A 144,179-nucleotide genomic window follows, 5' to 3' on the forward strand; every position below is an offset into this window, starting at 1 on the left:
AAGCCATACTACAGGGGGGTCTTTAAAAGGAACAAGCATAAAGAACACACATATTTGTGATCTTAGTGTGGTTATTTTCTTTATGATGATAACTGTGCATCTACCAGTCAATTTGCCACAGCTCTTTTTATATAGCACAAAGAACAAAACCTAGTGGGCCCCAACATGATGGAAAAGATCAATGAATCTGAGATAAGAAATAATTCTATTTTAAAAGGACATCCAATCACTGGCTCTCAGTTTTAGAACAAGTCTCAGTGAAGTCTTTGTGGTGCTATTTAGTCGACTCCGGAGTTCAGATGTGAGCTTTACAAGCGGAGAGAGGTTCTCCTTCAGTGGCGGTGTGGGACTGCTCGTGGTTTTTCATGATCTGTAAAAACTCCAAAACTTGGCTGCTACTCTGCTAATCTCTCTGACACGTAGAGAAACACACACACACACACACACACACACACACACACACACACACACACACACACACACACACACACACGTGTGTCACTACTCGGTCTGGCATCGAGCGACCTTCACACGGAGATTCAACACAAACACATACAAACACAATGCGTCCATACACGCATTCATACATATGTGTGTCAAACAGCATGATTTCACACACACAGTCAAAATATGATAAAAGTTGACCACACACATATATAGGAGAAGTTCTCTTTGAGTCTTTAGACACACACAACCCCGAACATACACACGCATCACATTCACAGGAAGACATTTGTATTCGGCCAGCTTTTATCTTCATAAAAAGAGATTTCAAAGCAGCAAAAAGTCGTGACCTCCCATCTCTCTTTTTTCACTTCATCTCTTCTCTCATTTGCTGTCCAACATCCTGTCGCCCATCCATTCACTTTCTGCAAAAATCTTATTGCAGATTCTGCAACATTTTTTTTCTTCACTGCAGAGATACATTCTAATTTGTAGGCAAACCTCAGTGATACAAGCAGCACTGTTCACATATTTGCCTGTGTACCTAGAATTTCATTTTATTTTTATTTTTTTTAACATGGTAATATCTTGAAGACTTTTAATTTTGCCAAAAACATTGTCATTTGCTCAGATTCTGCTGCTGACCTTATGCTCCCCACCCCCCTTGTGTCCATCTTGTGGATGCATAGTGTTCATTTGTAGATTCTGCTGCATTTTTTTCTGCCATTTCTGTCTTACATATTTCAAAAGAGTGTGGAAAATGTTTTAAAAATGTAGTTGTTTTTTGTTTTTTTCTCACCAGAATTTTGTGATCCATTGTTACGCCTGATGACAAACTCTCGACATCCTGTAGGTCCTTCACAATAAAAGTCTTCTAGAGGTTCACAGGTGGACGGCTTGTGATGTGAAGTAGCAGCAACAATCAGCAGTCCTGCAGGGCAGAGGGGAAAATGCATGTTATTATAGCACTTAACACATTTTAATGGCTACAGTAAATAGCAGACTCAATGCTTAGATCTTAAGAATATACCATCAGTAAATACAGTTTGAGCTAAAAACAAAAATCAACACGGAGCACTTTGGCCTGTGTTGTGGTGAGGATGATTTTGATTGAAATAATTTTATGTTTTTGTCATTTTGCTCCTCAGTTGACCACTGACCCGAAACCTTGGTGCATTTCTATAATCCTGAAACCACAACTCAAGCTACCTGTGTAAATAACGAACAGCCAAAATGTCTTCACTTCGCAAAAAAATGCCCTTCCTCTGAGGGTCTAAAAATTTCAATCCTTCTCACAAGGATAAGAGTGCATGGACATGGACACACACACACACACACACACACACACACACACACACACACACACACACACACACACACACACACACACACACACACACACACACACACACACACACACAGTCCCTCCATCCCCTCTCCTCCCTCCCTCCTCTGTCCGGTCAGTGTAATGGATGGTGAATCTGTTGCTTACTCATGCATACAGCTGACAAATTGTCCCTCTCCGAGCACGGCCCCGCCGCTGTGTGATTTGTGAAAGACGGGGACGCGACAGGATGAGTCGGCAGCTCGGATTGAAAAAGGGCACAGAGGATACAGACAAACTAGTCTGAAAAGGTGCATTTGAAGAAAATTATATATCTGAGGGCTTACAGGCCGCCGGGGTGTGGATGAGTTGCTTCTGTGTGTGAGTGTATGTACGTCTGAGTAAGATTAGAGATATGTGAGACACGTTTTAGCAGTGACCTTGCTGTGTTGTGGACTATGAGAATTTTTCCTCAAGTATATATGTACTGTGGTATATGAACTGACATGAAAGGCTTCACCAACAAAGGCAGATTTTTTTTAAAGGTGCACAATACAACTGTGTATAGCAAGCTAAAATCAGAATTCATCTGACTGGATTCATGTGTGAGACAGACCACATAACGTGCACCAGTTCCTATTTAAAGTGTATAATATGACCCATATACACACCAGTGCTCCCTGCTTACAGTATTATTTAACCCACATACTACTCACTGCTCCCCGGACCTGGTATCATAATATAACCCACATTCTCTCCAGCAGCTTCCACTGTTATCTGTTATTTGGAGTTTAAAATCTACATGGGTTGGGTACATGTGGATACCCACCCCAAAAACCTGCAAAAAAAAAAATAGATAAGGAAAAAAGAGGCTTAAAAACCACAAAATAAATAAAAATAAAACTTGTGTAACAGGTAAAAAACAAATTAAAATAAATTCACCTTGTAACAAAGTGGGTGAGAACCCACTTAAACACACTCAGTACATGATTAATACACAAAAAGTGTACTTTTTTTTAGTGTACTAATAATGAACTTAATATACTAAATATTTTATAGTGTTACTTTTGTGAAAAGAAGTGCATGAACAGTTATCTAAAAAAAGTACTGAAGTAGAAAAAAGTACTTTGAATAGAAATTACAGCATTAGTAATGTACTGAGGTATATTTAAGTGCATGTTGATACATATTAAACTGTGTTTGTTAATTGTTCTATCCCAGATTTGTTTGTGTTTTTTACTTAGTAAAGTTACAGCTCACTTACTATTTAGTAATTATGGGTAAAGTAAAACATGAACCAGTTAAGTCAGTAATTGTTCACTGGGTCAGTTCTGGACAACTCAAGTTAATAGTTTCTTTCTTTGTACTCACCATGAGTTCAGGGGACAGAAAGTCGGAGGAATCCTATCACTTCCTCTATTTAAAGTCTGAATGACATCAGCAGTGATGTCACTGGGTTAGACCAGGTACAGGGGGTAAAGGTGAACAGGTCACTAAGGTACTTGTATTTGTAATCTGTTTATATGTGATTGTAAATGTATGTTAAATGGTAAAGTGTTGGAGATGTTTCTACCAGATAGGAAAGTGAGAAGGAATAACTTGAATATTGACCTATTTCAGGAGAAGTGTTGGATTTACCTGCAGGAGAGTGTGTTAGAGCCCAGATTAACTCCTGCTGATGGGAGGGTGTATTTAAGCAGTTGCTTTTGGCTGGTACAGGGGGAAAGATGCCGATGTGATCACATGATGTTATATTAAAATAGGTTGCATTATTTCAAGTTATTCTTTGGATATCGTGGTTGTAGATGTGTGCACATGAGGTTCAAGTTAATATAAGTTACTTTTCTTTGAATTGAGTTTTGTTCAGTTATGCCAAGAGAATTGGTAATTTGTAAATAAAACCATTTGTATTATACCTGGACACCACTTCTTGGATCGGTCACCTACCACCTTTTAACCCTTTCAAACCTGGAGCAACTTCACTTTTCTTGTGATGCCTTTAGATGCCTTTCACAAGTATTTAAACCTTTAAACCTGAGCAAATTGATACTTTTTTTTTAAACGTGTGAAAAAGGCAAAAAGCAACTGGGTAAGAAATATTCACAATTTATATACAATAAATTCGATATTACATAGAAAATGATATTCTAAAAAAGCTAGGGGAAAATGATTAATGATTAATTGATTGCAAAATACGAACACGGTCTCATCTCGAGTCGTTGCATATCGCCACTTTGTCAGCGAACTTATGCATCTGCACATAACGTTCTAGGTATCCTCTGTGTCTACTGTTGACCTTAGCAAATAACCCCAATCACAAGCAGCTCTATTGAATCCAAGCGTACAGATTGGCTGTCACATCTGTCAATCATGGCGGAAAATCTCCTTTTTGTAGAATTGAATAACTCATTAAAACCAAAGTTATTATGAAACAAACATTTGAACAACATCAGGGTGATGAGGACTGCCTCCAGTGAAAGAAACCATCATTGGGAATTAATTTGGCATGTATTAGTGTTAGTTTTTAGTTTGACCTATGTCCCATTAACATGGATGGGAGGACTTTTGTGACCGATCCTGCAGACAGACACCAGGGAGGATAAAGATTAAAAAGCTACACTTTAGGGGAACGGACATGTTGTCCATCTTTATATACATACAATGATTAGAGCCAAACCCTGCTAATAGCTGTGTGTTTAGAGCATAAAAGACTCAAACACTACAGCAGTGTATAAATGACAGGTTCACCTGTTGCACAGAAAAGTTCTGTTTAACTAGTCTAATTGTCTTCAGCATCTTTGTATCTTTAGAAACCAGGATATCATGCACAGAAAACAAGGCAGCATAACACTGACCCGCAGCTGTGGGAATAATCACACACACACATAATCACACACACTTTCACAACTACCCAAAAACAAGCACATGCTCCTAATGTGATCCTTAAAATCACAGGCCAGCACAGCGGAGCTTTCATAAATTAGCCCACTTTATGACAAGCCGCTAGCCATTAGGAGGAAGTAAAAAAAAAAAAAAGTATATCAAAGATGAAAAGACAAAGAAAATAAAGGAGGGAAGGTACAGAGGGGGCGGGAGTGGGGGTGAAAGGGACCCTCGCTAATTCAGAACACTAGACGGAGTGTTGTGCCAAGTCTGCCTCTCCTCTCTAACCCCTTTCTCCCACCCACCCCCCAAAAAACCCTCTCTTTCAAAGGACCAAGGGGAGGCTGCAGCTTTCTAGTCATAAACATCTCGCGGGTGGGTCTGCACTGGGCCTTTGCCACGTTACACATTTGCTTATTTGAAAAAAAAAAAAAGAAAAAAAAGCAATTCTGGCACAAAATCTGCTTCTCTCCCTCTCTCATTCTCTGTCTGATCATTCCTCGAGGCCAGAGTTGAGGCTGTGATAGAGATTAGGACAGCAGCGCTACTGACAAGGCAGCTAAATCTACGGCGGCTGAAAAACCTGGCAGTAGCAGTGTTTGGGGAAGGACTGTTAAAAAAAAAAAAAGGGGGAAGAAAAGAAATGAAGGAGGGGGGGGGGTGACTAATAGTGAGGAGCGAGACAGGGAGCTGGGTCAGGAAATGGAGCGTTCTGGACCGGGCCAGAATGGTTGATTGGGGAGACTGATCGGTTATGATTTAAGGCAGATGTAGGGCGCTCGCACGGCTGATTTAGGTTTATAAAAGAGTGTGTGTGTGTGCATGCCCAAGTGTGTATAAAGTACATCTGCATCTGCACGTGTGACTGTTTAAGGCTGACTACACAATCTGTGTACATAAGAGGGTGTCGGTGGTGGTACACAGCCCATAGGGACCCGCACAGACTCCACACTTGCAAAATGCTGAATTCACAACACTTCAAGAGCTCCCGCTTTAGCATGGCGAAACCACACGCCACCAGTCGCCACTGTCAGATACAATATGGTGCCCATATGCCCCGTGATGGCATCCAGATGAGTCGAATAGAGGGAACTACATGGCAGGGAGCCATGTTGGGTCTAATTAAATCACTTGGGGAGGGCACACTTTGGTTCATCGGGACAGTTTCCTACCCACTGGACATCCAAACAACAAACTTTTGCTTTCACACGCAGAAAAAAAAGGTCAGCCTGCTTCTTCTGTACAGCCTCATCTGCCTGTCATTACCCGCTGAGCCCTGAGCAAACCGGTTTGATTTCTTGCAAAGACACAGGGAGAAGCCATGAGCAACTGAACAAGACAGAGCCCAAACATAAGCAAGAAATCGGTAAAAAGCTACAGGAAAATTACCTGAAAATAAGCACCAAAAAGAGTGTTAAAAACAAGTAAGAACATGAAAAGGCACTGAAAATTTCTTTGACAAAATTTTAAATATAATCTAATAATTCTGAATATAGTTTCCATTTTATTCTTGGGTTGTTTTTTTTCCTTTAAAAACTAAACTTATTTTCAGATAGTTTTCTCGTAACCTTTCACTAATTTCTCCTAATTCGTGGGGCATTTCTTTTCAAGTTGCAAGTTTTTCTGTGTTTTTGAAGGGGTAAAACAGCTTGTAAAAGGCACCTGAGCACAAGGAAACTGATACTGATCCGGTTTTAAAAGGGTTGAATTGATCACTCCAGGTTATTACAACCTGGCACTTACATATGCACCTTTCGTTATTGTTTCATCAGTTATGACAACATTTTACTTACAACTAATCTGACACGTTGAAAACAAGCCAAAGACTTTGCCAGATTAGCTAAACCAAATATCAGCAAAATATTTTTGTGGTATTCCCTGATTGCCAAAGCTCCGGCACCAAAGGGCCCATAGTATTACTGTTGGTCCATTGGTTTGCAGATTTGTTGGGTAACTTGCAACCCTAAAATGCATGATCCAAAAATACCCCATTCCCATCAAAATTACCATGCACACGCAGGTTTTTCAAAAACCCGCTAAATATAGACAATCGACTCCATTCCAGCTACTAGTGAACACCCCAGCTTACAGGGAACATTCCCACAACACTGGCTAGTGTTACCTTCAAGTTGTAATAATGTTTTACAGACAACTGTTTAAAGCAATGTTTAAAGAACCTTTCAAGGATGTTTATCATTTCATGAATGTTCCTATAGAACACTACATTACAGATTAATGCTGACTAAGATGTAACGTTAAAACTGCAACTTTCTGAGGATGTTTTGGTGACGAGAGGTGACAGATCATAAGGCTCTTGTATAAATGAACACAAAGTTCCATGAGAACAAAGGAAAAACATTTTAAGTAGCACCCTCTTTTTTTTACTTTTTTTTTTGTTTAATGAAAATGTAATCTCATGTGATATGTTAACAATAACAAAAACAATGAGATATAATCAAAAATTAACATTTTTAACATTTTTATGTTCATGTTTAAAAAAAAAATGTTGCCCTAAATTTAGGAGGACCGTTCTGCGGACTAAAAGAAAACTTGCTGCGGAAAATGTTACGAAAACATTGCAGTGGTCGCATTGTACTATTCTAAGAACGTTTTTAGAACCAAAAATTGCTAGCTGGGACACCACTGGAGCACACAAGTCTGCCTTTCTGTCAGTTTTTGAGAAGGAACCACTGAAAAGTTTTCAAAGACCTCTGTCCATATGGCTGACTACAAAACACACACACACACACACACAAATGCTGACAGAGAGGCAGACTCGTAAGATGTGTTCACTGGCAGTGGGAAAACAGTATTAAGTGGGTCTACCCTTGTCTGAAAATTGCACAAATGTTGGTGGGAAAGTGATAGTGGCGAGGGCAGGGTTTATGATCATGACCTATACTTCAACCAGCCACAAGGGGGCCATTGACATGTTTTGGCTCAACTTTTGGGGAGTTGTCAGGTATTCTATAGGACTCAGTCGCTTTTGGAACCAGACTCAAGTAGCTATTTGAGGAACAGCAGTTTTTTGTACTTTACATGCTTCATTTTTTAGCTCCAGAGGTTTCCACTGTCTTGTTTAAAACCCGATTGCCTATTTATGTTTTTTGTCAACTTCTTTTTGCCATTGTCACCCTGTTCCCATAAGTCAGCAACTAATTATGTTAATATTACTAGAAGTGTTGTAACTTCAGGTAATATTGATGAGGATTGATTAACTGTATGTTGTAATTCTTTGTAATCTTGATTTAAATATTTACCCTTTTTTTTACCATTACTGTTATTGTATGCATGCTACTCTTGTTTTCTTCACTAAAAGCCTAACTATGGGCAGGAGTTGAACATTCATTCTCGACCTTGGAAATACTTTTTAACCTACTTAATACCCATCTTTCAACCCAATCTCAGAGCATCTGATGAAAACGTGACATTAGAAGTATTTTTGTCAATGGACCTAGGTGTAATAAACTAAAATTAAACTTCACTGCAGTGGCTGTTTATCAGACACAGTATTGCCAAAGCAATATGCAAAGTGTAAGTCAAGATAATTTGCTTTGAAAGCATTTATTGTACGATAAAACACAGCAGCAATTTCTATGATAATGTAAAACAACAGCGAGAAATGTAGCTCTGCAGATCATTCAAAAGCAGAGTCAAACCACTCTAATAATTATTCTTTGTGTACTGTGCATGTCTGTATGTGTGCGACTGTGTATTGTTACTCTCTCTGTCTTTCTGCGTCTCTGCCTCTCTACACCCACCACTCACAGTTGCAGATTAGGCCGCTTAGCGCTCACCACGGGGCGAGCTAATCACCAAGGAAAGCAAGGGGGTAGGGGAGGAATTGGGTAAGAGAGAAAGAGAGAGAGAGAGAGTGAGAGAGAAAAGGAAGGGGAGTGGTGCTCAACTGCCCCCCACCTCCCCATCCAACCATCCGACCCCCGCCAATCCCGCCCCCGTACTGCCCGCGGGGCACCGTCACGGTGACAGCGGTGTGACAGTAATCTTCCAGTGACACTTTTCTGTTTTTTCTTTCTTTTTTTTTTAATGGGGGGGTTAAAGGAGGGTGGGGGGGGGCATTGTCACCCTCCCCTCCACACACACACAACAGCCCCCATACACTACCCAGAGGTACCGTGACACTTAGACGATTGCCCCCGGAGAAGGCAACAACACGGCGGCACAATGCCGAGCGTGCCGGCACCGACACAGCCAGCCAGGAGCGCCGAGATGCCTTCCCTCCCTCGCCTCTAAAAATACTTCCACACAATGCATCTGATAATAGGTTTATGCAATGATGCACCAGCGCCTGGTAATGCATCCACCCCAACATCACCCACCACCACCGAGGGGAAAAAGGGAGGACTGGAGCACACTGATTTATTTGCAGCCTTTAATAGTGCAAACAGCCCGTCGTTTTGACACCACCGCGTCTCCATCAGAGTCAAAATGGACAAAGACGTAAAGCAAACACTGATGATTGATTCTGATGAAGACGCAGTAGTGTTGGAACGTTAGTCTGTTTGCACTATTAAAGACTGCAAATCAATCGCTGTGCTCCACTCACTTTTTTTCCCCCTTTAGAAGTTTGCTGCCCTCCAACCTGATTCAGCTGAATTCTGCTGGAAGAACTCCATTTCATCCCCTCAGCTGATGGAGAAAGGTACCAATGTAAAACTGAGGTTTATTTTAAGCACAAAAACACAGATTGTCAACTGCAAATATCATACCTAAAATACGGATGCAAATTTAGGGTTAAAAGAATAGAACTGATGCTATTCTATATTTTCTTACTGTCAATGAATCTTGTACATTCATCTCTCAGTTCTGTCTGATTGGCACTCAGCTCAAAGCCTGCTGATTTCTACCTAAATCTTAAGAAATGGGTTTAACAAAAACAAAGGCTCAGTGATTTCCTTAAACAGCTGGGCACTGCAGTTTTTCACAAACATTACTCAAACAAGAGAAACAAATGCATATGTTGGGGACTGTTTTAAGGTGCGGATTTATACACATTTGGTTGACAAAGTAATAACCGGACCCAATTAGAAACACAGAGTTTTTTGTTTTGTTTTGTTTTGTTTTGTTTTTTACATTTTATCTGATCCAGAGTAAGTTTTTTTCCTGCAATGTGACAGACAATATTATTTTAAAGGTCCAGTGTGTAGGATTCAGGCACAGCTATTGGCAGAAATTGTTTTTATGAGGGCCATTCAAATTTTTAGCTTCAGCCACTGCAAAAGTCCTACATGCCTGGCACAAAGGAGAAAAAAAGTTTTGCAGCCTCACCACTAGATGGCACTAAATTCTACACACTGCATCTTTAAGATAACCATCCAGCAAAAGAGCTTTTGCTTGATATGCATCTTTTAATTTCTCCTAGCTATTTGAATCATAAGAAATTTATCACTGTCTTTCAACCATAAGTAGTTTTAGTAAAAAGTGCACCCTCATATTGGGATGATGGTTTTATTTTTAATAGTCACAAGTGTGTAATAAAACAGTTTCTTTTATGTCTGAACATTTGCTGTAACATTTGCTCGACACTTTGTCTCTCAGTGGGCCAAAAGTAACTGTTTATGTCTAAAGCTGCTGCTTAGAAGTGTTCACTTCAATGTCTGAACATGGCTTTGCAATACAAAAACGTGAAAATATTGCAATATATCTAACAGCCTAGTGATTTGTTTGATTTGTAACTCTGTATATATTTTCCTTTATTTGCATTTCAAGCTAGGAATGTCCTTTTTTTTGTCTGTAGCACTAGTCTGTCTCCCTTAATCGGCCTGTTTGAAATACTTTATACAGTGATCAAGTCCCAATGTCCTTTAACGAGAAAATAAAGTCCCAGTGTCTTCAAATGAGTACTTCCTAATTACCAGTGTCCTAGTTTGTAACTTTTGCTAAAATTGGTTAAATGGGTATGCCATATCAAACTACAAAAGCATAAATAAACACTTTTCAACCAAAAATTTGATCAGGTTTTGTACTTTGTCCACTTCTGTGTCGCCATTGGCTGTAGGCAGAGACAGCTGCCATCTTGTTTTTTACATGGATGACTGTATAGTGCTTTTGCTGCCACTAGATGGCACAAAAAAAGTGTCCCCGAATGAGGACAACAGGTCTAAGTTAAGCAAAACAAAGTTGAGGAGACCCCAAAATGTTATTACTTCATATGCTAAATCTGCGGAAAATCTATTCTTCTGTGTGTGTGTGTGTGTGTGTGTGTGTGTGTGTGTGTAATGAAGGAACATGTCAGGCTGACTGATGGAGCTCGACGAGGAATAAGCCAAACACACAATACATGTTAGAGAGATCAATTCGTTGTTGTTTTGGTCTTTTTGCAGAATTTGCTGACAATAAGAAAAATATCCATAACCTGCTCCTTCGAATAGGAGCACAACTGCTGTATAAAAACGAGAATACGTGCAGCAAAAAAAGCAGAAAAACAAAAACAGAGGTCAGAGAAGAGCACAACCTCTGGCCACACACAGCGCTGACTTATGATCGCTAAACCACCTGTTTATTGTAAGTTATTCTCCTGGCTTGTTTGAATTGGCGCACGTGTGCGAATTTACTCCCTTACTGAGCACAATGAGGAGCGATGTGTCTAACACATGTGTCAGTAAGCAGAAGGTAGCACTCCAGACAATAGGAAAAGAGCCAGATTTAAGAGCATTGTCGCTCGGTGTGCGCCAAGCATCTCCATAAATCCTAATACACAGTCATTCCCCATGGAACACACACACACGCACACACACACACGAGAAGAAAGGCAAAGAAAGGGAGGGAACGAATGCATTTTCTTCTTATCTATCTGTCTTTCACTCTCTTTCCCCAGTGAGGGAGACAGAAGGGAATAAATGGCTCCCCTCTCCTCTCCTCTCTCCTCGGTGTGGGCTGACAGCGCAGCAGATGGTGGTTTAAGCAGTGAATTTATGAGCGCCACAATCTTAATGTTGCAGAAAGAAAAGAAAAGGACTCGCATCAAACGCCACTGACAAATGCACTTGCTAATATTAATGCACTCCTCATTCATCCAATATGCTGCCTAATTGCTTTTCTGTACACAGTAATATGGCACCTGCTGCTCAAGTCCGGCGCTCGCGTCAGGAGAGGGGAGATCGAGTAGAGGGAGGGTGGGGGGTTGGAGGTGGAGACGTGGAAGTAGAGAGAGAGGTGAGGAAGAAAAGTCTCTCTCTCTTTCTGTCTCTCCTTTTTTTTTTTCTCTCCTGTGATGAATGCAAGGCTGTGGATCATGCGCCAGACCTGTCAGTGTTCCTAATTAAAATTTTATACTTACAGGCTCAGGGAAAAAAGGTGGAAAGCACTCAGTAAACAATCAGTTATGAGAGGAGAAGAAGGGAGAGGCCATCACACACACACAAACACTGTGGCAATCCAATTTTAAGTATCATACGGTGAAAATCCGCAGACTTTATTAGAGCTTAACAAGGCCATCTTGCCCGCAGATCGAGCCCGAAAGGGGCCTGAAAAGCTGCGTGCACCTTTGCTGCAAAAAAAGGCTTTTTCATGGTTTCTTGTGGACATGCCAAATGTAATAAAAACACAAAGGCCGTTAGGATGTATGGCTATGTCACCTTCAAAGTATCAGTGACTAAAGTGGTTTCACAGAAATGTTGGTCCGAGCCGGAAAACTTGCCATAAATTTCTTCTCGACTAGCTCAGATTTTCATTGCACACCAAGATAGAGATCATCATGAAACATTAAAACAAATATTCCGATCAATTAAAAACAATCGATGCTGTTTGACTGTACCATGAATTATTCAGAGCTAAATTTCTTGCACATTATCCCCATCAGGTTGTAAAAACACCATCATCTGCATTAGCCTCAGTCCTTCTTTTGTGTGATTATTTTTCACACTTTTTAGCCTTTTTGTTTTTTAAGTCAGACAGATGAATAACATCATTTTGCATCATGTTTGGGGTCCATCTGGGGCCCGTGTTAGCCCCCTATAGCCTCACCATTATCTGCCCTCCAGCTGCTGTTAAATGCACTAAATTGTAAAATAATGAGTTTGTAAATTGCACGCAATTACGGATGCAAATTGAATAAATCCTCCAAACTATAGATTGTCCTTTCTCCTCACATCAAAACTTAATTGATGCGTGTTTGATGGAGAGTAGCAGGTATTTCCTTGAGTGGTGGGGATGAGAAACTGAAAATGCATTTTGTTTGTTTGAGGCGTCGGAGGGCTGTGAAAAGATGAATAGTGATTTGATGGAACAGAGTGCACCAGTTATGGAACGAGAGGTGTAGAATGCGGAGACGCTTGCTTGGTGAATGATCAATGCATGCAGTGGAGGAGCGCAGGAAATTAAATCAACAATGGCAATAAGATCTGATGCTGCAACTGAAAACACATGTCACACTGTAAGTCTGTGGCTCCCAACTTAAGAATCAGGAGTTCCCATAGATATATCTGAGGAGTCACTATATGACTGATGGAAGAGAAGAGAATCAAAAACATATTTCTACAATACAAAAAGATGTGTATTTTTTTCTGACTTCCCTTTGAGAAGTCATATTTTCTCCTCTGATAAAATTAATTCCCAATTAAATATCTGATGGAAACATTTTGAGGATAAAACATCACTTTGGTTGAGCTGCTCACAACTCACAAACAAATTATATATGTGGCAAGGGGTCACACTGTGTTTTTCTGCATTTTTATGTCACATATGTAAAAAAATAGCTGGGAAAAAAGCACCGTAGGCAATGCATGTATTTCTCATCACAAAATAACATTTCCGTATATCCATGTAGTGCAAAAGATAAGTCAATATTAACACAAAAATTGCAAGTGATTTGCATTTTTTGAACAAAATGCTAATGGGGAAAAAGTCATTTAAAATGAAAAATAACTGGCATATTCCTGTAATATATTTTCAATGATACTACTCTACTACCAATTGAAGTGTCAAAGGAATGATGATATTATAATATTAACAGTGATAAATAATCTAAAAAATGTCACATTATATTTGTTATTATCTATTTTGCAGCTAATGATATGGCCTAATAGGAATATTGTAGAAATACAGATGTTTTAATATATATTCACAACAATAATAATAATTATAATAATAACAATGACATTCAGGGCTGTAGCACGGATTTTAGAGATCCTTAGGGCAAGAGTTCCCCCAATGGCCCCCTCACCATAAATTTTGCACATTTAAGTAAAAATCCCACATTTTCTAATTTCTTGTATTTTCTTCTGTTTTATTGAATTAGTTATTTGTTTAATTATTCCTTCTATAAAATATATTTCCCAACATAAAGTACTAAATTGTGTTTCAAAGCATTGGTTAAAACAGTTTTTCTTATTTAGGGACTGTTTGTTACTTATAAAACGGGACTGGGTGGAGGCATATTTTTCAAGCACTGAGGAGGGACATTCAACTTTAAATATCTTAAAAAGCATATTTTTTTTAAACATCACCAAAAATCGCACTATTTATCAAAGCCAGACACTGTGAAATATGGTAAATTATGGAGGAGGGAGGGTCATGCGTTTTCTGTGCTATTTATTTTTGTGATGGCCTATAAATAGTCACACTAATTAAGTCACACAAATTCAGTCTAATAATACTTGTTAGAAGTTGGACATATGGGATTGCAACATGTAAACTCCCCTAAAGGCTGCTAAAGTTTTACAATTCATTGTGAAGTGTGTGAATGCTATCATATTGAAGCAACTGCAATGTATTATAATGTGTGTCTGCTAACGCATACATACTTTATAATAGTATCATGAATAACCACTCTAATGATGAACCTGCTTTTTCCAACGCACGATTATTATGAACTATATGAATCCTGATCCACCGGAGCCTGATTGAAGTGTTCCCAAATGCTCCTTTTCTCAACTAAAGCAAGATCAATTATTAATCTCAAAAACAGCATATGTAAGTTGTAGTAACGAGGCAGCAGACACCGCAACATCAGACACGCAGTCAATCACACAGGATTCACTTTGAGCATCTGACACACACACACGCACCTCTCCTCTCCCCGGTGTGTCTGCATATGTGGGCGGATGTTTTGCATGCATTTACCTTGTCACTGTGTGTGTGTGTGTGTTTGTGTGCGTATGCGCCATATGTGTGTGTGCGAGGGCGCCGGCTAACTCTTTTATGCGTGAAATGGAGAACACTATGCACCTGAAGGCACACGTCAACACGCCAAGAACAGCCATCAGCTCAGGACTTGAGTCATATCCAGCTGTTCACACACAAACACACACAAACACGGGAAGTATTTTCGACTACAAAAACACTTTTGACATAAATAAAGTCGTAAAAAAAAATGTGTATTTTCCAATGCTCTTCCACCCACTCATTACAACTAATGCAATCAACTGCGATTTCCCCCGTGAGACAAATAACTGGCATTAGTTTAATTATTTTAAAGGCTAAACAGCACCATCATACATTCAGTTTTAATAAAGCATGTGTTCATAGCTACTGAAGTGATAGAAAATTACTGGAATTATTCAATAGCTTGTGATTATAGAAAAAAAGGCGTCTGTAAAGAGATTAAGCAAAATAACATTTAGGAATAAATGCAACAAATTTATCTTAAATTTTCCATTGTGCTGCCAATACCGAGGTCAACACCATGTTTTATAGTTTGCGTGTTTTAGGGAGAAAAAAAAGGCCTCCTGATTTAATCATCGGCACATTTTGCAAAGACCGGAGAATCGCCATCATCCTCATCATCATCTTCGCCGGAGATATACTACCCACAATCCTTTTTCACAAGCCGACTAATTAGCCGCAGAAAGGTCAAGTAAAGTCAGAGTGTGATTAGAGAGAGGAGGAGAGAGAAAGGGGGGGGGGTTGAGACAGAAGAAGAAGAAGAAGAAGAAGAAGAAGAAGAAGACGAAGAAGAAGAAGCTCACATACATCTAGTTTTGGACGTGTGCCAGAATGTGTCTTTTTTTTTTCATTCACCATCCTTTCTCTTCCTCTTTTTTTTTTTTTTTTTTTTTACCCCCACTCCAACTGCTTTTTCTACAAAACGTTGGCTTCAATTTTTAATGAAATGCTTATGTTGCTGCACCTGGACCGCGTTGGCTAAGCTGGCCCATCAGGTAAGGGTTCCCAGGAGGGTCATTAAAAGCAGATCGGAACCTGCCTGGGTGCCAGCGGTGATGCGAGGCCTCGAGAATCAGACGCAGCGAAAGACGGCTGTTTCTGTGCTCTTAGGAAGGGTTGGTACACGCACTATTTTATTTCATTTTTTAAAATTTTCGTTCATATTTGTAGTCATTATGGCTTGACGCTACGTGATTACAAATCGGGCGTTGCCGGTGGGATACCAACCACTTTGTTTGACGCTGCTGTGCGTTCAAGCATGTGCTGTGTGTGTGCACATCTGCACACATGCATTAGTCGTTAGTGTATTTGTTGTGTGAGTGTGCGTGTGTGTGTGCCAAGCAAAAACACGACGGTTAGATGCAGGACCGGTGCTATTCCCAGTGAGCCTCGTACAGTGGTCTTGCCGCAGGCTTCTCCCCTGGCTCAATGTTGAGTCAAAACAGCCCCTGTGGTTAAAAAAAAAAAAAAAAAAAAAAAGCAGCGGAGTGCGCTTCCCTGTCAACAGCAAAACACAGCAACGTGTTGGATGACAATGACACTGACACCGCACTCCCAACCTTTGGGAATTCACCAGAGTGAAGAGCCAGTGTATACTCAGCGTCACAGATCCAAATGATGTACAGTACGTGTCATTCTGCAGGCTTTTCTTAAGCAACATATGCTTTGCTCCACAGAGCTCCCACACACACACACACACACACACACACACACACACACACACACACACACACACACACACACACACACACACACACACACACACACACACACACACACACAGAGACAATAGCCGTACATTTGCCCCTTCTACCTGGAATAGCCTGATCCCTGAGGGGGAGTGGTGTTTTAAGACATTCAAACACACACTCACACACACACTCACACACACACACACACACAGACGCAGGGTAAGTGGACCCGCAGCCTAATGTAGTTTAATCACTCCCAGCACATCCATCAGGGGCTCCAGTAGGGGAGTGGAGTATTTTATCACCACTTTTAAGGGTTATTAGTACAAATACACTGTCACCCTGCATTACCACTGCAGCGCTTTAGGGTGCCATGCCCTCACCACATTCATTACAATCTCTATCAATATCTATCAGAACTAAACGCTGCCTCTTTCTCCCTCCACCTTCTTTCCTTCCACGTCCTCTCCTCGCGCACTCGCTGCCATTAAAAGATGAAGACTGACTCCCCCCTTACCCTCTCCTCCTCCTCCTCCCCCCTCTCTGTGCCTCTGTCTCCCTTCACCTCCTTTGACACAAACCTCTAAAAGTTTCCCTCCATTTATCGTCCGGGGCTCTTCCGGCGGCCCACGTTGTCGGACCGACTTGATGGAGTTTGGCGGCTGGCAAGGACACGTCCAGACGGTGACTTTAAAAGCCCAGTGGTCATTCCCCAGAAAAAAAAAAAAAAAAAAAAAAAGGAAAATTCCTGGATCGGATGACTTCTTTTCAGGCAGGCTGAGCACATTATTCACTTCGCTCCATTACCGGATGTGCAAAGGTGAGAGGATTAAGAGAGATTTTCTTTTTTTTTGTGTAAAGTTACGGGAGGAAAGGGACAGTTTGCAGTTTCTGGCCCGGTGGAGGTGAAGTGGGGGATATCAATCAAGCAGTATCCGACACCTACGGAGTCCATTACTGACTGGCAAGACTGACATTTGGACAAATTTGAAGGGATGTTCTTGTTCGGGTCTTTAAGGCAATGATAATGTGTAGGGTGTAGATGTGTGTGTACCTCAAACTAAGGCCTATATCATCTTTAGGGTAATTAGCCGTATATGACAACTAAGCACACTTAGAGGCCAATAGTTAAATATAATCAACTAGATATTAGTGAATGTAGCCACGGTTTTGTTTTCATACTCTATACTAGCATTCCAATGGTTCTCAAGTGGTGTGTCACAGTCCAAAAATGTGTTCCGACCACGTGACATGTCAATGTGTCAACTTTGTAAAGAAATAAAAGAGGCTTCGGTGAACTTCTGGGAGAGAGATATAAGTGCTGTTTCTGTTTATTCTTGCAATATATTCTATTTCTTTGTGTTCTAAGCCAATGTGTTGTTTACAGTTCATGAAATAAAACTGAATATCTGGTGATTTATCTAATGTGCATGTGTCAAATCTGTAAAATAGAAAGAAAAAAAACTACAATAAACTTCTGGCTGAGAGCTTTGATTTTGTAGTGCCATTACTGTTAATTCTTGCAATTTATTTTATTTCTTTGTGTTCCAAGCCAATGCATTGTTTACGTTTTGTGAAATAAAATGGACTATGTGGTAATTAATCACGTAATCTAACGTGTGGTCCTTGAACAAGTGACGAAGGAAAAACCCCATGGCTGGACGAGTTGGGAACCACTGCTCTTAACATCACACTCTCAGTCATTCACATTTAAGTTATTAAGCCTGTGTTAAAGTCTTCATATTGCAATAAACTTTATTTATGCTAGCATTATTCAAAGGCCAGGATGTCCTAAAAGGTTGGGCAAAATCAGACTAGGTTGTAAATAAAATCTCAGGTTAGCCAAATTTACTTAGAAAAAGAAACCAAGGTGGTAAAATCATGAGCCAAACACACACACACACACACACACACACACACACACACACGCACACACACACACACACACACACACACACACACACAGAGTTGCTTCTGCCACTCTCAGTTCCATCTGTACTATCTGCATCTTCTCCTGTAATATTCCTAATCCCACCCACACAGAAAACAGCAGGTGCATTTAGGCACACTGTATGTACAAACTCTTTCTTATGGTACTAATGTTTGAATCAAATAAACTCATTAAAAATACAAATCCTGCTCCCCTTTTTGTTCTTTGTGATATTTTTTCTAGGCTAATGTATGTATATTCAGCACAGAATTTTGCTTAACCGATAAACATTGTATTTGTGCACAATTATCTGCATCTTCCCTGAAATATTCCTAATCTCATGGAGAACACACAGACTTACTTTCTGAGGATTTATAGTTCACTTGGAGTTAGGCTATTACTGGCATCATGTGTGTTCACTTCCATTTTTACAGCCAAATAAAGTTTCAACGGATTAATGTTTCTCCTGCTGATGTTACTGTGTTTCCATGTCAACAATTTGTTGGTGAGTACACTGATGTCATAACCGACAGAAATGATAAGAGGAAACCAAGAGGAAAAAGTCCAAAGTTGTAATAAACTATCATTTTGCTATAAACAGTGATGGAACTAGTTTATATTTGGAAAATCTAACGTTTTTACAGCTAATTTACCAAACAGTAGTTCCATCAAGTTAGCTACTTAGTATAGCTGAGTTTACAAGTTTAACCTAGCAACAATGCATCTAACTGTCCAAAAAAGCTCTTTAACCTACTGATTAACATAAAAGTTAAAAGTTTAAAAAAAAAAGTTTTGGCATTAAAGTTCTCCTCAGTCCCCGAGGAAAAGTGCCAGGCTTTGAAGCTAATTTGACATAATATCAGATTACAGCTTTTGCAAACACCTGTAAATCAGTGTATACGTGTTTTCAAGTGTCACAACCCCCCCAAAAATGCCTTGTTTCACTATAAGATTTAGATCCATTCGGTCTAATGACATTTCAAAAGACTACAAGAGCCATATGACTAAATTCATAAAAGATGGCAGAGCGCTGAATAGGAAGTTAGACACTGGAGGAGGTCTATAGTTCACTTGCTCTGTGGGTCCAACAACTTTTGAACAAGAGTTCAGATTAGCAGTGCTTGGGAGTAACTCATTACATGAAATGAAATTACTTAATATGTAATTGAATCAGTTAGTGAGAAAAAAAACTAGGCTATGAAATTAAATTACAGTTAATACTAAATGTTGCATCTAAATATATATATTTTTTAATAAAAAAGTCCATGCTTGTATCTTTTTCCTATGCAGGAATGCCTGCTTTCGGCACAGCCTGTTTCTGGACATTTCTGTATTGCTAAATTAAAAACATTTATTGGAAAAGTCATCAAAACTATTAAAGTACAGTACTTTGATGAAGTAATTAAAATAAATACATACATTACTGATTACATTACTGACTACATTTTTTATGGGTTAAAAATGAGTCTGGAAGCTATTACATTTATAAAGTAATCTTCCCAATGCTACAAACTCGCAACAATAGCTGTTTTCTGCTGTTTACTGACCTGTTTTCCAGTGAGGGCGAACATGACACACCAAAATAGACCCTCCCCACACATAAAAAGGCATACGCGACTGCTGCAGAGCCATGTACACAGCTCTGGTACACTGGCAAAAGGAGCAGAGTCTATAGCCTATTTTTAGTGCGTTTTAGTTGAAAAGTGGTATTACTTTCTAGCTCTCGGTACTCACCCACCAACGTTTAGAATATTCTGCTTTAGGAGCAGCTCTGCCTCATAGAAACATGTGTACAGGGTTATCCAAAGTCTGCCTTATTTTATATGTACGTTTAAACATTGCAAGGTTTGACTCTTCCCACCTACAACATATTAAACACAGAGTCCTGACAGTGCTACATGGCAGCTGTTGGCCACAGGTTCCATGGCTGGGGAAGGTTATTTGGAGGTAAACCCACACAGCTTGGGCTTGCTAAGTGGCACAATTATCATGCTTACACAGTATTTACGTCCATGGCACACACCTGGCGCAATTGCCTCGGTGTGCATTCCTGTATAAACCAACCTCTAGAAAATGCACACAAGGCCCCAGCACCACCACCCCCCCCCTCCATGGAAAAATAAGAGGAACAATTAAAGTTTGAGCTTGATATATAGCAGCTAGCTCCAAATTAAAAAGAGATTACAGAGAGAAACATTAAAATCCCACTGCTGAAACAGCCTCAAAGCCTGCAGGTAATGAGAAAAAAAATCTTGAGTGCATCTTAACTGTCTGCAGATCTGCATTTACATTCACACAAAAAAAGACATGCAGCTCATTTAACGTCAACCTCTAACATTGCATGAACTCCATATGTTGCATCTCTCACCCCCCCCCCACACACACACTCATTAGAAAAACCCTACCACTTCAGTCATTTTTTTTAAAGTTCCTGTTTCAACCCCCCCATCTGATCAGGTGGCTGTTTACTCATTTAATTTTTTTTTTCCAGTATCATGAAATAAAAATCTATACTTGGATTCCCCAAGCTCTCGTTATCCAGTTGCACATATTTTATAGCGAAATAAAACTGCTTTATAATGAACGTTGGAATTTGACCCCATGCTGTTCGGGGCCACGCAAAGGTCAGGGAAATTAATTTTGCCCACAGTTGCAGGGGGAAAGGAAAAAACGGACTCAGAAACAAGAGAGGAGCAGAAAAGGTTATGAATACGGTGAGACCTGTGTAACTTAAACCTTTTAAACTGCGTTATTCAACAGTTGATGAGTTCGTTCCGTGATTCAAACGTCCGTGTGTTCCTCGGTTATTGCCTTGCATACGTTGTGAAATTTGAACTCGTAGCCTCGCAGATATGGAAGTGTATCTTTTTTCGGTTGCTCTCTAAATTGAATTTACCTCTTAAAGCGCGGTTAAGGATGTGTTTTTCTGTGTGTGTGTGTGTGTGTGTGTGTGTGTGTGTGCGCGCGTGTGTGTGTGAGAAGCACCTCGAGCACTGCTGTCATCCTTTTCGAGAACAAAAGCACTCAGCGTTACAAGCCGGTCCAAGCCGAGTTCTGCCCTGTTATTTATGGAAAACGAGGAGTGTATGGATTAAACAGATGATGCCAAGACGAACAACAACAAAAAAAGAAGCCATGATTCATTTCCCAAAACCATGGAAAAGGGCCAAAGGACAAACAAATCAATGGCAGTTTGGATGATATCTGGCCCCAAGCATTGACAGGCCCCGGAGTGTTTGGCATGAATGTAAATGTGAAAAGTGCAGTTTTCTTTATATGCAGCGAGGCAGGCCAAAGCTACAATATATGCCATTTTGTCCTGATTAACGTAGCTTGATATTTAAAGCAGCCGTAGTGGAGCTGCCGTGTGCTAAATACATATATTTTCCTCCCTTTTTTTTTTTCCCGCCGTACGGATTAAGCAGAAAAAGTGATGCTGATGATTTTAAGAGACAACGGCGAGATCCATCAAATTAGAAAGCAGCCAAAACAATCAAATAATGCACTGGATAAATGATGTCATACTGTAAAATCTATGGCTTATTGTCTGGGCAGAGGGCCAATTCACATTGCTACACTGGTTATGCAAAACGGAAGGAATGCTTTCGAACGTGAGCAAGTCATCAATATACAACGGCAGCCGCGCGCTACTGCGATTCAATGTAAATTTGATATGTGTTTGCCCGCTGACGGCTGTTAAAAGCCACATGTGAGGGAGGATGAGGAAGAGGAGGAGAGTGAGGAAGGAGAGCGGGGAGAGAGAGAGAGAGAGAGAGAGAGAGAGACGAGGCCTGGCTGGCTGCCACTCATCTGGGCACCTTCTCTAAGCAGGGCAGAAAATCAAATACGCCAGGAAAGAATTAAAGGAGAAAGAGAGAGAGAGAGAGGGAGAGAGAAAGAAAAATGATTTTTCTTATAAATAGCAGGGCTTGCCAGAAGGCAGAGGAAATGAGAGCAAGTGAGCGCTGGAAAAGAAGGGCTTGAGCTTGACACGGGGCTTAAAATTGAGAGGGGGGCGGGAAGAAGGGACCTACTGCGCGAAAATGTCTCCAACCAAAGCAAGGATTAGTGTTCCAACCTCCTCCACCGCCAAGATCCGCCAGTACAACTAATCACCTTCACAGCTTCTCTCACTCCTCTCTCCCTCTCTTCTCTCTCACTCTTTTCATTCCCCTCTCTTTTTTTCTTTGCCTCCACTCTCCTCTGCTCTTTAAAGTATCATTTCGCCCCTCTCGTCGTCATTATGGCTAAAATTAAAGCAGAGTATGTTCTGCCAAGAACGATTAGCCGCCGCAGCCTAACTGGGCGCAGTAAGGTGCTCGGGGTTTTTTAGTCAATCTAGCGCGCGGGTGCACGGAACATTAGCGGGTGCAGGGACAAAACTTCAAAAGGCATCTACATATATGATGACAAGGGATGTCGCAGATAAACCGCGCTCCCTCTCCGTCCTCTCTCTTGTCTGTCAAACCCCCCCCTTCTTCCAGTGTCACTCCATCCCTCACTCTCTGATCCATCCCGCCTTCTCCACCTGTCAGTCCCCTCTTTTTCCCCTCCGTCGCTGCCATCCATTTCCTCTCCCCCGACAAGGCTCCTCACAAAGATGGCGACGGCGACAAGAACGACGGCGCATAAACATAAACAAGTCAAATTGATCACACAGAAGATGAGCCAGGCGGTGAATTTTTTGTGTGTGTGTTGGGTTGGGGGGGGCATGAAACAGACAGGAGCGATTAAGCTCCTTTCTTTCTCTCTTTCTCCCAATCTCTCTTTTTCCTCTTGTAGAAGGTGTAGAGAGAAAGAAAGGGGGGGGGGCAGTTGCAGAACCATCCCGGAGAAAGAGCCACTTCATAAGCAGATGCCTGGCATACGATTGCAGCCGGGGGAGTGTGTGAATTCATTCTCCTCTGCTATAAATACACGCCGTGTCTCTGTATAGGTGCAAGCGCAAAATGTAATTAGGCAGTGAGGCAGAAAAGCAAGCTGCCTTTCTCAGTGTTTGCATATTTTGTCCACAAATAATGTACTACAAAGGCAAAGAGAGGAGAAATCTCTCTTGAATATTCATTTACAAAATAACGGTTTGCTGATAAGGCCAAGGCATGTGATAATCAATTAGCTAAATGTTCTACAAAAAACCTGGCCAAGACGGAGAAAGCGAAAAAAAAAGGCAATAATAATAAATGTGCGCTCGCACAGTGTATGTTGCTGAAATGACGACTTCAGCACAAGTCTGCACTGAATATCCATACCACATTAGCCTAGATAAAATATCACAAAGAACAAAAAGAGGAGCAGGATGTGTATTTCTAATGAGTTTGTTTGTTTCGAATGTTCGCACGATGAGAAAGGGTTTGTTTTACATACAGTGTGCCTAAACGCACCTGCTGTTGCCTGTGTAGTGTGCGTGGGATTAGGAATATTACAGGAGAAGATGCAGATGGAGCAGGGAGCTGCAGAAACAACAGAGTGTGTGTGTGTGTGTGTGTGTGTGTGTGTGTGTGTGTGTGTGTGTGTGTGTGTGTGTGTGTGTGTGTGTGTGTGAGACTGTGTGAGAGTGTGTGTGTGAGACAGTCCGGGAGGTCAGCCGAGTGTCACGACGAGGCCTGGCACGCTTTTGCAAGACCATTTTGGGTTGTTTTTCTGAGAAACAAATAGCAGCAAGTCACAGAGATGGTTAAATGCTGAGTGTGTCAGCCCTGCAGTCTATGGCCTTCACTGACAGACACAGGATGAAAATCCTCTGTTTTGGGTTGTTACTGATGATTAATGTTATCATTTTTTTTCTTGACAAAATGTATAGTTAACAAAAGTCCACAATGTAAAAAGAAACTATTTGTTTTATCTTGAAAAAGTTAGTGTTTGGGGTGCCATAAAATTTGAAGTTGACTAAATTTGTAGTAACTTGTCTTTCAAAAATTTCAAAGCAGCCAGGACACCAACTTTTTGAAGTTAAAACAAATGGTTAATTTTTTCATAGTGATAGCCATTGTCATCATTTTCTAAAAATAATGAAGCATGGCTGTCTTCCTGCCTAAAAGCTCAAAATGACCTCCACAAAGTGCAAAACCCGAGCAACTTAGAAATGTCTGAAGCCTGCACTCTGTAGACTTGAAAAACATGCACGTAATGAAAATTCCGTAGGACTGCAACTCATTTCAGTATTTATTGATCTAACAATTATGTTCTCAATTAATTAATGCATTGTTTAGTAGTGAAAAATGCCTGTCACAATTACGCACAGCCCAAAACTAGTGCAAGTTTTATCTGATCAAGAGCCCAAAAGCTAATCTACACTGACATCAATCAACAAAAAGCAGCTAATTTTCAAATTTAAGAAGCAGAAAACAAAAAGTTCAGCATTTCTACTTGAAAAAACGATGATCCTAACAGTTGCTGATTAATTTTCTGTCAATCAACTAAATACAGGTACTCAATTTGCAATGCTCGGGGGGCCACTTTTGCAAAATGTCAGAGAAGCCAGGGGCCACTTAATCAACAAATAATTGTATTTATTTGTATATGTGAGAAATGAATTGCCTCTTTTTCAACCTTGCGGCATTTGCTGTCAGTAGCCTCACACAGGTTAGGTGTATGCAGAGGCGTTTTTAGGATTTAAGGATATTCGGGGCTTAGCCTGAACCTCTCCGGGGGGGTTGATACTTTTTTTAATGCACTCTGGGACCTTATATATATGCAGAGTGCCAAAAGAAAAACAATCCTAATGTGATTCTATCTATTTTCATCGTGAATTAGAACATGACTGGCACCCTACTGAGGGCCAGATTTGGCTCACATAAATTGAGTATTTAATTAAAGTGTATTTTCATTGTGTTGATCTGTTCTGTACACACACCATCTACTGGACATCAGTCTACTCTTGAAGAAGTTGCTCTTACTGAACCTTTTACCATTTTTTCATTATTAAGTACATTTTTGGGGGAGATTTTCCAGTACAGATTGATGTGGTATGTTGCAAAGCCCTCTGAGGCAAACAGTGATTTGTGATATTGGGCTTCATAAATAAAATTGACTGGAATAGACCTCTACTTACTTGTAAGTCACTTTCTGCTGAATTCCACAAGTCTAATCGTACAGCATGTTTAACATAATTAAATTGTTGTAAAAGCGGTGCTGCAGTATCATGCATTCCAGTTGTTACACTGTTGCATGTGAAAGCAATTACAGTACACGTAATTAGGCCGTGTGCCTATTAATAACCACTAACAAATACTAGTGCAAGTTATAAGCAGCTGGTTTAAATCAGAACAATATATGTCACCACCAGAGCTTCTCCTCCAGCAGGCCCCGTGCCCCTGCTGCCACGCAGGGCACGTCGTCCTCTACTGGCCACAGCGTGAATTACAGCTGACCCTGGCTCCTGCAGCCGACCTGGCAGGGAACAAAGAGCCAGCGCTGTGCCAAAGAGGCCTATCACTCTCTCCTCCGGAGGGGGAGCCGAGGGAGGAAGAGAAGGGAAGGTTTCCAGAGGGGGGTCGGGTTAAGGGGGCTCCGCCACGCTGGAGCAATGCAGCTGTGCTCTGTGGTCGACTCCCAGCCGAACGGGGGCAAACTGTTTCAGCGTGCGTGTGTCGGGGCGGGAGGCAGGGAGGGGGGTAGTTGTTGGCACCAAGGGGTGGGCTGGTAAGACATCTGTCATCCTATCATCAATGCTGTCACATCATAGAACAAATGGGCTGTGGGATTTTTACAGCCCAAAAACAAGGGATGGCAAAAGGTGTGATCTATTAACTGCTCTTTGGTGCCTTTTTCAATAAGCGTCGGCCACCGCATGCCACCTCATCAAAGGGCGAGGGGGAAATGGTTACCGGGCGAGAGATCCGATGCATATCTGTCAAATCAAAATGAAAATTCAAAATCAACTCAGCATCATGAAGCTGTTGTGCATCTGAGCGTCCTTGGCTCGGGCCCAAAGCTACGTTTAGGGGTCTGGAACTCCTGCTTCCGAGCGAGGACGGCAAGTGAAAGAAGGGAGAGTGGCATATTTAATTTCCCCCCCCCCTTCTCTCTCTCTCTACCCCACAGCACCGCCATCCCTTTTGTTTTTTGAAGCGGGCCGCCGCACCGAGGCAAGGTCTTCCATAATGACACCTTGACTGTGAAGAACTTCATCCACTCCGCCGCACTATCTGGCGCCTGCGTGACAAGACGGCTGGCTTTGTTGCCAGGAGAGTGGAAGAGCTTTGAACTGCAGACTGACAGCGCAGGGGAAGCCGTTCCAGGCGTAAATGTAAATTATTATTACTTACACGTTTAACCCAGCACCTACAATCCCCCACCACCCACCCACCCACCCCCATACACACCCCTTCCCACCCCACCCTCTTCCCTGTTCACTGGCTTGCACTCTGCTACAGAAGGAGGCAGTGGTGGTGGAGGTGGGGGGACAATTCTGACATCATGTTGCCCTCTTTTGGCGGGTGTCTGCAACTACACCTCACTGTCCTCTCACCTGTCATCCTCTTCTTTTGAACAAAAAGGATGAGCAACCGCCAATATGTTGACTAATTATTCTATCTTTACCTTAAATATATGGACATAAAGCATGAAGACCCACATTTGGCCAAAGTGGATCAAATGTGGACAAAGTTTCTTGAGGCGAGAGGAATTTATAATAAAATTCAAGTCACACAGGTGTACAACAAACTCTGATGCATTTCCACTTAACAGTACAATCCTACGGACATCTAAAGACTCCGTGTTCTCCATCGCCTACCTTTGAATCAGCCGTACGTACCTACATCTACAAGATTGTGCAAAACAACATTTTGTGATGGTGTTTTTTTTTTCTACTGGTGGATTGTCTTTTGCCTGATTCAGAAACAAACAAAGCCTAATTTTCACCTTTTCTTCTCACTGTTTCACACATCTCATCTTTTCTTTTCACCAATTTCACCAGGTAAGACTTTTTCAAGAGAAACATGGCCCCGAGGGCAGCTCAAGAGCAGTCTAACTTTAGCAGACAACATAAACCAATGACTGCCACAAGCTACAAAAGAGTGTAGCTGGTGAGTCCAGTTAAGATGCATACCCAGGCAGGAGTATCTGAAACTATCTAATGAAGGAAAAACTAGAAATTAGAAGACTATGGACATAAAGAATGCTAAAATGTACTAAAACTGTCAAAAGTAATCACCTATGTCAAGGTCAAGTCCTTCTGCACTTTGATTAGTGCATGGGGCGACATATTGAAAGCTATTTATTTATTTTTTCATTTTTTGCCAAAATTTGTCCTAACTGAGGGAACTAAAATTTAAAGGACACCACGAAAATGATTTTCTTAGTGGATCAACGACAATTTAAGGTGAAAGTGTCTTAAATATCATCTAAATAGTCCTCTAGTACTTTATATATGGGGACAAATGCATAAGAGGAAGTTTGGGCATCCTCTTCCTGGAAATTATGAGCATTAAACACATAATTCCCCACATTCTAGTGAATGTTTATGTAAAAATGTGTGCCTTTCATTTAAGGTGGACATGTCTTTAAACTTGTCAAAATAAAAAAAACTTCTAGAACTTTGGGACAAATGTGTACATTATCCACTGCATCCCTTCCCAAATCTTACACCTGTGTCAAGGTGTAGATTTTATTTTAACATGGGTGGACAGGGTAAGTTTGGGGTTCCTCCCCCTGGAAACATTAAGCTTAATTTCTTTAATTTAGCCAAAATAAAAGTCTTTTGGTGCTGTCATGTTTTTATGACGGGGGACAAGGTCACACGTTATAAGGGGGGTGTGTCCCATGCATTACCACCCCCCCCAAATCTATGACTATATGGAGGGTGTAGTATAAAACATGAGAAGCTGTGTCAGAAAATTTGGAGCGTCAAACACTTAATTTCCTGCATACTGGTGAGTTTCAAATTTGTGCCTTTTTCTGCATAAATTTAAGGTAGAAAGGTCTTCAATTTTGTCATAGTAAGTTTACTGTCACTTTCATGTTTTTATTGCGGTGATCTTTTCTTTTTTCTTTTTTTTTTTTATGTAACCCATATTAAGCCAGGTAAGGCTCTTTGAGATCAACAATCTCTTTTTCAGGGGAGACCTGTCCAAGACAACAGTATAGGGAAAGTTACAAATAATGATAACCACATTAAAAAAAAACATAAAAGATATACAGTAATTTAGAGAAATATTAAAACACCTTCGCACAATGACAAGCATCCACTGAATCATTCATCCTTGTACTTATTAGAGCTTTAAAATCAGGCAGAAAGACCACTAAACACAAATGTTCTAAATACTGAGTGGGGACATGCCCCCTGTGTCACCCCCCAAGCTACGCCCATGTATGGCATTTACATTTCTATAGCTACATGCTGAAGAAGGAACCTGCCCAAGAAGAGATTTATATACAAAAGTAAGCCAGTAGGCACATGAGAAAGCCACTCAGCAACAGCAGCAGTACAGATAATAAACGTTTAAGACACTGGGAGGTGTATTCATGAGGAGTGCATCACTGTAATCTAATAAAAGCACAAAAAAGGGCTTCTAGAATTCATTGTGATGTCCCACTCTTTGTGTCTTTTCTGTCACTCCCCAATTTAGCAAAAACAGAAATCCATGGCTGTCCTGTCTTGTTTGTCCTAGTATGATTCAGAAAGAAGAGAGAAATGAAGCAGCGCAAACGCAGAGGGACGTACTGCCGAATAAATCCAAACTTCAGATACAATCAGCGCCTGGACTAACCAGCGTCGCAGGGTTACGTTATGAGGAAGCAGGTGAAAGCAGATAAGATAACAAAGCTTAATCACCGGCCGCAGATTGGATTTTAAGTATGAAATGACACTGAGTGTGGATTGAGCCTTGTGTTCTTGCTGTTGATCTTGTTTTGCCCACTCTGCACACACAGCGAGCCGAGCACACTGGCAGCGCCTGTCGTCAGGCAAAGCTCCAAGCCATTTCCCCTAGATGCATCTCAACTGAATCAATAGGGCCCTCATAGCATATCATTAGACATAAGTATTATAATTACTTGTGTTATTAATTTTGCCTTAATACCAGGGATAATATGATATGTAATCCAACCCCATTGAGGGAAGAGAAAATAAGATAATCACAAATGCATCTCTTATGAAAATCAATGCTGAAATGGATATTCCAATAATGCCAAACCACTGCCCCTCTGTTTTTTTTCCTCATGCATATCAACCAATCATTTTCCGCATTCATCTGGAAAAAAATATATAAATATGTCCGACATATTTCACATGGGCGCCCCTGTCCGAGGCAAAACAATATGGATTTGTGTTGCCTCGCAAACAATTTTAATAAAAAGCTATTGATTGGGGATCGAGCGGCTAGCCTGTGGGCGCCGAGCACCAGACCCCAGTGGGTCCAGATCATTAATGTCCTCAACTGCTGGCTTCACTGGCGCAAATTTGTTCAATAAGGGTCTGGCACGCATGCTTCGGGGTTTGATTTTGATACAGCCACGTCGAAGTGTTTGTGGCCGCTCCACGGGCCACAACACCCTGAGACGGTTAAAACATGATGGCGGCATGCGTTCTTTAGAGTAAATTCTAATTGATAAACCGTGCTGATGCATGTGATTTCCAAAATGATTAATGAATTGAAGCACGCATTACTCATGGCAAACATCACCTGGAGACTAAGCAGGTCTAGTCAGAGGAATGTGCATAGTAATAAGAGATAGAGCACACACACATGGCGTACAGCTTGTCATCAACAGACATCCTCCAGACAGAGGGGAGAAAAAGAGGAGCAAAACACACTCTCACATCCTCTGCTTTATGTCAAACCTCCCCGAAATTTAGTGCAGCCACAGTATCTACACCCAGGCAGCAACACACTGCCATATACTTTCTTGAGCAGGTATCAAAGCCTTGGCGCAGCGAGACACTTTTAATTACCAGGTACTTTCCTTATGCTCATGATTTCAATTTCTCCCCGCAAAGCTGGTAATGATATTCAAAATGCCTGCTGGCAACTCCGACTCCTCGTCCTCCCCTGTCTTTCCTTCCCACTAAGATGTGAATACCCCAGTTTATAGGCTTATTTGTCCTCCAGTCACTTTGTAAAATCTTTATTCTGCCGAAGATATCTTTTTAAATGTGAGCCTCGCTGGAAGGAATGGCAATAAAGGTTTTGGGGGGGGGGGGGGGGGGTGGTGGTGGTGGTGGGGGATCAATGCAGAATGTATTAGCCTGCACTACCGAGACCGACTTCAATAATAAAAGAATTGATCCTTTAAAGTGAAGCTTACTCCAGGCCCGGCATGGTAAAGGAGGATGGTCCATTCCAATACTGCACAGGCCAGATGGAGAATCACAGCAGGCTATTTCACCCTCCCCCGAAATATTCACATTGTATTTCAAACCCGTATTGGATTCAGTCGCACAATTACTGAGGGATTGGTGTTGAAAAGCATGCATTATGGAGGAGCATGCCCAATAATACAGCATATGGAAGAACATATTCAATTGGCACTACTTAAGCGCTGCCAAGTACAAAAGAGGGTGAGAAAAAGAGAGTAGGAAGACATGTAAAGGAGAGAAATGAAGTTAAATGAGGTGGTAGATTTTTTTTTTTTTTTAGAGACTATATGGGAGGATGTTTCAATTTACGATTACACTGTATGTATTTGGTTTAACTTAAGTTTTAAGTTGACTGAATTTAAGAAGTCAAGTTGAATTATTACATAATTACCTCAACTTGTCTCCTCAAATTGAGTCACCTTAAAATTTTAAGTCTCAGTTGGCTATTTTAAGTCTGATTCACTCTACTTAAAATTTAAAGATAATTGAATTTTGAGAAGACGAGTTGAATCATTACAAAAGTGTCTCAACTTGTCTTTTCAATTTCATTCAACTTAATATTTTAAGTTTAAGTTGATTTACTATTTTACATCTCAAATTCAGTTAACTTTAAAGGTGACTAAATTTGAGAAGTCAAGTTGAATCACTACGCAATAACCTGAACTTCATGTTAAGTTTCAATGGACTACTTTAAGTCTAAAGCTCAATCAACTTAAAATTTTAAGTTGAATGAATTTGAGAAGACAAACTGAATCATTACAAAACTATCAAAACTTGTCTTCTCAAATTCATTCAACTTAATTTTTTACGTTTTTAAGTTGACCATTTTAAGTCTCAAATTCAGTCCACTTAAAAATTTAAGTGGATTTGAGAAGACAAGTTGAATCATTATGAAATTACCTTGTCTTCTCGAATTCTGTCAACTTAAAATTTTAAGGCAGCACTAACACACTAACTTTTTTCAAGTTAACATAAATAGTTTCTTTTAACAGTGTATGGCAATGCAGAGAGTAGATTTGTCTGCCTCGTGCCGTTTAAATTTCATCAAATTCTTTGTTTTCAAAACAGGAGCTGCTTGCATTTGCGGATTTTTCCATTAGTCACCGGACACATCACATCCCAGCAGTGTCTCTGCACACAGCCGACGGTAGTAAAGCGCCAGCAGTAATCAAGCGTGAGGGCTGGATATATAACAAGCACACTTCACAGTATGCCTAACAAGCACACTTCACACACTAATCAGCTCAAGTGGACTTGCATTGCATCCTTGCACAGAGACGAGCCCTGGCTTAGATTATGAAATTATCTGGATGGTATCAATAGATAAGGCTATCTGTGATTTGCCCAAAGTAACAAGAACGTCGAGGTAGTGGGGAGGGATGGATTCTGTGGTCATGAAGTGCTGAATGAAGGGTACACACAATGTGCTTTTTTTTCCCTGTCTGCTATCTGCGTTGATCTTCTAAAAGGCCTCTGTATGCAAATAGTGGCTGCCAAATCAACACATTACACACAATAATACACACAAATTAGGCTGAGAATGATACACTGCATGGTGCTATGCATAATTCCACTTAAGAGTTGCGCTGCTGCTATTACTTTCCTCGTCTAAGGGACTGTACTTCACTTATCAGGGCAGGTGGGTGGCTGGGGTGACTTCTTTTATATATATATATATATATATATATATATATATATATATATATATATATATATATATATATATATATATATATATATATATATATATATATATATATATATATATATATATATATATATATATATATATTTATATCATGACCATCCGTGGAGCTACAGATATTTTTCCTTGAGTGACTGGGGGAAAATGCACGACTCTCCCTTTACCATAAATAACCACATTTCACAGTTTCTGACTATGATAAATGGAGTGATTTTGGACATTTTAAAAGAAAACATGCCTTTTTAAAAACCACTTGTGGGTTTTGATTTTTTTGAGGGCATTTAAAATAGATATAAAATATACCATTTTAACTTGAATGTACCTCCCTTCAGCAAAATCGAAAACATAACTCCCTCCCCAGTGCTTAAAAAAGTATTTTACATGCCTCCCCTGTTTTGCACCACCCCTCCCTTCTCATAAATAATGAACAGTCCCTAATGCAATTTCAACTTTGCATTTAAAAAATAAAATGTAATTAACAAAAGTGAAATTACAAGTTCTTAGAGTCAAATGTGAAGTCCTCAGATATCTTGCCCTGAATAATCTAAATTATTCAATACAACACAAGAAATACACAGATTTCTATATTTTTGGTTGACTCAACAACTGACCAATTAATTAAATTCAGTATGTTCTCTGTTGATGAATTGATTGATAAATTGACAAATTCTTTCAACTCTACTCAACTTGCAGTTAAGCCTGCAGAGCTGAATTAAACCGAATACAATTCGATAAATTAGTGCTATTTTTTATTTATTTATTTTTATTCAAATTGATGAAAAATGATTCAGAGACTGCAAAGAATAATCCTCAAAATAAAACATGCTTGTGTTAGTTTCTATTTAATATGCCTTTCATGTAAATGCAGTCAAATAAATGAGCTAGATTATAAAAGTATTAATAAACTAAATAAACTATCAGTATAGTGGTCTAATGCCAACACACACAAACACTGACCCTCAGTTCCACCTTGTGTCTCCTCCATCCAGAGGGATGGGGACAGTGGGTGGTGGGTTACAGCGGGACAGACACCCGCCTCCTGTAATCCCATCAACTCATGTCAGACAGCAGTCTGGATACAAGCCTATCTGTGAGGCCTGTAATCCACGGCTAAGACTTCACACACCACGCTCCCACTTATCTGGGAACACACACACATACACTCGCACACACACTCGTAAACATACTTGGAGTGAAAAGTGATAGCTGTTGGCTGCAATTTGCAGAAAGACGTGATATTCTGCTCTAATGTATGTAAAGGCAGAATCAGCATGTTGTCGCCTTAGTGTGTGTGCGCCAGGTAATAAGCATGCGTCATGGTTTCAGCGCGAGCAAACATACACACTAATGCATGCATAGATACGCTTTTAAAAGGTGTTAAACTTGTAATGTGGAAGACACGCACACTTAAGACCAAAAAGGAAAGTTGATGTCATTTTACTGTTTTTATAAATCTGTTAATCCTGTATGCAGTGTAACAGATAAGAAAGAAAAACGTTACTATTCTGTGTAAAAGATCATTTTTGCAAGAAAGAACAAAAGTCAAGTGTGTGTGTGCCATTTTTGACAAATGGGCTGACATATCACAGACGTTTCCCCCAATAAAAATTTTAAATGAAGATGCTTTGTCCATCAGACACAAAAAATATGACTTATGGATAAAACATTACTTAAGACAGAGATGAGAGTGAAAGCTGCAAACCCTCCCATTGTAATGAGACATCACACAATACATTATTCAGATTAAACGTTAAAAAAAAATACACAAAAATGATTAAGTACAAATTGGTGCACAAAAAGGGCAAAACAAAAGATAATCTACAACTTTTCCCCATAAAAAGAAAAAAATCAAAATACGACTTGTGGAAATATATTACTTAAAACAGAGATGAGAATAAAAGCTGCAAACCCTCCCATTTTGGTTAGAAAATCATGCTATACATTAATCGGATTAAGCATAAAAAAATACACAAAAATAAAGTACAAAATGATGCAAAAAAAGGGCAAAAGAGAACATAATCTATAACATTTCTCCAATAAAAAATATTTAAATATTACTTATGGGAACCATTACTTAAGATAGAAGGGAGTATTAACGCTGTAAACGCTCCCACTTTGGTCAAAATATAATGCAATACATGATTCAGATCAAACATTAAAAAATATACAAAAATGACCAAATAGAAAATGGTGTACAAAAAGGGCAAAACAGAGGATATCTACAATGTTTCCCCCCCCAAAAAAAATTAAAATATGGCTTGTGGATAGAAATTTGAATAAACGCTGCAACCCCTCACACTTTGGTTAAAAAAATCATGCAATACATTATTCGGATTAAACATTTTTAAAAAATACGAAAACGATAAAGGACAAAATGGTGCACAAAAAGGACAAAACGTGAGATAATCTACAAGCGGTCATGCACAAATCCCTGAATGTCTTCAACACATTTCTGCTGTCAAGCAATTCAATCAATCACCGGTCCAGGGAACAATATGTCCCATTATCATTCAGATACATGCAAAACGCCACAAAGAGAGAGAGAGAAAAAAGAACGAGAGAGAGAGATAAAAAGGCACGTCGGACAAGGCACCCCTGCTCATGTCTTGCTTCAAAGAGAGAGAGAGAGAGAGAGAGAGAGAGAGAGAGAGGGAGGGAGAGAGAGAGGGAGGGAGAGAGAGAGAGACGCAGGGTGCAGGACCCACACGGTGTAGTTCCAGCCAATTGCATTCCAGAGAAGTGACCATGGCCAGTGATAAACAAAGCACCATAGATCATTCCTCTCCCAGACGGAGCCCGGCGCTGGAGGCAGCGGAAGGGAGAGCGGTCAGACAGACAGAGTGAGAGAGAGAGAAGGAGACAGAGACAGAAGACGACAGAGAGCTCACCGCCTATATGCATCTGCCCCTCCGCTATCCTCTGATGCTACATTTTGACGCCCTTTTTTTTGCAAAAGCGGACTGCCATTAAAAGCTGCTGCACGCCTGCACATTTGCTCTGCGTGCCGAGCAAGCCGAAGAGAAAGACAGAGAGAGAAAGAGGGAGGGAAGAGTGCTGCCGCCGCTGTTTCCTTCTTCCACTGTGCCGATGCATCCTATTCAATAACAACCCAAAAAAAGAGCCTTAAATTGTTCCCATTTCCCTAAGAGAACAAAAAGGGCATTCAACACTTACCCACTCCCAGACACAAGACTCAGACTCAGTGTTCATTTGAGCCCAGTGTGCGTCACAACAGAAAACCTCAGATATTCCTCCAAAACAGATGTGCAAAAAGAGGAGCAGTGAGGTTCCCCCTCTTTTGTTTGTGAGCCTGCCTGGCTAGGTTTCTCTATTTGCATCAGACGGCTCTTTTTTTTTTACAGCTTTGAAGCAGGTGGATGACAAAAACATCAATCTCTCCAAGCACATTGTGTGGCATGCACGCTTTGACACACTCCCCTCACCAGCTCTATACAGTATAATCACACATTCCTATTCTCTCCTCACGGCTCGGCGAGTGAATGCGGGCTCAAAAGGAAACTGAAGGACAAGTGTGCATTGTTGGAGTGCGCTTTTGTTGTAATCATGTTTTGATTGGATTAGAATGGGAATTTGCTATATCTCCAGAGTTCCATTTGCCATATGTGGAGGCAATTTTATGCTCACTGGTTAAGAGAGGGGGGCACTGGCTGTTGGATGCAAGTTAGTGAAAGACAATGAGCATGAGCCACAATTATAAGGTGTCCATTTGATTTTTTTCTGTGTTTAACCCTTTGGAACCTGAGCAAATTGATCCAATTCCTTTCAAGACATTGGGAAAAGGAAATGAGTAACTTAGCAAAAATTACTCAAAATATTGGCAAGAAATTAGTCGAAATGACAAGAAATTATCTTCAAACTTTGCGAAACACAAAAAAGATGTCAAAATCAAACAGGAAATGACCTCTGAAGAAGCGCTAAAAAAGATTTTAAAATAATAATCATTTTAAATACATAATTATAAAAAACAAAAACTTTTCCCACATTTTTCCTTTGTTTTTATTATTATTATTATTAATAATAATAATAATAATAATAATTTTCTAATAATTTTGCTTCACTCTCTTTTCTTTTTCAGGTCATGTTTTCCTCTCAACTTTCACTAATTTCTTGTAATTTGCAGGACATGTCCAAGTTTGCTCATTGCCTTTTTTTCCATATTTTCAAAACAAAGCAAACCAATTTTCTCCTTTTATTTTTTTAGGTTTAAATGCTTGCAAACAGCTGCCGTCCAAATACATCACAGGGAAACTGAAACCAGGTTTCAAAGTGTTAAATCACCTTATAGTGGTCACCTCTGGCCCAATAGAGAACCCAATGGCTATTACTAAATATCATCTTTTGTCACAATTTTTGATGGTTTGACTGGTCATACCAGCTTGTGATGGTCACTCCAGCTGGTTTATCCATTGAAGTTCCTCTAAAATTGAAACCATTTCAATGTTCTTGAGTGTGGATAAATAACAGTGTCATGAGGGGGAAGTATGAGAGGTGACAAGCATAAATCAGTTAAGCCTACTGTCATGGGATATTCATAAAGGTAAATGTGTGCAGCTTGATTAGCTGCTCACACCAGCATGTCCACATGGCCCACCCGGCTAAACCATCAAAAACCAGCAAGAACTGGTTCAGGACCATCTAAACCATCTTCCACTAGCTAAAACAAACCAAAACCATTTACTAGCAGAAGCTGGTTTACAGCTGTTTATCTCTTCCAGCAGGGCAAACGTTAGGTCCTGAAACCTTAGTTCACTCTAACCGCTCTTATCAACTTAGTTTCTAGACATACCACGCAGCCGATTTTAACCAAAAAGCTCTGATAAGCCTACACTACCCAGCACCAAACAGCACACACATTTAGCAACTAGCTGGTGAACGTAGCGCAGCTAAAGGAGCTGGCAAAAACCGAAGACAGAGCAAAAAAAAAAAAGACATTGTTGCCATTATGTGCTCGGCACAAATATCGTATTTACTGTATTTACGAGTTATGAGCATATGAACGGCCTTACAAAAGTCATAATCACGAATGGGAAATTGGGAAATTTCCTTCATACTCGAGTTGTAACGTTTCTGTGAAGTTTCAGGGCAGCAGAAATGCAGAAAGCATGGAAACAGTGTCAACAACGGATGGTTAAAAAAGAAATCTATATTTTGTTATTTTGTTCCTAGTAGCTATCATTAACTTTTAGTAGTTGCACATTTAGATATATATATATAGAGAGAGAGATAGATAGATAGATAGATAGATAGATAGATAGATAGATAGATAGATAGATAGATAGATCGATAGACAGATAGATATGCATCTATTAGCTGTAGCAAGCAAGCAAACTTTTATCCATAAAGCATGCAAACACTGACAACAAGGTTATTTTAGAACACGAGTTGCTGACTTGACATCATAAATGCATACACATGGCAGGCAAAAGTCAAAGTTTGATATTTTATTAGAAAATTTAAATTTTCTTGCCACTGACCAATTTTTGATCACAATTAAAGTGATCAATGGTATTACTGTTAACTGCTGTCCATGTAGAGTTACCTCAACCTCTTGTTTAAATGCTTTTAGCATTAAAATGCAACCACTTTAACCACCTCAAAGCACATGAACACAACAAAGTCAGAAGAACAACTTCCCAACTCTAAAACTCCGACCTTCCGACATCACATGAATGCAGCATAAAATTCATCAGGTTGCCAGAACACAACTGCAAGTGATGCAAATCCAAACAAGTGTCAGCTAAAACGGCAAACAGACATATTAGACTAATTAACAAGAACAGTCCTGGAGCTACATTAGCTTTGAAGTTCAATTATCCATCCGTGCCATAATATTTATGATATTAGTTAAGCCACTTATTTAATTTAAGCTATATCCTGCTCTATTAAATAATGAGGTTAGAGTAGGTGGACAGAGTCACACCTCGCTGAATTAAAAAAATACAGAAAATGGACACAGCAGTAAACATTGCAGTCTGGAAGTTTTGAGTGGTTTAGTGGAGGGGATATGTAGGTTTGGGTATACCAACCTCTTTTTCTGGCTGTTTATACGCACCTATCAGCCTAGAAAGCTACTGGAGTATATTGGAGAGTATCCCCACTTTCTCTTCAGTAACCTACACATCTACACATGCACACCAACCTTATCAACTAACTACATCACAGCTGTCAATTGTAGAGGCAGGCACTTGATACAGTCACAGTTGGAAAAATTTGAACTAACACCAGACCAGGTCACTTTAAAGTCCAGATCAACAGCACATAAATAGTGTGGTGATGAGTCCAGCTTTAGAGAAACTAAAGCATTGTATATCAAAGGATCCCTGTGTACTTCTGTGACAATGTTTTGGAAGTTTTAAATAATTCAAAATCAGCTTACCTTATTAGGTTGTATCATCCACAGGCACAGTCCCAGGCTCCACACTGGTGCAACCCAAGCAACAGCCTCTGACCCTGAAAAATGAAGCCATGTGTAAGTGCAAAGCCTGCAGCTCTAATGGCCACTTGAGGCTGGCTCCAAAACGTTTAATCCCCATAGAGCCCCATGTTAAATTCCCAACCTTTTCAGCAGAGATATACAGCCTTTACAGCCTGGTAAAAAAAACTGGTTTTGTAGTTAATGCTGTCATCAGTTGCTACTCAGAAACATTTACCGCCTTTACACGTTATGAGCAAATAAACGGCCTTCAAACGTCATAATTAAGTGGGAAATTTCGATGATAACCGAGCTGCCCAGTTCTGGCATTTGCGTGACATTTCAGTGCAGCAGAAATAGCAAAAAAAGCATGTAAACAGTGTCAATAATTGACAGTTTTTTTTAAAAAAAGTATTTTGTTACTAGTAGCTGTCATTTACTGTAAGTAGTTGCACATTTTAGCATTTCTTGGCTCTAGCAAACAAGCAAACTTTTACAAATAAAGCATGCCAGAGGAGTATACTAACACCGACAAGGTTAAGTTAGCTTGCTAACGTTCATGTTACAACATTGATGGGGGATCACCGAGCTAGCTAGCTAAGCAAATATTAGCTAATTATAATGTTATTTAATATCATACAGGAATTAAAAGGTCAGCTACATACCTGATAGCATTTGGTGCGTGGTCCTGCCACTGAAACACAAAGGAGCTCTGGGCTACTTGCTTTGGTAAAATATCCGCCACGAAGAAACAACCTTCTTCGAGCGTCCATGTTTGTTGCTTATTTTCCGACCAGAGACGTTGAACGCGTTTATGTCGTTCTGACCAAACTGTCATGCCTAAACGTTGCAACAGCAGAAGCGTTGAAAACTCTCGGGCTGAAGTGAAGGACTCTGGTAGTAGAATACAGATGAGTAGCCTGTTTGACAACCAACTCATATGTGCTTATACAGCGCTTGATTATGGCGGATCAGCTGATGGTCCGACAGCGGCACAGTGAGACAGATAAACAGGGCGGAGGTTCCCCTCCTCTCAGCACTTCAGTGTCTGAGTGAACCAACAACCAAATATTCAGAGGTAGAAAGCAACTTCTTTGGACTACTACAGACTACTTTGTTTTAGTTTCAGGTTTAGTCAGAACTGGAATTATTTAGAAGCACCGCAACGCATGGGGTGTGTCTCATCCAGCTGCTGGTGGTGAGCTCTCGTTATTATTACCAGGGGCGGATGTAGTGATTTGGGGGCCTGGGGCCACAGACATATTGCCTCATTTTCACCCTCTCTCGAACTAGAAATTTTGGCAGGCTGTGGGTAGATATAGAAGAAGTAAGCCTAGTCTACAGTGTCTACAATGGAGATTTATAGTAAAGTGGCCCTACTTATCTGTTTAACAAAATATTTTTGAAGTAATCTTTTATGTCAATCAATTAAATTTAAAATACCTTACAAATAATTTATATGGATGTGAATCACTCTCTGTGTCTTTATAGCACATACTAAAGAAGTGTGTTGTCTAATTTATTACATGATTCCAAAAAAGAAAAGTGAGAAAGAAATTTAATGAGAGACATTTATAAAGTGAAGATGACACCTGGAATACCTCAACATGAGGATCTGGAATTTGCATGAATCTCTAAATCCCTTTGTTATGAGGAAAATGGTCTTTATCCTATTAATATCTCAATTCTATTGCAATTCCATAGCTTTAGGCGACCAGTGAGCATGCTCTGCTTTTACCTGATATCACATTTTATGGCATATTTTAATCATAATTTGACTGTGCTTTGGTTTTTCATCTTCCAGTCAGCATTCAGTTACTTTCTCCTTTCAAGAACAACCCGTGCATCAACCCATAACCAGAGCAAAGGACAGTGAAAGATCAGTAGAGATACATATAGGTAAGCCTAATAAAAACAGAAGAGTAAAGGCAACTTCATTCAGTTTACTGTGACTGTGAAATGCTCTAAAAACTTATTTTTGATAGCTACTTTATGTTGAAGCCAATGCAACGTTCAAATGCCCCAGGTCAGTAAGCATTCTTTTAAAGTTATGAATCAAAGACTCCTCTAAAAGTGCCTTCTGTGGTTACAAAAAATGACTCAATGTACCATGTTATCACTGCAACTCATACAGTTAGACAATGAATATACAACAACTATAAACACAACAGGATATTATTTACACGGCACACCAACTAGTGATTCTGTCTGAATTCCGATGTTTTTTTAGGTCAGTGAAGGCAGCTAGCCGTGTGACGTTGTTTGTTTTGTTTTCCATGGCGGGCTGGATGAGGAAGTTACAGCCTTAAATTTGTCCGTAACTGTTAACTGTAATTTAACAGCCGTAATTGAATTATGTAAGTTCAAATGTTCGCCGAGTTGTTTAAAAATTGTAAAAGCAGCGCTAGAATATCCTATCCTTGCTAATATTAGCTAAGGAAGCAGTCCCTCTGAGTTAACAGTTACCTCTAAGTTTGACTGTCTTACCTTCAATAACAGAGCGATGGAGAGTTCACTGGTAAAAGACAACCCACTGCTTTTACCTCTCAACAAGGAGAAAACTGTTTATGACGGATTCATCACAGTCCAGGTGAGTAAATCTGTCAGTGGTGTTATCATTTTTCTTGCTTGTTATCTCTGAACAACATTCACAATTTAGTCCGTTTAATGATCCCTTGCCATGGACACATTTACATGCTTGTTAGAATAGAACGTCAGACGTTCCACAAATGTTCTCCAACCGCTTGTAAATTCGGCATACGTGAAATGCATCGGACCGGTCGAAAAATGTTTGTTTTGTGAACTTTTGTTTTGAATTTGCACGCTCATAAACTGAAGACGCACCGCTATGTTCTATCCCGTTTGCAGCAGCGTTATTACAGCGATGGTTGAACTAAGTGCAGCTGTAAAAAGCAATATTAAATATAACAGTTGTTACTTTTTATGTAGAATTTAGGCTGAATTGAAAAGTTGATAATGCTGATTCAGGTGTCGTTCAAAGTTTTGTTGTTATCAATATGCATTTTTTATGCATTGTTACATTTCTCTGTGGAGTTCTGCAGGCCACGTGGTTATTTTATCATACAGTTTTAGAGGTTATTGAATAAATCAGCTGGCTGGCGTTTCACTTGTGACTTTTGCACTGGTCTTTAATATTGTTTTGTGCCTGTCATGATATGATTCTCACAGGAACAAGACTTTAGGGTGAGAATACTGCTACCACCGGATCACCAACTTAAACAGGCCAGGTATAAATGATCATCTCAAGTCTTATTAAAATATACCACACCTACTTAGGCATATCAATGTTGTCAGAAATCATGCACCTTTTACAAATTGATATGTCAAATTTCAAGCCAGTATATCACAAAGGAGAATCAGCCGCTGCATAATGTGCTTCATGTAATATCTTTTAATTATATATAATATTGTTCTTGCAGGCTTCACTGCTGTTGGCAGTTAAAACACCTGTTGCATGGGTATGAGCACATAGTGAAGCAGGTAAACTCTACATACAGCCCCAAACACATACATCACAGTTGCATTTTTCTTCAAATTGCATCATAATATTTTTTTGTTGTGTTGTGTCTGCCAGCTCTTATTGAAATGAGGTTGATTTCGCTGTGTTTTATATTTTTTGTCACGTCATTTTGGCTCCTTTGTGTTCCCTGCATCGTGCCTCGCCGTCGTTCTTGTACTCCCTGTCACCCATCAGGCTCGCCTCACTCAGAAGCAGAGAAAAATATTTTTCACTGTTTAATTAACATCGCCTGGAAAATGTCCCTATTTGTTATGCTGCCCCTCAGGGTTATTTGGATGAGATTGATATTTCACCCCGGGCTGCAAAGTTCATTATTTTCACAGCCTTTAAGCTATCATTAATTATTAAAGCTGGTGGCAGCCCCCATTAATCACAAACACTGTGTTTGATTTGAATGGCTGGCTAGAGGAAAAAAATAGACACTGTCACTTCATTATCCTCCCATTCAAGGATGTCTTTTCTCTCTTGTTTGACTCCTCACAGAGGCTGCAGCAGTCGGCTGATCTTGTCAGTTTCATTCTGGAGCTGAAGACCGTCTTGGTAAGGAGGAGAATGACACAGTGGTTGGCGCGGTCACTTTGACATTGTTGCCTTGTGAATAGAAAGTAAATGGGAACCTTCAGGCGCTATCAATAGCCTTGATTTTGAGGCACAGATGTACATGTATATTTTGTTAGATTAATGAAAAATGTATCAACCTATGTGCTTGCCACAAACAAGGTGTAAGACCCATTGGCCTTCATTCCGTTTTGCTGTATTTATGTAGTTTGCTTTTAGTAGAAAGATAATAGTGGAGTTGTGATATTTTGTGCGTAAACCTCTGGGATTCAAATAAGAAACATTTTCTCTGCTGTTGCAGGAAGTGGGCCTGAAGAGCCGCCCTGAGAGCAGCTCGATCCCGCCTCCACAGTATTACTCTCAGCTCATCTCTGAGATGGAGACCCTTGGGTGGGGCAAGTAAGTAGCCACTTTTACAATGCCTGTCCACTGTGTTTATTTATTGTTATTAAACATTTATTTAACCAGGTTGGTCAGACAGTGGTGAAAACACAAAGTTGCAGACGGAGAAACAAAAGGAGACAAAATACAATTCACAATCACTAAACTTTGCATTAAAAGACAACAATCCCTGTGAATTCTGCACCATCTTGCAATTCTGTCCAATTACTGTCTGTCTGAACTTAACCGCAAATTTGGATATCTAGAATAGGTAAAATCTCATTTTTTTTGTTATGTTTTCAAATGTTTAGGTTATTTCTCATTTAGTTGCTCGTTTCTTTCTTCCCATGTTTTTAAAAGAAATAATCCCATTTCCTCAAGTTTCAAAGTGTCTTTTATGGTGACGACACAACATTTCAAAACATGCAAAACAAACTATGACACACCACTTCAGAACACTGGACATTATAATTCTGATTATTATAGAAAAAGCACCTAAAAAAACTGCATCACATTTTTTTAAAAGCTGTCCTGAAATCAGTCATTTTCAGACTGCAACAATCACAAAAACCCTAGGGGGGGACAGGTTTTTTTCTGGTTTTGCGTGAGCCTTATGATAACAGCCTCATGATCAACATTCCCACTTGCTCGCTGTAAATTCTCTGGACTATTACAGATTAGATACTGCAGATTAATTTTCTGTCCATGGATGAATTGTTAAATCGACATATTGTTTCATGTCACCTTCACATATCTGACAAAGTATTCATGCAGCTCCAGTTGTCACTCAGCTCTGTCTGATCACTGCTTCTACTAACTGCTCTGAAGTCACAGTTTTGGAAAGTGATGGTTTGGAAACCATGATGAACGTGATGTTCGTGGCTTTACTTCCATGCATACGTCCGTACATCCCATTCTCGTGAACGTGATATCTCAAGAACCCCTTGAGAGAATTTCTTCAGATTTGACACAAACATCTACTTGAACTCAACAATGACCTGATTACATTTTGGAAGTTAAAAGTCAAGATTTCTGTGGCCTTGTCTGTCTCATTTATGTGAGCACGCTATCCGAAGAACATCTTGAGAGAATTTCCTCAACTTTGACACAATCCTTAACTTAGACGTCACAGTGAACTGATTAGAATTTGGTGATCTAAGGTCACTGTGACCTCACAAAGCATGTTTTTGGCCATAACTCAAGAATTATACACTAATTATGACAAAATTAGTGTATAAATTACGCAAATGTCAAACTGGATAAAATGATGAAGTGACAACATTTTATATGCAAAAGATCAAAGGTCAGCTTTACTGTGACATCATACTGTTTTGTAGAAACACTTTGCTTTCTATTACTCTGCATTTTATCTCAGAAACAGAAGCGGAGACATTTGGTCAGATACTGAATTGGTGATACTAATCTTGGTTGTCCACTTTGAAACTTAGCTGATTTTAAAGATCCTCTGTCCTATTGAGGGGGTTAGATGTGTCTGAAGCAGCCATGTTTTCATGGATGTAAACTGTAAGTTTAGCTTGTTTGCAGAGGCATACAACCACAAGGCATTAATGCTAGTTTCTACTACATGCAGATTATAAATCCTTGACTATAAAAATAACTTATTGCAATTGAGGAGAAATAGAAACATTATCATGCTTTTTATCCAGACAAACTGCTGCTCCCACATTTACTTGCATTTATTTATAGTAGGCATTTCCTGATACGATTTTAAGCATCGGACTTGGGGCCTATCCAGGCGTTTTTTTTAATTGATCAGGATCAGGAATATTTAGCTTTTCATGCAAACTATCCTTTGTTTTATGTTAGATCTCACATAGGTGTTTTTACTTTCATGCACAGCAACACAGAGTCCACCCTTTTCAACTCTCCTCCACTCAGCTGTCTCTGTTTCCCCACTATTTAATTTCTTTGTGTGTGTAAGAGCAGCTGCTTGCTGCAAAACACCACACACCATAAACAAAAACGCAGTATGAGACTGTTTATTTACATTTTTTACCAAAGTAACAAGCACTCGTTTTGTTTCAGCTCAGTGTGAGTATCTCGTTTTGCCTTCAACTGTAGCGCACGGTGTTTCTCCACCCTGCTCAGAGAAGAGAGGGGGAGACTAGCCTCACTCACTAAGCCGCTGCAAGTAATGAAATCAAGTTAATTAAGTTTTAAGTGTGCTCCGGGCAGCTGTATTATTTAGAAAAATACAAGTATCGGATCAGCAGACACTCAATGTTAAATGACTCTGATCAGGGACAAAAAAAAACATGATCGGGACATCCCTAGTTTTGAAGCAAGTCTTGTCTTCTTCAATATTGTGGTGACGCTGACGTAAACTTTCATTTCTATGCTCCCATCCCCACTTACATGGTCCGAGGATAGTCTGAAAGTACTTTGCATACAGAGGTGCTCACTGATGAATCTTGCTTTAGGATGATCAAGATATAAACTCTGTTTTTTTTTTTGCTTTTTTTTTGCTTTTTTTTGCCTTTATAAGACAGAAGCTACAGTACATAGGGACCTACTGTGCACCTCAGAGTTTGTGGGCCAAAAATAGGCAATTGTGAGCAACTCAGCAACCAAGGCAGTTTATTGTTCAAACTGTAAGTAGTTGATATAGGGTTTTGTGTTTTGTTTTTTTACTCTTTGTGTGTATTTTCCCCAGAGGTAAGATTAACATATTGTGGTGTTTATATATGGCTGGAAACCTCCTGTGCTTTTAAACAGCTATATGGAGCAGCCCTTGTTTTTGTCCCCCAGCCGTCTAAACTGATTGGAGAGCCTGCAACAACACAGCTCCACATTAACAAATGGCTCTTAATGACTTCCTTATTTTTAGTTATTGAGTTATAGTTAAATCCAGGTCACATTTAATAACTCCGAGCCCACGTGCGATGACAGGCCCAGCTAATACCGTCGTCTGCACTCATCAGGAGAGAAGGAGGGGAGGGTGGGGGTGGAGGGTAGTGGTGGCTAGTAGGAAGATCTCTATTCTCCCCCAGCTCGGATTAAGCCTTGACTACTACACTCATTTTCCACTTTCCTATTAATGACCACGGCTACAATTATGATATTAGCAAAATGCAAATGGCTCTAATTGAAGACTCTCAGGTTTTAATAGGAGGAGGGGGGGTGAAGGTATGCTTTATGCTGGAAATGGGACCAACATCATTTTCAGTGTCGTGTTACGGTTAGGAGGCATTATACACAGTGGGCCTCAATCTCCAAAGCACTCGAGATTCGCTTAGCGTCTTAATTGGTATGGGCCGTGCTAATAGCCACCAGGGGTTTTCAGCTGTAATTCTGTCTGCTGATTGGGCCAGGTAAGTGAGTCTTTCTCTGTCTCTCTCTCTCCCCCAGTGTGTCTCCATTTCTGCATTTGAGAGTGTGGTCATCTTAATTGGCTGGAGATGGCATACCATGTGTTAATTAATGGAAAATGAGGTCAAGTAGGTCAGCCGCCATCACTTGGTGGCCCCAAAACGTGGCCCTGGAAGCTCCAGGGCTCATTACGGGCACAGCTGGCACTCCATGTTCACAGCCCTCTCGGTGTAAGTCTCTTCTTATCACGGTGTTATCACTCTGTCACACTGTGTTGCTGCTCTTCTGAGGCCAGTTATAGCAGCACTCTGACAGTGGAGCTTTGTTGGGGCCTACCAGACTCAGAGCTGAGGGATTAAACACTAACCTTGATTTTTTTTCTTTATTGTGTTACATTATTAGGCCAGCTAATAAATGACTCCTATAATCGCGGGATGTAAATGCAATCACAGATAGTATTGGGATTTATGCAGTTACATCCAGTAAGTAATGAGAATGTCCTGGTTAGCACAGTAAGACTGCAAACCAAGCTAATTAATACATAGGTGTCTCTGTGCTTTAAAAGATTAGTGTGTTTCTGCACTTGATTTGCACATGCATTGTTTTTGTGCACGTGACTTACACCGTCCTCTATTCCCTGTACCATGTGCGCGCCATGGTTTTGCATGTAAATTTCTCATGCAACACACACAACAGTACATATGTGTTGATCTCATTGTTCATTAATCACTTTGTCAACACACACACACACACAAAAATTGAGAGACATGCACACGAGCACAAATGTGCGTGTTGTGCGCTGTCTGGAAGCAGCTCACTTGGCTGTGGAGTTGCAAATGGGATGCTCTCATCAGTCTTCCCAGCAGGACGTCTGACTGTCACGCTGTTTCCATCATGGCCAAGTAGGGGCGGCAGCTCGTCCCTGCCATCCTAGGTGCAAGACCTCAGAGGAGAGGAGATGGAGATGTGTGTGTAAGTGATGCACCGATGAGACTTTTGCTCAGCTGATAGGGTTTGTTAAAGATGGTCGCTACTGAGGACTGAGCGGACTTGTCCTCTTATTGCAGAATGAAATAAGTGGTTCAGCTTACATTTTATCTTCTTATGAAACACAACTGAATTTTATATCTCTTTTTGTCCTTTTTCCTCCTTTTCATTTTACTCATTTATTGTTTACAACTTATATATCCACTTAGAAATTGGCTGATATGCCAGCAATACTTGCTTATTTGTCCATATATCCACTGGTGATACCACACTTTTAAGGTTTTACTTGTGTACTCTGTTATGCATTGTTGAATTATTTTGGGACGATATGGCTTTAAAATAATGTCACAATATTTTTAGGCTATATCGCGATACACGATACATATCCCAATGTTTTCAATTCGACTCTAAACTGCTGTAAACTACTAAAATACAAAATTATTAAATGACCTGCAGTTACAGATATAGTAGCTACTGCCATAAAATATAGTTACATGAATTACTGTCATAATTAACTTGAATAAACCACTGTTATAATGTTAGATGAAGTAAAGTTTATAGTTAAATAAAGTACTGTCATAGTAAAGTTAACTAAAGTATTGTTATAATTAAATAAATGGAAGAGGAAACCATGGTGCTTTTAGTTTGAAGGACCCAGCTCGGTTTCGGCCTTGTGTAGACGCCCCCTCAGCCATGAGGATGGACACAAAGCGTTGTCAGATGACGAAATAAACGATATAGCATAATATGAAACAATGGATGTTTTTTTTTTAATCGTCAGATGATGTGTATTTCATCAAGATATAGTCAGTAGCTAAAAGAGCTGCAGTGACGACAGAACTGCCTTTCTGAAAAGTTCAGAGATTTTCAATTAGAATCACTTAGAACGGTCAAGGACACAAGAAAAGATTTGGATCCAACAAGCAGATCTGTACTTGATTTGGATTGAATACAGAGATATCAAACCCCACTCAACACACACAGCAAATATATAGTCATGCTCAGGTAACGTGTCTGCTGCAGGTAACATAGTGGGTGTTAAAACATTGATTTAATTCCAGGTGGCTTTAAAAAAGGTGTTATAATGTCCAATATCTGGATTTTTTTTTAAAACCTGCAAAATCATTGCACTGTGTTTTTGCCCATTAGACCTACCTAACAGTCTGCAGACACACAAAGGAACACGCAGTGATTTACTCAGATGTCACTGCAGAAATAAAAAGAAGCAGATTTTTCCTTTCGAGAGAACCGGCAGACTTTTTATTCATGTGTTCTACAAATCGCCGGCAATTTATTTCAATGATTCAACCCGTTATTTATTGATTTGTTCATTTGGATGCTTGTCACTTCCTTCACTTGCATAGGTCTATTAAGCGGTCATGCTTGACGGATTTGTGTATTTATTGTTGTTAGCAGTAATGGGTATTTTACGGGGCTGCACTCTTTGTAAATGTGTACCTGAGGATATGAAGTAACCCACGTTGATTCAAGAAGTTCTGAGCTGCAGTTAGATGATTTAGGCCTGATAGGCGACACTGATATCAGTATTGACGTGTGTGTATGAGGAGATAGTGTGGGAGATCTCAATATGTAGATGATTTTAGAGATAAAGAGATGGTGAAATTGAGTAAGTGTAGGTGCGGAGACGAATCGGGTCAGCGTTCAAGAAAGGGACACAGCAGAATCGACATGATATTGTGTGTTTGTGTGTGTGTAGATGTTAGCGTGCGTATGACACTTGAGCACCGTTGCCCTTCGTCGTCATTTGACTGCAAATGTGATCGAGCCAGACACTTTTATGAATCGGACACATTGGAAACCGTCTCCCATCATTCCATCACTTCCCTAAGTGTGTGTGTGTCATCCCCAAGCACACTGCTCACATCACTCCACTCTAACACACTCCATAAATCCTCCGCAGATATACAGCCATGTCAGCCTCGGCACAGAGCGTCCATCGTAATGTACTGTAAATCTGGAGAGGGACTGTCCAAATCCTTTGTCTCAGATCGGTCTTTTGTCTACGGGTCTCAGTAGACTAGAGAAGGACTTGAGAGGGGGAGGAAGTGACTCCCTCGTTGTGTGCCCGAGCAGCAGTAAATCTGACAGCAGTGTTGGTGCAGATCAGTGTTTTTGTCCTCAGCCTCAATAGGTTATAATTAGCTCGGGAAGGAGAGGGTCTGATTTACAGGTTGACTCAAGCTTGAAAATGTGAACCCATCTTTAGGTCACAGCGAGACACATTATTTTATGAAAGCTTTAATCAGCTCCCTGTAACTGCTAAAGTTGTGTTAGTGTTGCATTTTTACTCCGAAATTGCAGAGTGACGTTGGGCTGAGGTCTGTTCCTGTCAGCAGCCAGTTGTGTCCTGTCAAATTGTCTTTAAGCAACTCGAAATCCAGACTTCACCCAACCTGGGCAAAATGACTAAAACATGAATCTTTGTATTTGATTTTAGATTTGATATCTTTCAAATCAAAACAAGACATGGTTAAAAAATTAGCACAAAAAAAGTTTAAAAATAAAAATTATGGGGTGTCTGATGGCTCAGTGGATAGAGTGGCGCACCATGTACAGAGGCTGTATCCTCGCTGCAGCGGCCGTGGGTTCAAATCCAGCCCCGGCCCTTTGCTGCATGTCTCCCCCTCTCTCTCTCCCCCTTTCACACTCTCACTGTCCTGTCAGTTAAAGACAATAAAAGCCCAAAAAAAGAATCTTATTATTATTATTAAAATATTATTATTGTTATTATTATTATAGTTTTCTTAGATTTTTTACCTAGTTTTGAAAAAATATTTTCTGATAACCCTCTACCCTTTTAAAAACAAATATTTAGGTTAAATTTCTTGCAATTTGTGGAACATGTCTTACCAAATTGGTCATTTCATTTCTCCCAATGTTTTAAGAGAATAGAAATAAGAGAGATTAAACACTGCCTCTGGATAGGACCATTTGCATTTTCACGTTGGTCACCAGAGTTCTCCTACATACTTGGCACATGGGAGAAGTTTCAGTTTGTTGCAGTCTGCAACCTCACCACTAGATGTCAGTAAATCCTATACAATTCTACAATTCTACAATTTCATTTAGCAGACGCTTTTATCCAAAGCGACGTACAAGTGACGATACAGTAGACCTTTAAAACCCAGAACATTGACATTATTTCAGGTTAAGCAGCTCTTGGAGGGGAAGGTAACCACGAACTATTCAGAAGTCGGGGACTGTTGGAGAATAATTATTAATTAATTAGACATTTGTGTTATTTTTGAATTGGCACATAAAGGGTGTTTATTTGAGCAAATCTCTATGTGCATTATAGTTATTATTATTATTTGCATGCACCCATGTGGATTCATGTGAAATAGCAGTCTTATTGTATTGCATAACAAAATGTGCAGTCACTCCAGTTGCCGCTTATCGGTCAGGTGATGTGCTGACTGAAGAGCCGTCAGATTAGTTATTACTGTGCAATTTACAGTGTGCATACAGCCAGTATGTTTGCATACAGTTTTATGAAAAAGCATCAAATCCAGGGTGTTCTGTGGTGACTCAGGATGAAAATAATGCTCCCAGCATCAGTATGATTAGTTTTGCTATATCCCTCCATTAGAGCATTAAAAAGGCACTCACTGTAGAAGAATGCTAATTAGAATTTGGGGAAGAAAAGCCCGTAGTTATGTGCTCCCTGTTTGTGGAGCAGTAGCCTGATGTAATGTCACCAGGTTGGTACGGGGAGTGATAAATCTAAAGGCAGAAGTTGATGTCTTAATATTGCTCTCTGCAGCTGCGAGTAATGATGGATGATGGCTGCTGTCAGTTTACAGTGTCGTGTACCCTTCTCTGTGAATGGATGTTGATTTACTGTGTATGTATCTCCAGGCTGCTCTTCATAGACACAGAGTTTCGAACGCTGAGGCTGAAGGCAGAGGACTCCTCTGGAAGGCAGCACACCCTCACTATTAAACTCAAGACTACGGTAAGACACACACACACACACACACACACACTCACACACACCCACACACACAGAAGCACACACAGTTTACTGTAAGGACTGGATAATTTTCACACTGCAAATTATTCATCATCAAATGGAATACTCTACAGCTTGATGTTGACCTACAGCCAATCCAAATCCAAACAGGCCGACTTCACCAAACGCATATGGGATGTTCAATTTGCTGATAGCAAATCAGTGATTTACATCTGCGCCCCTAAATCTAGGTCAAACTGGAGAGGGTGTGGAGAGACATGATAACCCGCTGTGACTGAGATGTAGCACAGATAAAACATCTCCACATAGACCTCAGCGTGATGGAAAACCTTCCTCTGCGCATAGAGAAAACCAATACACCCACACTCAATCTGCATAGCCGCTGTCTCTGCTCGCTGCTGACGAGAGAACTACAAAAAAAAACCTTTACTACTGTAGGTTAAAGTAAATGTAGGCTGGGGAAATAACTGTAATACAGAGCGGCTGAAATGTTTGCATGTCACAGATCTCCAAATTATCAGATACAAGGTGACAAAGTGCGTTTAATGATATTTTGTGCCATAATGGTTTTGGTTGATTTTAGTATCCAACTGTAGACTGGACTTTGTAGTAGTCAGAGTATACTGAAGTAGACTTCTGTATTCTCAAGTCTGACAATGGAGTGTGAATTCAATTATTTAGACATAAAAGTGCTCCTCATGTTGCTGGTAACGCCTCCTAATAGGCTCAAGGATATCACGAGTCTTCAGGACCCATTATAAGAATCACTACTGTCCTAAGACTTTTAGTTCAAATTTCACAACAGTTAGACATAATTGCCTCATGTTAACCTTAAAGGATAATTTCAGTTTATTACAGCTTGGTTTCAATTTCCACGGCACTAGCCATCACTTCTTTCAGTTAGGACAATATTGTACTTATCAAAGTTATAGCTGGGACAGTGACACCCAAGGAATGAGTCTTAAAACCAAGAATTGAGTTACCATTTTAGCACCTACGGTTCCCTCGTCTCAAAGTCGTTGGGTTGAAAGTCTAAATTAATCTTTTATTCACCAAGTTACATGTAAAAAAAGAGTCTCTCTCTGCATGCTGCCTGCCAGCTGTTCACAGTCCTGTAACTTCTCCCTCCACCACTAAATGTTGTGGTGTGTTTGAGCTTAAATGCCTGTTCCACCAGTGGAGACCGGAGACTGAGCTCTAATGGTGCGTGCTGTGCACTACATACAATGAGTTTTATTGAAAGAGGAGTGCTTGTACGGTATTGGGAAACATACCTGGTAAACATACCTCGGGATTACTAAATATCTTGGTTTACCATAAAAGTGAGCGCAATGTTATTTTAAGTGATAAATTGACATCCAAAATTACAAACAAGCGAACAAAAAAAAGGCTCAGTATATATTCAACCAAAATATTTTATAAGAATAATTATGTATATTTTTGTTTGTGTAAGGCTGACTCAAGTAACAAAAAACTTTAGAAGACGGCATTTTGCACGTTTCCCCGTGACTGGAAACTAAAGATGTTATGAATGGAAGATGTCTGAACATTTGCAGTGCAAGGAACTGTAATAAAAGTAAACATTTTAAAAACTAATACTTCAAAAAAGTACACTTTTACTTTGATAGGTAAAGGTACACATCTCTATGTCTCTGAAACTCTTTTCTTAAAGTCTTTGGGGAGGGGAGCTTCTCGTAGCTGGCAGGAGTGTAAGTATCTCACAGTGGGACTGCGTATTCCAGGCCCAGTGAGGTGGTGCTTACCTAAGCCCAGATGACATCCACTGGTGACAAGGGAGGGTGCTGGGACCCCACTCTGTGTCCACCTGCCCACCTGGCCCTCCTCACCCCTCTGGCAACGGGTAAAAAATAGCTCGGAGTCCTTCCTGCGTTCCAGCTGCTTCCACCAGATCCAGCGCCAGGTCATCCCTCACCGGGCACAGCCAGGGAGGAGGCAGCACTGGCATGGACACATAGAGGCTTGGATGGCAGGGGAGTGAGGGAGGAGGAGCACAGGGAAAGGACAGAAAGTAGCTTGATGTTGAAGGTGAACGGGAAGAGGAAATCTGGTTCCTATTTACTGACCAAAGCTTCTCATTAAGGACTTAAAGAGGTTATGGCAACAAATAAAAAAAAACCAGATCTAAAGCCAAGGTTTACTATACATTTCTACATAATAACATTCTTCAAATAATAAGCACATAAGCACATATAGAGGTCAGATTTAAAAATCTTTTCCTGCATGAAAGATCAGATCTGGTTTTTGTTTTTTACTTTTTTTTTTTTTAATTTTCTACATAACTGTCTTATCTTGTGCACCCACAGCACCCGGCAGGGGCTCCTGAATGCTCAGCTGACCTGCCTGTCCCTCTGGCCATAACCTGGACACCACAGGTATGTACACATGCACAACTAAAGTATCTACCAAACTAATTTTCTAACTGTTTTCATTAAAATTTACAATTCTGAATAACAGCCTCATTTTTTATTTTTTTAGTAATCACACAACCTGTCCTTAACTTTCCTTTGTGTTCTGTACATTTCATGTCAGTACATAACAATGCTAAATTCAGTCATTATCACATATTGCATTTGTCAAGTGTCATGATACCAGAAATTCAGCAGCTGATGCCAATATCAATGAAATTCTACGATTCTTAATACGCAGTTTGATACCACAGTTAAAAAAAAACAATCATTTACAAACAATAATTCTGTGTATTTTTAAACATAAACTCATTCAATTAAATTATTTTTTTAATAATAATCCTTGATGAGCCCCCTCAAACTCAAAGTACTAGTTTGTGGGGGTTCATGAGATTTTGTGTAAGAGGAAAGATGAATAAATAGTATGTTAACATGCTTCTCCATCGTGCTCTTATAAGATGTAAGATGATTCATGTAAGATGTGATGGTTGGTCTTTATGATAGGCTGTCTGTTCCGCCTGAGGAGTTTGAGTTGTGAGGTGGATAATTGATCAGTCAATCAAGTCTGAGCTGAAAAGATCAGTGGTTGAAGAGAGGAGAGAGGAGCGGCTGCTGCAGACTTTTAGACCCAGCACAATGAATGGTTAAGTTTCACTTTCTTTGTGCTTGGCGTTCTGCTGCTCCGTTTATGCTCAGAGTACACTCTGTGCTGTGAGACTGTGGTGCAGTCAATAACTGAACGGCGTATATATTCAAGAGGCACTCCTAATGAATGATTCAGCTCAAATAATAGACAATTCAGACCATTTTGACAACTTTATCTGTAAACAGTGACTAGCGACAAATCTAAAAACTTACTCCGACCATCAGGAAAAAAAGAGAGAAATATATTGTGATTCTTTACCATGCATACTGCCCCGATTAATTGCAGTTAATGCCTGTTTTGTCAGTAGTGGAGGGTCCTGTGCCATGCATTAGGATAAGAGGAGATGCAATTGTACTGAGATTCTATTGTTAAAGTTAAGCTTTCACTCTCTGGTGTGGAAGTGCAAGAAAATGGTGAACTCTAGTGCAACAACCATAGCTCTCATGGTATTCAAATATTTTTCTGAGGATTTTTCTTTTTTAATCTAATTCAGCAAAGTTTTATTGCTTCTATTAATGCGTGATGATGTCACCAACATGCAAATAAGCATATGATGTCATCGAGTGACTTTTGGAGCCAGTTCTAGCTTCTTTAATTGGAAACGAGCTGACAACACGGCCTACTTTAATCATGGTGAGCCGCCACAAATAATGAATGTGTGGAGATTCCTGCGAGTGCACAGTTTCAACCAAAGTTGAACATTTTTTAACTCTCGGCAACCAGAAACAAAAAAAAAAACAACAAAAATGCAGCACTCAGCGTCAGTTCACACTGCTGGTATTTATAGCAGAGTGTAACTATGAGTTTCTATTGCAAAGACATTTACAAAAAGCGCTGTCCTCAGAAAAAAATGACTTATTTTTGATGAATTGAGAAGGTGTTGTCGCGGCAGCTGCACGTGTTGCTTTCTTCCATGTTTTGATGTTCTTCTGAGCTGGTAGACGTTTTTTCCTCTTTCTTTGGCTTTTAACAGCAGACTAGAACAGTTGCAGGTGTGCTTGCTGCCTTGTCAGGTCGATTGCGTCCTCAGTATATACAGTAGTGGAGAAAAGTATTGACAAAGATTTGTTTCTGAAGTATTGGCTCTAGTCACATCCCTAGTGACAGGTCATAGTCGATAAACATCATCACACATTTCTATCTGTTTTGTCAAGAAAAGACTTTATACCAAGTCTGTCATCACTTATTCGCCAAATATATTTGATACTTTTGCTCAGCCTCAGAGCCTTAATGTGGAGATGGCTGATGTTCCAAGGTAATGTTTTGTAATGTGATGTTTTGAGGCTCAAACTGTGATTAATCATACACTTGACTCATCGTGTGCTACCTATTGCATAATTTGACAAAACACTTCTCCACCTGCCGTATTAAGACGTTTTCTTTCAGCCCCTCAAATTGAGTCCACTATAATTGGCTTAAAAGTGTTTTGATGTAAAACCAGCTGTGGGCTCTTTGTATCTCTTTGCTTCCTCGTTATTGTTGTTTGCCGTCTTGCTTCTTTCACTCTGCCTCTGCTTTTCATCTCTGTCACTGCCTCTGAGTCCGTGTGTCGCTAACTCACTAGCGTGATCACACACAAACACACACACACACAGATGCTCTGTTTTTTTTCACAGTCCAACCAACAGTCGCCTTGTCCATCATAAGAAGTACTGCTGAGCATTGCACTGGACCGTTCTTAGTGTTTCAAATATATTACGGAAGGGTGCTGTCAGTGTGTGTGTGTGTGTGTGCGTTTCTGTGTCTGTGCTGAGTGACAGTGTAGGCAAAAACCAGAGAAAGGAGAGAACAGTGAGAAAGAGAATTTGAGCAGAGAGATGCTAATGTACGGGTATATCTGTGTGTGTGTGTGTGTGTGTGTGTGTGTGTGTGTGTGTGTGTGTGTGTGTGTGTGTGTGTGTGTGTGTGTGTGTCTGTGTGTCGTCGAGCTGATACATGGCAGGCGTACAGTGAGGACCAGCTTAGAACAGCGCTACCGTATGGAGCCTGTCTGCCTGCTGGGCCGTTGATGGATCTCTCCCACACTGCAACATGAAGTGTGTGTGTGTGTGTGTGTGTGTGTGTGTGTGTGTGTGTGTGTGTGTGTGCGTGTGCGCATTTGTGTGTGTGTGTTTACATGTGTGTATGTGCCTGCATCTGTGCCAAGTGTGTTTTTTGTCTGATGTGTGTGTGTGCGCGCGTGTGTGTGTGTGTGTGTGTGTGTGTGTGTGTGTGTGTGGCGGGGGGAAGGGCCTGTCTGTCGGCAGTCCTGACATGTTCATTTGAATGAGTAATTATTGCCTGCTCTGTTGCAGGGCCAAGACATGCCACTCTGTGCATTTGTGTGGAACTAGAATGGGATGAGAAATAAACCTGTGTGCGTGTGTGTTTGTGTGTGTGTAGTTTGTGTCCTCTGTGCTAGCAGACTATAAAAAGGTGATTTTTAACAACCAAAAACTGCATGAATTAAGAAATGAAGGAGGTTTCAGTTTGAATAAATAGGTGAGTGTGGACAATGTTAAAAGCATATCACAGCTTGATTTAAAGTCCTGCCTGTTTGTGTAAGCTGTGTTGCATCTAAGCACCCTATATACATGTACAGGCCACTTTATTAGATACACCTTAGTAGTACAGGGTAGGACCCTCTTTTGCCTTCAGCTGCCTTAACTCTTGGTGGCATAAATTCAACAAGGTGCAGGACACATTCATCAGAGATTTTGGTCCATTTTAACATGATAGAAGTTTCTGCAGATTAGGTTTTCATGAACCTTCAAATTTAAATTGCAAATATAAAATAGCCTAATCAGGTTCAGGTTCAGGTACAGGTTCCGTTATTTGTATGCGTAGGTAAATTTGGTTTGCAGTATAGGGTAAAAGGCATCCATTCGACACAGTTTTCAGACACCACAGACAACTTATAGAATAAAAGCATGACAAAGAGATAAAAAGATACTAGATAAAACATAAAATACATGCCTAATGGAAACACATCAATTTAAAAAGAGTTTTCCGCTCGCATGAGGTGGTATTTCAGGCAACTCAAAAAAGCCATATTTTGCAAAACTGCAATGGAGACACTTTTTTTTCACTTTTCTAGGTCACATGATGCTATGGCTATGTGCTTGTCAGTAGGAACTGGCTCCCTCATGATGCACCAAGAGCTACAAGAGCTGTTATTGCATCACATAACTGTTCAAAATTTAAGGGAATCATCTGAAAGTTTTGAATCCACAGTTCCTCTGTGAAATCGTGGACTATCACCACCCAGAAATCCCTCATATGTGGCCTTATTCGTATAAGGGGCTCGCCTTTCCATTATCGCTCGCATAACACACCCACGTCTCCTTGGATTGGAAATAATGACGGCTAGTGCGGTGGCTGCAATAGAAATAAAGCTGCTAATGTTTTGAACATCCATCACCATGCTTCTTGGAATGCTGTTGCAAGAGGAGAAGTCAACATTTAGAAAATATCACTTACAGTTGTGCAAATCTGTAGTAAAAACCCGCCTACAGAAAATATACTGTTAATATTGATCATGTTCATCTCAGCAGCTGTTTGTTCTCTGACCTGTGATTTGTTTATCAAGATTAACAGGAACAAACCTTTCTACAATGTCATGATGCATTCACTGACATACTGTTAAAACCTCATTAATGATCACTTAAATATTCTATATTGCAACTAAAATAATGTTGACATATTTGCAGTAGATTTTATGTGTAAGACAACCATTTGTGTTATTGTGAAATGCCAGATTTGTCTTGTGATTGAAAAACTGTGTGTAAGTAGTAGTAATTTTTTTTTTCTTTTACAAGATGAATGAAGCTTTCTTAATTCCTTTCTAAAGTTTAAAGGCATCCGTGTAAAGAGGAGTGAAATTTTTGCAGCTCGCCTGCTTTTAAGAGCTAAATTGAGGTCATTGAGAGATAGCATAAATAGATAAAGAGGACTGATTGAGATGGCCAAGGAGCAAATCTCAGCTCAGATTTAGCGTCTTTCAAACTTTCTCCCGGCCTTCCGCTCTCACTCATGTTCTCCTCACAGATACAGCAAGAATTCAATTACCAGCTCTTCTTCCTTTTCTTTTTTTTTTTTTCTCTGTCTGAACTGGGCTTAGCGTAGTTATCCTGAGCTGTAACCGTAATCATGCCACTGGCATTAATTGGGCTGTAATTGCCGAGGCTCTCAGCACCTGGACGATGCTTAATTGTGTGCACTGTGCTGGCACAATGACCCATAATTTTTGGTTCATTTTTTCCCCTAATTTTTTCCCTCTCATTCCATCTGTATTGGTCTCCGACACCTCTATCAGACTCCCTTTCTCCTCTGTGTGTGTGTGTGTGTGTGTGTGTGTGTGTGTGTGTGTGTGTGTGTGTGTGTGTGTGTGTGTGTGTGTGTGCAAGAACATGTGTGTGCACCTTAAGTTTTTATAGTTTTTACCAACTGGTCAGTTTTTATCTGCACTTTAAGTTCACTTTGGTTGCCAATTAAAAAACAAAAATGTACAGCTTCTCAGTGTGTTTTTTTAATGTAATGGTTAACTAATAATGCAATGAAATGATTCTTTGCCTCCTCCTTTAGTCACTCCTCACATTTACTGTTTACACAGTGAGAGGCGTTTTTTTATGTCTTGCAGTTAAACAGCAAATAGTTCAGTCCATAAAACCATGCAAAAATCGACATCAGTTTGCCGCAAATACTGCAGAAATTTTCCAGCTACTTGTTTTGTCTAGGGATGGGGATTGAGCATATAGAGGCTGCTGTCGAGTCCCGTGGGTCCTATAACGTAATATTACATACGAGTCGAGCCACATCATTTAAATCCAATCACTGGTCTGCTAGCATTGATTTTTGGAAACTGGTGTAGTAATATTTTTTGCAGTTTGGACAAAGTTTTGTTCGGTAACAGTGAAAAAGCTCCACCGCTGTTGGAGTACCTCTTGATTCTGCAATATTTTAAGTGACCTCTGTGCTTGTTGTGGTCCCGTTTGATAGAGCACTCTGGACCAGCTCTACAGCCAGTTCCTGTTGGTTTTGGAGTCCCTGACTGAGTTCTGGGACGTCCTGGACGAGATTGACACTAAGACCTGGATCCTGGAGCCGGAAAAACCCAGCCGGTCTGACACCATGAGGCGGATCGCTATCGGTACTGTATCAACGATGATCTCAGCATAGTCAAAGATGAGTCAGACAGTTGATGAATTCATCTCAGTATCATGTGCTGCACAGACTGAAACTGATGATGCGTTTGGCATATATATGCTTAAATATCACATACAGAAACACTAATCAGTCGGTATGACAAAAAATAAATCGCACATCCCTCTCTGTGTGTGCAGGAAGCAACGTGTCCATCAAAGTGGAGCTGGATCCCAGACACCCTAAGATGCTGCCAGAGTGCTGCCTGCTGGGAGCCGAGCACGGTGGGTAGGACCCCAGAGACATGGCAGCACATGAAAGTGTGTTTTCAGGCAGTGCAAGAGCACAAGAAGTGTATCTGCATTATTACACACCCAAATCTGACACAGTGTATTACAGCATGTGAAATCCTCTCCTCATTAAGATGCAGTTATCAGGGGCCCACGAGCTTCATGAATACAGTGTTGTGCAGGTGACATGCTGAGGGGACAGCCGCCAAAGTCCCCAAAGAAACATAAACTGACAACTATAAGCAAGTGAACGCTAACACCACAACATGGTTCATCCGCCTCCTCATGAAGTAGCTGACATAGGGCACCCATGAGGTCTCAAAAGGTCTTAAAAAGCCTTGAATTTGACCCTTTGAAAGGATAGGCATCATGTTTCTTGTGTTGCGCTCGGACACCTTTCACAAGCATTTAATTGAAAAAGAAGTAAGACACAGAGAAAATTATCGGATAATAAAAAAATTATAGGACAAAAAATACTGAAAATGGTATTTATAATATATATATTTTTTAATTATGTTGTGGATAAAAAAAAATCTACTTTAGTGGTCAGGTTATTTCCTTGTTTGCTTTTTTTATTTTTCATTTCTCTTACAAATATTCAGATAAATTTTAGGTAATTTCTTGGTGATATTTTGGTAATTTCTTGTAAAAATTACTCACTGCCCTCTTCTTATGTTCTTGAAAGGAATCAGGTTAATTTTCTCAGGTTTCAAAGAGTAAATAAACTCAAATTTAAGGTCTTAAAAATTCTGGAATTTACCAACAAAGTCTTACATTTTGTTTACAAAGGTCTTAAGTTTTTTACTTGTCCTCTCATGGTGATGTTGCTTGTTATGCGTCCCGCTGAGTTTTGGATGTTATATCAGACTGTCCGTGATGGTTGGTGTTTTCACTCAGGTGCTTTGCACACATCTGACACCTGTCCGCCCGCCGTTACCTCGGCTTTCTGCTCTGTGGGCCGCCTCGGTGGCGGCATTGGCAGCTCACCAATGAGTTCCCAACCAAACAAGATGATCTTATATCTTTAGATACATATAATGTATCTAAATACATGTATATGTAGGCAATGATCACACACATCCCTGTTATCCTCTGCTGCAGTGTCCTCTGTGACAGCAGGTATCCATTCAGGGAACGCACTGTGCTTTTTCCCCTGATTATGCTACATTTTATTGATATATTTGTGCCACTGATCAATACCGCATTCATTCATCTTCATGATGACCCGTGATATTTTAAGTCCAGAGCTCTCCTGCCCTGTGTTGTGAAAAGTTTACCAACGCTGGTTGCCATTTTCCCACCAGAAATATCATATATAAATGACAAGATCCCTGTTTTCCTCATAGTCTCATTAGGTGAAAGAAAAACATAAACGCTCTTCTCAGACAGAAAGAAAATTTATGTCAGAAAATGTTGAACTATTTAAACAGCAGTGTTAAAATCCTGGCTCCTGGTTTGAACAGGAAGGGAGAGTCCACAGCAGTGTGGAGTGTCGCTGTGGTGTGTGCATGGTTGAAAGTGGTGTGTGTGTGAACTGAAATACAGCAAAACGAAACCAGTGTGTCAGCCTTGTGCTGTCAGCTGCTCAGCCATAACAGAGAGCAGACTGCAGCGGCCATTTTATAGTGTGAGACCACACCCATGGGTGTGGTCAGGCTGCACATGTGGCCCCACCTCTCTTTATTTAAATCTTTATGGATTTCACACAAAATCAGTTTTCTAATTAGGCTTACTTGATATGTTGATGCTCAACTCCAGATGCGACATTTGTATGTTTGGTACATAGACTGTATATAAAGACACATCTATAGAGCAGAGCTCCAAAAACTTAAAACACTCGCATTTTACAGCAAGAATGGATCGCTGCACTTTCTGATCCTAATGCACTTCATGCTTTGTCTGTTACTTTCTCTTGAGTCAGCTTTGGTTTGAATAGGAGCTTTGTGTTTAAAAGGCGCCATGTGAGGCCGTTGAGAAGGATTCTTAAATGCGACAAACACACAGCTTTTCCTTTCAACTTTATAAGATAAGGTTACAGTCACACACTTGACAAAGCCATTGTGTGTTAAATATTTCTGTTATTTATTGTTATATGTGAGGCCACTGAGAGGAGTTTGGACTCTATTTTTCATTTAATATTATTAAAGTACAGACACGGGCCAAACAAAGCTACATAAATGACATCTGAATGTGAGTATTGATAATACGTTTCATAAAATTAAATTACTTAGTGAATAATTTTTTCTGGAGCTAAGAGTCGACACTGATTTTGCTTTACATCCTCGAGACATTTGACAGTATGGCCTTGAAGTTGGCGTTAAATTTCATTCTAGGTGGAATTTAAAAGGTCTTTCAAAGTCTTACATTTAACTTTGAGAACCAAGCTTGGTGACGTGCGGTGGTGAGACTACTTTTGGATCACGCAACACACCTAATATGACAGCAAATTTCTCATTCAAAAACATTTATTTCAAGCCAGCACATGACACATTACAATGATGATGATTTAAATAAAAATGTCCTGAAATTCCATTTTATTAACACTATAAATTAGGTTTAATTTCATGGATGGAGACTAAGACTGTGCTGTATTTACATCTGGAAGCACACATACACACAAAAAAGTAAAATAAACAAGCCGACCATCTGTTCTTGTCTCAGGGACGCTGTCCTTTGCCGCCTTAGCTTTGATTAATTTTCAATGCTACATTCCTTTTATTAGGAATAGGAATGTAAATTAGAAAATGTATGAAGATATAAATGTATGTGTGTGTGTGTATATACAGCTCTTACAAGGTTAGGGCAGCATCTATGTGGTCTGAGAGGCGAAGCCAGCAAGTACCTCATACAAAGCTTCAGAATGGAAATGATGCCCTCGCTATCAGACAGCTCATGATTGGTAAACAGAGCAAATCAACATGCCATAGCAACACATCTCCAGGAAATAAAGCAGTTCTATTGACATGAATTTAGATCAGAAGTGTTGGCTTTTGATGCGTAGGTGTGATTAAGCACGGAGTAGCATTAGACAGGATTGGATTAACTCTCAAATTGCACAAATTGAAATTGCACATATAAATATGCCTAATGGAAACACGTAAAATTAAAAAAAAAAACCTGCCATCATATCACTTTTTTGGCTTTTGTAGGTCACATGATGGTAAGACTATGTGCTTGTCAGTAGGAATTGGCTCCCTCATGATGCAGCAGGAGCTACAAGAGCTGTTATTGCATCACATAACTGTTCAAAAGTTGAGCGGATCATTTGGAGGTTTTGAATCCACGATTCCTCTGTGAAATCATGGACTATCACCTCCCAGGAAATCCCTCATACGTGGCCGCTCACACATATAAGGGGTTTGCTTTCTATTATTGCTCACATAACACACCTACGTAGCCTTTGATTAGAAATAATCATGGCTAGTGTGGTGGCTGCAATAGAAATAAAGCTGCTAATGTGTTGAACATCCATCACCATGCTTCGTGGAACGTTATCACCAGAGGAAAAGTCGTAGGACATCACTTAGTGGAAATGATGTCATCTCATAAATGTGTCTTATCGACATTTCGAAAATATGGCTTAAGTTTTTGCGCAAACATCTGTCATGGAAACCTGCCCACAGTAAATATACTGTTAATTTCTTTCAATTTCATTTAATCTCGCAATCAACATTTTGGCTTCATGCACCATTTGGAAGCTAATGAACTGGGCCCCGCTGCCTATGCTGTATCCAGTTCTCTTAATACATCCATGGGTGGAGACTGGAGTTTGTTCACCATGTTTATACAGTAGCGTGTCCCGTCACTGAAATGAGCAGCGCCTCAAGCTTTCTCCCACCTGTTGCAGGTGGCTCCCAGTGCAGAGCATCAAAGAATCAGTAGAGACTGGAGGGTGGGCAGTGGGAACTATGGTTCTACGTGTTAATGCAGCTTGCTAGCTGTATGTCAGCAAGGCCAACAGAAAATGAAATAAATGGCAATAAATTTACACCACAAAACATTAAAATTTCACCACCACTAAATGGACTGTGCTTTGAAATGCAGCTCTAAAGCTCACTGAGGCAATGGAGCGCCGGACTAAAAGCAAAGACCTCTTGTATTTTACGTTACATTGTTTTTTATTTATTTTTTTCTTAAAAATTCACAGGTTAACCCTTTGATACCTGAGCAAATTGGCTTGATTTCTTTTAAAATCCTGAAAAGCGTAACAAGAAATGACCCAAAAATTAGCAACATATTGGTAAAAGTTTCACGAAAATCACAATAATCTGCAAAAATACAAAAATAAAAATAGAAAAATAGAAATTACATGAAAAAAGTGAAGAAATTAATAAAAATAAATAAATATAAATATGATCAATAAATATTTATATAGCCTAATTTTAAATGTATGTTTTCTTTATATTGTCTCTAATCATTTGATATTTTTTAAACATAAAGTCATTTATGGTCATCACGTTTTACTTTTTTTGCATCCTTACTTTTATTGTTTCTTTGATTAATCTTGCCATGGAAACTATGTCAATTATTTTTTTTTTTGTTAAATGCCCATAATATTTTCCAGAGCACAAAGTGACATCTTTAAACTCCTTGTCTTATCCAACTAAATTCCCCCAAAGTTTTCCATTCATATGGGCAAAGATAAAAGAGAGCAGCCACAAATGGGGACATTTGGGAAACCAGACCATGCACACATCTGTAATGTTTTCTTAGATTAGGTAAATGGTTAATTAAAATTTTTAGACCAATCGATGAATTGATTAATGCTGTAACAGTAATGGTAATGCCTGTGTCCTAAGCCTCGTTATAAGGCCCGTATCACTGCAATCACAAGCGTGTTTCCACATCTGCCAGCTGAGGATCAACCCAGGCAATAAATGTCAAATTCAGCCGCTGCTCTCCATTATTCAGATCAGGTCAGTGAGAAGTCATCCGGTGCAAACAAAAAGAGGAGTAACGCTGCTTCTTCACTGATCTCCGTGTCTCCACTGCTTGTGTTTGTTGTTGTCTGTTGTCATGTCAGAAGACTTGCTTCCAGAACGCCAAGTTTTCATTCTCACCACACCGACGCTGGAGCCAGCCGGCAAGCTTCAGCTTCAGCTTTCTATTTAAGTCCCCGTCAATTGTCGGCCATTGTTTCTGTAAACCCAAGGTCATGCAACTCCTAGCCTGTTGCCTAGCAATGCAACTCAAAAGATATTAAACACATACACACTTCAGCCACCAAGATGGGAGGCAGGCGGCGACCCTCAAATACGAGGGGTCGCGCAGAAATATTGCTTTTTGCATGTAGGAATAACAAATAGTGAAAGTGATGAGCGCTGCACGGAGACAAAGCTCCCCCGTGGAACAGAGGAAGCAGTGATGGTTCATATCTGACAGCAGTGACGCCGCCGTCTGTGGTGAACGGGGCCGTTGTCAAATAAGAGACGGCGTTTGAGGATATGCAGAGTATGTTTTGTCTAATAATAATGTCTCTGCAGGTGCTTGGAATCAAACTGAAGGCTTTTTATTAGCAGCACAGTTTACACTCAACACCAAATCATTACCTTTGTTGTGTCGTTACAGTGGTGACTCCGCTGAGGAATAAGCTCAACGCCAACATGCACCTCTGGTAAGGCTCTCTGCATCATCACCATTTGACTTGTGTCTGGACTGTGAGATAATGCAATATAATCATTTATTGAATCAAGCAATCAGTTTTCCAGTTATTGATAATATTTTCTGTTGTGTAAATCAGTGGGTTCCAACTGGTCCTGCCGCGGGGTCCAGATTTCCGTTTAGTCATTAGTTCAAGGTCCACAAAATGTAAACAACATGTTTGCTTAGAACACAAAGGAATAAAATATAATCTAAGAATAAACTGAAAGAGCACTTCAAAATCAACTAATTGAAACCTGAAGCGACATAACTTTCATTGTGCTGCTTTCAGATGTCTTTCCCAAGTATTTAAACTTCAAACCATGAGCACATTGGCATGTTTATTTTAAAAACATATATAAAAGTAGAACTGAACAATTTTGTAATAAAGGTTTCATAAGTTGCAAGAAATTAGTAAATTTAGAAAATTATTTGTTTTTTAAGTTGGGAAAAAGAAAAGAGCTGCGGAAAAACTGTAGTTATGATTATCACAATTGCATATTTAATATGATGTTACAAATTTATCTAAATTTTTAAGAACTTTATTGTGGTAATTTTTAACCTTTTTTAATTTTTTAAATTTATTTATGCAAATTTCAGGATATTTTCTTGCACTTTTTTAAAAATAATTTTTTGCTAATTTTTAGGTCATTTCTTCATTCCTTGCTCATTGCCTTCTATCCATGTTTTTGAAACAAATCAAGTCAATTTGCTCAGGTTTCAAAGGGTTCTAAATCTAATTCAAAATAAAACATATTTTTTACAAACTTGGCATGTTTACAAGTCTCTTGTGGTTCATTCAGAATGGACCTGTGACCCATTTTTGGACCATGGCCTCCAGTAGGGACAACCCTGTGCAAGAATATAAATGCTCAAAATGGCATAGGCCTCTTGCATAAGCTATTGTGTTGGCCCATGCATGGACTTTACGCACAACTACAAACCCCAATTCCAATGAAGTTGGGATGTTGTGTAAAATGTAAATAAAAACAGAATACAATGATTTGTGAATCCTTTTCAACCTGTATTCAGTTGAATACACTACAAAGACAAGATATTTAATGTTCAAACTGAGAAACATGGTGGCCGTCGTGTTCTCCTGGCCAAAGAGGAAAAGGACCATTGAGACTGTTATCAGCGCAAAGTTCAAAAGTGTGATGGTGTGGGGGTGTGTTAGTGCCCATGGCATAGGTAACTTACACATCTGTGAAGGCACCATTAAGGCTGAAAGGTACATACAGGTTTTGGAGCAACATATGCTGCCATCCAAGCAACGTCTTTTTCAGGGACGCTCCTGCTTATTTTAGCAAAACAATGCCAAGCCACATTCTGCACGTGTTAAAACAGTGTTGCTCTGTAAAAGAGTGCAGGTACTAGACTGGCCTGCCTGCAGTCCAGACCTGTCTCCCATTGAAAATGTGTGGTGCAAAACACGACAACGGAGACCCCGGACTGCTGAGCAACTGAAGTCGTACATCAAGCAAGAATGGGAAGGAATTCCACCTCCAAAGCTTCAACAATTCGTGTCCTCAGTTCCCAAACGCTTAGTGGTTGCTAAGTGGTTAGCTGAGTGTTGTTAAAAGGAAAGGTGATGTAACACAGTGGCAAACATGCCCCTGTCCCACCTTTTTTGGAACGTGTTGTAGGCATCAAATTCAAAATGAGTGAATATTTGCAAAAGAACAATAACAAGTTTATCTGTTTAAACATTAAATATTTTGTCTTTGTAGTGTATTCAACTGAATATAGGTTGAAGAGGATTTGCAAATCATTGTATTCTGTTTTTATTTACGTTTTACACAACTTCATTGGAACTGGGGTTTGTATAAATCAGCCTTCATTTTCTGCAGTTTCTTGAAGCTTTTTTCCACCAGCAGCGGTTAGATGTTCTCAGTGAAAAGCTAAATAGCTAGTGAAGCATTTAGCAGTGAAAGAGGCGAATATTTTCTCAGGAGTTGGTGAAGACCAAAACAGAGGTAAAAAGAGAGTAAATACCACCAGTCAATGCCACCAAAATGGCCAAAACATGAATTAATGCTGCAGTAAAAACAGTCAGTCAGTAGCTGCTAAAACAGCTGCTCACTAGAGCTTTTATTAAACAGGAAATAATACCTTTGTAGGGGACTATTTTCAGGTGCGGATTAAACCACATTTGCTGCTCTGCTGAGTATTTCTGGCAGGAGAATATGTGTTATTGAGTCAAAACAGATGACAGTGTGTGTGTTCATCATATTGAAAGAACATGTCAGCCAGTGCAACAGTGAGGCTTATTGATGTATATTTATTAGCTTTTAACAATTGAGTTCTATGGCAGAGAAAGAAGATATAACAGGCTCTGATGCACACACAGTACTTGTAGATACGTTCATAGTTGATTTTTGTCTTTTTATGGGATTTATTGACTTTGAGCATTTCATCCATTACTATTTTTTTTCATCATTATAAATCATGCAAACCAGTTCCCATACTCTGATTATCACTCACAGGAAAAAAACACACAACTGCACTTTATTTTCAAGTAAAGTCCATATTTTAAGTCTCACCACAGGTTTTAACATTTGCCTCTCTGCGTGACACGTCTGAGGAAAATCTCCCTTCACCGCTGTTCGGTTTGAAGCGGCAGAAATGCTTGTGCTTTTTTTATTCCTTTCTTTTTTTTATACCAATGGTGAAAGTCTCCTAATCATCCCCCAGTGTCTTTGCAGGCTCATTTGCATGTGGTTAATTAGTGTGTGAAGGAGCTGTCTGTGGTCTGCTGGCAGGAACCTGGACTCCAGCGTCTTGCACAACCTCCGGGATGTTTTGGAGATCGAATTCCCGTCACCTGCCACCCACGAAAAATCTGTATGTGACACAGTTGCCCCCTTTCCATTTCAAACATGTCCATTCCCATCACGATTACCTCAGTGAGCTGTGTGTGTGTGTGTGTGTTTACATCCATGCATGCATACTCCCGTTTGTGCATGTGTTTTAGCTTCAAGTTATAAGGGGGCGGACATACGCTATTGCCTATTTTTTCTGTTTATTTCCATATTTCTCTTTCTCTCTGTGTTTTTTTTTCCATGAGGTGGGCACAAATTCTCCTTTAATTGGGTTGTTTACAGAAAAGATCATTAGAATAACAAAGATGGCAGAATTCTCTGCACTATCAAATCGCTTTAATCACGCAAAACCATTTATCTCTCTTTTTTTAACACTCGTTCTTTCCCCTCCCCTCTCCGCGGATGGGTTAAAAGGGCGTCGTGTTTATCCGCTGTCGCCGCAGTGATTAATGCCTCGGCTTCATTAACATTCAGAGGAGTGCAAAAAAGTTGAGTTGACCAGATGTTGATTTTTTTTTTTTTTTACCTGCCATCCTCTCTCTTAATGGATAGCTCCAGAAAAACAGGAGCTTCTCATTATGCCAAAATGCAAACGAGAGCAGAGAGAAAAGTGTGTAACGGTGGGACTGCAGAGAGAAAGAGGGAAAGCTCGGGGTGTTACGGGGTGATGTCAGCACTGGAGTTTTAACTAGACTAGTTGTTTTACACTAAGTGGTTACAGAGGACCTGCCCAAATCTTAAGCATCTGTAGCCATCTAGTATGTGAGAAAGCATGCTGAATATTTATTCTGTGTGTGTGTGTGTGTGTGTGTGTGTGTGTGTGTGTGTGTGTGTGTGTGTGTGTGTGTGTGTGTGTGTAGAGCTTCAGTGTCGAGTGTGGGATCTGTTACTCCTATCGTCTTGAAGCTGCGATTCCTGATCAAGTGTGTAATGACCCTCGCTGTGGCCAGCCCTTCCACCAGGCCTGTCTGTATGAGGTACAAACACACTAATGTACATGTGTATACTTATATATATATATAAGACTAGACTTGGCGGTATAAGGTATATGATGGGTTAAGCCTGCTGTGCCTAAATATTCTCATATCTATTTTCCTTATTCAACATAGAAATACAACTGTACACCTTTTAAATTAAACTTTTTCTTGGTCATGGAAGACTGTTGAGGCTTAGATGCAGCGTTAACTGATCATAAAACATACATCATTCAATCGCGACAAAAACTAAATAAAACTAATCCAAACTGTTTGGTTACTGTTAGTAAATTCACTGTTCCAATAATCATCAGCTCTGGTTTGGTCAAAATAAATCCTTAATTCACAGAGTTGGATATAAAAAACATGCCATTTTGGTCATTGCTGGCCACCGGCTGTTTACAGTCCTGTAACTTCTCCCTCCACCCCAAGGTGTCACAATGTCTTTTAGCTCAGCTGCCTGTTCCACCAGAATAGATGATACCATAGTGGTGCCTGCTATGCACTACAAATAAGTTTAATATAAATAGGAGCGCCTGTATTTATGACGGTATTAAAAAACATACCTTCAAGATTTCTAAATACCCTGGTATACCATGCCACAATACCATGATACCACCCAAGAGATGTCATCACTTCATTATTTTATCCTGCAACACGTTTGTGTGAATTTTTGTCATAATTACTGTATGATTTCTTGTGTTATGGCTCAAAACATGTTTTGTGAGGTCACAGTTAACTTGATTTTTGACCACCAAATTCTAAGCAGATCATCCAAGGGGACAAGTAATTACCTTAAAGCCTTTTAATAATATTGCCTTCACAAATATGGGACAGACACAAAGTCACAGTGATGTTGACCTTTGACCACCAACTTCTAATCAGTTGATCTGTGACTCAAAGTGGACATTTGTGCCAAATTTGAAGAAATTCCCTCAAGATGTTCTTTAGATACTACATTGACATGAATAAAATGGATCAAAGTCACAGTGACCTTGACCTCTGACTCGTCAGTTCCTTATTGAGTCAAGTGAACGTTTATGCCACATATAATAAACTTCTAATATTACTGTCATAAAAATGTGACTGATGCAAGGTCACAGTGATCTTGACCTTTGACCAACAAAACCTAATCAGTTCATCACTGAGTCCAAGTGGACATTTGTGCCAAATAGAGAAATTCCCTCGTGATCTTCTTAAAAGATTGGTGTCATGAAAACGAGACCGATACAAGGTCACAGAGACCTTGACCTTTGACCAGCAAGATCTTATCAGTTCATTATTGAGTCTAAGTGGATGTTTGTGCCAAATGTAGAGAAATGCCTTCAAGGCCTTCTTAAAATATTGCTGTCATGAAATTGGGACTGATGCAAGGTCACAGCAACCTGGACCTTTCACCACCAAAATCTTAGCAGTTCATTACTGAGTCCAAGTTGACATTTGTCCAAAATGTAAAAAAATCCCTTGAGCCTGTCTTGAGAATTAGATGGACGGACAGACAATCCAAAAACATAATAGAAACTAATTTAATTTGAATTATCATTGACTCAATGACTGGACACAACCTGAGGTGGTTTGTGCAAAAAGAATTTTTGTAATCCAATGGCTAAGAAAAAAAAGTCTGTTACCATGTGCAACGAATGCTGTGTTTTTAGTCAGGCAACCATAATACAATGCTGGTTTTAGTGTAGCTTCACATGTTACTTTCTGTCCTTTTAGTTCCACCCACAGTGAATTTCATGTCATTGACAGCCAATTTTGCACTCCCTGTAGTGCATGTACATTACTGTCACAGATATATAAAGAAATCAATGTCAGTGTTGTAATGTTGAAGTGAGCCGGGTCGCCCATGTTTGAATGTAACAGCGAAGAGCTGAGCTGCTGGGAAAAAAAAGACACTGGTACTTTTCAGGCGGGGGACAAATGGTTTTAGTGTTGTGCAGACTGGACTATTAGCTCTGATACTGACAGCGGAGTGAGAGCTGCAGCGTGCACAGGGCTTTCTGCTCGCCACTCAGAGGTAAGGAGAGGGATTGTTAAGGTGGACTGGTGCGGCTTCACAACACGGGAAATGAGCTCCGTGTGCCGGAGCGTGGATTACTTTGTTTATACACTCTGTATTCAGCGAGCCGACACAGATTGACATTTCTTTTTTAAAGAGTGGAAAAAGTGGCATTGTAAAGTTCCACGTGAAAGTCCTTAAAATCCTTCAACTTGTCAGATAATCTTGAATATACCTTTAAAGGGTGCATTAATGAGTGTACATTGAAACAAGAGTTCTCGTCACTTGACACTGACACATCAGATCCAAGGTAATGATTTGATGAAGTGGTCTTTTCTTCCCCTCCGTCCTTCTCTTCCTTCAGTGGCTGCGAGCGCTCCCTTCCAGCAGGCAGAGCTTCAACATTGTTTTTGGAGAGTGTCCTTACTGCGGCAAGGTATGTGTGCACCTCACCGTGTGACTGACAGCTGCTTCCAGTGCTTCATAAAGGCCTTCGCCGGCGAGTCAATAGACATTCGGCATACTTAATTAGCATGGCTCCATACATCATGTGACCTTCTCTGTACTGAAAAGCGTCTCAGTGAGTTTGCAACAATGCGCTGCATTCAGTCACGCTGCTTCTCGTGTGATAAAGGAGTAAGTAAAGTATGTGATATCTGTGAATACCGCACGCCATTGATTCAAAGAACGTTTGATTTGCGTGCAGGATTTGGAGTGGATTTGGAAGTCCTTCATGTGCTGTCCAGTCAGAAATAAGAGCCACTTCATTTTTTTCACAAAGCCATCCTTCACACCATATTTATTAATATTTAACATTTAATATGATGAATAAAACTCTCAATTTTCATTCTGTTGCAGCCTATTACTGTGAAAATGACGGCCCAGAAGTCCTGAGAAGAGGCTCTGTGTTCCCGTCAGTGCCGTGTCGACTTTGGGAAACAGCTTTGAAGATTCGTAGATTTTGGATTTGCACGCACATTGGACAATATTCGCCTTATTGGCCTATCAGCAAATAAAATGACTTTCACAAATGGCAGTGGCTGATATTTTTCTGTTGTGTCACATCAGTTTTGCACAGGCTAAAAAGCAGAGCTAAACTCTAACTGTCCTGTAGTCTTAGGGACAATAGACATGTTTGGGACCAACGGATCTTCCCCAGGACACCTTCAGGAATAAAGGATACAGTGAACTTAATACTGACACATCGGGGGAAACACTGTTGTTTGAACAACAGCTCTGTATTGACCTCCGCAGGAGGAGAGCTAGTTCATGTTAGCAGTTAGCAGTCGGTGGCAGGAACTAACAGCTTGAATTGAGCTGCATTGTGACGCATTCAAGCTCTACTCTGTAAAAACAAGTTGTCACAAACTGGCTCAGTGAATGTGACAAGGAGGGACAGACAAAAACAAACAAAAACCAAACCAAAACTTTATAAAGCCATAAAGCTTGATTCAGTGAATATGAGTATTGGGTGAAGGTATGGTGTAGTATGTCGCTCAACAAACCATAAAAAAACCTGCTGGTGCTCAGGTGTCAGTCTGTCTGTGAAAGAGCGTCTCTTCCTCTCTGCTCCTCAGCTCCCTTATATTCCTCTCTGCTGATCGCTATCACCTGCTGTGACAGAGAGAGGAGGAGCAAACGAGGGAGAGAGAAACAGAGCAATCACGCCCACTGAGGTGTTCACATCAACTCACCTTTTTAAACGTGCCTGCTCTCCGTAATCTACTGCTGTTCAACTTTTATGTATTTTTAAGAATTGTTTTTCACTATATGTTGTTTATTTTGTTTGCCCACATTTATAATATGAGGTTTTATGCTGTTTCACTGCTGATGTTTTTTGTAAGTGTCCTGAAAGGCTCTCATAAATAAAATGTATTATTATTTTTATTATTAACATATATTGTTCAAAATCTGATAAATAGATAATGCCATAGTATAGTATGTTCAAAATTTGACAAAAACGTCACAGTATGAGTGAAAGGTGGCTTTTTGCGTTGGTGTCTGAGGCCAAACTCACTAACCAAGCAGCCGTATATAAGCAATCAGGAAAGAGAATGAGCTGCTGTGGCTCACTCATCTCTGCTTGAGGCTTCTGAGGCTACATTACTGTAGCTGCTGTGAACTCAAGGCACAGTGTGTGTTTCAGGAGTTTTTCCTTGGCTGATGTGAAGGTCTAAGGCCAGAGAGATGTCGTACACTGTAAAGCCCTCTGAGGCAAACCATGTTGTGTGATAATGGGCTTTATAAATAAAATTGACTTGACTTGTGTGGAAGAATACACGATATCCGTGGTCTTACTGCACTGAGCGTCCATTGTGAGTGTTTACAAAGAAGTGCAATGCTTTTTTGTGATTTTTTCTCTTTTTTTGCACACAGATTGAAGATAATGTTAATCTAAGTGACTGTCAAAGAATCACAACATGCAATACAGAGAAACACTACAATGGTCAGTTTGTTCATATTTCATGTTAAAAAAAAGAGGAAAAAACTCAACGTGTAGGTCAGAATAAAAGTTTGATAAATAGCAGATAAGACGGTCATCGGGTTCTTGCACTTCCTGGAGGAGCCTTTCAGTGTGTATCAGAATAAAAATATGACAACAACAAAAAACTTAAACTAACAACAACAAACACTGATATCAGGTATCAGCTAAGTTTTTTTTTATTCTTTTTATTTCTTTTATTAAGCATTGGTATCACATGATCAAATTAAATGCCATTTTTTGTGGACTATGCAGATGCATGTATAAATTATTTTTTGGTCTTTTGAATATTGCTCATATTTAACATTTAGTGCAATTATTGTACTCCACTCTGTATAGATTAGCATTTTTAACATATGAGGAGCATTCTTGTTCTTATTTATTATTTTTTGATTTTCTTTTTTATTTCTCTCTCTCTTTTGTTCTGGAATTAGATATAATTGTGTGTTGTTTTGTGATTGCAAAAAGCTGTTTCTAAATAAAAATATTGTGGAAAAATCCCTCAGTATCTCACTGGGTGCTTCCCCAGTTGATCCTGTTCCTACCCAAAAACGTTCTTGTTTAAAAAGGTTTAAAAGCACTTTGGCAAACACCAAGAGCAGCACCCAGGAAAAGGAAGACGACCAAAAAGAGACACCAGGAAAAGAGTCCTTTCCTCTGAATGGGACCAGCTTCCTCCTGTGGGCCCCTGTGAGCAGACCCTTCCCAGTCACCAAAACACTGTCTGTGTTTACAACAGAGGTTGCCGTGGCAACACTGTCTGTGGCTGTAGCATGCTCTGTAGTGGAGCAATGGCTGGGCCTGAGGGGTCGAGAGGTGATTCTGGTGAATTTGAGGACAGTCCCAGTTTGGACCTGTCCGTCCTCGGTTGGCATACTCATCGTAGGGCCACGGCCTTTCGTCCCATTTCTCCCAGAAGTCCGTGTGCGCTCGCTCCTCTGCATCACAGTTTGCCAATATGTGATTTCTTCTTTGCGAGTGTAGTCCTGCGCGTCTCTCTGAGGTCACGGTGAAGTCATCTGTTTTCCCGCTGCTCCGTTTGGGTTTAGTATTCTGTTAAAGAGGTAATTCAAGCATTTGCTTTTTTTTTTTTCTTTTTTACAACTGGCAGGAGCCTGAACAATACTATTCTACTAGATGTGAATGACTGATTTCCAACTGAGCTCTTTAGTCTCAACAAATCTTTCAAAACATCTTTTCAAAAGCTTATTGACGATGAAGTACTTGGTTTGGATCAATTTTTTCTTTTAAACTAAGGTGTTTATACAGTTTAATACAGCAAAATAAGAAACTCATACGAGGAGCCTGGCTGCTCTGGGGTCTCGGGTCTCACACCTGTTTGGGCTGGGGTCTGGGGCCGATCGGAGGGCCTCTCAGATAGCATGCAGGGATAGGTCTGGATCTAGCCTCCTCCTCCTCCTCCTCTTCCTCCTCCTCCTCTTCATCCTCCTCCTCTTCATCCTCACTAACACTGTCGTCCTCGTTATAAGTGGTAGGGCCTCGCCTTGGCCTCAGTGATCTGGCAGGAGGCAAAGCGCCAACATCTTCCTGCTATGATCAAACAGCATAAAAAAGCAGCTTATTACTGACTCAAATATAAATACATCTGTCTGGCTTATGTTCTCCCGTTGATTGCGATGATAAGGATGGACATGTATGGCAGGTGTGGACACATTAAGTTCTGTTTTTTTCTTTTACTATGATTAACTAACCGCACAAGTGCACTCTGGTTTTTGTGAAAAGTTTAATAATTATTTAATATTTCAGAAGCTATCTCGTAATTTCTATATCTATTCAAACCCATAGTGCACGGCATGGTCAAAATACAAGAAATATTGCTTTAACAACAAATATTACCTAAACAAGGGCAGGACGTTCTTCAAAAAAGCACCTTATTTAAAGATAACTTTTGGCTTATCTAATTGTACTAACAGAATTCATTTAAACCCACTTTCACAGACTGGTATTTGTATAACTCTTATTTAATATGTATGTAAGTGTGTATATGTATGGGATTTGCATGGGTGTACGTGCATGTACCTAAATACGCATACGTGTATATATGTGCGTGTGTATGTATATTTGTATGTATGTATGTATGCATTATAAAATAATAATTTCTCTTTCTTGACCCAATTTGGCTAGTGTTTTTTTGGATAATCTCAGGACTGACACATCGAGACAGACAACCAGTTAACCAGAGCTGCATGTCTTTAGACCATGGGAGGAAGCTGGAAAACCCGGAGAAAACCCACTCAGACACAAGGAGAGCATGCAAACTCCACTCAAAAGGGCCCCTCAACCCAAGGTCCAAAACCCGCCCCAACCCACATTTAAACCCGGGACCCTCTTACTGTGAGGCGACAGTGCTAACCAATACAATTATGTTCCAAAATTATTAAAATTTTCAAGCACTTTTCCCAGGTCATTTCCTCATTTTTTCTTTAGTTGCCCTCTTCCCATGTTTTTGAAATAATTTAAGGCAATTTTTAATGGCTTAACTGGCAAAGATTAAAATAAGGAAACATCGTCAAGGATTTGTCTTTCAGTCGCCGAGCTGAGAGGCTGAGTTAAGTCGATGGACAGCAGATTGTTTCGGACGTTACCTGTGTTTGAGGTTTACTGACGGGTGGTCCTCTTTTGTAGCGAGCTGGCACTGGTTTCAACTTCATCGTTTCTTCTTGTTCTTCATCATCATTATCATCAACCTCCGTTACCACAGCCTTGGCTTTGGAGGGCCCTCTGGCTCGTCCTGTTTTCTGTCGAGACAATGTTTCAATGACGTGATCTGTGTCCTTCCTGCGCTCCAGCATTTATGCAGCACTCAAATATCCTTTGCATTATTAGGCTGTATGGATGTATAAGATACTGCTATATTACCATGTGTTTCAAATATCTGCAGAAAATTGAACAAATGGTCGCTGGTTTTCATTCAGATAACACTAAAGTGTAGTTTTGGGTTTTTTTTGATTAGTTTAAAACTTTGGCTGCGTCACTCTAATCATCAGTAAAATAATCATATATTTATCCAACATTAGTGGCGAGTGATTTAGTGAACGTGCCCGCTGAGCGGCCTTTCTCTCTGCTGACATTTACTCTCCGCACTAAACCGCCAGTAAATGGCCACTTCTGTTTAACTAGGGATCAAACTGGCCAGCACTTTAGCATGGAAATTAAATGACACAAGGAGAGGAGAGGAAATCAGGAGCATAATTGGAGACACCCTGTGCTGTGCAAAGTGTGTGTCATCAACTTCTTCAAATTGGGCCATTGAGAGGGCGCTCGCCGGGCCCGAGGGGTCAAGAAGTGATTCTGGTGAATTTGAGGGGAATCACGGTCCTCCTCCAGCGTTAGACCCGCACAGCCCGGGTTGACATACTCGTCGGGAGGGGCAGGAGCAGGTTAACCCTCCCCTTTCCTGCTGTCACGTTCCTCCTCTCTGGGGTTAAGAGACTTGACGGAGGAGACGGGGATCTTTGTGACCAGCACTGGAGTTGTTAGATGTTCACTGAATGCAAAAATATTTCAGATAAAAATATTCCCTGCCAGTATTTATGTTTTTAAACTGAAAAAAACTGACATCAAATGCTTCAAACTAATAACAAGTGTTCACACTTTCTGCAGCAAGCACACACACGACCCCTAAAACACTGCAACATTAACAGACTGTGCACCGTATGTGCAGCATAATGTACCATATGTACACTGCACACTGCTTTACTGTCTACTGTATGTGCTCCATATCATTCAACAGAAAGAGTATTAATACTTATATATAATGCTGCTTTCACATGATCTCGGACATATTGTATTTACAAGATCCGAGCACATGAGCGGCCCTCTAAAGTTGCAATTACAAGTGGGAAATTGGGAAATTTCGATGATACTTAAGTTTGCGAGTTGCGTGACGTTTCAGGGCAGCAGAAATGGCAGAAAGCATGGAAACAGTGTCAACAACTGATGTTAAAAAAATATATATTCCACTTCTACTTTATTCTGCTCATGGAAGCAGACAGTTTCAAATCAAAACACAAGTTATTTGCTACATTACATTGCATGATGGAAAACAGGCAGAGAGAAGAAAATCTTATTTTATCAGCCCTTTTCTCAAAAATAAATCAACAAATAGAAAGAGATGGTCTGTCTGTCAGTTACTTAGCAGTCAAAGCTTACAGAAAAATGAGAGAGAGAAGAAAAAGAATCAAAAGCCAAGCACAGAAACTCACCATCAATTTAAAAAAAACATTATCTGGCAGCTGTATATTGTTTTAATTATTTTCTCTTTATACATTTTCTTGAGCTGAAAGATATTGATATTACCCTTTCAATCATTCTCTAAAGAAATCATACGTTTGACACCACATACTGAAATAAATATTTGCTTTTAAATAGTTTGTGCATAATGATTTTAAAATTAAATTTCCTTCTATTATCCTCATCCTTTGACCTAAAACTATTTTTTGTATATTTTGTTCCTAGTAGATGTGATTTACTTTAAGTAGTTAGACATTTTTGTGTATGCATCTATTAGCTGTCACAAGCAAACTTTTAACCATAAATCATGCCAGGCGAGAATACTAACATTGATAACAACATTATTTAATATCACGAGTCGTCGACTTGACGTCATAAATGCATAAACATGTCGATCAAAAGTTAGTGTTTGGTCAACGGTGAGAAACTTTTTCATTAATTCATGTATTAAATATACATTTTTGATCACAAAGTCTAACACAGTGTTAATGTTAATTGTTGTCCATGTAGAGTGACGTACATTAAATAAAAGTATAAATTATCATATTAAAAAATAAAATAATATATAAAAATATAAATACACTGGAAAAAGCTATTAACCTCTTGTTTAAGGGCTCTTTAAAGCTTTAAAGCTTCTTTTTTAAGCTTTAAAATGCGCCCCATCTTCTTTGTAGCTTCCATGTTGTTCCCACTTTATGACCTCAAAGCACATGAACACAATGAAGCCGGAAGAACGACTTCCCAACCCGGAAATTACGACCTTCCAACATCACATGAACGCAGCTTTAGTAGCGCCCTCTTAGTTTCTGACATCAAACACTGTGTGAATGTATCAACTTCTGCTGCTGTTACAATGAAATATTCATGGGCAGCAAATGATTGTGTGGGCCAACCGAGAATGACATGATAAGCGGCGCTTTGCGAGGACGTTTTGATATCGGGGGATGTGAACATGAGGGAGAGAGATTCTCACAGCAGGGTGGTGATGAGGCCCTGCTAAATTTTCTTTGTGACTATTTGAATTGAACCGATAAAGAAGACAACTTAAAGAAGTACTTCACTGATGTAAAGAGAGTCCTCACATAAAATGCGGCTGTCTTTGTAGTAGAAAGATACAAATACTTTGGTGTTACATGACCAGAGAAAACGAAGAAAAAGGACTGAGGTATTGGCTTTTGCTCAAGAGGTAGAAAACCTACAACTACCAGAATGCACTGCACTGTACTGTACTGGAGCAATAAACACTTCCCCTGCACTTTCACACAAAACCCACCAGTGGCGGCTTCATTCTGCTCCTGTGTGTGATTATACACTGCATCGCAGCATCTCATAATCAAAAGGGACTAAATTTCATGCTTTTCCCAGTTTGTGGACATTTCTGACCGCCATTTTTCTTTTTTTAATTAGCTGCTATGCTAACAGCTGCTTTTTAAATCTCCTGCAGTGGGGTCGCACACATAAAAATGTCATCAAAACGTCACACTCGTGCTGCCCATGGACACGTATTTCCAGCTTTACATTTTACACAGACCTCATTTCGGGGCTGTTCCTACCTCCTAGTTCACTCTATCCCTCATTTCCGTGATTGGGCGTTATGTACAGAACGCCGTAATAATATAATAGTGATATTCCAGCCTTGAACAGGCAGTGTAAATGTGGCTTTAGTCACTAGGCCCCTGACATTGTCATGGTCTTACCTTGTCCCTGGTGGCGGGGTCTTGTATCTTGGTGGTTGACCCCCCTGCAGGCCCTTTCGGCATGGAGAAGTCGAGTCTACCCGTGGTGCCAGTGGCCAGCAGCTGCTTTACTCGCTGGTAGTTTGGCTTTTCTTGGTAGTCCAGAGTTTTCACATAACTGAGGAATGCAGCCACCTCATCTGACGACAAAAACAGGAGTGAATGTCACACAAACTTTCTGTCAGCATGTTTCACCTTGGAGAAAATAATGAACCGAGTCAGATCAATCAGACCATTTGATGACAGTGGTATGATTTAACTGAAACTTTTAGCTTCAGTGATGCTGAATCTTCTTTATGAAACCATTTCGGGGACACTTGAGTCATGCAGCAGCAAAGGCAGGATGAGCCTGAAGGTCTCACAATCCAGATAATACTCTGGCTGGCAATGCATCTCCCAACACAGAGTAGATTAGGCATGCACACAGCTATGGTTATGCATTGTGTGTGTGTTTGAGTGTCATACACAGCCGTGATGCATCGCACACTGGCCGGACGACGTGTATGACACATACTGCGGCAAAACTTGTATCTCGCACACACACACAAAGAGTTGATGCATACCCCGGCTCTTATCTGTGGCGGACAGCCGGGCCTCGTCAGCAGAGGAGCACCCGCTCCCAAACATACATCACACACTGAGCTCTCAACACAGGTGTGACCTCTCTGTACAGAGAGGTGAGATAAAACACGACAAACTTTGAAAGGTGTGTCAATGGGACAGCTGTTTAATTGGTACAAAGTTACTGAGGAGCTTCAGGTAGCTGAGCGACAGACGCAGTCTTATTCTTTGTCATAATGAAGATTCAGTCTTTATGTTGTCTGGACTTTTCAGCCTCCGTCTTAATTCTGTTGAACTTGGAAAATACCTTTCTCACACATCTTTTGCAGTATAATCCAAGTCTCTTACTTTACAAGTACTTTCCCAACAACAGACTGTATAATCAATGGACGTAGTGACTGTGACGTCACCCATCGGTTTGTGTACTATCGTTTTTGAGCCGAAAGTCCGGCATTTCCTTTGTGGATTTTTGGAGTCAGAAGTGAGCACATTTTGACACGAGAATGGAGCTATGGAGGAGTCAGTGGTGGATCTAGCTGAGAAGCTGAGGACACCATCAGCAGAGTCTGTCCCCTTGTACAGTTGTCATAAATGTTGAAATTAGTGATAGAGACCAATACATTGTTTTTTTTTTGTTTTGTTTCATTTTTTTGTATCAGGCCGGAAACATTTATTTCTTGGGCTGCCCCTTAAAAAGATGAAGAATCGAATCCTCAGTCGACTGAGATTACTACAAGTCAAGCTGTTGGTTTTTGTTTTTTCTTGTACTTTTGGGGCTGTTTTGGTCTCCAGATTTTGCTGCGGGGTGAGCCCTCTTGACTTTCATGCTAAACTGGTTCAAGCAGAAGCGGACATGCAGGCAGCGGCATGGAGGAGTTACTCGGCACAGAGGGAGAGTCATTTGATTTATTATATGAATGCCGCCGTCACATTGAACGTCCAACTGAGCCCAGTTAAAACGATATATAAAAATTTTATATGGAAAACGAAACAAATTGTCAAATTATCATATTGAACAGCTAAATTGACTGGCATAATTCTGAGTTGAGTATAGCCCTATGTGTTTCTGCTGTAAAGTTTGGCATTTTAACATGGTAGTCTCTGGGGAATTACTCTGTTTTTGAGCCAGCCTCTTGAGGCCATTTGAAAAGTTGCAGTTTTTGGCACTTCCAAATTGGCTTAATTTTTAAGTAATGTCTTTCTCTATCTATGCGTTTCCATACTCTTTGTGTCTGTGGTGATGGGCATATGAAAATGTGGAAGTACAATCTGTAGCTTGAGCAACTGCCTTACAGCCATCTGGATGACGCATTTACTGGATTTGAGCTGACAAATCAAGCACGGAGATCTGGATACTGGTAAGACGGAGGAAAGCTTAAGTTTATTCACACATATTACCCACATTCTTATGGTACAAAGCTTGTTGAAATTGAGCTAAGTATCCCTTCAATGTCAGTTGACAAAATAGGTCATGAAAAACATGAGAAATCAAAACTTACTCTCAAGGACGTCATATTTTTCAGTACTCTATTTTATGCATGGAGACCTAAGCTAAAATATTTGGTCAGGGCATACAGGAAGAAAGAACAATAGCTAATACTCATATATTTTGTGCATGTCAGCCCCACTGCATGAATTAGCTGTAGCTCTGACTTGAACTCTGGATCTCCCATTAAAGATCAGAAGATTAGACACAGATGTTCTTCTCTCCTCCACAGACTCGTCGTCTTATTTCCAAATTCTTAGTTTAATTTAACAAGTGTAAAAGATGTCCTGTGGCCCAGGCTTACCTGTGCTGGCTCCACTCACTGACAGCTGCCGAACTGAGCCTGGCAGATTATCCATCAGTCTGTGAAAGGAGTGAGAGAGGATAAAACAGAGAGGACAGAAACATGAGAGACGTAGGTCTGAGGTGGATGGCAGGGTGGGAAGAACGCAGCAGCAGAACAAGCTGAATCTAAGTCAAAGTAAACTGTCCGACAGGAAGTTCATAAAAAAGTGACAGCAAGTACAGTTATTTGTTGTACTTATTATACCGTGTTCTAACTGCAAGTGAGCGTCAGATGTCACGCCATATCGTGTTACATCGTATGCTGTCTGTCCACACCGCATCTGTTAAAATGGAACTTTGTCATATTATGTAAACAAACCACTTACCTATCAGCTGTGCACTCAGAGACATAACCACTGAAAAGATGTGTGAGTGCTTACATCCTCATTACTGATATTCACAACAGTACTATCACACGTAACTTATAGATACTATTGTTGTAGCTTCCACGCTACATCATACCACCATCTCCACTTTATAATATGAGCTAGCTTGCTAGCATCCTACAACATTTTGCAATATTTACAGAAATATTCAGCTCTCTCGCGATCACCCAGCTGGAGCCAGACGCCAACTTATTGCAGCGACGCTCAAATTTCCGTCATGCCAAATGCTGGACTGAGTAGTTCGCAGTTAAATTTGCTGTTTTATGTTCCAAAATACAAATATCACTTTCTGTCAGTGTTTATAATTTGTCTGTGTGTTGAGGACATGGTGGCTTGAAACAGCTTTTTCTAGTCTTTTGCAGCGCTTACAACGCGAACAACAAGAATAAATATAGAAACAAAAGCGCTGCTTAAAACAGTGTGCTGCATCGCACGATCGCGCTGCATCGCTTGCAGGCAGTTAGGACAGCCCAATAGGAAATAATGTAATGAACAGATTTAGTTGCTGACGCTCACTTGTGTCGTGTCCAGTAAGAACACAGTTTTACACCGAACGTGATAAAAACATTTCACCCTGCGTTACTTGCATGTATACAGCTGCTAGAGCATTTTTTAATCATTTTTAGCTCGCAAAAATTTGCCCTCAACAGCTGTGGTTGTGCTTGCATTACGGCTAGAGGGCTAAAGACTAAACTTGGTTTTGCAGTTTTTGCAGTGAAATACAGCGAACAGGTGGATGTAAACATGGAGCCCTGAAGGAGAGTGAACCAAGACGCAACACTATTATTTATCAGACTGTAAAATCTGTTGTTTACTTTCCACAATAAAAGACTAACATATTACTCAGAGCATTTTGCTAAGATGAAAAAATAGCTTACACAAGACACAGGTGTATTATCAGAGCTTAACATGTTTACCATCAGGAAAATCTCAACTAGATCTTAACGCTAATAGGCTATCACTTTGTCACGTGAAATTCTTTCTCAAGTTCAAAATTTCAGATTGATTTGGTGATTTGTTTTGTTTTGTTTTTTTTGTTTCAGCTGCTTATAGATTTCTGCCTACCCCCACTTTAGGTCTCTGCTGTAGTAAGAATACAAGTGACTACCGACCTGGCCTTGGCCTCCTGGACCTGAGCTGGGTTATTCAGAACTTTGTCCCAAGGCAGAGACCCACATATCCAGTGAAGAAGACAAAAACCCAAAATCTGGAGGTCACCACGTCTAGATGGAGCTGTAAAGAGACAAAAAATCAGACGGTTTAGAAAAAGTAATACATATTCATCTGCCATTAATGTTCTTTTATCCATAAATCACCCGACTCAATCACATGTTTGTGAAAGCTCTTTTTTTTCTTCTTCAGATCAATAGAATTGTTCCACAAAGAAAACAAAAAAGCAGCAGCACAAAAGTCAGTGGCAGCTCCACTTGTATCATTAAGGCTCTCTATAGTATTTTCCAACCACAAATCTTTCCCCACAGCAGTCAAGGTTGGACACAAGTACCATTTACAGCACTGGAGAGGTGTAACAGATTTGTGATTCATGAATAAATCAAGGATTGTGTGAGCACAGATACTAATTCACCTCTTACGCTGTGTCTCCTGTCAATGGGACATTTTTGTTTGGCCTAACAAGATGGAGACTGATGAAGATGAAAACTCGCTCTGAAAGAGATCTCTGCTTTTGATTTCTGGTCGGTTTGTATGGATCCAGATGAAACACAATGGCAGTGAGATTACACAGTGTAGAATAGCTGGATGATGATCATGGTTGCCAAGACAAAAAAAAAGCAATCTAATTGACTTTTCAGTTATTTCTTCTAACAGCGGTTTATTTTATGAAAGCAGTGGCCTTTGGCATGATCCAGACAGAAAAAACATATTCCTCTCTTCCTATTGTAGATGCTGACTGGCTGTTAAACATAGAAATTACTTTAAAGAAATCAACAATGGTTTACTGTGGACTCCTTTCGTACTTGTGTTTGAGCCTGAAGGACACTGACAGTCTGCTCTAATGGTCAGGACCTGGAGCCATTGTTATGTTGAAACTTGGAAGATAGAGAGAACGAACCAATTCTTGTCTAATTCTGTATCAATAAGCAAGACTCCAAGCATGCTACAGGCTCCGTGAGGCTAACCTTTGATGGTTAGCAGTTTGGTGAAGTAAAAGTAGGCCGAGCAGTGGTTGGTATTGTCACTGTTTTAACCCACAGGCCCCGCTTTAATATTATACACACTCGTATCGCTCTGAATGCTTTTCAAAATCAGGCTATAAAAAATACTATGCATTAATATGATTTTGAGGAGTTTATTTTTTTAACCAACATCAGTCCTAATCATACATATTAAATATTCATTAATTTTCAGAATAGTAGATCAGCAGCACAAACACAGCTTGGTAGTCTGCCATTGATGTTTTTGCTGTCCCCCTAGTAGGGCATGGCTATTGGTCCGAGATGTAATGGGTGGCGTTTTCAAAAAATTATGCTCAAAAGTTTACATTTTCAGGCCCCCAAAATGCTGCTGTCATGTGAACAAAAGACAGAACTGCAACAAAAGTCCTTAGTTTCATGCAAGAACTGTTGCTGTGTAAACAGTCACAGAGTCAGACCCACAACGTGCTCCTCCACAGTGTTAGCCTCTCGCTCAAATGTGGTCACTTCTGGTTGTAAAAAGACAAATGATGACATTCATAATTTCAAACTTGAGACTTCAAAATAAGAGTCCACCAACCAGTGGGCGAGGTCATGGTAGCCACGGCCATTATTTTAGACAGTTTATAGTTCTGCTGCATTGGTTTCCATCCTTTTGTGTTCTTAAACTCTTCATCATAATTTTAACAGTGTTACAGGAGTGCAATACTCTTTTTATTTTTTTAATCCACTTCTTGGCAGAATTGGTTTGTGTCACTGCTGTTTCTACTGTTTTCATTGCTATGTGCAATGAATGTGAATAAAGCAATGACAAATTCTTCATTCTTTATTAATCTAAATTGAATTTAACAGCACTCTGAAGAACCACTGTGCTCAAAACATGCTTTACACCTCGCTATTTAATTATTAAGAGCCCTGTAATCAGCTGTGTGTCTGCACTGTAAAGGCCTCCAGGGGGTACAAAGGCTTTCCGCGAGTCATAACCAAAAACACTTCAGCACTTTGGGGATTTGATCTGGAGGGCAGGTGGAACAACAGAATTTAATACTGGGGAATTTTATAAAGACATAAAAATGGTATGTATGACACCAGTGTGATTTCCAATGTACTAAGGCTTCTTTAAGTACAAGTCCAGAGTGTGTTTGCGTCTCATTGTGAGTGTGTGTGATTGCAGGGGTCTACATTAATGTGTGAGGTCTATCAATACTTGTCGACCAAGTCCATCCAGAGGGGTCGAGCCCGGGGAGTTTTAGCAGCTCAATACTGTAACGGCCGCCACACATCTCCGGAGAAATTACCTATCGACTGGCTCCATCAGAGGGGAGAAATCTCCTCCCTGAGCCACGGCCGGCATTGATCCTCCCCAGCCACCGGGCTGGTCTAAGGAGGAAGCGTGGTCACTGCCACACAGGACCAGATTACAAGGAATGGGTGGGCAGTAATCTGATTACACATGAGCAAATTTGTTTTATAAGTATTACTTCTTTTTTTTTCTTGGTCATCATAGCTGGGAGCTTCAACGTTGGGACAGAATATCAAGACGTAGGGATGTGCTGGTGAGGAGAGTGTGAGATGAAAGGAAATAACTTCAAAAAAATAAATGTTTAGGTGTGCCTGAATAAAAAACTCTGGGGTTAGGCAGGAACACTAAACAGCTTGGACCCAGCAGGGAGGCTCAACAATCAATGAGGATGATCTGAATGGGAGAGGTGGTTAAAGACTAGATGCTGACACGCACTGTATAGAAAAGGCCTTTGAGACCAGTGATGTTGGCTGATGTCTTTACATGTCGGTGTCAGAAGCCTTAAATAACTGAGATTTGAGGATTTCAACCTATGTGGGGGTTCTATAGAGATTATTTTTCCCCCAAAATTAATTAGGGATAGAAATGGGGGTATGAAAAAAAAATCAATTTATATGTTGTTTTGCGATTTTTTAATCAATTTTTGAAGCCCAGAATCAATGTACTTTAAATGTTGAGGTGGAAAGATGCTGACACTTTTATTGTGGTAGTCTACAAATAAGGTGATGTCATACACGTTTAAAAACAAAAAACAAAAGGGTAGGTCAGAAAGCAGAAAACAGTGGATAGCCAGAGAGCGTCAATTTTAGCTGCTCAAATAGCAACTGAACTTCAGCAAGCCCGGGGCAAGCAACCGCCAGATCAGCAAACTTTCTGTTGCTGCCATATATACTTCTTATACATTCTATTGTCTGTGTAACCCACATTTTAGTTAGTAAGCAAGAAAGTAAAGTTTATTTCATGAAGCATCTTCACAAGCAAGTTCACAAATACCCTTTTTACCATCATGCAACCAGTTTTGTTCTGGTTCCTGCAACTAATTTTGACCCGTTCAGAGCATTTCCACCAAAAGCTAAATTGGCTAAGAACCTGAAAAGTGAAAAATAGATAGTTTTCCTTGACCTGAAGTGCGAACTGTGACATCATTAGTGGGTGTGTCATATTCTACAGGTTGAAAAGAGAGGATGGAGAAGACAACAATGAAAGAAGTCAAGTGCAAAATCGGTAATCTATGTAATCTAAGATTTTGCTACAACTGTCTAATTCTGTTTTGCACTGTGCAACACCCTCTGTAGATGATGCATTGTTGATTACAATGGTACTGCGCAAAGCTGTTGGAAACATGGTTCGCCAGATAATACCAAAGTTCCTAGCCATCCCAAGTCGATTCTCGAACCAAGGCAAATTTGGTGGAAAAGGGGTAAAAGTGCTTCACTGGAATCTAATAGTTACAAATAACACCATAAAAACAGTTTGTAGCTTATTTACCACATTTCTATGCAACGTATGATGCTGCTGAAATAAAAGTTAGAAAGACTGACTGACATGATATGTGCATTGTTTTTGGAAATATGTTTCATATATATATGTTTCAATATATACCCTGTAGAAGTGTAGGATTTTACCTTTTCCCATGGACAGGTGCAAACAAAGTAAAGCAAAACCACAAGAAATCCTAATATCCAATGGCAGAACTTGTAGAATTGCAAAACAAATTGGCATCCTGGTATTGGGATAGTACGGAATTGAGCAATTAACATATTGTCCAAGCCCTAGTTTGAAATGTGCTATTTATATATAAATAAACATCATCATTGGATAAGGTCCAATTTGCACTCTAAAGCCTGAAATAAAACTACTTATCTTCAAAGCAAAGAAATTTACCAGTGGCGCTAGAGTTGACTGAGTTGACTTTCAAAGCCACTTTTGAACCAAACAGGAATGCACAAACATGCAGTGTAAACAGCATCAAGTGTCAACTATGCGTCAGGTCTAAATATGACACAGCCATTGTCTGTTACACTACATCTCAACAACTCTGATAATAAGAGTTGTGTGTGTTTGCCCTTGTGGGTGTAAAGTGTGCATTAAGCCGGCGTTACAGCGTGGCTTCCTATTGTGGTAAATAATTGCACAACACTTCATTGCTGCTGAGAGCCCGTTAAAGGAGAATAAAGATGAAAAATACATGTGATACTGACACTGGAAAAAGTGTTGCAACTCCCAGAGTGCCATAATAGATTAACAATTAAAAAGATCAACGACTACATTAAGCGCTGCTGCCCTCTGTGCGTGCTCTGGGCACGTTATCAAAGCTCATAATAGTGTTTTGTGTGTCTGCTTTTCTGCATTTAATGCATTTCGCCCTCATATGAGGAATGACACAGGACAGTACAGAGAGATATGTGTGTGTGTTTCTGTGTGTGTTCACATAAACAGCTCTCAGAGGCAGTTTGGACATGCTTGAAAGACACATACGCCACATAAATACAACACACACACACACACACACACACACACACCTACCTCTTACACATTCTCTACATGCTTTAGTCAGGGAGGTGAGGCGGCGGCGATGGTGTTGTTGTTAATTATCTCCTATTGTTATTCAGATTCCCTAAAGCATGCTGCAGTGTCACACTCTTAACCCTTCTGCTTCACAGTCCTGTCGTCTTCTGTCCGCTGGACGCCCACCGAATGGTGGTAATTACACCGTTTAGCTCCAAGTTCAAAGGACTGCCATTTGCCAGCTGCGTTCCCCAAACCTCACCATGGCAACCTGTCAACATCTTTGTGGGGATTGGTGCCATCAGGTCAGAGAAGGGCACAAAAGGGTCTGGTCTTTGGTTATAATCTCCATGCGCAATGGAAAATACTCAAACACTAAGAGATGACATTATATAGTAGCTCTGTTGGAAATTAATTTCAAGAAGCGAATCGCAATCGAATAGTAAAGAAGTTAATAGTAATCAGATGCTGACATTACTATTTAAATGAGGACTTTTGTGTCCTAACAGCAAACAGACATCAGACTATTGCATCATATCAAATGCCCTTTATTCTGTTAAATATGCACTTCTTTTGCTTCATGTAAACAAACCACACAGCTATCAGCTGTTTGCATGAGATCAGACTGGAACCACTTGAAAGATGGGTAAGTACTCTACTTGCTGTCTTTCCCCATTTGTGCTTTATAAAGATTAATTTTGGGGGGTTTTATTGCCTTTAATTGACAGGACAGTGTGAGTGTGAAAGGGGGAGAGAGAGAGGGGGAGACATGCAGCAAAGGGCCGAGGCCGGATTTGAACCCGCGGCTGCTGCAGCGAGGACACAGCCTCTGTACATGGGGCGCTGCTCTATCCACTGAGCCATCAGGCGCCCCACATTTGTGCTTTTTAAATAGAAATAATTACTAGAAATGACATGGTGTACAGCCATCAGCAAGAATGTTTTTAATTGTGATGGCCATTTAATTTGACAAGACCACTCCAGCTAAACAGAAACTTTCAACTCTCTAGCAATTTGCCTCCAGCTAGCTGCCACCTTATTGTAGAGGCCAGGCAAAAAGAAAAAAAAGAAATAATTTTTTATGTGAAAAATACCCCCTTTTACACTGCCTTTTCAGGGCGGTAAGCTTTTATCGTGTTCTGTATAGAAGGTACGATCGTGGAGTGGGGTGACAGAGTTGTCTCCCCTTTGAGCAGGCAGAAGTGGAAGTAACACCAACGAATCAAGGTCTACATGAAGGGGGAAGTCTGCAGAACTGGAGCTAGCGTGGGACAGCTGTAATGTTTTCTCAAAGTGTTCTGTGTGTGACCCACAGTAGGAGATTAAAAACCAGCAGTTAGCAAAGAAAAAGAAGAACAGCCGTAAATGTCCGCAAACTGGGAAAACAATGAGGTTTAGGATCTCCTTACACTCAGAGCAGAGGACAAGATCAGCCGTCATATAACACGGACAGTAAATAATTGCTGCCATGTTATGCCATCATTATCGTTTAGACGTGGCTGCAGCCGCCGGCACACAGTGGTGCAGCTCTTGTTTGGTCCTCTGTAAAAAGTCAAAGTTGGCATAAAGAAGGGATTCTGCAGCAGCCCTTGAATAAAATGTCTGTGTAAACAGAGTTACCGAGACCAGTGCATCACCTGAGCTGAAGACAACTCACCATGTAACGCTCAATAAAAGTCAGTGTCATCGACTAAAGCTTATGATGGTGACCAGCAAAAGTGGAGTCAATTTAATCAATAATACTCCGAACATTGTGATGAAAGTTGTGACTTTATACCACGTGTAATGAATTGGATAAGCAAAAATAATGGGCTAAATTTGAGCAAAAAAAAAAGTTATGAAATGTAATTGTAATAGGATTACAGAGGAAAACAGACATCTCTCATTTCTAGAAAGATTCACATTTTACCATTTTCTTCCCATAGCTGGAGTTTTGTTGAGTTCTTTGAAGCACTGCTGTAAAACAGGCATGGATCTGTGTTTTTAACAGCGATTAACTCAGTCAGGCGTACAATACTCTTGTAGCTCCAGTTAGAAGACTTGGTGGAAAGCTGGATGCTTTCTCTACAATCATTCAGAGTAGCAAAAAGGTGTATCACAGTTTTTGCAGCTCACCTTTCTCCCATTTTTTCAAAATCATATCAAAATTGACATGGCTTCCATTTGATAGTTACTGCTGACAGGACATTTTCTGCCCCTCCTTTACTTATCGATCGAGTTGATTGAAACACTACCGCGGCGATTAGGCAGTCTGAGCCACGCTAACTCAAAATATCGAACTGGAGGGGTAGTGGAGTTGGTCGGCGTGGAGCTCACGGAGGTTATCTGTGGCTCGGGCCTCCCTCTCACCAAACATCAAAGCCCTTAATTAATGGGGGATGAATACACGATGCAGGTTATGACTTCAGCTAATTAGGGAATTGTTAAACAGAGACGGTACCGGGGAATTCAGCAGGGGCTGCGGATGGAGAATCGATGGTCAATGAAGAGAGGGAGCATGTAGGCAATTTGCCAGTTAATGTGTTCCCAATATCAGACGAGGGAGGCAGAGGGCGGCAGGGCGGAAAGACGAGACTCTTTTACATGCATTGACAAACAAAGACTGACACATTAAAGGACAGAGCTTATTGTAGGATTATAATAGATACGGTAAAAATACCTAAATAGCGAAACATGTGAATACTTTTCATTCTTCCCACACTTTATAATACAATCAGGTGTAAGATAGACAAATTAATGGGTGTCTTTGTCATGATGGTTGTGTGTAGGTTAATTGTCATGTTTTGTTCCAGAAGTGCACCCACTGCAACATATCCACCCCGACTCGAAAGACTGACTACTTTTTGAAACAAAAAAAGGACTATGGTGGAAGTGACTGAATCAACAACTCCTTCAATATAAATATGACATGAGTATCCTTTTAAAACAGACTACAAAAAATTCAAATCTACCCTTTAGGCCAAACTTAATATTCAAGGGAATCTGATTTCTATTCAAGGCCAGAGGTCCGGAAAGATTGGTGATAAGGTAATACGTCTTTGCCACACAGAGAGGCTTCAGTCGCCCTCTCTTTCTGTGTCATAGATCTCACAAACAACTTGTTTGTTGATTCACAGGAAGAGTTTAAGTGTCAAAGTTTTGTTGTCCTCACCTCTGTATTATGAGGTTATTGCTGTTTGAAATATCTGCTTTGTGTCATAGTGGTGTTTTAAATTTCCACTCTTCACAACTCCAACTGTCTCTGTGCAAATCAAACACATGGGCTTCATGCTGCGTTGCAGCAAAATGAACGCATATTTCTCTGTCCACTCTGCTTTCTTAGTCAACTTTTCTTTTCTTTGCACATTTGGATAGTGACATCCACACCGCAATGATGACGTAATGTACACTGACAGGAAACGCCACAGTCTCGCTTTCTCGTGCCTACAGGACAGAATGTGAACAATCGTTAGCTGTTAACTAACTTGTTAATTTTGAATGGACGCCTGTTAGCAGACACTTGAACTCTGACAGGTAATGACTTAAAAGTCATGGCTGGCTGTCAACGTCGACATGACATCGATGTCAAACAAGGAAACTATCATAACTAGTTTTAAGGCTTAGTCTCAGCTTGATCTCCAAATAGACTATTTTCTACAAAATTAACAATTTATTGATAAGTATAAAACTTTTTTTCTTTTTTCAAAGCAGGAAACCTACACTCACATTGTATTACTGCATTCCTAATGTGAGGTGTGGGCTGGGTCCAGTGTGGATCCAGACCGGAGTCTGGACTTTGCTTTCTGCTCTGGGCTCTTACTGTTCATATATCACACACACACTCTCAGTCAAGCAACTCACACTTTTGTCTTTGTTGTTTTGGTCTTTTTGAATTATTTTCAGTTGTTTACGACACAAATTTCATGAAAATCGAATTTCTCTCATCGCATTTTAGATTTTCCAAAACTGAAAACAAAACCAAAAGGAGATGTAGAAGTCTGGTGTTCTCTCAGACCACTTGAAGTGCAATATGCTCAAAGTTTATTTTGGGATTTTTGGCCAATGATGCCAAATAAAGCTGCCTGACCCAACTTTAACTGAACACAGTTAAACCCTTTGTATAGAGACCTTATTTCCATGTAAAACAAATGTATGTGTGCGCCGTTTTACTAGACACACACTTACAGATACCAGCTAACTGATTCTCCGAGTGTAGGTTTTAGGAGGATTTGAGCTGTATGGTTGCATCCACGAGGAAAGAATTCACTCCACTGCCCATGAAGCTTGCAGCACTTTGTGATCACTGCAGCACATAATGTCTTTTTATCAACTAGTTTAGTTTTAGTGGATTTTTTTTTTCTCTCAAGCCTAAACCTACTTAAAAATTGAAGGGCTTACCAACTCCTTTGTGAGCATCGATGCTGGTGTATTCGATGGTTCCATTGTGTCCCTTCTTGGGGTTTTCCTTGTATTCTTTGTGGTCTCCATCAGGACAGTATCTGTAGGACAGCCCATAGTCTGCGAGAAAGACCTACAGGGCACACACACATTAGGAATTACTGAGCAATCACATAAAGTGACTTTATGCTGTTCTTTCTTGCATAATTCTCATCAAAACAGATCACTGTTAACCGACCATTTGGTTTATGGGCATAATTTGCATGATGAAATATAGACCTTGATTGCATTACATACATAAAGTGTATTTTCTGAAGAAAGAAGCAGACCTCACTAGGGCTGTCACTTGAAAGTCAGAGATGCGAATCATCAGTTGGGTACCCCTCAGTTGACTGAGACTGTTTCAAGTTGAGCAGTCATCTTTTTTCTTTTGCTTGTAACCCAGTAAGTTTACATGCACAGTTTAGTCGAACTACCTCGTTTAGGCCATTTAATTGGACTACTGTCCTTGTCCCAGCATACAAGCACCGAGGGAGAATCGATTTATTGACGGAAGTAGGTACGACTCCACCACAGCGGGTGGAGATATGCTGTTTTTGAGCTAATTGCTATATATCTATATTATTTATACAGTCTATTATACAGACCTAATCAAAATCATTACTGTATATTTACAATAACTTTGGGGTCGAGAAATGCTGCATCACATACTGTACATATAATCAAACAGCGCTGAGCAAACTCTGCTGTCACTAATTAGATTTAAGCCACCTAAAAAATCAGTATCAGCCTAAGTGTAGCCTATGCTATATTTAGAATATTTTCACGGGTTTACCTTGTTGTAATACAGCCCTAACTGACAGGGCTTTGAAGCTGTTATAACAAAAACACCAAACTCTCACTGAGAAAAACTGACATTTTACTCCACTAAATGGCAGAGTTTCTTGTATACCGCTGCTTCCATCAGCTGTTGTGGAGGGTAAAGAGGAGCAAATACTCAAATATAATGGGTATTGATTTTTTAGGTATCTGAAGTAGTCTGTTTTTCTGCTGGAATAGCTCATCTTCTAATCAAATTATCTGGGTGTGTGTGTTCCAAGAAATTTAATTGCAGTCAGACTAACATGTTTACATGTATTTTAAAAGCCCAAGAGTAAGACTAACACAGTTATTTGCCTTTTTCTAACATCATATAAATGTACGTGCTGTGCAGTGTACTTAGGGAGACATTTTGGTCCCCTGATTTTGCTGTGGAGTGAGCGCTCTTGACTTTCACGCTACTTTTTTTATAATAATAATAATAAGAAGAAGAAGAAGAAGAACTTTATTTATATAGCACCCTTAAAAAACACAGTTTACAAAGCAAAGCAGCAAGTTTACAAAGCAGCAAGCAGCTGCAAACATGCAGGCAGCAACACGGAGGGCGAGAGAGACCGCACCGTTAATACCATACAGTCTCGGGCTTTTGTTAATATCTAGTGTTTGATAAAAATGTTGCACATTTGCAACCCGTCGTTTGGGCATTTGACCAGTTTACTTTATTGCATGAATGCCCCTGTCACACTGTACATCCAACTGAGTCCCATTCAAACTTTAAAATCTTATATGAAGAAAAAAACAAATCTTCAAATATTTGTATTCGACTGGCAAAATTGTAACTCGGGTACAGCCCTGGACATTCATACTGTGCACATGCAGCATAATCAGATAATCAGAGACCTACAGTGGACTAACCTGTTCAGGGTCTCTGAAACCCAGCATGAGGTTGGCAGCTTTAATGTCTGCATGTACATATTCGTTCTCGTGAATATACTCCAATACGTCCACCTAAACCAGGCCAAACACAGAGAACACACAGATAAACAAGAATGACAATTATGATGAGGAAGTTAAAATGACACAGAAGTGAATGTACAATGTCAGAGGTATGCTTTGTTCCCATTATGGTAAACAAGGGTCGTTATCTCATAAATGGCCCACAAGCCCCTGCTACATCGAGCTTCTTCATACAACAGTCCACAAACATTGAATAAAACAGAGTCTGCATGTTTTCTATAAAGATAATCTTACCAGTCCTTGACCCAGCCAGAGAACGGTGGTCTTCTTCAGTCGACCTCCGCTGCTCTCACAGACTTTCTGAAGGTCACTGCCCAGTCGGTCCATGGCCATGAAACGATACCTGAGTGGTAAAAGATCAGGAGGTTTACATCTTTTTTGACTAATTCTGAATAACATCCCATTAACTAAATTCTGATAAAATATATTCTAATATATTCTGATGAGAATATTACAAAAGCAAGGTGCATCAAAGACAAAGGTTTTGGAATCAAAGGAATCAGACGTTTATCATCCAGAAATTACAGGGTTTGAAACAACCTTGCCGTTAATGCTATGAAGGAATTTCATCAAAAATTGCATCTTTTCCCTCGTAGATAAAGGAGGAATGAAGTCAAAATGACTTTAATGTTCTGTGCTTCAAAAGGATGTTTTATTTACCAAGCTTTACCAAGGTGTAAAGTCTAACATTTGTAACGTACACACTTCTGAAATAAGATAAAAAAATAGTATGAAATCTGATCTAAATGTTAAATACACTATATATTTACAGACATAGAACTATTGTGTGTCATACTGGAAAATAAATACTAAAGTTAATAATAATAACAATACATTTTATCTATAGAGCGCTTTTCACAATACTCAAACGTTTAACAGAGACAAAACAAAGTCAATTAAAGTCAGTTAAACATACAGAATATATAATAACAAGATGCGTAAAAGCAAGACAGACAAGCATGAAATGTGAAAGTTTGAACTCCAGAACTCATTCTGAATCCCTCCTTCCAAGGTAAAAACACAAAAAAATATCTGTAACAGGATGAGTCAACGGATAAGAAGATCTTTGGTTAAATTCTCACTTGTGGTCAATAGAACCACACAAAGGCAGGCCACTAAAAACTAGCCTTGAAAGTTAGCTTTCTTCCTCTCACTCAGCTGCCTTGAAACCTGAGTGAAAAGCAGACAAATACACTCCGAGGATAGCACAACCAACCTTTGAACATTTTGATTGGCTGATAGAAATACATTTCATTCTAGAAACCAGAATCTATCTGATCTAAAACATGAAAAACAAAAACATCAACACATTTTCACCTATATTAATGGCTTTTTTTCTTATCCCAATAGGATACAGATACAGATCTTATGTTAAAGAACCTGCTATTATTTTTTGCACCTGCTGATATATTCTCCAAATGCTGCAGTCACAACTTTGTCCATTTGATTAGTAATGCCATTTTAAGGGGCAAAATATTAGAAATAAATCCACAGCAATACAATAAAAAAACAGAGAAAATTCTGATGTTTTTAAATGCAAAATGGAGCAGACATGGATTACAGTTATTAGGTTTGAGCAGTATCATGGTTTACGGGGTATTTAGTAATCTTGAAGGTATGTTAATCAATACTGTCATAATTACGGATCGTTTCATTGCTGTTCTGTTGCTACAGCAAAACCTTTGGTCCCTGTTTACTTCCTGTCAGATATTGCATTAACAATCAATCCAACGGGACATACACTTGGACCCATTTAGAATGTTTATGTTGTCAAGTCTGAAGTGGCCTGTAGGCGCTTCTCTTTCTATTAAAGTCATATGTAGTGCACAGCATGCACCACCTGAGCTCAGTCTCTGGTCTCTACTGGTGGAACAGAAGGCTGAGCTGAAAGACACAGTGACACTTAGTGGTGGAGGGAGAAGGTACAGGACTGTAAACAGCTGGCAGCCAGCAGGCAGAGAGAGGCCGTGGGGAATGACAGCATGTTTTCAACATCTAACTTGGTGAATTAGGGATTTATTTTGACCAAATTGGAGCTGGTGATTGTTGGAATAGTGGACTTACTGACTAGATACTACCAAGAGTGACAAGATGGTTTCGGTGAGTTTTGTTTCAAGTTTGAATTAAGTGTGTTTTATGATGAGTTAATGAGGTGAATAAGCCTTGTCAGTCTTCCATAACCGAAAGTCGGATTTGTGGGTTTCTATTGTGAATTTTGTGAAAATCTGAAGAGGAATATTTTCTTGTTACATATACAGTGTGCAGTCAAATTGTCCTCTGTATTTGAGCCATCCTCTATGGCGCAGTGAGCAGCACTAATAATATACATGTTTTTGGTGGAGGAAACCAGAGCAACCCGAGGAAATCCTTATAGACACAGGGAGAAGAACATGAAAACTCCATACAGAAAGGACCTGGATTGGCCAGGACTTAAACCCTGGACCTTGCTGCTGTACGGCAACAGTGCTGACCATTAAGCCACTGTGCCGCTGAATAACTGCACTGTGCACACTTTTCCTGTCACATACTGTATACCACAGTGAAATTTCAGTAAGGTATTAAGGTATGAAATATTATATACCACCCAAGTCTAACACTTATCATCTGAGAACATGTTGTCCACTAGGTGATGACTCCGTCAATACCTGAGTTCATTATGTTCCGCCAGTCCTGATCCCCAGTATGTTGGGATGCCCAGGAAGTCCAGTTTCCTGCTTCTCTTCCATTTTTGCACTGGAACAAGAATTGGAAAAGGGATAATTATTTCAATGAGTGTTTAAAACTTTTACACTCCTGTGGTGCCTGAAAAGAATTACAGGAGTCAAACCAACAACTAAATTCAACTCAAAACCACCATGGTGTGTTGAGAAAGGTACCAGGGGTCATGCAGTTTTTCTGACAGTTAGTCTGAAAAGAATGGTTGGCAACTAGAAAAACTTTTGATGTTACTTAAAACAATTTTAGTGTCTAATCATTCTGTAACCTTGACCGACCCCCAGTCTAACATTTCAAGAGGAGCCTAAACAAAAGCCCTAAAACTCTCAGAAAAAGTAGGCAAATATTTTGTCCAGAATTCCAATCTGTCCTTGTAAGAGTAATAATGCGTGCATGCAAATATCAATCTTAAAGTATTGAGGGAACAAACACACAACTGCAAACACACACACACACACACACAGAGGCCCCAGACAAAGCAGTGGGCCTGGCTCAGGGCTCGATGGCGGCTGGCCTGACTGGCGCTCAACCAGACTGGCAGGTGGTCAGGGGCTCAGCGGAGGCCCGGGCATCATTACGTGTGAGTGGCTTCCTCTCTCTCACACCTCTCCAAATGAAGGCGTTGGAGAGCTCAGACAAGCGCGGAGAGGGGGGCTAACTGCCACTGAGGTGCATGTTTGCTTTGGCTTATTATTAATTACTGTGCTGCAGGCGGCAAAGCCTCTGTGTCTGCGGCCACTTCATCAGTCAAACACACTCGTGCTCCAGTGAGCTGCCGGGACGCTGGACGGGTGGTGCTACTCACTGCTCTCCGCTTTGGCTGCCCTCTGGTAGAACTTGAGCTCCGAGAACAGGGGGCCATTCTCATGGTACTCCTGCACAGAAAAGTGCACATTTTTAACAGTTTTATTATTGCGGGTTAAAGAAGCACTACACGTGGCAAAAATGTCAAAACATGTCTTAGCATACATAACACTGATTGTGAGAAGTTAGTGTCCCAAGCTTTCTCTTCTCTTGATTCAAAGACTGATGATTCAAATACATGGATGGTTCACGGCATCTTAACAAAGGGCATTTCATTTTGATTTGATTAAGTGAAAAGAAAATCCTTCTCTCATTCTTTTGTTTTCCCTCCTTCAACCAAGGATGTAAATACATGTACACAGTAAATATATACCACATTACCTTCTGGTGCAAGGAGAGAGCCAAATTACCTTGCAAACAAATGTAAGCATAATTACTTGTGCAATTAATCGTACTTGAGTGGGTCGGGGGCCACTAACAGCCTCAAGTGCAATTTATTTTTAGATAATTTACAGTAGGCAATATTGTATGCAAGAACACAACAAAGACAGGTACATCCTCACCAGGCTTCATTTAAAGGGGCTTGCATTAAAAAAAACAAAAAAAAACAGAAGCGTAGTGTCGTCTGCTAAAAGAACTTGAACCAGGCTCAACTTTCAGCGCAATGGCAGTCAAATACATTTAAGGTCCCATTTTTGGTTTACTTTGGTCACTGGCGTATGTCTTCATTGCCTTTCCATAGTTGTGAAATCCTGTCTCAGTGTATTATAAAACCAGATTTTCCCACATATTAATTTATTTTGTGGTGGCCCAGCATGATAACGACATGTACCACCACTTATTAATTTTTCTATTTTTGGAGCTGGACTCTGCACTCTGGGCGCAGATGGAGCAGTAGAACATCAGGAGCAGTAAAAATGAAACTTCATTGCGCTGGGTCTAAAAGTGTGCTTCTAGTCTACTCTGCAGCATCTGATCCTCTTATCTTTTGATCTGATCAGCACTGACCATATCAACAGATCAATAATCCACCCCTGCAACTCAAACACCACAAACAGCTGTTGAGGAAAAAAAGGAACTCACAAAGAGTTCCCCCTGCAATGTGTTAATGGACCCATTAAAACCTCAAAATTTAGAGAGGGGACACAGAATGATACAAAGGGACACACAGGCATGAGAAGGAAGTAGATACAAACCGCTACATGCTTGCATGCCTCTGCACACAACTCAAGTTGCACTTTCGGTTTACAGCCATGTCTGTGAAAACATGTACGCTTCACACACATCTTCCCCCCATCAGCACAGATAATTAACTCAATCAGCACAGTTTAAGGTGGGCATCCAAGGTTCTTAATCTATGGCCAAAAACATGTTTTATGAAGTCAGTGACCTTGACTTTTGATCTTCAACCACCAGATTCTTATCATTTCATTGTTGATTCCAAGGGGACACTTCCACTTTGAGGAAACTTCAGATATCTCTTTCACAAGATTAAGACGATTGCAAGGTCACTGTGACTCTGACCATCGACCACCAAAATCTTATCAGTTCATCCACGTTTGTGTCAAATTTAATGAAAATCCCTAAAGATGTTCTTGAGATATTTCATTTACAAGAATGAGACAGACATGGTCACGGTGACCACCAAAATCGAATGACTTCATCCTCGAGTCTAAGTGAATGTTTGTGTCAAATTTGAAGAAATTCTCCTTGAAGTGTTCTTTAGATATTGCGTTCACAAGAATGCACCGGACATATGTACATACCCACGAACAGACAACTCAAAAACATAATGCCTCTGGCTTCAGCTATCACCGAAGGCATAAAAATGGAAAGTTTGATAATTGCCCTTCCTCCCATCATCAGCTACCACCACAGATAAATGCTAATTCTAAGGGAAATACTAAAATCACTGGCCCTATTTGCTGCTAGTTTTAACATGTGTCCTGAATGATCAGATCAAAACTGGACAGCTTTTTTAATACAGGTGTGAATGCACTAAATGTGTCCTCAATGGGTTTTAAGATCACATTCTTTATTTGCATATACAGTGGGGAAATGAGGTCCAATCACAAGTGGTCACTCGAGATCCATGTGGAGACGCATATTAATGCCACGTGTGACCAGATGAACCTGTGATCAGATAACCAAAGATGCATGTTAACACCAAGTGTAAACAGGCTCACTGTGCAACACTTTGGTGTCTGATACTCAGTATGAACTTGCTGGAGTGAACGTAGCCCTCTGCATTGTTTAAACACTTTTTTGGGTCTGGGTCTGAACTACTGCTTGCTTAGCCTGGGCCAGTAGTAATTATTTTTAAAAGCTTTTTTTTTCTTTTTTAATTGAAAAAAAAACACTTTAGCATGAAATTCCATCTTTTATTTGGCCTGAGATCTGTACTTTGCTGAGAAAGGGTGCAAATACAGCAATGCAAAGAGGGATAGAGGTAATCACTACAACTGCTGAAGCCTCAAATAAGCATCAGCAGAAATTATATGTCGTTTTCACAAAAAGGTGCATATGACAGTTTGCTTGTTTGAATCTAAAAGTAGTCAAATGCATAGAATAAACCTGCCACTGCAGTCAGTGTCACTCCATCCACATAGCCACCATGTGCCTATTAGCCTGAAGGCTACCCCAAACAAGTAACCTAGAAGGGGAAGTGGACATTACAATCCAGCAACAAGTGACTGTGTAACACATCTATGCTGGTTTAGGATAGTCCACTTCTCCTAAACAAAACTACTGCACTTAATAAAGTTCCATTTTGCTATGTTGTCAAAAGTTATTTTGGTCATCATTTGTTGCACTTTTCTCACATGCTTCGGCACAGTGACTCCAAACTAAATAACGTGATGTTAGGTGAAGCAGCAACTAAAAAAGGCAGAAACACGTCTTTGCCGTCAAGAACTTATATATGTGTTATTGTCCATGGTAGCAGCCAATTTCTGCTTCCAGCACAAAGAGTAGTAAGAGTAGCATCTTAAAGTCCACACAATACTTCGAAAAAGCATTATTGTGTACTTTAAAGCAGACCTATTATGCGTTTTCGTATTTTGCGTCTCACAAATAGTGACAAATAGGATGTTCATATTAACCGTGGCCAAATTTTTAAATAATGAGGTTAATTTATGTAGCAGTAATCCCGGTAACAGTCTGTTTCCAAATAGTTTTTTTACTGTGGCTACAGCATGACATCATCATGTGCCTGATTTCCTTATATGGTCAGCTGCTCCAGGCATGTTACTACATTACATAGCCTAAACTGCCACATGGAGCTAAACGCAAACACCAGAAAAACATGTTAACTTGGTCACTGCTGTTGTGATTTTCATCACGATTTCAGAACATATTCCCGCTTTAACATGTCCAGTCCCTTTTAACAGCATTTATTGGCAATTTTTCTCTTTAAGAAGTGCTGCTAATTCCTGTTACAGCTATTACTGGGCTGCAAAACGATGCAGAGATACACAAGACCCAAATGCTGAGCAGTCAGAGCAGACTGAGCTTTTTTGGAAGGGGCCTTTAAGAGTCAGATGCTAAAATGGAGCATCCTTAGACAGAGGGTGAATGCACGTGTGAAAATAAAGTATTTTTGGCCCATTAAAGCATGTAAATGTGTTCTATTAGTTTAAAATACAAGAACCTGAAAATGAATATAATCGGTCCTCTTTCAGATGAACAGGTTGTCTGTGTGCAGCACAGTGTACTCACCACTTTTATGACAAAGTCAGTGTCTGCTGAGACAGGTCTGTCCACATCATTGGAGGCTTTGGGACAACAGGAGACATTGAGGAATGATCAGGCAAAATGCAGGCTACAAGTATTATACATAAGTATAAATGTTGGGACTTTTGCTGATTTGAGAGGTATTTATAGATTAATGGGGTAAAAAAACTGTTATGAAATACAAGTTGAAGAGTCAAAATTCTTGCAGCAGTCTGATCTGTGAACAGCTTTCAAAATCAAGAGAAAACAGGCCAATCAGAGTGTGTCCAGAAAACAAAGTGTGACGGAGAGAGACAGGAAGTTATTCTATTAATCTGCATGCGTGTACATACTTGTGTGACAGAGTGTGATTAAACAGGGTGTGTGTCTGCGTGAGTAGGTGTGCCATCACACAGTGTTCTCTCTTACCAAGATAGATCAGTCCAAAGCCACCTTGACCTATGATTTTCCCCAGCCTCCATTTCTTCTTCTCAGTGTCCGTCAGTACAAAGCCCTCTGGGAGTGGTTTGGGTAACGCCCTCTTTTTTGGTGGTGCCATGACAACTGTGCAAGTTTCAGGAATTATGTGGAAGAAAACATTAGAAAAACAAACATTTTATATTCTAGGGAAATATGCAAAACTGATTAAGCTGACATATTGTAATGCGGCTGTGATACGAAACTTCTGAACACAACTGTAGGCCTCTAAGGCCTAACTCATCTCAATCAAATAACAAAATGAAACAAAAATTAAAAAACACCTGTCCTGGCTAGAACAACATGCTCTGTACTTATGCTGCCACTTTTGTTATGTTTTATAAGTTAAAGAAAAACACAATATACAATTCTGCTGTCTTAAAAAGTAAATCTGACAGAAGATTTCTTAATAGGGGACAGTTCTTTACCTATCAGAGGAGGGGGGTGGCTGGGCTTTATTTATTTATTTATTGTATTTCTTTACCCTCACCAAGCTACAAATGTTTTTCCTTGTGCCTCCCTGAATGATTTGGGAAAATAATTGACCCTCCCTTCACCATATGTCCATACTGTGAGCCAAAAAAAGCCTCCACAGTGCTAAAAAAATATTTAACATTCTTCCATCGTTTAATAATATCGAACAGTCCCTGAGCAGAAGCACAGGACTGTAGCTGTTCACTGCCTGGTCTTTTGGGAAGTTGTGTTCTTGTCCTGTGTATGAGACAGAATTTGATCAAACTGCATGTCGTTTGTCTTCTCCAGGATCATCTGAATGTCTAGAATGTCCATCTGTCTATTCAAATTTGCAGATAACTCGTCTATTTAATTGAGTTACAGGACACACAACAGTGGCAGCAGAAATACCTGCACTGCTGAAGATAAAACTAGCGAGCACCGTTAGTTAAACACGCTGCCGTTAGATGACAAGCGGCAGTTACGGTTTCGACTAACTGGTGGCAGAGAATCGTTTAGACAACTGAAGTAGATGCAACTAGCAGCTAACTTAGCGTTTAAGTAGCTCTTTTATATGATTTCATGTTAGCTGTCACATGCTAAATTACACACCGACCTCCACAGGGAGTCCGACGTCGTCAGTTGAGCCTTTTTGTAGAAATATTTCGACAAACTTTTGTTTTAAACTTCACAGCAACTCTCAGTCTTCCTCAGCATTCGATTCTTAGCCATTAGCCCGGTAGGAAACAGAAACAAATCCTCATCACTTCCTAAAAGTTGTCCCTCCCGCTCACCCGCACAGCCAATAGTCAGCGAGAAAACTTTCTTAACAACCCAGTAGCCAATAGGGAAGCAGTAAAGGAGGGCATATGCAGTGTTACGCACTCACGCTGACAATTCGATTGGCTTACGTGTATTTTATTATCTGAGGAATGAAATGCGAGCTCTTCAGCATTTATGTCAAATCATGGGATTAATTTACGACCTGATACCTTCATCAATTGTTTGATTTTTTGTAAAAACAAAATTAAAATGAATTAATAAATAATAATACAGGTAAAACATTCTCATGGATTATCTATGAATAAAAGCAATATACAGTAGTAAGCACTGTTTACATAAAGACATATAATATATTATCCAGATTTAACAAAAATCATAATTGTAAGGGCATTAATTGGAATAGAAGGACAGTCTGTGAAGTAGTAGCTGATAAAAGCAGCTGAGCCAAATAATCCTTATTTCAAAATCATTAAAATCATTAATGAACAAGGGGAAAATAACAAGAAAACAATATATTATTATTATTATCATTATTATTATTATTATTATTATTATTATTATTATTATTATTATTATTATTATTATTATTATTATTAAAGCACTGTCTGGGTCTTTTTCTGTTTTCTTTTTTTAAACTTGTCTTTATTATTTATTTATTGGCTAGTTTCAGGTAATTTTCTTTTAACTTTTTACTAATCTTTTGAAAATATTCTTTCCAAATATTTAAAGAAATCCAGCTAATTTGCTCAGGTTTCAAAGGGTTAACTGTATTTAGGTTCTTCTTTTGGTTAACAACAAAACTCAAAGTTATTGAGTTTGACTTGGAACTTGAGTGCAAAGACTTGAGACTTAATTCTAAATTGCAGAGCAATAACTTGATGCCGTCTCACCTGCTGCATTTCTCCTGCTCCAGCTAAGCACCCTGGAAGATAAGTGACCTTATAGCTGTGCACAGGGCCATTATCTGTTGATTTACACACGTTGTGGTGGGTTTACATCTGTATTTTGAGTTTGTTCACTAAACTCTGTTTACTCTATCTCTATTTGTGCAAACTTTGACCAGAACCCATGATATATGTCAATAGATCTATTGTTTATCAAGCCAGAGGGATGATTAATCCTATTATTGAGGCCAGCGGCACTGTAACAGTTCACTGTAATCTAATGATAAACGAATATGTTATTCTTGGCGAAAAGACAGAAAGAACTTCAATATGAGTTTAATATAAGCCATAGAGGAGTCACTGGGTTTAACCAAGTATCAGCAATTAGCTTTCCCTTTGATAACCCATCTTTATTTCTCAAGTAGCTAAAATGTTATTCAAAAGCATGGTATGTTATATCACGCTCCATTCAGTGGTTGCTTTTAAATCATTATGATCACTAACATTAGCATAACAGTTCTCAGCACAATGCTTTTTCTCAATGTCACGATCCCTAAATTAAATCAAGCTGCCACAGCAGTGTGTAAAGTTATGGTATTTGGTTCTGTTCTATGGTATTTTCAAAAGCACAAAGATAACACAACAATGATTTAACCTCTTGTGATAAAGGTATTTTCATTAAAAAATATACCAACCAAATATTAATAAATGGTCCAAAGAAATGTCACACAGAGACATTTGAATAGCAGATACTGTGCTTTTATTGACCAGTGTCATTTTATTCTCTGAATACAATAAATACTGTTGCTGGGCTGTGTCCTTCACTTGCAATATGAAGTCTGCCTCTGCATAAAAATGCATTCATTCATTTAATTATTCAGTAATACTGAAAATTTATTTTTTATTTAAAGGTCTCATTATTACCGAAATGTCCCTGCCACTGGAGCGGTGGATCAGCATGCTTTACAGAGCAGATGATTCCCATACAATAAACTCATTAATATAGTTTTTTCACATCTTAGGTGTTCATGTGCCTTTAGGCTGTAAAGTGGGAGCAACATGGAAGCTACAAAGAAGATTAGTCGCATTTTAGTGCTAAGAGCATTTAACCCTTAAATTGGCAGACACATATAAATATTTGGGAAAATTAGTTAGCCATTATTAAATGGTTGGTTAATTGCTATTTGTTTTAATCTATGTAATGTAAGCTGAAATAACAGGATTTCAGGATTTTTATTACATTTTTTTTCAAATCTGACTTTTAGTTTCCAAATTACAGTCTGTATCTCCAGAGATATGTTGCCCATATAGGGTATAAATTATACACTCTCCCCTTTATTGAATAGTTCATGTGCCAACATTTTAAATATTTTGTAAACAATTAATTTGCTACTTTCTTTCATGTTTTGCATAGAATATTTTTTTAAAAAGTGAAAAAAAGAACAATTGTCATTTACAATTATATTTTGAACACTTTTGAACACAAATCTAATCTTTGAATAAACAAAGACCTATTAACGTTTATAAACAAAACATTTAATTCCTGTTTTAAGGTGATATCAATATCCTATCAGTATTAATATTCTATCAATATCCTGTTGTGGTTAGTAGTGTAAAGAATTTATATGGTGCAGTGAAGCAAACTGGTGTCGCTGCCTCTAAATTTGATGTACCATCAAGCAGAAAAACAATCATTAAAAAAGTAAACAGCAATTCATTTTTCACACCTTTATATTATCAATTACCTATAGAGAATAGACCTCAAAAGATAAGTATATCTGATTGTTGTTGACTTTATACCCTTATCTGGGCAATGTATCCTTGAGGATACAGAAACCATTATTAAACAAGAGGCTGATAGCTGTTTCCAGTGTATTTATATTTTTATATAGTATTAATTTTTAAAAATATATATTTTATATATTGTATTTCTATATTTAATCTAGGTCATTCTACATGAACAGCATAACATGATTTTACATTACACTTTAAATGTGATCAAAAATTGATGTTTAATATGTGAATTAAAAAAAAGTTAAATACCATTGACCAAACATTGATTTTAACCCACAATGCATAAAAATGTTGGGCAAAATGGGAACTTGTATTTATATTGATGTTATAGATGACTTCAGTTTTATGAGGTATCCTCCTGTGTATCAGCCTTGTAGAAAGTTATCAGGCAGCCTCCAGGGTGTTGAGGGTGTCATCTATAAATTTCCAGTTTAACACAGATCCCAGTACTCCCCTGCTGCACTCAGTACTAAAGTGTACTCCACCTATGCATAAATACTCCAAATCGTCAATAAGGGGCAGCTGGTGTTAGCAGCAACGTGCAGTAAAATGGAAGTAGAGGTGGTGCTAGATTCTGACATGGAATTGGGGCCTTCAAAGCAGCCTCTTGTATACTGCTTATTCAACTTACTCAAACAAATCAATAACAGTTTGTTTTCAGGAATTCAGGCGTCCCTGTTGTAACCCAGCTTGATCTCCGTTTTGCTGTACAACATGGTCAATACCGCGCCTGGCTAATGAACGCAGGCTGCAGGAACAAATACAACGCAGGAGCCAGTGGTGGACACGAACTCGCACCATTTCTCCCCACTCATCGCTCCCAATCAAGCTTGTTTTATTCCGATGAAAGGAGAGGGAAAATGCCTTCTCTTGTTGTTCCTGTCGGCGTGCACCTGCAGTGAGCCTATCGATCTACAGGCACCCTCAGGGCCTAATTTAAGACTCAAGGATTCTGCTATGAAAGGAAGAAAATAAAAACATCACTGGTTGAACATCAGGTAGTCATAAGGAAAACAGGGGGAGAAGCGGGTCTGCTTTGGATTGAAGATGAGCTCTAAGTCATGTACGCTGTTTGTCTGAAGATCAATGGAGCAACACTTACAATGAATGTGGCCCAATTATTGCACTATGGAGCCTATGGTGTTTGAATACCTGCTATTAGCTGAACTTATATTTAATTGGCTCAGGAACGCTTTTAATTGCACCGTCCTTCCCTAACCTCTCTTTAAAAATGTGTGCATCATCAGTTCAGGTATGGTATTAATATGTTTTTTGCTGGTAATACAGACCTGCAAGGTGTCCTTATACCTGTTTTTTATTGTCCCTATTTAGGACTGTTGTATCTGTAAGGCAGACACCTCCTTTGATTTTGCACATGCCGATCAGTTCCTTGTATTGTTTTGTTGCTCTGGAAGATGCTTTGTTTAGTCCCTGCAGTCCATTCTCACTCTGAACTCGTCAAATCCGTCTGCTCTCAGCCTTTATTACACCTTTACCGGCAGTGTTTCAACCTGGCGCTGTCCTGTGTCCACTGCGGGAGTATAATAACACCACAACCATTCCTGTCCACCTGCATTCTCAGCTGACGCCGTTCAGTGGCATCTCATGTGGACGCGAAAGGTGGGTTTTGGCATCAGTATCTCAGCACTGCAAAAGCCGCAGTATTTGGTGACTTTGGAATGAGAATGGGCTGGCCTACCCTATGAGTATAGACATTAATTTATGACAGAATGCCTTGTGAACCAGGCCCACGGAGAGAAACAGCATTATGAAAACCAAAGGTCAAGATATTTCAAGCCCGTTCTCACACTGAACTTGTGACATGTGTCCGCACTGACAGAGCGGACACATGTCACAGAGCGGACACTTGTGACATGTGTCCGCTCTGTCAGTGCCTTTCCCATATGAGCTCGACAGCTAAAGCCGCCTTCCGCGTCCAACCAGAACTTTGGCCAAACAGCATCAGATGAGAACATGCCCGGACAGAACCAGTGTTGTTTTTATATGCAGGCGGACGGCTGGATGGAACCGGGCGCGTCAACATACAACATGTTCAGGCGGAAAATCTGGTCGCATGCGCATGAAACTCTGAAGGACAGTCAGGCAAAAACGCTACAGATTACACAGCAATGTAATATAGAGCATGAGTATGAGTATGTAGTATGAGTACTCCTATGGGCAGGCAGGTGAGGAGGTAGATGTGTCCTCACAACCAACTGACTTTCATGTGGGATTCTGGCAATTGCTTCCAGCGTGGATGTGAGGTTTGTTTTTTTCTACACCTTAACACTGTGATGGTCACGTTGGTTGCCATGTGCTGTTGTGTAAACCATGCGGATTCATCCTACCATTTGCATTTGTTGACATAACAGTAACAGGCTGCGTCATCCCACCATGATATCATCCCACCATGATATCATCCCACCATGATATCATCCCACCATGTGCATTTGCTGACATCATGATAGCGGCATCCCAGAGCATAAACAGCTGACACAGAAGGATACCTAAAACATAATAAGTAGACGCGGAAGGTAACTGACAGAGCGGCAACATGTGACAATTTGGGAGGAGACGCTAACCGAGTGCATCTGCTACCTGTGCTTGGAGGTAGTTTTATAAAGTTAGTTTTTTGAAGAAGGTACAGCCATGATAAATGTTGTTGGTATTTGTTTTTGTTTTCTCAAATATGTCAATAGCCAGTCTAGCTGTTTCCCTTTGCAGCATATTCTCTGAAATGTTGAACTGTTCCTTTAACCAGTCCTCCACTAAAAGAGACTCTTAACTCCATGGAACCAATCATATGGAGGTTAACTGACTAAATAAAGTTGTTGTCCTTGTCCAGTAGGGAACTGCTGTACAGCCTCACACCCAAATCGATCCAAAAGTCACCAATGTTAACTTCATTGATACTGTAACCTCTCGCTGTGGTCCAGGTTTGAACCCTCGCCTCCCTCCATCTCTCTCCCATTTGCTGTCTGTTTCCACTTGCCCTCTACCTCTCCTGCTCTCTCTCCTCTATCTCCCCCACTCCCCTCCAACTCTGCCACCTCTCACCCGGGGTAATTGCTCTGTGAGCTCGGCGGTGCCTGCCGAACGACACCGCTGTTTCCTCTCGCCACCTCTCATAGTCTGGGCTTGGTGACACCAATCACGACGAGGGCGCGACACCATTTTGTGTAACTGGCCCTCATGATGGAGATGGAATAATTGTCCTAATTAGGGGGCCGTGGATCGGGGCGGCTGCCGTTCTGACCCACACCGGCCGGAGTCCATATGGTGGGAGGCTGATAATGAGCCAGTTAATGTGCTGTGTCCATCAGGAAGAGATACTTAGTATGGACGTCGTGCCAAAGAGGTGGGTTTCACTCTCTTTGCCCTCTTTTCTATGTTACCCACTCATATAAATTATCCATTTTGGTGCCAATAAAAAAAAATACAAAATTCCCTCAAAATGTATGTGTTTAATTACATTACATTTTGTCAGTAATTATGAACATCCTGCCCCTTGTATCGTAAACTACATTTTCAAACGGTTTCATTTTATGAATCATTTGTTCCTGGCCTTGTCTCTCAGCTCCTATCATGCAGCTGTGTCACTATTTCATGTTGTGACTTTGTGCCGTTTATGAATATGAGATGTATTGCCGGTTCAAATGAAAGTAATACAAATCTAATGGCCAGTAATGAGATGCTGTTTCACCATCATTGGATGTGGGCTGGGTCTAATGCCAGTGTGTGTGTGTGTGTGTGTGTGTGTGTGTGTGTGTGTGTGTGTGTGTGCATGCGTTCTCAATATACTGTGTATGATTTGATGCTAATAAAACCATACTTTCTGCTCCAGGGAGCAAGCACTGACCAGGATTCAGATTAGGCCTTAATGGCTTCCAGGCCTGGGGCTAAATTGAAATGTAAAACCCCAAACCAAACATCATTTAGTCCTTACGTTTCTTGATGTGGCCCAGCGAGTGGAAATTGGAGACATGTAGCTGTTTAACTGTAATTTGCTCTGTTTCGTGCAAACATTGTTTTGAAGAGGCTGCGCTGCATGAACAGAGATGAACATCTGGATTTGCAGTGCAATGCTACGACTGTTCATTTCCGCTAATCTGCGGCTGCTCAGCAGCCACCCTCCAATGAATTCAACTGTTTAACCACTTGAAAGCTGAGCACATCGGTTAGAATTCCTTTAAAAACATGAGAAAAGGCAATGAGAAACTTAACAAGCCATGGCCCAAAAATTAACAAAAAAATAGTAAAAACAGTTACAAGAAAATTAGCTAAAAATGGATAAATAAATAAAAATAAAAAACAAAAAACTAAAACAAAAAATGACCTGAGAGAAATTGCTGAAAATAAAATACATAAGTATTTATTTGTTATATTGTTTCTTTTTTTTCTGAAACACAATTTTAAATATAGAATTATTATAATTATAAATGAAGTTATTGGGACATTTCCTCTATTTTTTTCTGGATAACCCTCCACTCTTAAAAAACAAAACAAAACAAACCAACTTTTTTTGTCCCCTTTTACTGATTTCTTGTAATTTTCTTGTCAAGGCCATCATTGTCTTTGTGTGTTTTGAAAGAAATCAAATCAATTTGCTCAGGTTTTAAAGGGCTTGTGACAGGCATCTGAACGCTGTACAAGAAAACTGATGTCGATCCAGGTTTCAAAGGGTTAAGCACTTGTGAGTTTTCCATCCAGTGTTTATTAACCGGATGAACCCATTAAGCAGTACTGGGTGTTTAGAAGAAGGTTTGAAAATTAAGAATTATTTTGACTATTTTTGGTAGAGGTCCTCATTTACCAGCCGAGATTTGTATATGGGGCCCATGCAGGTAGTAAATGGGCTAAAAATCGGCCCTATGACAGATTTTCCACGGGCCCCATAATTGCTCCATGCCAGTTGCCCATATAGGTGGGTATACCCAAGTGGGCCCCAGATAAAATGTCCATTGTGAAGCCATATCCACTTCCAGTGAACCAACCCATGTGGGCATTTGGCATTATGTTACCCATGGACAGTCCAATATAAGGCTCATTTTTCAGCCCACATGGACCACACATAAAAATGTTGGCTGGGATGACGATCAATTAAAATGTTGCATTGGAGTCAGTTCAGCTTATAGCCTTGTCATAAACAACCAGTGCAGATCAATTCTACAATAAAATCACCACAACAGCACATGCAAGCGGTGGAAATCAGCGTGATGAGAACTACTTTCAGAAACAGACACCATCTTTGGGATGTCCCATTCACTAACATGGAGGGGCTCTATGACCTATACTGCAGACAAACACCAGGGGGAAACTGAAATTGAAAAGCCACACTTTGGGGGAACTGTTATGTTGTCCATCTTTATATACAGACTATGCTTTGGACATCAACATCAATCTGCATTCCCCTGCACACATGAAGAAAAAGTAAAAAGAGAAAGTCGGACAATTGTGTTATCTGGAGCATGGAAGGTTAGAGCATCGGCTTGGCTGCCTTTGTTGTGCCCAGTACAAAATCATCGAGCACTTGACACATTCACAGTTCAATGCATTAACTTGGATGACCTTGGCCAAGGCAACAGCAAGTCCAGTGTTAAGCAGAAGACAAAGAGAGACAGAAAGAAAAGAGGTGAGAAAATACACAAGAAACTTTGAGGCCCTTTTCATCAGCCTCCCTGTCTCACATTGACTGGGTACATTTTAAAACCATGGCTTGACCATGCCTCTTTTTACTTATCATTCTTCTCTGAAGCTTTGTCTGGCAGTCCATGGACTTCGGTCACTGCTGTATTTATTCGACAAAGCAGTCACACATCACATCAGTACCCTCTTTGTACTCTCAGGGTTGAGAGTTTGTAAAAATAATGAGTCTGAAGAAAATTGCAGTATTCAATGACGTCCAAGTATTTTACTCTGTATGTGTGTCCACATGTCATACCATGAAACTCTTGTGAGATTTCAAAGAAATTTTAGGTTGAATTGTAATGTCTTTTGATTTGGAAAAGTGAATTAATAGACATCAACCTATTATTACACATTAATAGGGTGGAACAATTCAATTCTGAAATTATTGGAATATAATTTGTTTAGTACTAACCATATTCTGTATTTATGGTGTCTAATTATTTCGTTTTGCTTGATTAAATAGATGAATAAGTAGTACGATAATATTTACATTCTGCTGACTTGTTTAAAGTAAATGGGCAGCTTCAGCATCCTCTTTATAGACAAAACTCCTGACACTGCATTTGTTTATTTTGTAGAATTATATAAGTTGTTGAAGAACACTAAACATAAAACTTCATATGTTTTCTTGTGTTTGAAAGACTCTTCAAGCAGCTTATTAACGTTATCTTTTATTGGTCTTAAGGGATTTTAAGAGCCATTAATCACCAGCAAACAACACACAGCACGGCTAATTTTGGCTTCAAGTAATTTTAACCACGTGTCATCGCCTGTGTTCTAAATGCTCCTAAGGGGGTCTTAGAAGACAGAATTCAGATTTATTCAGCACAAAGCAGGTTAGGTTTACAATATGGAAATAGATTTCAGTCCTTAACACAAGCAACCTAGTTAACCTAAGTGATAAAGTCATAAGTGAGACATGTTTACCTGTGTCAGTAGATAATAATGTAATAGTCTTTACATGGGCCTTTTTTAATTAGGCCAATGTTACTGCACTTAATTTCTGCTACAAGCAAATCTACTATTAAAAGCAACTATAATACAAAAGCTCAAAGACAAAATTAAAATCCAGTTTGGGAATTAAGTCTGCAAATAGTACAAGAATAGAGTAAGAATGCACACACACAAATGCACACACACACACACACACACACACACGCTGTATTACTGAGCTTTGTTTCAGGATATACAACCCCCATTGTAAAAAAAAAAAAAGTTGGGGTACTGTGTAAAAACATCTGTTTTTGACCTATGTTCAGTTGAATACAGTATAAAGACAAGATATTTAATGTTCAAACAGATAAACCTTAACCAGATTAACCTTAAAAACAAAAGCACCTAAACACTCATTCTGAACTGCAACAGATACCAAAAAAGTTTGGACTGCAGCATGTGCTACATCACATTTTCTTGTAACACTTTGTAAGGGTTTGGGAACTGAGGACACCAAATGTTGAACTCTTGCTTGATTTATAACTTCTTCTGTTGCTCAGTACTTCAAGGCCTCCGTTGCTGTGCTTTAAAATGCATCTCACGTTTGATGGAGCAGTCTACTACCTGCATTCTTTTACTACAGAGCCACACTGTTGTAACATGTAGAATGTGGCTCATTTTCTTGCTGGAATAAGCAGTAAAAAAATATGTCATCCTGATGGCAGCATATGTTGCTCCAAAACCTGTATGTACCTTTCAACATTCATGGTTCCTACCTACAAATACAATTTGAAATGTGGACTCATCAGACAACAGCACCCTTTTCTACTTTGTGTGTCAGTCCATCTCAGATGAGATCAGGCCCAGAGAGGTGGCGGTGTCACTTTGCATGGGGAAGCATTACCTTGAATTTATCAATGCTGCGATAAACTGTATTTACAGACAATGGTTTTTCAAAGTGTTCTAGAGCTCATATAGTAATATCCATTATACAATCACCAGTAAAAGATGGCAGTGGCCATATTAGGGATATTTTGGCTTCATTTTTGTACAGGGGGAGGGAGTGAAGATGCGTGACCATCTTTACATTAAATACTGTAAACTTTATTGACTTAAGGATTCAGACCTTAAAAATGTTTTACTGTCTTTGTGTACACAAGATTTTTTGGCTTAATGATGCACTAGAGCCATCATTAACTTAACTTGGGTTGCTTCAATATTGCTATTTTAACAGAGATATTAAACAGTTCAGACACCAAATATACATGTTATGTGCCCCAGAAGGAGAATAATTGAATGATCCTTATAGTGTTACATTACAGGAGAGAATGCTGTTGGAGCTTGGATTTTGAGTTTGTTTTCCAGTCAAGAAAAGTGTATGTCATTTGTCAGTCTACAGGCATATTTTCCATGAATATAGTATGGTATTACATTCCCATATCTATTTTTAATAGCATTATGTTAAGCACTTTTCAACTTCAAGACTTGAGATCGTTTAGAGTGAAACTATGTAACTTTTAAAATAAAGTTCACTCCTGACAGATGAAAAGGTAACTTTCTAAGCATTTAACACAACCTTGGTTATTTCAAAACCCTCAGGGATTTTAGTGCTACGGCCTTACTGAGTCTTTCATGACCAGTAGTTTACAGTGGCATGCACTGCATGACACATATATAAAAAATGTAAGTTCAATGAGTCAAGAACGTGTTGGCATAACTCTTGAATCTCGAGAGTGTCTGCACATTCAAGGAAATATTTCCTTTTCTCCCACAAATATGTGAAGTAGGGGAGCCTGAATGACTCTGAGGCATGGAGGACATCAGTATAAGGATGAAATGTGGAAAAAGTAAAATATTATATATATAAAACTACACATATAGATATAGAGTCTGAAAAAACTGTGCTCTGATTCACTTTTGTGCGTCTGTCTGTCAACACCTGAAGCCTCTTTACAAATCTCACAAACAGGAGGAAGGCTGCCGGCCTGTGAGCCATTCACACTAACAAGACTCACCTACTTATGCTCCGCACAGCAGCACCGAGCGTCCAACACAAACCTGCCTTTGGAAACTAAAAAAAAAGTGAAAGAAACAACAACAAAGGAGCACTGCTGGCAGAGGAGAGTTTATTGATTTATTCTTTATGCTAACTGGAGTTTGCAGTTGCACAAACAAACAACACTTCACTTTTCTTTTGTTTCATCCCAAGTCCCGCCCCTAAATCATTCTGACCCCAATAAACAATATACTTTTGAAAATACAAAAGGATCTCTGATGTTGATCCGAAAGTTTCTATCCAATTTATGCAGGTGTGTGTGCTCGTGAGTGTGTGCGCAGACTAAAGGGGATACAGAGATCCAGCCCTACTGTTCTCTCACCTGGGGCTCCTAACTAGCTCGGAGAGTACGGTCATATGGCTCGCAGGTACCGCAGGGCAATTACACAACTATCATTTGCTGGAGACTACCTTTGTCTTTGATGTTGTTCCTCAAACAACAATGCCTTCCTTCTCTTCATCCCCCACTGGTACTCGCATAGTGTTAATTACCAAGGCGATTACCATCTGCATCCAAACCGCTGTTTCCCAAACGGTGGGCTTGGATCCTGATGTGAGTCGCACACAGCTCTGAGGAGGACTTTAGATTAGGCTGAAAGTGGATATCATACTTTCAGATGATAAAGTGGGTTTTTACGAGGGTGATAGATTTGTATATAAAAAAAAGTCAACAACAAAGCTGTAAAATCAGCAGGAAAATTATGAAATATGTAAAACAGTCAGACTACTGTTTATGCTACAGAAGCGTAAATGTCCTGTTTGTCATGTGACAAGGTTAGCAAAAAGTTGCTATGAGTTCAAATAACTTACACAATTTACCCAAATGTTTGTCTCTGTTGCTGTGAAATGCTTCACTTTGTTCACCCGCTAGTCACTGAAGCATGCATGTTTGCCTTCAGAGTTATAAGGAGGTGGGGGACTCGAGTCAGAATCAAGTCCCAAATTTGAATTCATAAGATTCGACTTGTTCTCATCCCAAGTTGTCACATATTGTTACTTTGTGGTGTACTTTGACGACTGCATATTAGGCTCTAGGTATCCTTTTGCATCTGCAATTGATGTTTTGGGATATCACTATCGTGATGTCAACACAAGCACATGGTGGGATGATGCAGGACATTTTTATGTTTAGACAACAAAAGCACATGGCAACCAATGCCGGGATGTCAGCAAAAGCACATGGTGGTGTGGATGGTTAGGATTAAGGGAAGGAGGCGCATGGTAAGGTGTAGAAAAAAACACTGAAGTACCACATTCAGACAGGAAGCAACCCCCAGACACTCACATGAAAGTCCAGGGTTTGTTGGACCCAGCCATCAGCCCTCCTGCCTGCCCTTTATTATGTTTTTACTGGCAGCATTTCAACCTGATGCCATTCTGCGTGCTCTGCTCTATCGTTACACCGTGACCAGTTCTGTCCACCTCAGCTCTCAGCTGACTCTGTCCAGGTATCTCATGTGGTCGCGTAAGCTGGCTTTGAGCATTGGGATTTTATGCCAAAAGCACTGCAAAAGTGGTGTTATTTGACGACTTTATAATAAAAACGAGCTGGCATTCTCTATAAGACTAGACATTAAGAAAAAGCATGATGAAAACCAAAGGTCAGGATATTTCCAGCCTATTCTCACTCTGCACTTACTAGATACAACTGCTCTATCTGTGTGCTTTCGGAGTATGTGTGTCGCCAAAAGTCACCTTCCACGTCCAAAGTGCACACGACTGAAAAGCGTCAGATGAGAGGCCATCCAGACAAAACTGGTTGCAGTTTCATTTGAGAAAGCGGTTGGATGGAACTGAAAGCGTGTGTATACAACACAAAAGGACAGCGTCAGGTAATAATGCTGTCAGTAATGATGTAATATCAAGAGCACAATTGTGCTTATAGGTGAGTGGGTCCCATGAATTATTGCTTCTGATGCAGAAGTCAGGAGTTCACTTCCTGTGTGGATGTGATTTTATTGTGTTTTTTCTACATCTGAACATGTGCACTCTTTTATCGAAATCTAACTATCCATGAATTTGTTGCCTAATCCTAACCATCATTACTGTCCGCTTTGGTTGCTAGGTGCTTATGTTGTGTAAACATAACATGTAGCATCATCCCACCATGTGCATTTGTTGACATCACAGTAACAGCATCCTGGAGCATAAATAGCTATGGAGAAGGATATCTAAAACATCATAAGTAGACGCAGAAGGTCACTGACAGAGCGGCATCATGTGATGAGTTGGTATGAGAACGTGCTGATATTTCAGCCACTGCTGACCACTCTTTTTCAAAACGTGTCTCTTGTGAGTTATGGTGGTACCTTTTTAAGGAGCTAAACTGTAAAAAAACACCACCACTTAAGAGATGTGTCTCATGTGATCCTTTTAATGCACAGATTTCTCAAACGTTTTGTGGCGGTTTTTGTAATGCACACATATAATGTAGACTTTTACAGGAAAGTGTCATTAGCAAAGTAAAGGTAAACAAAATGATGATCGCTATGAGCCCAACAGGCCATATTAATGAACATAAAAAGCTGATAATATTTCATAAAGTGTCAGTTTCAGTGAGTAAAGGTTGTAATCCTTCCAATAAAATGCTGGGTAAACAGAGTTATGCTTGGTTTACCTTCCATTATAAAACACACACACAGACGCACATCCACACACATCACTTTGTCACCTCGATGCCAAGAACAGATATGCCCAAGGTTTTTTTTCTTATTTTATTTTTTTTTAGGCTGAGCACATCGCCAGCACAGTGGGAATGCATTATTCAAATAGATCTTTGTTACTCCTCCAAGATGATTGTGGCACAATCAGCCATGAAATAAGTTTGCTGTTTTAAAAGTGTTATTCTCCCTCCAGGTCTCTCAGGTGTAGCTTTGTATTCAGGTCGGCTTGCCTGCGCCAAAAATCAATCTCAATCAAAGGTGGCGAGGAGTTTATCATAAATTATCATGAAAAGGGTTCCCACTCAGTAGATGCTTAATTACAATCTCATTTGAATAAGTTTGCATATTAATGAGTTTGGAATGAAAATGGTTTGTGGGGTTTGTGATGGGGGGCCGCGGGGTAACCCACGGCGATAATGACGGTCCTTTAAAATGTATGCGATATTATTGCTGGTGGAGAGCCGCACACTTGTCTGTCTCTCCGTACACACACACACACACACACACACACACACACACACACACGTGTACATATGCAGGCACCCATAGAAACACCCAGGCATATGCTCACACACACTCGCAAAGACACACACACACACACACACACACGCACAGGCTTGAACACACATTACTGCAAGCACATGCACACTCAGGGGCGTTATAATATGATTAATGGGGGAGTGTCTCTGACATTAATAAACTATAACCAAATTAAAGACTTCATTAGTCTCAACTTGGGCTCAGTGTTTGGTCACACGGTGAATCAGCACTGTGTGATATTTGCTCTGCGTTACTTTGTCTTTTCTTCCTTTTAACACCACAAAAGTTTACTTTGAAAAAAGTCCTAATGCCAGATTCAGACACTGATTTAGAATTTGACAAACTGTCACATCCTGCAAAGTTTCAATGTGGTATGAATGTGTTTTTGAAATGGATGTTCGGAGATGAAGTTCAGTGTGTTCTTGCAGGCACATACCATTTTGAAATGTCAATAGAAGGCATCAAGTTGTGATTTAAGGACAAAAAATCACTTACAAAGTAAAAAGGGATGCAATCAAAGTAAATTAATAAGTAACATTAATAATCCATTGGCTTAAACACTTTAACCTGTGCTGCCCTCCTCCCAATTTTTTGTTATAGTTCTTATTTGGTCATTGTATGTCAATACATTTGTATATGTTGTGCTTAAAAACACATTTGACCACAAGAATACATTGCTGATATTATATGTGATAAAACAGCATGTCATCACTTTATCTGTTCACTGTCATGTTATTTACCCCTGATGATTGTCTTTTAGGGATTGAGAAAAAAAAGGGACAAAACTCCTCCATGTCTCAAAATGCTGTTTCTGCAGTTTGCTTAGAAATCCCTCTCAAGTTAATTTAGCTCATCTAATAGATGATTTAAATTAGCTTGAGAGGGGTTCGATTAGGAGTTAACATCACTTTCGTTGGACAGAGACAATGTGTTATGGGCAGCTATGATATCCATTCATGCTCTTATTGTTTTACAGTGCGCTCTATTCAACTTAGCTATTATACATGTCAAACAGATTGTCCTATAAGCCAGAGGTTACCAACCAGTGGGTCAAAGTTCAAAAGTGGGTCATGGGCCCATTCTGAATGGGGTCTGCAAGTTACTTGCAAATATTAAATTTGAAAAACAAAAATAAAAAAAATAAAAAAAAGTGCAGGGAATTTCCTGCACAGTTTCATTTTAAGATGCTGTTTCTGTTTATTCTTGCGATACCTTTTATTTCTTTGCCATCTAAGTCAACGTGTTCTTCACATTTTGTGAAATAAAACTGAACATGCAGTAATTTATCTAATGTGTGGACCTTGAACTGATGACTTTGTTTAGAATGAATACAAAAATATACAAGATAATACAAATAATAGATTATAGATAACAATACTACTACTACTACTACTACTCCTACTAATAATAATAATGATAAATTGGTGGGGTGCAGAATGTATGCCACTGATTCCAATTCTGTGATGTTATTAAAGGCCAAAATCTGGTATGACTGCAAAGAGAGATTGTATCATATTTGGATTTTTTTTTTTTTTTTTTTTTTACAATTTTAAAGTTTGCAAACACTTGATGCTGATTAAAAGGATGAATACAGAAGACAGAGAGATAGACTTGGATCATTGCTCAACCTTGTCAAATCTGAGTTAAGTTACAACAAGAGGGCAGTTCCAAAACATCTGTAACAATGTCACTGCAGCTGCAGTGGGTTTTCATATGACATTTAATACAATCTCTGTGAAATTCATCATGTCTTTGGTCCAGTGTAGTCCAGCACGCTGGGTACTACCAGAAAAAGAACAAAGCCAGTGATGTCAAGAGATCCTGCTTCAGTGGGATGGCTTCAAACAGGTGTAACAACCATGAGTCAAAAGCTCAAGATTCAAGCTTCAAAAACAGTAAAATATTTATATACATCTATGTATATCCATATAGAAAATGTTGTTTATACAAAAATAAATACTAAATAAAACTTTATCCACTTTAGCTAAACCTGCACATGGTGAAACCTGCAGATACAGGTGATCCACACGTCTTTGATCTGAGTCCCAAACAATAATCGGGGTGAAAGTGGATTGAATGAATGCAGGAGGACGGTGCCATCTGCATGACAGACTCCAGCCGCACAGAATGAGGTGAATTTAATGGTCCTTCCAAAATATATACATAATAAGTGCCACCTCTGGCACTGAACGCTGTGTGTTTTTATGTATTTCTGAAGATCCACTCCTGTCATCACCCATAGAGACTTAGAGAATTTATCCCTGCTGCTAATCTGTGATGACCCATTTATCTGCTGCTCTGTGGGGAAAGAACGCAACACAATGGGAAGTAAGCTGAGCACCCATCATCAATGTCGGAGACAAAAAAAAATTGTATTTTTACATCCATATCAAAACGTGTGGAATTTTAACAGTTGATTCATGTTAATGAAATACAAAGTGGAATTTTTTCGATATTTAGCATGCATGTGGTATTTCCATTAGTTACAGGAACAGGCAGCATGGCAATGTTATTCATGTGATTTAGGTGAGACTTAATATGAGGCACATTTTATTTTATTCAATCTTTTGTGGATACATGTTATAGGTTATATGTTCTATTTTTGACAAGTGTGCAATCACTACTGGAACTATATTTTGTCTTAAAAGTTTATATGGCAGCACAGTACTTTAACCCCCCAATATATAATTAATAAGCAATAGTAAAAAATTAAAATGCACTCTTAAGCAGATATAAGGACATGCGTTTCTGTCATATGAAAATAGCGACTTTCCAAAACAGCATTGTTTTTATATTTATGGGAATGTAATTTTAGATTTTTGGCTAGGTTTTAAGTGAGTCATTTTTTTCAGAGAGAGAAGCTAATCTTCAAAATGCTCTGAAGATCTTTAGAACAAATCATGTACAGGCAAGTTTAAAATTTTTCAGAAATGTGATGAGAACTAATGAAGACCTGCGTGCTTGAAGGTTCACTCTTAATTTTGATGAAAAAAACAAACAAAAAAACAAAACAAAACTCAAGTTCCACTTACTCACTATATTCGGTAGCTTTCAGCTGCATGGAATAAGCTTCATCAGTGGAAAGAGTTTGCTCAGTTAGCATGAAGAGTGAAGAAGTTGTTACAAATTGATCAAATAAATAATTAGATCCATATGCGTAGATTTTGGGTGTAGATTAAAATCAATTGCAAAATTAAAGATATTTTCACCTTTAATTGATGCAGAATGAATATATAAATTGTGTTAATTTTGAAGTGGGGCACAGAGGACATGTCCCCCTCAATATCTGGCAACACTTGCATGACCCCAATGAAACCATAAAACTCAAGCAGAAGACTTGTTTGGACAAAAATACAGATATTTTTGCCTTTAATTGATGCAGAAAAGGCACAAACAGCATACATGTCGCCCCCAGTGTTGAAACAAAACTTAGGCTCTTGAATAGCACATTAACTAAATGTAATACTATGATAATATAATTACTAAATATAATGTTTCATATTTTATATTCATGCAAATACATTTTGTATGACTGAGCTTAGCTACAGTTCGAAGTCAGTCATTTGTTACTGCTACATGCTGCACATCTCTGCTTAAACCATCTACATCAAATGATGTGTTTTCCACCTTTAATTCATTGTTTATTTATTGCTTTTAAAGGCTAAACAATGGCATTGATATTAAGTGTGTTAATGTTCTTTAATACCGCAAAAGCCACATTTGATGGAATTCCCAACAGGCTGACCTGACTGCATGGACTATTTAACGTGTGATTTTTGCAAGTCTAACACTCTCACTTTGTGCAGAAAATGAATCGTGAAGTCACGGTGGCGACAAAATGTTTCACTCGTAAAACCCAACAGCAGTCAATGGGGATTGATTCAAAAATAAATCTTTCATCTTTGCAAAACGGCAAGTAAAAAAGGAGTAAAGGTGCTTTCATGCCGCACTTCCATCCCTGCTTATTAGGCCCGCTACAAGGAGATAATGAGTGCACAGTAAACATTATGTAACACTCCATAATGCAGAACGCTTCACGTAATGCTTTAAGTAGGGTGTCACCTTTGTTCTCCATAGGAAGCATGCTTAGTGGAGCTCAATTGTTGTGAACAACGTGCTGTTTCCCCCTGCAATGGAACAATACAGCTGTCAGCGCAGGCTGTAACAGTGCCGTGCGTGTAGTTCGACAGGAATTCAACACTGCCTGGGAGACCTTGGGCTTTCAAGAAAAAGAGAGGAATAAAGGCAGGAGAGTGAGGAAGAGAGAGGAAAGTGTGCTGTGTTCTAGTCCAATGATGGAGGGGATCACTCATCCTTGATGCAACAGCAGAGACTAGTGGTGAAAGATGGCAACGTGCACCTACTTTCCTCTGTTTCCATTTTCCTTTCATTCTCGTCATCTTTGTTTACCTCTCCGCTCGCTCTCAATCACTCTCCTGTTGTTTCTTCTCTTTTTCCCCCATATTCACCTCCCAGACTTGACCTTTTTCTCTGTTTGCAAGATTATTACGGCTACAATTATTACAGATTACGCCAAGGAAGTGTGTGTGCCTGTGTGTGTGTGTATGTGTGCGTGTGTGTGTGTGTGTTTGTGTGCACTTACACACACACATAAAGCAGCTTTTTATTAGATCTGTACAATAGCGCGTATTGACTTCTCATATCACCTAAAGGGCAACACCCATGAAATAGGGGAATTATATTTCTATTGTTTTTTATTGAGTATGCATGTGGGAATTGCTTCCATCCCTCTTTTTCCACTTGCAGTTGCTAATTTTACACACATTTTTATATAAACTGTTTGAGAGAATGATTATCTTTTTTCAATTTTCCCTCCTCACATTGTTAAACGCTTTGAAATCTGGGCAAAATGGCTAGAATTCTTTAAAAATAAAATAAAAATGTAAAGATGGCAATGAACAGCAGAAATGAAATAAAAATGAACATGGAATTACCTGAAAATTAATTAAAAAAAAATACAAAAACAAATAAAAACAAGAAGCAAAGTTAAGAAACACAGAAATGATCTGGGGAAAGTACTTGAAAATATAAGAATTCTACAAGACAAGACCAAGACATTTCGCCCTGGCTTTGTCAAAATGATTTTCTATATCTTGCAATTTGTGGAACATTTTTACCTTATAGCCTTCTTTCCCTATGTATGTGAAATATATGGAAGGGTCTCAAAGGGTTTAAGCTTTGAAACATTTCAAAAACAAGAGAGGAAGGAAATGAGCAACTTAAGAAGAAATGAGAAAGAAAAAGTAAAAAGTACTATGAAATTATCTGAAACTGAGCAAAAAAGAATCCTCCAAACAAACAAACAAACAAACAAACAAACAAACAAAAAATGGTAAAGTAAAACAAACAACAAACAAAAAAGATGGATTTTAAAAAACAAGCAAACAAACACAAAATAAAACAAAAACTTAAATGTATAATAATTGTATAAAATAGTTTTAAATATTTAACTTTGATAATTATAAATACAGATACTATGAATAAATCATTTTCTTGCAGTTTACCAGACATTTCTTGCCAAATTGCTTAATGCCTTGTATAAAGAAATTAAACCAATTTTCTCAAGGTACAAAGCTTTAAATACTTCTGGAAAGTGTGTGAATGCACAAGAAAAGTTATGTCTATCGAGGTTTCAAAGGGTTAAATAGCAGCTTTGACTTCTGACTGGGACAATAGAAGAATACATATTACTTCATTTCTGTCTTAAAACACCTAATTCTTTCAAAATCAAACATGCATTCCCTTATTTTTTGTAGCATTTGTATTTCTTGACACACACGGTGATAAATCATCATATTTGAGTGTGTCTTTCGCAGCGTGTTGATGAGCAGAAGCCAAAAAAGACGGGAGGTGGAGAGTGTTCAGCTGTGTGGAAGAATCTGAGTTTAATCAGAGCTGAGGGCAAGCAGATTAATTACACCACGACTTATACACACACACACAACACCTAAAGTACACGCTGGGTGTTCACACAAGTGTGCACGGACACACACACGAGCAGAAGTAGACACCGGTGGCCTTGGCTAATAAAGACAGCATGCTAATGAGCAAGTGTAGCCCCTGTTAAAAAAAAAAAAAAAACAAAAAAGAAAACAGCCGCGGAGCAATAATTCATAAAGTCATATTGATCTGTGAGTAGAGACGTTAAGCCTCCATTAAGGGCAACAAAAGGAGAGCATCATGCTTCATCAACAGGAGAAGCTAAAGGGAGAAACGTGAGATCACAGACAGATTGTCATTAAGGAGGTCATGTGACATCCCTGCACATGCACGCACTCGTCATGTTTGCACTCAAGCACACATGATCGCGGTGACAGCAACACACACACAGTGTGTGTGTGTGTGTGTGTGTGTGTGTGTGTGCTGCCCTCACACTGTAACACAGACGGAGAGGAGGGGAGAGAGAGACAATAATGAAAGATTAAGAGGAGGAGAAGGAGAACAAGAAGGGAGGGCTCCTCTAATAAATCAGAAAAACACGCAGCTCCCGTTTGTTTGGTGATGGACTCAGGCTGAGCTTTTATGAGTGTGCTGCGATCTTGCAGCACGCCACATGAATACTAAATCTTTACTGTTAAATAGCCACGCTCAGCATGGTCACCGTGACGAGATGGGACTGAAGCAACACATAAAAAGTAACTCAGTGTACACGGATACAGAGGAAAAAGAAGACTTTTTGGATTAAAGTGTTATTTAACCCAAACAACAACAAAAAAATCAGTTTTCTGTTCTGTTTGGACGCGTAAGGTGGCTTTTGCCGTCATGCAAAGCACGAGTTCAGAGTGAGAACGAGCTAAAAATATACTGACCTTTGGTTTTCATAATGCTTTTTCAGGGTAGGCCGGGTTCTCATTCCAAAGTCGTCAAATATTGCAGCTTTTGCAGTGCTTTCTGCATAAGGTCCCGATGCCAAAACCCACATTACCCATCTGCATGAGATGCCACTGGATTGAGTCAAATGACAATTGAGGTGGACAGAGCCGGTCGTGGTGTTACAATAAAGCAGAGGATGCTGAATGGCATCAGGTTGAAATACTGAGTGTAACAATGTAATAAAGGGCGAGTGAGAGGGGCGGTGGATGGAACCAACAAACCCTGGACTTTCATGTGGGAGCCCAGTGTTGGCTTCCCATTTGAATGTGATATTTTCTTTCTACACCTTACCATGTGCCTACTTCCCCTAATCCTAACTATGCATTTGCTGATGCCCCATTGCATCCCTGTGTGCACGGCAATGCGCATAAAGCAACCCAGCGTCAGCTAACTTAACTAAATTACACAGAACCACAGCAAGAAATAAACAAACAAACAAAAAAAAAAAACATATGATCATTTGAACCTTCACTGCATCATTGGAGTATTGAAAAAGTTGAGGCCCCCTTAACTTTTGCTTCATGCCTGTCAGCAGCGTCAAGTGTCAGGTGTCAGTTTGCTTCCATTGAAGATGACTTGTAATCTGTTGCTGTGTTGCTTATAGTGTGACCACAGCACTAGAGCAAAAGCCATAGTATAGAGTGATAAAGTCAGCTCAGGAGGGTGACAGGTGAGGTAGATGGGTCCTGACTTTGACCCAGGAGAGCGGTTTTTGAGACAAACAGCAGCGTTGATTGTGGCATTTGTGCCATTTACAGCCAAGCCAAGTGACATCTGCTTATTGCCAACCCATTTTGTGTCAAGATACAAAGTAAAAGGCTGCCCCTGATGTTGTTTTAATAATGCCTGGGGCTTCTGCCCATGCAGCAAAGAAGGAATGAGATCATGTTTAATATACTGAATGTATGTAGCCCAGAATTTTTGAGAAATACTTTTCTGAGCAGAGATGCATTTAGAATATTGCATCTATTCATTGATAGATCTGCTTTATGTTTGAATGGAAAATTTTATATTGAAATATTGTAAATATTTCACATGAATGCCAATGTAACTGATGCTTGAGCTCAATATGGTCTATGTATAAATATATATATATATATAGATGTTTTTCCATATGTCAGGGCTGAGCTTTAAAATCTTCCTTTTTTACAGTAACGAAAGTTATATCATATTATCTGTTATGCAGGTACTGTTCTCTAGAATTACCAGTGCCATTGTTCACAAAAGTGCCTGTGTACTTTGTGTGTACCTGAAGAATATCCACTAGAGGCAGATCAAGGCCAAAGTACCTTTCTTGAGAATGTCTGATTTTGCACAATATGGAAATAACTCAACAGCATGACATTCACAGAGGTTATTGCACTGTTAATGTTGAGTTTACAGCCGAATGGGATAATGCTTTAGTTTCTCTTCAAAACTTTCTGCCATTATTGTTGTTGAATCTTGTGTACAGAAAGCGTTACTTACTGAGGACACATAAAGCCAGTAGTCCAAAGGATTACAGGATACACAAGGATCATGCACTATGAACACACTAATGTGAAGTTAAAAGCTTCGAGCTGCACTAATAAAGACCTATAGGTCTATTGGATAAATGTCTGCATGTCTCTGTAGCTCGTCCCAGCTTTATAGAGCCTTTTAGCTTCTTTTAGCTCATTGTTTTGGTTTCATAGCCTGCAGCTTTTTAGTTTTAACTCACTCTCATTTTCAAGCAACAGCAGGCAACTGTTCGAAATAATTTTTGATTAACCCACTGTACACCAAACAGCCTCAGCTAAAGTTAGCGATACCTGGTAAACATCGTGGAGCATTGTTCCATTAGACCAAAACCCTATTTATAAGATAGCTCAGTATCCCAATAACAAACACATTGATCTGATGGGCCCTTTTTCTGATGGCTGTTGGCCATGTGCTTCCCAAAAAGAACCATCTATCTAATTATTATACAGAATGCCTCTGACTGGTTAGTACTCTTTGGGATGGTTAGACTTTGACATGAGGAGTGAAATTTGTTGTAGTTTGTCATAAATACCAAGCAGGTTCTCATTCCGAAACTGTGAAGAGATTTCGGCATAAGATAACAACTCCAAAAGCAGCATTTCATGGCGGTATGATATGCTGGTGGGTGGCATGAGATTGGAATGTGATCAGACGGATCCTTTCGGATGTCATGATACACCACTGGCCGGGTGGATGGCACCTGGTGCGGCTATAAGATACACTGCTGGTTAGCATCTGGTTGAAACACCACCAATAATGACGTCATATAAGGAGGGTGAGTGTCCTTATAGGGTCGGTGGGTGTGTGTGTGTGGTGGATTGGTCCAACAAACCCAGGACTTTTATCTGGGAGCTTGGTTTTCGTTTCCCATATAAATCAAGGTTATGATGTTTTTTCCTTAAAAAAATGCTTCTGTTGCCTAAGCTTAACCACCCGTGCCTCTGAGGCCTAAGTGTGCATGCTTTTATTGATGTCGAGGTGTTGGTTGGCATGTGCATTTGTTGACTAATCCCAACCATGTACTTTTGTTGAGATCCCAGCATCCCGGCATCCCTGATCATCACCAGCAGTCACGGGTGGATACTTAGACTGTTCCCCAACAGGGGACTGTCTTGAAAACCTAACAAAGTGTAGACTACTGTTTGTGGTTATTATGAAAAAAACAAAACAAAAATAGAATAGAAAATTTACTTTTGATGTCTTCTTAATGGGGAAAAAATATGTTAAAAGCTTTTAAGTAAGAATGCAGAGTACAAAGCTAATGTATAGTATTTATACAAGACTTTTTCTTCATCTTCACACATGTATACACGCACGCACACACACACACACACACACACACACACACACAGTGTCAATGGTGCATCAGAATGATTGCGATTGCCCTGGCAGAGGTCCAAACCTTGTTTTGGGTTTAGCCCATGCTGAGAGAGGAGAGCCGAAGCAGAGAGTGATATACTTCATCCTGGCTCTCATTAGACAACTCGGGGAACACGTCAAACTGCAATTTGTTTCCCTTGCATCCAATAAACAGCTCATTCACCGGTCAATCAGTCACCACAGCGGCTAGTCAGATTAAACCCAGCAGAGGTTGACAGAAAGAAGAGAAAAGCAGAGGAGAAAGAGGTTTAGAGGAAAAATGGGAGAGAGGGCAGCTGAGACAAAGACAGTAATACTATACATGTGAATTATTCTGTTCTATTTATATAAGTGATGAGAACACCACCTGGTGGGTCCTTCACCTTAGTGTTTCATATTAACGCCTAACAACATATAATGGCACAATGCAGTCTGTAATGACAAGACACAGCAATATCTGAAATGAGAAAATATTTAAACTCAATGTAAATTATATGCTGCTATTTCTATGAGTCTTGTATTCAAGACTAGTAAAGTCAGCAGGGATGATGTTTATTTCTATTTTAAGTGATAGCAGTAGGTAATAGTATGGGGATAAGACACATCTAAAAATCATTCCAGACAAATATTTCCAGACAAAATCTAGACAGCTCCTGTATATTTACAGTATTGTATTTGTCCCACACAGTGTGGGACGGTCTGTCTTCAGGGTCAGCACATTATATGAACCAAATTGCCAGTGACTAGGCCTATACCACATCATGTGTAGAGTATGAGGGTGTGTTTCCATTGCGGGAACTCTGGGTAAAATGTAGGCGGTAGGAACATTTACAGTAATGGCCTGTTGGTCGGTTCTCTAAGCCTTGTGTCTCCATTGCAAATTTTGTTCCCAGGTAGGAATGAACTGCATTTGTATAGCGTTTTTCTAGTCTTCTGACCACTCAAAGCAACTTTACACTAAATGTCGCATTCACCCATTAACACACTGACGGTTGAGGCTACCATACAAGGTGCTGTTCAGCAACCCTTCATGCTTACTCAAACTCTGATGAAGCAGCATCAGGAGCAATTTGGGGTTCAGTATCTTGCCCAAGGATACTTCGACATCTTGCCTGGAGGAGCTGGGGATCGAACAGCTGACCTTCCAGTTTGATGACAACCTGCTCTACCTCTGAACCACAGCCAACCCACTGGACTCTAGAGCTGACGTATTCTTGCTACAACAGTTTTGATTGTGATGTAATCATCTTTTCTTCGTCTACTGTTTTTGGTTTTTATGCTGTGTTCATGTCGGAAGGTCAGTGTTTCTGAGTTGGGAAGTCGCTCTTATGACTTTGTTGTGTTAATGTGCTTTGAGGTCAGAAATTTGGAACAAAAAGGAAGCTACAAAGAAGATGGATTGCTTTTTAATGCCAGGAGCATTTAAACCCCAGGTTGATAGCTGTTCCCATACATGAATTAATGAAAGTTTCTTACCGTTGACCAAACATTGACTTGGCATTGACATTGCAACTCGTGTTGTAAAATTATCTCTGAATTTCAGAGTTGTTTTTCTGACATGAGAGGCTGTTCATGTAAATATTTCTAGTTGGAAAGTCATCATTTCAACTATTAAGACACCGCATGAACGCAGCATTAAAAAATGGTGCTTGTTTTGTTGATGTCTAACCGAACAGTTTTTTGGAGCCCCACTGAAGTACCCGCTATTTCTCGAAAATTGTCACACAAGGGCACCTCCGAGTTCCTGCAATAGAAATGGGCCTTAAGTCTGAAGTCTGCAGGGTCAGAATGGAACAATATCATGTGAAATTTTAATTTTGTGTGAAATTGCTTACTTTTATGCTCCCTACAAGTGGATTTAGAGGATCTTCTGATATTAACCCCATCATGTTTCCTTTGGTGCCCCAGATGCTTTTACTGTACATTTCTGTCCTCATAACTAGTAAAAAACAAAACAAAACAAAACAAAACAGAAAAACCTTACAGCCTGTAGGGGTGTAGCATGCTGATCAGAACTTCATTTCCCAGCACAAAAGTTGAATAAACTTTCTCTGGCCTTTCTGTTGACCCCTGGGTTGGGAAACAGGCTTGCAGGATTCAGGGAGGACACCAAAGGAATGACAACTGGCCAATTTAAAGGAGGACGGGCCTCGCACTGCATGGCACTGACCTGGCAATGACCCTTTTAAGGGCCAATATCTCACAGTCCAAGATGTGCCTGGAAGCTATCACAGATGGCACTCTGAACGCAGGAAACAAAGGGATTAACTTTGAATTGCAGAACTGAATGTGCACCACTTCATATGTTTAACTAATAAAAGAAAAATCGGAAATGATGAGTCAATATGTGAATTTTAATACACGAACAATAGACGCTGAACTATTTACACATATAGGGCATAATGAAAGTGGAAATGCCAATTCTGACTCACACAAGAAAACTGCATGTGTGTGCCTGGCTGTCTCCCCCTTCCTTATTTGCATTTCTTTGGCAGAGACGAAAGAACACTGACTGACCTTTGTAAATTTTATTGTACTGTACAATTTTCTATGCACATATACAGTATATCTATACACAGGCCTAGTATATGCAAGTGGTAGTTTATGTGTGACCTCACTCGTCATAATAACAGATGTTATCAGCCTGTCATAACACTTTTTGAGCTAACAAGTTCACTAAATACAGTGCAAATCTCTGCCAACCGACGATTCTTGCCTCTGAAACACTCCAGCTGTTGTGTGGTGGCATGCAGCAGACCCTACAAAATTGAGCCATGGCAACTGAAATCTAGCTCAACTGTGCCTGGTGGAATTGTCCCCCAAAAAACTGACCCCCAACTGACTATTTAATCTGTGCCTGACTTTAGCGAATCATAACATATCAGGAATGAAATTAATCCGCAGAAGCTCATAATTAAAAACAAGACCAAACCTTTCTATAGATGTCAGTTCCTGAGCCACAACAAAGGCCAAAATGTGCAACGGACAGTAAGGCTTGTTGTTTTTAGCCAAGCCAATTTCAAGAGAACTTATGGCGCCTTGTAAATCACTTCAAACATGAGGGTTCCTTAAATAATAAATATCAAAACACAATAGACTGATTGGTTCAGTAGTATGCGAGATTAGCTGTGGCAACACGTTCTCATCCCAAGTCTTCACATGTTGCCACTTTGGAGTGGACGTCTGTGTCTATACATTACGCTCTAGGTATCCTTCTGTGTCTGCTCTTTTCAAAAGTCTAAGGTTTGTTGGACCTATCCACTGCCCCTCTTGCCTGCCCTATGGGGACCTTCATGCTCCTTATTTTGCAGTGTTATTGGCAGCGTTTCAACATGACACCTTTATGTAGCATATCAGACTGCCACACCCCGTGCTCTCCAATCATGTATTTGGCTGATGCTATCCAGGGGAGTATAATGCAGATGCGAAAGTTAGCTTTTGATGTTCGGATCGTATGCTAAAAGCACTGTCAAAGCGGTGGCATTTGTCAACTTTGGATTGAGAAGGGGAAGACATATTAAGCTGCTGGGGTCAGTAGTATGCAGGATTAGCTGCAGACAGACAGATACACACACTGACATGCACACACACTTGACCAAGACCTTAAGACAGGACTTAAGACAGCAGAGATTTAGTTTGGGTAAAGTTTTGCATCATTGACATTGGACAGCATGCCCTCTTTGCCCATTTTGAGTCCCTGGTCAGACTCTTTACCTCTGTTGCTTCACAGGTTACTTCTGACATTTTCCTCCACTCTGTGGACGCCTCTGTTTCATCCAGTGCCTGATCTGGTACATGGTGCTCCTCATTCCCTAATTAATTGTCACAGTTTTCATTGCATTCATTCATTATTGTTCAGTTGTATGACAGTTATTAGATGTCTGTATAGTTAGTAGTTCAATAAACCTGTTACATGATTTGCGTGTATGAGGTATTATGATAACCATCTATGAATGAAGGACTTACACCATACAGATTAATTGAATTCATTAACTGGTGCTAATTTTTCTTTTCTATGTGTGGTGCCCTGAGGCAAATTTAATGCAAGCTAAATTCTGTTACTCACTATAAATACTGATCATTCTTGGTCGCTGAAGTTGAGTGCAATCACTTCTCCTCATCTTTTGCACCAATGAATGTTTATGATGCATATTGTTGTGGCCCTAGAGGCATATTATTTATTGCCACATTTTTGTGGTACCCCTCAAGCTATTGATGCTACAGCAGGTACTGTTAGAACATGAGACTTTTGCAAAAGCACCACAGCCAAAAGGCACACTTGTGTTTTAGTGCTGATGTATTTCTTTAACCCTTTGGGGCCTGAGCAAACCCGCTTAATTTTTTTGAATACATGGAAAGAATATCTGCAATATGTTGAAAAGTTATAAGAGAGTGACCTGAAATTAGCTAAAAGACAAATAAACAAAAACAGGAATAAGTGATTTTTCTGTAACCTCATTTTTAAATACAATAATAATAATAGTTAATATGGTTTTCTTGAGATTTTTTCCATTATTCATTGATTTTTCTAGTGATTATCACTCTTTTTTAAGCTAAATTTCACATCATTCTCTTATCACCTTTTACTTAATTTTTGGGACATTTCATGTCAATTTGCATATTGCCTATCTCTTTTGGAAGAGCTGTTTTTTGAGAGTAATGTTGAGAATGTGGAACATTCAGATGTGTGCGAACAAATATAAGAGTGGTGTGGAGGTCACATGCATAACTTTGTATCTCAATATGTGAATTTGAGTGTTTATGGGTACGTGTGAATGTAGAGAAGCCATGCATTTTTGTAGATGTGTGTTTCCTTCCTGTAAGTGTCCTTTCTTTTTTCTTATCTTTATTTGTGTTTGTATTTTCATGTGCATAATTATATTGTGCTCTGTCTTGTGAGTGTGTGTGTGTGTGTGTGTATACATGCATGTGAATGTGTGTGTGTGTGTGTGTGTGTGTGTGCGTGCGTCGGCTGTTGTCCTTGTCAGAACACCTGCTGTCTCCTCCCCGCCTCTCTCTCCTCCGTCCTTTCTTCAGACACTTCATCATTCACACACACACACGTGCGCACACTAAAAAGATCCTAAACACACTTGGACACACAAATAAATGCAATTCTACATACATATATGCGCACACACACATAAACACACACTGCAGGGGACTTTCCTTTTTTGCCACTTCTGTATATAGTCAATATAGTCAAATGGATTCAGCACATACTTGCAAACTATATATTGATACAACCAAAGCGTGTGCGCATGCACACACACACACACACACACACACACACACACACTCTCTCTCTCTACTCTCTCTCTCTCTCTCTCTCTCACACACACACACAAACACACACACACACACACCTCTCTTTACCGGTTTCTACATTTTGTATTCTTGTGCCAACTTCTTTCATCCCCATTTCCCTTTTTTTCCACCTTCCGCCTTTCTCCCACTCCCCCTCCATCTTTCTCTTTTGCTCCTCTACTCCTCCATCCATCCCTCCATCTCCCTCCCTCTCTCATTACCTTAATTAGATCCAGCAGATGAACATCGTCTAGTCTGTTGGGGAGGAGGCTAGGCCTCGGTGATGCAATAAGGCTCATTTGCATCGGCAAAGTTAATTGCGGGAGCGGAGCAGGTGTATGGCAATAATGATCATCACACATGACACTCACCTGTGACCGGCGGCGTACGTGACACACACACACACACACACACACACACACACAGACACACACACAGACACACAGACACACACATGCATGTAGCCACGTGTTCAGCAACGTGCATTAGTTTTTAAACATTCACACACACACACACACACACACACACACACACACACACATGCGCACCAGGAAATGAGAGAAATTTCAACACACACATTCACACGCACATACGCAATCATCTCTTGTCACCAAGTTTTTTTTATTTCCTAACTAATCCCCAAATTCCTTTTGGTAATATCTATTGGAAGATGGCCACAAACAGTCATATTCCAATGACACCCAGTAGGCATGTGAAATATCAGTAAAATATGAAAATCACATCCAACATGGATGCAGTTCTTTTGAATTTCATCCAAACCCATCATCCAATTGTAGCCTTCCCTAGTTAAAAGGATTGTGGAGTTGCATGAGGTACCTATCTGTAGTCAGTCTATCACAAAAAGTACATGTGGAGAAATGGCAGAAGTACTATCATGGAAGGTAATGTACTGCAGTGGACAGGGACATCTTTTTGCTACCTAAAACAATCTCCCCAAAAAATCTGTTAAAGTGTAAGTGTATGCTATATAGAGTACTGCTATGCTCTTGTCAAAGCCACCAAACTCCGTTGACAAAAACAGCAATTTTGGCTCACTGAATTCAGGAGCTGCTAATCTACCGTTGACTCAATCACTTATTGTGTGACTTTGGTGAATCCAAACTAACCGTTTTCTATATCTCAGTTACACAGCACTACTAGCACTACAAACTAATATTGAGCTCAAGGCAGCAGTAGACCAACATCTCTTGTGTCTAGCAACTTTAAATCCCTGTTTTTATCAATGGAGTCTGGTTCTGAAGAGAGCTAAATAAACAGCTTTAGTTTCCCATCGGAAATTGCTATCTAGAGGTAATGTAAAGCCACATGTTCTCATCCCAAGTCATCACATGTTGCTGCTTTGCAGTGGATGTCTGTGTCTACATAATAAGCTCAATGTACTTCTATACATCCGCTGCTTACATTCTTGGATGGCGCCACCATGATGTCAACAAAAGCACATGGTCGATTGATGTGGTGCATGGTTATATTTAGGCAACACAAACACATGGCAACCAATGCTAGAACATCAGCAAATGCACATGCTAGTTAGTTAGTTAGTTACGGATAGTTAGGTTTAGGCAAACACATGGCCCCACTTCCCCTTCTGCCCACACCCAAAGGGACCCTCATGCTCCTTATATTCACTAGCAGTGTTTCAACCTGCCGCAGTCCAGTGGTGTATCATACAGTTGTGATAGGTTTCGTCTGTCGGCACTATTAAGTTACGCTGACTGTCTGCATATCATAAGGCCACGCCCAACCGGCAGCATAACACTACCATTTCCTTCCAGCCAAGATACAAACTGACACCACCTGGAGGCATATCATACAGCCACAAAAGCTGGCTTATGTCTTTGGTATCTTACGCCGAAATCACTGACAAAGCGGTGGCATATGATTACTTTGGAAAGAGAACAGGCTGGATATACTGATATCTCATGTACTTGATTTGTGCTTGCTCTGAGTTTATTTTTTGTCTCTTGTGCAGTGTGGGTACACTAAACATTTAATTCCTACTTAGAATCATTGTTCAAATCTAGGACACAACTAAAGTCTGAGCAGATATTGATAATACAACAGTACAAGATAAGTGCATGTTTCACTTACAGATTTGGACAGACTTAAAACTCTTCATTCTTTTACATAAGTGAAGAAAAGCATTGATATTTCTTGTAAAGCTGTTGACTTGTTTAAGCCAACTTTGCCTACATTTATGTGTGACATAAACCTCGCACTTCACCAAGAATACTCTGTTTTGTGGAACCTAATACACACTTTCTTACATGAATCCGATGGCCTGCTCATCTTATTTACTCACCGTGTTCTTGCTTTTACAGGTTAACACCATAAGTTGCAGGGTTGAATCATAATTAGATGAAACAAACAGTTAATGCTGACACAGGAACAGCACTCTGCAGCCTGTAAAACACCACTGACATCATTGTTTGGGCCTGCAGAGAGCTCGCCATCAAGCATCACTGTCAAGAAAGGAAACTTGATGGGTTCGTCATCACCGTCTGACCTGAATAATTTACAGACCTTGAAGTGACAATCACACGTCTGTGTTGCCAGGTTGAGGGCTCGGCGATGTGGCTCACACTTGTGTGTTGCCAGGTTGGGTGGACAGGGTGGCGGCGGTGGTGGTGATGGTTGCACCTACACCAGCAGTGTAAGATGGATTTTGCGGTGCATATTTAACACTCCTAGATTCAACACTGTTCCGAGCCATATTTAGATGCACTGAGGTGTGGCATCACTCACACTTAAGAAGCAGAGTTTATACTTTAACAGGAACACAGGGATGTGAGCTTCTATTTCTACTCATTACAATGTGTTCCAGGTCATGAAAGCACTAATGTAAGTACATAAGAACTTGTATGCACCATATCTCACTGTGCTTTTTTAAAAAAGATTATAAGTGACCCCTTAACTGATAAAAATGAAGAATGGTTGTGTACTTTATCTGTTATTTATCTATTATAGATAAAAAGACACCCATTAGTGTCTTTATGAGACACTCAAGGTGTTCAGCTAAGTCCAATGTAAACCCATATGTGGCAATACTTGACACTGAGAGACACTGACATATTATAAAAAACAGGAAAGTCCTTATAGGAGGTGGATTAATCAAAGAAAAACTTTCACCCATGAGACTGCAGTTTGTGTCTAGTATGAACCAAAAATCAGTGTTGTAACTCGTGACATACTCGCATCAAGTAGTTTTTCTTAACCTAAAACATATTCTTTTTCTAAAACTACTAATTCTAAAGTATTTTTGTTCTGAAAACCTAACTGCAACCCCTTTTACAACATTAACCACGTGCTACATTGTATTCAGCTGTGCGTAACAAAGATGCACTAAATGATGCCCTGTGCTTCGGTATAAGACACTGAGAGGGGTTGTAACAAAGCACTGATATCTGATGACCTGGGAAGGAGAACAGCAAGTCTGAACTACCAGCAGGAAGAATAAACATGTCAGAGTCCATTCTTTGTTAAATGCTGTTTTCACTATCTATTTTCTCTATTTAAAGCACCCCATGTAAAATGATTTAGCTCTGACTCACTTATTACTTCAACTTTTGTCTCTCAACTCGTCAAATACATCCACTCTGTCAGTGCTTTCAGCATATGAGTGTGATTCCAAAAGCCATCTTCCGCGTCCAACTGGAACATGGCTGCGTCAGATGAGAATGCGCTTGGACAGAACTGGTGGCATTGTTATTGTATGTCACTGGAAGGCCAGACGGCACCAGGTGCGTCCACACGCAATGCGCACGGGTTGCATCCCTTTAGAAGGACAGAACTGGTCATGTGTGCATGAATCGCTGAAGGACAGCATCAGGTAATAGCACTGCCAGTAACGACATAATACAAGAAGTGTGAGTGTGCTTATAGGCTGGGTGGGTGAGTACACAAACAACTGACTTTCGTGCAGATTTGGAGTCTGCTTCCCATGTAGATGTGTTTTTTTTTGTTTTTTTTTGTGGAAGGTCACTGACAGAGCAGCAACATGTGACCCCTCTTCAATCTACAGATTTTTGCAATGCACCAATCCTGCTCCTCTCCAAGTCTCACTTACATGACAAACTTTTCATTCCTAACAGAGCCTTGGTTGGAGCACTTTTTGTTCATGTCTGCAGTCTCGTCTGACAGGAAAGATTAGCTGTTCACACATAAACACTCATTTCAAAGTGCTATCCGTACAGCACAAAAAGTCGAGCTGCAGGACTGTGTGCCCGGAAAACAGGCCTGCGCTTGAGGCATTATGATGGAGGAGAAGCGAGGCAGAGCGGAGCTTCTGCAGCCCCGCTGGTTTAAGTGTGAGAATTCAAGGATTGACAAAGTGAAAATGTGATGATCACGCCAGATGGCGAGTTTTCCACGTCACTTCAAAGAGGCAGGGACGCCGCTTTGTAGGCATACTGCCGACTGCTTCTCTTTTCATGTGGGGGTCAGGGGGTCGCGGATGCTCTGTCTGAGCCTCTTCATTAGACTCCTATTTCATTCATTATAGATTGCGGTTTTAATTGTCTCTAGGTACTGTACACATATTGCATTTCTGGCGGCGTTGCGTTTTGCTTTGCGTCGACACTTTGCTTCGGGAGACAAATGGTAGGATTTATTTGAAAAAGTCTTTGCACGACCAAGGACTTCTCTCACTAGTTGGTGTGGCATCTGGTGAGGTAAACAAACTGAGAAAGTGTTTCTCTCTTTTTTGAGGAAGAACAATTGACAGCCTGCTGATGGTTACACTAACAGTCCAGTATGGCTGTGTGGGCATTTCTGTCCCATTCTGAACCTTCAGCAATGTCACACATTCAAATTACTCGCAAAAAGACGACCACTATACACACTAAGCACTTGTCCAGCATTGTTAGTTTGACAGTCTTGCTTCAGGATCTGCCTCCCACAATGCACTGCTGCATATGTGAAGGAAAGATATTTATTTTAGTTTTTATTTCTTTGCAGTATGGCACACACACACACACACACACACACACACACACACACAGACACACACAGAATAAAAAAAGACCATAAAAGTAAAAAAAAAGCCAAGGAGATTGAAAATGAAGTCTCCTCCTCGCCTTATGTTGACCCATCAGTCAAACAGAGGAAAATAATTTGCCTGAGAAGAACCACACAAACCACAAGTAAACAAGCGCTTCCTCCTTTTAATGCATTATTTATGGAAAACAGGAGCGGGAGGAGGTGGAGGTGTATGGGGAGGGGGGGCAGATGAGTTGTGTGTGCAGTATTGTCTATGATGTCCTTTGTGTATTATTCATGACTGCTGCAGCGTCCCTGTCTGGTTAACATACTGTATCTCTGCGTACGAGACTCTCTCAGTGCTGTTGGTCAGTGGACACTCGAGGAGAGTCTGGGTGGAATCCAGTTCAGGTCTCCTCAGCAATCAATCAATGCAAAGAGAAAGATCAAACAGCCTTATATGAGAGATGGACAATGTGCCAATTGGACAACATTAGATTTTTGATCAAAGGCAAATATAGGTTCAGTACATCAGAAAGCCCTCAACATACCTATATCCTTTCCTGTCATTTTTAAAAAATATTTCTTGTTTTTGCAGTGGTGTTTTAAAATATAAACAATCTCCATATACACAAGCATTTAGGCACTGTTTCTGAAATAATCTCCGTCCATGTTTATATATGAAAACAAATTATATGACCACACTAAGCATGAATGTGCCGATTTAAAGAGGAACCAGATGTTATAATCTCTCTTAAATACAAACTGGACTGACGAGGGGATGAAGTGCAGGTGGAGGAAAGCTCAGGAAGAGAAGCTCAGGTGAGGGGAATAAGGTGATGAGACAGAAGAACAGGCAGGGAGCTGATTGGCTGAGAGAACCTGAGGAGCAGAAAGGAGTAATAAGGCTGATGCAGGACAGGTGTGACCGAAAACAGGTGGAAAACAGACAAAGACAGGAAGTAAAAGCAGACATGACACATGAGGAGTGAATCTACAAAATAAAACAAGAAACAGATAAAACATGGATGACATCACATTCTCATTTTGACTCCTCATATATTGCTGCTTTGCAGTGGACTTTATGTCTATTTATGACATTTTCAGCATCCCACAAACTGTGAGATTTTCTTAATCTTATGAGTTTAATGCAGCTGCACGGTACAACATGGATCCAATAAATTTGGGTCAGACATCATGTTTGGTAAACATAGACTGTACGCCGCTGTATAGTGGTTAAAGTAAAATGTAAACAAACAGGAAAGCCTTCGCTATAGTGAAATTTCTGTGTGTCCAAAAAAAATTCTGAAGAAGAGGAGGAGAGAATGTGGACGTCAGTAGAGACTGAGATCTTCTTAACTCTTATATAAAGAAATTATGGTGATATTAGATTGGCTTTATTGAGTGGCTGCAATATAAATAAAGCTGCCAATTTTGAATATTCATCGCCGTGCTTCATGGAATGTTATCGCCAGAGGAGATATCGTATAACATCGCGAGAAAAGTTGCATAATAACGACCAATGGAAACGCAGTCATCTAGCTATTGTGTTTTAATGAAATTTCAAAAATATCGCTTAAGTTTTGGGCAGATCTGCAATGGAAACCGGCCTTGCGATGCCTGAGTAATTTGGTGGGAGCTGGAGGAGGACAGTATTTTTGGTGGTGTGCACTGGTTTGCTTCTGTGGGCTTCTAGGTGAAGTCACAGGGGCTATGTGCTGTGATTAGCAGAGTTGCAGACTGAGAGGGGAAACAGCAGTAGCAGGCATTAGCTGTGTTTGCACAGCTGTTAAAGTAATGCTACCTCATTCCTCTGCTCCGGAGGCAGGGCCTGCAAGCTGCAAGGATGACAGCACATTGTCCTCCCGGGGCTCTCGTCACTTCAGTCCTCCCACTGTCAAGAATTTGAATTTTTTTCTTTCTCTCTGTGTATTTGGTGTGTCTTAGCTGTGGCATTCTCACCCACTAATTTACTTTGAATACTTTAATCACTCCACTCACTTTTTATACCTCTAACAGCAGTTGCTACACTCATCAATATTTTTGATGGATGATTGGATGATTAAATGTGGAGCCTGCAGTGATAAACCCATAAAGACTTAGTCAACTCAATATCCAGAATAGATGCTGGCATGGTATGTTATTACAAAAAAAATGGATCTTTACACTTTATAAGTTATTTTAAAGTAGATATATTGAAACGTTACATTTAAACAATGCTGTGCTTAACATTTGATTATCTTTAGGCACAAAGACACCCATGTTCTGTGACACAAATGCAGCTAGAAACACTGCAATGACTCTAAAAACCACCCATATTAGGTGGCAATATCAACTCTGGAATTGAAATGACAGGATTCTAAAAATGCCAGTGTTGGTAGGATATAAGCTGCTAGAAATGCAATGACAGGTCACTAAAAATACCCACATTTGATGGCACAATGCTACTGGAAATGTAGCGACAGATGGTTAAAAAAAAAACCTCCACATTTGTTGGGATAATCACAACTAAAAATACAGTGACAAACTGATAAAAAAAACCTCTCATGTTGGTGCCACAAAAGCTACTGGAAACTCTGCATCAAGTCGCTGAAAAACACTCACATCTGGTGGCACAGTTGCAGCTTAGCAATGGGTTGCTAAAAAATTTGGGGGCAAAATGTTCTGTGGAAATGTAGTAAAGATTTACTAAAAACTGCAGAACTGTAAAATTCGACATTTACATTATAGAATTATAAAACAATAACAACATAGACCTACAGCATTCTAGAAACATCAGAATTCTACAGTTGCATCATATCATTGTAGAAATGTGATATTCTAGAGCATTAAATGAGTGAGATGTGTTTCCCAGGATTGGTGGAGACCAAAACAGAGTTGCTAGAAGAATGAATATTGGACGTATGTTTGTCATCTGAAACACAACTCCACACGAAAGCAAAAGATGCAGATTTGCTTAGATTGCAGAATGTTAAACAAGCAATCAGTTGCTGTTATGCTACTTTCTCGAATGAGGGCATTGTCTCGTGTCTTCTTCCTTTGTAGACATTATTGGGAAACTAAATAACACTTGGCTGCCAAATTTCTGCATGTTTTTGATAGTGTGTAATCAAAGCAGTCACACACCAGTATGCAGAATGAACCCTTTCCGTTTTTTGTGCTGTGTTCAGATGCCTTGCAAAAGCTGTTTAACCCTTTGAAACCTTAGTAAATTGGTTTCTTTTGAAAACCAGGGGGGCGGGGGAGAGGGGGGGTTATTGGTCAACAATGGGCAACAAACAACCAAACAACCAACCAAAACACCTAGAGAAAACAGAAACTGTTTATAATTATTATAATAATATATTTAAAACTATGCTTTTATGTACAAAAAGCATACATTTTTCTTTTCCTTTTTTTGGCTAAATTTCTTGTTTGTTTGTTTCTTTTTTTCCTATTTTATTTGGCATGCTGGAAATAAAGTTCTAGCTAACTAAAAGTTGCTCATTGCCTTCCTCTCCCTATGCTTTTGCAAGAAAACAAACCAATTAGCTCAGGTTTGAAAGGGTTAAAGAACAGTTAATACCTTCAACCAGAGACATTAGGCTAACTTGTGTCAATAAATTAGCTCACTGTGGGAAGACGACAAATTATGTGAGACACTTAAATAATTTTGAAAAATTCATAGGTATGATAGTAATTTTTTGGGGGGTAAGTGTATTAGGATTACTGAAATTGAAATTGTAAATTACAGTGAAATTATTACAGCCATTAATTGTTCTGTAGCAAGTTTGGCTCTGATCCTTTCTATCATCTCCATCACTCTGTGCATACATGTTTTTAAAAACTGAACTATCCCTCACTTATTGGCTTTTTAACTGGTTTTCATCTGGATGTCTGTGACATAGAAGTTGGCTCCGTGCACGGCCTGACACCGTCTGTTTTAGCTAATCTGGCTCCGTACCGACGCACTAATGAGAGACTGGGACATCGACACCGGGGTGAGAGTGTGCAATGACTCATAGAGAAAAATGGCCCATCATGAGAGCCGTTACTGCTCTCATTCCCTCATTCCGCCTTTGAGCCGGAGAGTTTAGTTTTTCTCATTAAATGAATAACATCACGGTATTACCCTGTTCAGAGGTATTATAAAATCTTATATTTCCCAAAGCTGCTGAAATAAAAGGACTCGCTGTCAAATTTTGGTCCACTCCAGCTCATACTGTAACCAAGAGGGTGACATCGGCGGCCGCTGAGGATTGAGATGAGCGAGACAAAAGAGTGGAGGGAGTTACGGGAGGGGGGTGCGATAGAAACAGATCGGTGTGCTAATGCTAATTTCCTCGCGTTCTTCCCCGTTGATGGGGGGATAAACAGGAAGCGTTGTGGTAAATTCCGCCTGAAGAGTGTGATTGCTGACAGGCCTGACCTCTGCGCTCTCGCCATGTTTCCCCATAACTCACAATTAACGCTGACATTAGAGCATCCCCAGAGGCCCGTCCGGCTTTATTTCCCTGCCCGCCAGAAACCGGGCAGCGACGGCGAGGCCCCTGGACCCGAGCCCAGTTCTATGATTTAGCTGGAGAGAGAGCGATAGCGAGAGGAGAGGATGGAGGGAGCTGGTGTGGGGGAAGAGGGGTACCCTGAGCACACTTTGGGGGTTTAGGGCTGTTATGGATATGGCTGTGGTAATTACTCAGCGCTTGTTATTGCCCACGCTACCACACCTGCGCCCGGCAAAATGCCGGTACAGCGCCGGAAGGCGTCTGACGACATCTGAAGAATGTCGAGGATGGCATCAAGCTGAAGATATAAACACAAACACAAAAAAAAATCTTTTGAATGACTTTGTAATCACACTAACGGCGGATGGCTTTACATTGTTATGTGTTATTTTGGACGGGCGAGTTTTGGCGCGCTCCTTTTATTTGGGAAAATAAACGAGCACCTGTTCTTCGACGTGTCAAATTCAATCTCACGGCTCGTTAGCGGGGCCCCTGCCCAATAACCCAGCTTTAGCACTGCTTTGGCTCCTAATTCCCATCTCTGGGCTGTCACACGGTGTCATCGCCACAGTCATTCATGTTTTTATTCATTTCACATTTCATCATTTATTTATCGCCTAGCCTGGCTGGCACTCTATCGCTAGGAGCTCGGACAGGAGGGATGGAGGGGCTGACAGGAGACAACATTATTTCTCTGGAAAACACACTGACCACTGACAGTAAAGGCTGCAGTCGCTGAGAAGAGGCAAGCAGGCCTTTTTTTAACTAGATTTCTCAATTTACAAGTAGCCAGCCATAATTGTGAGACTATTCTGAGTGGAGTGGAATAGTAAAACATGCTGGCATGTTGGGCGGCGTCATAAACCGTACACATGTCAGTGTGTTGGATCTGATAGCTTCTAAAGTGATCTGTGGATTTGAGCTTGACTAGTTGCAACAAGGCTAAGAGTCGGCAGTCACACTGGAGCCTCTGAGACGCTGGAATCATCACTGTAAAGGAAAACTGTGAGGGTCCAAAATTTGTTTTTGATCTTGAGCTGTATGCTTAATGAAATAATCAGCCAGAGGGCGATGTCAGAATGAGCACCTAAGAATTAGAGTCTACCCAGCTAGCAATTTTTGGTTCTAAAAATGTTCTGAGAATGATAGAATGCAACCAGTGCAATG

At 39.9% G+C, this 144,179-nt stretch overlaps 3 protein-coding genes across 8 annotated transcripts in view; 1 reads left to right on the top strand and 2 right to left on the bottom strand.

Annotated features, from left to right (window-relative positions):
* Window positions 1–35,833, bottom strand: part of LOC148187749 (uncharacterized) — a 425,509-nt gene extending 389,676 nt beyond the window's left edge. For 3 of the 4 annotated variants that reach the window (XM_088086772.1, XM_088086769.1, XM_088086771.1), the window contains exons 1-2: window positions 35,575–35,833; window positions 1,244–1,375 (exon numbers count right to left, since the gene is read on the bottom strand). The gene's annotated coding sequence lies outside the window, so the exon portion shown is untranslated. Of the gene's footprint in view, window positions 1–1,243; window positions 1,376–35,288; window positions 35,504–35,574 lie in introns of those variants that run through there. The other variant, XM_088086770.1, reaches the window with a different exon arrangement.
* Window positions 35,834–40,696: 4,863 nt separating this feature from the next.
* On the top strand, window positions 40,697–72,576 carry fancl (FA complementation group L). Of its 2 annotated transcripts, none has more exons than XM_088086552.1 (15): window positions 40,697–40,732; window positions 41,333–41,423; window positions 42,023–42,081; window positions 42,274–42,334; window positions 42,858–42,914; window positions 43,234–43,331; window positions 51,510–51,606; window positions 53,949–54,017; window positions 59,674–59,824; window positions 60,018–60,101; window positions 65,676–65,721; window positions 68,510–68,591; window positions 69,430–69,546; window positions 71,910–71,981; window positions 72,404–72,576. In XM_088086552.1, the coding sequence occupies exons 2-15, from the start codon at window positions 41,337–41,339 to the stop codon at window positions 72,437–72,439; spliced, it is 1,116 nt and encodes a 371-aa protein (XP_087942678.1). In that variant the 5' UTR covers window positions 40,697–40,732; window positions 41,333–41,336; the 3' UTR covers window positions 72,440–72,576. The 2 variants fall into 2 exon arrangements, with proteins under 2 accessions (XP_087942678.1, XP_087942677.1); XM_088086551.1 differs by lacking the exon at window positions 40,697–40,732 and adding an exon at window positions 41,095–41,190.
* A 1,607-nt stretch (window positions 72,577–74,183) lies between these two features.
* On the bottom strand, window positions 74,184–103,906 carry vrk2 (VRK serine/threonine kinase 2). 2 transcript variants are annotated; one of them, XM_042502074.2, is made up of 14 exons: window positions 103,749–103,906; window positions 102,632–102,766; window positions 102,209–102,264; window positions 98,493–98,562; window positions 97,618–97,705; window positions 95,207–95,315; window positions 94,871–94,963; window positions 93,137–93,269; window positions 83,908–84,028; window positions 82,369–82,427; window positions 79,979–80,157; window positions 76,634–76,786; window positions 75,363–75,578; window positions 74,184–75,080 (listed from the first exon to the last, which is right to left on the bottom strand). In XM_042502074.2, exons 2-14 carry the CDS (start codon window positions 102,759–102,761, stop codon window positions 74,589–74,591), a joined length of 1,899 nt encoding a protein of 632 aa, XP_042358008.2. In that variant the 5' UTR covers window positions 102,762–102,766; window positions 103,749–103,906; the 3' UTR covers window positions 74,184–74,588. The 2 variants fall into 2 exon arrangements, with proteins under 2 accessions (XP_042358008.2, XP_087942676.1); XM_088086550.1 differs by having other exon boundaries at window positions 103,745–103,900.
* Window positions 103,907–144,179: the final 40,273 nt, after the last annotated feature.

This window comes from Plectropomus leopardus, chromosome 13, assembly GCF_026936395.1.
Source record: "Plectropomus leopardus strain MGB_pleo_1.0 chromosome 13, ASM2693639v1, whole genome shotgun sequence".
Lineage (NCBI taxonomy): Eukaryota > Metazoa > Chordata > Actinopteri > Perciformes > Serranidae > Plectropomus > Plectropomus leopardus.

Bases quoted from the DNA above. Each gene is read 5' to 3' on its own strand.
- fancl (XM_088086552.1), top strand. From the start codon at position 41,337: ATGGAGAGTTCACTGGTAAAAGACAACCCACTGCTTTTACCTCTCAAC. The intron at 65,722-68,509 runs GTAAGGCTCTCT...GTCTGCTGGCAG, and splicing joins AACGCCAACATGCACCTCTG to GAACCTGGACTCCAGCGTCT. The intron at 68,592-69,429 runs GTATGTGACACA...GTGTGTGTGTAG, and splicing joins CTGCCACCCACGAAAAATCT to AGCTTCAGTGTCGAGTGTGG.
- vrk2 (XM_042502074.2), bottom strand. From the start codon at position 102,761: ATGGCACCACCAAAAAAGAGGGCGTTACCCAAACCACTCCCAGAGGGC. The intron at 93,270-94,870 runs GTTAGTCCACTG...TGTGCCCTGTAG, and splicing joins GTTTCAGAGACCCTGAACAG to GTCTTTCTCGCAGACTATGG. The intron at 84,029-93,136 runs GTAAGCCCTTCA...GTCTCTTTACAG, and splicing joins CGATGCTCACAAAGGAGTTG to CTCCATCTAGACGTGGTGAC.